This window comes from Lampris incognitus, chromosome 18 (assembly GCF_029633865.1).
Source record: "Lampris incognitus isolate fLamInc1 chromosome 18, fLamInc1.hap2, whole genome shotgun sequence".
Classification (NCBI taxonomy): domain Eukaryota; kingdom Metazoa; phylum Chordata; class Actinopteri; order Lampriformes; family Lampridae; genus Lampris; species Lampris incognitus.
In genome coordinates this window covers 18,122,487-18,266,665 of record NC_079228.1, presented here as the reverse complement: position 1 = coordinate 18,266,665, position 144,179 = coordinate 18,122,487, and the positions used below count along the sequence as shown (strand labels likewise).

At 44.6% G+C, this 144,179-nt stretch overlaps 2 protein-coding genes and 1 non-coding gene across 5 annotated transcripts; 2 read left to right on the top strand and 1 right to left on the bottom strand.

Moving 5' to 3' along the window:
• Positions 1 to 27,691: 27,691 nt before the first annotated feature.
• col16a1 (collagen, type XVI, alpha 1) lies at positions 27,692 to 116,953 on the top strand. Of its 2 annotated transcripts, XM_056298557.1 has the most exons (70): positions 27,692 to 27,881; positions 37,138 to 37,242; positions 51,116 to 51,184; positions 51,263 to 51,380; positions 65,986 to 66,109; positions 67,890 to 68,171; positions 70,489 to 70,569; positions 72,040 to 72,108; positions 77,345 to 77,377; positions 79,841 to 79,876; positions 79,966 to 80,025; positions 80,523 to 80,555; positions 80,713 to 80,757; positions 81,039 to 81,077; positions 81,297 to 81,359; positions 82,433 to 82,477; positions 82,580 to 82,675; positions 83,016 to 83,054; positions 83,228 to 83,272; positions 83,401 to 83,436; positions 83,621 to 83,743; positions 84,557 to 84,592; positions 84,828 to 84,863; positions 85,220 to 85,342; positions 86,302 to 86,346; positions 86,715 to 86,750; positions 86,834 to 86,887; positions 87,797 to 87,847; positions 87,947 to 88,099; positions 90,180 to 90,215; positions 90,887 to 90,994; positions 91,301 to 91,423; positions 91,521 to 91,574; positions 91,713 to 91,754; positions 92,389 to 92,424; positions 92,516 to 92,569; positions 92,676 to 92,744; positions 92,924 to 92,977; positions 93,782 to 93,808; positions 95,841 to 95,897; positions 96,440 to 96,487; positions 96,640 to 96,711; positions 105,972 to 106,028; positions 106,157 to 106,276; positions 106,471 to 106,515; positions 106,614 to 106,688; positions 106,894 to 106,938; positions 107,621 to 107,665; positions 108,838 to 108,891; positions 108,963 to 109,016; positions 109,161 to 109,214; positions 109,316 to 109,360; positions 109,492 to 109,545; positions 109,668 to 109,703; positions 109,790 to 109,852; positions 110,002 to 110,073; positions 110,182 to 110,235; positions 110,378 to 110,422; positions 111,542 to 111,586; positions 111,861 to 111,914; positions 112,056 to 112,109; positions 112,221 to 112,271; positions 112,411 to 112,500; positions 112,594 to 112,629; positions 112,733 to 112,777; positions 113,713 to 113,907; positions 114,128 to 114,191; positions 114,362 to 114,538; positions 114,681 to 114,758; positions 115,125 to 116,953. In XM_056298557.1, the coding sequence occupies exons 2-70, from the start codon at positions 37,167 to 37,169 to the stop codon at positions 115,316 to 115,318; spliced, it is 4,827 nt and encodes a 1,608-aa protein (XP_056154532.1). In that variant the 5' UTR covers positions 27,692 to 27,881; positions 37,138 to 37,166; the 3' UTR covers positions 115,319 to 116,953. The 2 variants fall into 2 exon arrangements, with proteins under 2 accessions (XP_056154532.1, XP_056154533.1); XM_056298558.1 differs by lacking the exon at positions 79,841 to 79,876.
• On the top strand, positions 95,939 to 96,055 carry LOC130129442 (U11 spliceosomal RNA). Its single transcript, XR_008812047.1, has one exon. It is a non-coding gene; the product is annotated as a U11 spliceosomal RNA (small nuclear RNA).
• A 202-nt stretch (positions 116,954 to 117,155) lies between the features above and the next one.
• Positions 117,156 to 136,113, bottom strand: col9a2 (procollagen, type IX, alpha 2). Of its 2 annotated transcripts, none has more exons than XM_056298401.1 (33): positions 136,110 to 136,113; positions 135,174 to 135,433; positions 133,720 to 133,794; positions 131,971 to 132,006; positions 131,813 to 131,875; positions 131,009 to 131,062; positions 130,468 to 130,503; positions 129,507 to 129,530; positions 129,271 to 129,324; positions 129,094 to 129,147; positions 127,386 to 127,436; positions 127,221 to 127,277; positions 127,048 to 127,101; positions 125,366 to 125,419; positions 125,184 to 125,237; positions 124,627 to 124,680; positions 124,443 to 124,496; positions 124,216 to 124,269; positions 124,047 to 124,100; positions 123,882 to 123,935; positions 122,894 to 122,938; positions 122,724 to 122,777; positions 122,484 to 122,537; positions 122,356 to 122,409; positions 122,161 to 122,232; positions 121,723 to 121,758; positions 121,538 to 121,582; positions 121,115 to 121,147; positions 120,176 to 120,322; positions 119,749 to 119,803; positions 119,385 to 119,573; positions 119,190 to 119,267; positions 117,156 to 118,627 (listed from the first exon to the last, which is right to left on the bottom strand). In XM_056298401.1, exons 2-33 carry the CDS (start codon positions 135,243 to 135,245, stop codon positions 118,422 to 118,424), a joined length of 2,076 nt encoding a protein of 691 aa, XP_056154376.1. In that variant the 5' UTR covers positions 135,246 to 135,433; positions 136,110 to 136,113; the 3' UTR covers positions 117,156 to 118,421. The 2 variants fall into 2 exon arrangements, with proteins under 2 accessions (XP_056154376.1, XP_056154377.1); XM_056298402.1 differs by lacking the exon at positions 136,110 to 136,113 and adding an exon at positions 135,917 to 136,020.
• Between the last annotated feature and the right edge of the window lie 8,066 nt (positions 136,114 to 144,179).

Sequence of the window (144,179 nt, the reverse complement as noted above, 5' to 3'; positions counted from 1 at the left end):
CTTTTTGTCTGCACCTTGTGATATTTGTTCCCCCCCAGTTAAATCGGTGGAGCCGGTTGAACCTTGCAGCAATGACAAAAAATAAATACAAAAAACCCCTGCTTGAACTTGCATTTCTATGTGTGTTCATGTCGGTGAACTTGTTTTCTAAAATATGATCTTGGCTCCTTTTGATCATTTTTACAAGGCTGCAGGTTTGTGAAGTTTGAAAACCTTAAATAAAGCTAAAAAAAAATACAAGGAAGGGATACAGAGACCAATGTCATGCAGAGCATCTAAAATACTATGCGCTTCATTTGTGTCATCTAATTCCTTAATTTATCCTCTCTTTTGATTTGATTTTTTTTAATTCTTTTGTCTGCTCTTCTTTTCAAAATCTCAAGTCCTCTGAAAAAATTATCATTTAAAAGAAAAATGATGAAAAGATAACTAAAATCAAATCAAACATGATGCTACTGCCAAAACATCTGTGGGAAATGATCAGCATGGTCTCACGAGCGGCACATGTGACATGTTACAGTGGAAGCGACTTGTTCAAACTATCTTGTAGCCCACTTGCTCACATCCTCTGAGATATTCTCTATGAAGTCTCATAGCTGCCACAGTATTTATCTACATCCTGCCTTTACAGTTCATTCTATATAAACAATTGTGATGTATTGCAGGGCCACGGCACATGGTGGCATTAAATAGTTTAGGCTGGGGCGTCCGGGTGGCGTGGCGGTCTATTCCGTTGCCTACCAACAAGGGCATCGCCGGTTTGAATCCCCGTGTTACCTCCGGCTTGGTTGGGCGTCCCTTCAGACACAATTGGCTGTGTTTGCGAGTGGGAAGCCAGATGTGGGTATGTGTCCTGGTCGTTGCACTAGCGCCTCCTCTGGTTGGTTGGGAGGGGAGGGGGCACTGGGGGGAATAGCGTGATCCTCCCACGTGCTACGTCACCCTGGCGAAACCTCTCACTGTCAGGTGAAAAGAAACGGCTGGCGACTCCACATGTATCGGAGGAGGCATGTGGTAGTCTGCAGCCCTCCCCGGATCGGCAGAGGGGGTGGAGCAGCGACCGGAACGGCTCGGAAGAGTGGGGTAATTGGCCACGTACAATTGGGGAGAAAGAAAGGGGGGGTAGTTTTAAGTTTAAACCCACACCAGGTGACGTTTTCTGGTTAGTGGAAAATGAATTTGTGACATGGTCATCATAGAGAAAACTACTTCCTGTTCTGTTCTCTCTCAGAGACAGGCAAGATGGTAATCAGGGGAATGAATAGTTCATCTCTGGGTAGAATTTCCACTTGCGTGTGTGTGTGTGTGTGTGTGTGTGTGTGTGTGTGTGTGTGTGTCCAGCTGCTCTGTTGGCCACAGTGGCCATTACTGAGCAGCACCAAGCAACAGAGCATGACATACACCAGCTGGATCTGCACACACCTCCACTGAGAGAGAGGGGTAGAGCCAGTGAGACAGAGCGGGTACCGAGAGAGAGGGAGAGAGGAGGGACGGGGTGTAGAGTAAAGGAGAAAGGAGGAGGGCAGAGATCCATCCTCAAGGTAAGATCTTATACATTTACCTGTGTGTGAATGACACCTGCAAAGTCAGTTGCACCAGTTATCTCCCACCCCTCTCTTAACACACACACACATACAGAGTGTGCGGAGGCCACATACGACATGTAACCGCTCATACACAAACATTTGGCTCCTGACTTGATGTCAGGTTGAGTGTGTGCTCTAGAAAGGAAGCACAGAGGAGAAATGTCTCACGTGTCTTGTGAATGGGTCATACTTCCATGGGGGGGCATCTCAACATACAGCCCAGAACTGTGACATCAGTGAATGTCCAGCTGTGTGTGTGTGTGTGTGTGTGTGTGTGTGGTATAACATATTGAGGGCTGCTAGTCCTGAAAGGCATTTTCTCTCTCATTCATCCCCACATTTCATTCTCTCTGTCCTTCTCGTGCTCACACTGAAGGACCACTAGTCACAGTTACCTCCCCCAGTGATGAATAAAAATATTATGCACGGACAGCGAATTTAAGGGGGGGCGGGGAAACGCTACTTATATGCCCCCACAATATCCTCTTTATTGCCTTTGTAGAGGAGCTCAAGCAGGAGTCGTGACAACTTTCTCTTTCGGCTACACAACGTGCACCATTTATTCCTTCCACCATTACAAAACAACAAAAAACCCGCGCAGCGGAAGTGTATCACTGTAAACCCGAACCGAGAAAACAGCAGCTGTAAACCAACGTTCCTACTAGCTCAATAAGGGGAATTATGTATCCGCATAACCACTACACACGTCCCCCCAGAATTCGCCTTAATACGAAAAGTCAGTGTGGCGAGGGGAGCGGATCTCTATGCCCCAACGGCTCCAATGAACAGGAGCTGGGGGCTGGTTAACTGCAGGCAAAGCAGCAGAGTCCCCACAGCTGGACCGGGGAAAGGGAGGGGCTGGGGAAGCAGGGGGCGGCTCGCTGGGGGAGGGGGGCAGGGCCGGGGGACACCCCCCGCCGTGGGGGCAGGGCAAGACCAATAGGGCGGTCTAAGTCCAGGTGAGCAGGCTTGAGGCGGTCCACAGAAACCCGCTCCAGCCTGCTGCCAACCTCCACCTCAAAGTGCTTATCTCCAGTGTCCCGTCCCCGAAATGGGCCGTCGTAGGGTGGCTGCAGGGGACCGCAGTGCACGTCGTGATGGATGAAAACATACTCCGCCAACCGCAGCTCCGTGGGGACATAGGACTGAGAGCCGCCATGCTGAGAAGTGGGGACCGGTGCAAAAGCCCTGGCTTCCTCCTGCAGCGCAGTCCGTTGGCAGCTGGCGGACCAGGGAGCTGTGGCGGTGGGAAGGAAATCCCCCGGGACCCGAAGTGGCTGTCCGTAGACCAGGAGGTCCTGGAGGTCCTCCTTGGGGGCCGTCCTGAGCCCAAGCATGACCCAAGGCAGTTTGTCGACCCAGCGGTCGTCCTTGAGGGTAGCCCGCAATGCGGCCTTCATCGAGCGATGGAACCTCTCGACCAATCCATTCGCTTGAGGGTGATATGCTGTGGTGCGATGGAGCCTCACCCCTAAACCCGCGGCGATCTCCTCCCAAAGCGCTGATGTGAATTGCGGCCCTCTTTCCAAGGAGAGGTCAGATGGGGTGCCAAAACGGGCGACCCAGGTTCCGATGAACGCTCGGGCAACCTCAGGTGCTGTCGTGGACGAAAGCGGGATGACCTCTGGCCATCGCGTGGTCCTGTCGACCATGGTGAGCAGGTATGTGAAACCACGGGAGGGGGGGAGGGGGCCTACCAGATCCACATTCACGTGGTCGAACCTCCTCTCAGGTACCGTGAAAGGTATTAGGGGCGCTTTGACGTGCCAGAGCACTTTGGAGCGTTGGCACTCCACACAGGAGTCAGCCCAGTCCCTCACATCCTTTTTGAGTCCATGCCAGACAAACTTTGCTGCCACCAACCTCTGTGAAGGCTTTCTGCCAGGGTGAGACAGCCCATGGACTGCGTCGAAGACCCGCCGCCTCCAAGCAGTCGGAACGACGGGTCGGGGCTGACCCGTAGAGACGTCGCACAGGAGCGTGGCGCCGGCGTCGTTGAAAGCCACATCCTCCAACTGCAGCCCTGTGACGGCGGTCCTGTATGCCTGCACTCCTGGGTCGGCGGCCTGGTCAGCCGCCATCTGGCTGTAGTCGAGTCCCAAATGGGCGGCACTAGCGATGGCCCGGGAGAGACAGTCGGCGACCGGGTTGGACTTCCCAGCGACATGCCTCACGTCGGTGGTAAACTCTGAGATGTAGACCAACTGTCGCTGCTGGCGGGCTGACCACGGCTTGGCCATCGCGAACACCAGCGGTTTGTGATCGACGAAAGCCGTGAACTGACGGCCCTCCAGTAGGAAACGAAAGTGCCTAACAGCGAGGAAAAGGCCAAGCAGCTTAGGATCAAAGGTGCTGTATTTGCGCTCTCTCAGGTTCAACTGCCAGCTGAGGAAGGCAAGCGCCTGCCACGCACTGCTGACCCACTGCTCGTAAACCGCGCTGACAGCGTCGTCCAAAGCATCCATCGTGATGGCAATGGGCGCTCCAGACACAGGGTGTGCCAGCATGGCCGCGTCAGCCAGGGCGGCCTTCACATCCTTAAAAGCCGTGTCCCTCTCTGCAGACCAGTCCACGGCGTGTTTGGGGGCTGTGCCCTTCAGAGCCTCATATAGGGGGCGGAGGAGATCGGCAGCCCGGGGGATGAACCGGTGGTAGAAGGACACCATGCCAATGAACTCCCTGAGGGACTGGGCCGTCTGTAGGCGTGGAAAGTCTGCGACGGCCTCCACCTTAGACGGAAGGGGGGCCGCCCTGTCCTTGGTGACCTGGTGGCCCAGGAAGTCGATGGCGCTCAGACCAAACTGGCATTTGGCCGGGTTATCTATCAACCCGTGCAGGCTTAGTCTCTCAAAAAGGGCTCTGAGGTGGGACAAGTGCTCGGACACGGAGGTGCTAGCGACCAGGATGTCATCCAGGTACACAAAGAGGAAAGGCAGGTCTCACAACACTGAGTCCATGAGGCGTTGGAAGGACTGCGTGGCGTTCTTGAGCCCAAATGGCATGTGCAGGAACTCGAACAGTCCGAACGGAGTTGTCACAGCCGTTTTGGGGACATCAGCGGGATGGACGGGCACCTGGTGGTATCCACGGACGAGGTCCACCTTGGAAAAGATCACTTTCCCAGCCAGGTGGGCGGAGAAATCTTGGATGTGAGGGACCGGGTAGCGGTCCGGTGTTGTTGTGTCATTGAGCCGACGGTAGTCACCACATGGACGCCACCCACCGCCAGGCTTAGGCACTATGTGGAGGGGTGAAGCCCACGGGCTGCTGGAGCGATGGATGATGCCGAGATGCTCCATGTTCTCAAACTCCGCCTTGGCGACAGAGAGCTTGATCGGGTCGAGGCGCCGAGCTCGGGCGTGCACCGGCGGGCCAGTGGTGACGATGTGGTGCTCAACCCCATGTTTGGTCGTAGATGACGAGAATGTGGGCTGAGTGAGGTCAGGGAAGTCAGAGAGAAGATGGAGAAACACGTCCTCGTTGGAGAGCATGTTGGACAGCCTGACGGAGCCTGTATTGCTGAGTGCACACGCGTGTGAAGCGAAGGTGATGGCGTCAATCAGGCGTCGATTCCTGACGTCCACCAGCAGCCCATGAGCACAAAGGAAATCTGCACCGAGGAGGGGAAATGCCACGTCGGCGGTGACAAAATCCCAGCTGAACCGCTGTCTGTTAAAACACATGTCAATGTGCCTCGTGCTGTACGTACGGATAGAGCTGCCGTTAGCAGCTTCCATGGGAGGGCCGTGAGCGCCCGACAGGGCGTCTACACCCGATGCAGGTACGACACTCCTCTGCGCCCCAGTGTCGCATAGGAAACGCCGCCCCGAGATGGAGTCTTGCAGCAAAAGTAGCCTGTTGTCCTCCATGCCGACGCCCATGGCCACTAGTGAGCGCCGGCCTTGGCGTTTCCCGACGAGCTGAAATTGCACGGGGAGTTGCACTTTTCGCCTTGGCACTGAACTTTGCATGGTAAAAGCACAGGCCAGGCTCCTGTCGCCGACGGGGGTTGCCGCGTCGACCACCATAGAGTCACCAGGTGGTGCCGTGTGGGGGTGGGCAGGGGTGAGCGCGGACGCGCAGTGCTGCTGTTGGCTGGCCAGGAAGAACTTCTCAGCTTCTTCAGCTAGCTTGCGGCAATCAGTAATGCTGGTGTTAACCAAAGCGGTCCGCACCTGAGCAGGCAGTTGTCGCAGAAACAGTTGGACAAAGAGGAAAGCAGGTGTGTGCGCCGGTCCCAGCCGATTCAGCATTTTGTCCATGAGCGCGGATGGCTTGCTGTCACCCAAGCCTTGCAGAGAAAAGAGACGGTGGGCCCTCTCGGCGTCGGAAAGTTAAAAAATCTTCGAGAGGTGATCTTTGAGCCCCTTGTATTTGTCTGCCGCCGGAGGATTTATAAGGAGACTCACCACTCTAGTTGCAGTCGAACACCCGAGTGCCGATACCATGTAGTAGTATTTAGTAGCATCATCTGTTATTTTGCGGATAGCAAACTGCGCTTCCGCCTGGGCGAACCATGTCATTACCGATGACTCCCAGAACTCTGGCAATTTGAGAGAAACCGCGTTAATTTCGTCAACCATGTTCGTTCGAAAGATTGCCTCTGATAACTACCAAGAGACAAACGTCAGGGTCACCAGTGTAGAGGAGCTCAAGCAGGAGTCGTGACAACTTTCTCTTTCGGCTACACAACGTGCACCATTTATTCCTTCCACCATTACAACAACAACAAAAAACCCGCGCAGCGGAAGTGTATCACTGTAAACCCGAACCGAGAAAACAGCAGCTGTAAACCAACGTTCCTACTAGCTCAATAAAGGGAATTATGTAGCCCCATAACCACTACACCTTCATTCTTTCCATTCAGCTCTTCCATCACACATATCGCTTCCCTATCTATAAGTAGGGGGGGCTGAGCCCTTCCTTTCTTATTCTTGACTGAAACCACATTATCTCTACCCCCCCCACATGTCTTCTTCTTTCTTGCTGCTGTCCATCTGGCAGAGACATCGTCCGCTGTTCGAACACCATGTGGGCCAATCACTTTTTGTCAGCCAACATTTTGGGTTCGTTTCGAGCCGAGCCTGACCGACGACGGTGACGTTGATTCAGTGCCTGACTCGCGTCATTTCATCGATTCTTCCAGTGAACTGCCACAATGATTCTTCGAATCGACCACTCGGCCCCGTTCGATTCCTCGGCGAACCGTATCGTATGTCATCTACCCCACTGATGGAGCCAGGTCCGTCTCTCCGTGTGTGCAGGGAGGAGGCCGGGGAGAAAATGAAGCCAATTCAGAGAGATTCTTCATCCTATATTACATGGCGGTCCTCCATATTATGACTTTATGGGGATAAATTGTGAACGACTATTAGTAGAATTTATCAGAATTATTCCACATGTAACGCACAAGTAAAGCTTTTTGTCGTGTGTGGGTGATGATAAGTTTGATTCAGTGGAATCGTTTGAACCGATTCATTGAAAAGAATCGGTTCAGTTTGCTCACGAGTTGGACAAATTTACAGCGAAAGGACAATAGCAAGCTATTGTGGCTAATGGCTACAGCTTAGTGCCTAACGTCCCCCCCCCTTTGGCTCCATCCCTTGCTTTGACTTATCAAACCACCCCTGGTGCTCCTCCCTTCTGGATCACACACCTGTCCCGTCCCATTTTCTCACCTCCTCCTCGTCTAGTTGGCTCTTTCGATAAGTAGGGGCCAGCGGCTTGTAAGGTAGCGCCGGTGTCAGTCAGGGGTGTCCTATTTAGGGTGCCTAATTCATCAAGGCCAGAAAGCCAACATACGGTATGTATAATTACCCCCCCAACGTAAACAAGACCCAGTCAGCCTTGTGATTTATGGTCGTGTCACAGGGGAGGAGACATGGAAACAAGGAGGAGATAGGTGGGGGGGCGGGGGGGGAGAAGAGCTGCATGTGAAAATGGCACTGGAAAATGAAGAGGAGGAATTTTTTTTCTTTTGTGGAAGACATGTGAGCGAGGAGTGGGTACAGAGGAGACGCATGTAACAGAAATTTGAATGAGGAACTCGTTGACACTGGCAATATAAGAAAGAAGAAGGCCACGTTGTTTTGTCATTGTACAGGTACAAATCAAATTTGTCTTCTGAATTTAACCCATCCTGTTGTACAGGAGCAGATACAGTGCCCAGGGACCAACTCCTCTACGTCTTTCCATTGCCTTGCTCAGGGGCACAGATAAGGGTATTAACCCTAACATGCATGTCTTTTTGATGGTGGGAGGAAACCGGAGCACCCAGAGGAAACCCACTCAGACACGGGGAGAACATGCAAACGCCACACAGGAAGGGCCTGGGAGTGCCGGGGGTTTGAACCCAGGACCTCCTTGCCAGCAGTGCTAACCACTGGACCACCGTGCTGCCCGGCACTTCTGCATTTCAAATCCAAAAGAAGCTTATTCTAACCAACTGCCCCCCCCCCATGACCCCTTGTGTGTCTGTGAAGCAAATCGGAAGCTCAGCTCGAACTCTTTTTGCTCATTCCAAGAGCCGTCGCTCATCTCTGGATTAACTCTCAAAAGGTACTGGGCCTGTACACCTCGACAGGCGGGTGGAGCCACTCCGTTGTTGTCTGGCTCCCCGTCAGTGACGGTTTTGCCGTGCAGCACTGCCCTGCTTCTACTCCGGTTGCACGGTGCAGTTGAAGGCCAATGAGGCAGCTACAAGGAGAAGGAGAAGGAGAGGGAGAAGAGGGGAGAAACAATGAAAGATTTATGACAGGCGTTGAGTGCAGACATCGGTTTTATCAGTCTATTATCAACCAAATCGCCCCCACTGAGACTTCACACACACGCTGCATCTGCTCTGCCTCTGCGCTTTCTCTTCAATATTCTCACTCTCCTCCTTTTCTCTTTCTTTCTGTTCCACTGCCTCCATCATAGCAGTAGTTCAACAGCCTATTTTTCTCTTCCCCCCCCCCCCTCAGCTCTGGGTTTTATCAGTCATTCACTTCTTGCTTTTCCCTGTTTCTCATCTGTTCTATCGCTTTAACTTCTTTCCTCTTTTTCATCCACCCTCGGTCCCTGCACCTTCCTAATGCTCGCACTCTTTAACATCTATCCGTGTAGCTGTCACACCTTGCACACATGCGCACACACACGCACACACACACCCATCCAGCCCCTACTAATTCACTTCCTCTGGTGCCGTCCTGCCGTGCTTCGGTCCTTTCTCTCCACTTTGCTTACGCCGCCTGTTTTCCCCCTGAACGCCTGTATATCTCCCTGCTTTCTGTAACCTGAACAGGTTTTTTTAATCAATGGCGGCTCACCATTTCCTCCCTCCCCTCGTCCCACTTCTCCCGCCTCCGCTGCTCCAGTCATCCTCAGCACCACACACACCCCCCGCCTACCCTCCCTTTTGACCCCCCACCCACCCACCCCCACCCCCATGGGAGAGCAAGACACCCAGGGGTGGGCAGGTTAATGTTCTGGCAGTTTGAGATACGCGTGTGACATTTCAATCTGGCATCTGTTTTTTATCGCGGCTGATTTAAGAAGGGGTGGCACAAATGAAGGGGTGGAGAAGGGTGTGTGTAGTATGGGGAGGGGGAGGCAGAGAAGGTGCAACCACCTAGAGCCTGAACTCTGTGTGTGTGTGTGTGTACCCCTGAAACCTGAAACCACCTACCTTGTGGGGACATTTTATGGGTTCCCATGAGGAAAATGGTCCATTATAGAGTTAGGATTTGGGTTTAGGGTTAAGGTTAGGATTAGAGTAAGGGTTAGGGTTAGGCATGTACTTATGATGGTTAAGGTTAGGGTTAAGGGCTGGGGAATGAATGTTGTCAGTGAGGGGTCCCCACAATATAGGGTGACATGGTGTGTGTGTGGGGGGGTGGGTTTGAAAGGCCCCAGTGAGTGGTGCAACGGACCACAGGACTGCGGTTGCAGTTGGCTAATGGATACATGTGTATGGTCATGTCGCCCCCAAGTGGCAGTGAGCGGGGCTTATTGGGGCAAGCTGCTGCAGTGTAACCCAAGTTGCAGCATGTGTGCCTCCGTTCGAATCATTAACACTCAACATGCAAGATTCAATCCCAAGTTTCTGTGGTGCGTATATAAAACATCAAATCACAAGGGCAAATCAGTGCCAGCTGTTTTCCTCGGCTGACTGTAAAATGGAAAACGTATGATAAGAATGATTGCCGATAAGAGACAATAGAAGACAATAGAGAGATACAAAGGGGGAACAGCCAGCTGGTGAAGGGGGGGCTGTGATAGATTGCAACTGATAGAGTGAGAGGCAAGGACATAAGTACAGTCCAGTGTGTGCAATAGCTACAGCTAAGGGGGGGGGGCAGCCAGAGAACATTATACCAGATAAAAAAATTGAAATAGAACTCAAGAGGATTGGACCAAGAGAGAAGAAACTGACCGTGGAAAATAAGAGCAGTGAAAAAAGAAAGAGCGAGAGGGGGGGGGGGGGGTGGCAAACGGAAAGACATAACGGCGCTGCGATAAAGCCGCAGACCCGGCTAGACTTCTGTCGGGCGAAAGGAAGAGGAAGAAAAATAGGGGGATGAAAAGAGCTAGAGGAAAGAGGGGGGGGGGGGTAGAGAGAGAGAGAGAGGAGCAGATATAAGGGAATAAGTAAGTGAATTTAGAAAGGAGCCGTGCTGCAGATGAGCTGCGGGGTGGGGTGTGGGTATTTGAGGAAGGAGTGGTGGGGGGGAGGGGGTTGCTGGTGACGGCGGTTTTTCGGCTTTTTATTTGATATGAATTCAATAAAAGCGCCAGCCGATCTCCGTGCCCCTGGGGTAATTACCGGCGGAACAGCGGGCGCATTGTGAGCTGCGCCACCATCTAAATGCTCCCCTGCTCGCTTCCGGGTCAGCACTGATCTTGTCTTGAGAATGTCAATTATCGTCTTAAAACACCGGCTGAGAAGAGAGCGAGGAGAGAGGAGAGAGGAGGGGGGGTCACAGAGAAATATGAAAAATTGCAAGTCGTGTATGCGTGTGTGTGAGGGGGATTAGTACAGACGGCACAGTCTAAAAAAGAAAAGAAAAGGATGGAGAGATGTGTGTAGTGTGTGTGTGTGCGTGCTGCGCTGTGGGTAGAATACTAATGTGCGCTTCCTTTATTGTTTAATGGCTGTGACATAGTAGGCAGGACAAGGTTCGCCTTGTCACTTTACTCTACAGTGGGGTTTATGTCCCGCTGTCTCGAATTTAAGAGGCACGCTTTAAGTGACACCCGCACTCCGTAGATGAGCTCAGCACCGAGGCATGCTGGGAATCCAGCAGGTTGCTGTGGGGCCATTTGAAGCGTTTATTCCATCTTCTCTTTTGTTTACACAGTCAGCTTGTTTACTGTTCAATCACCCCGGATGTACCGTGTGGCCATTCATTTACTCGATAAGGCTTTTCCATTTCTATTCGGTCAACAGCTCACCCTCTTGTCCTCCACGCTCGTTACCGCCCAGCCCAAATGTTCCATCAGCAAAAACAGCCAGTGTTGGTTTTCAGTCAGTCCCCAACTATACGTTTCCGTTGCAACTATTCATCCACCAGCCACTATGCCACCCCCCACCACCCCCCCACGCCTCCTGGCCTTACACCTCTGAATCCCCCTTCCCCCCCTGGTGCCAGAGGGAGTGGGCCGCCCTTGATCTACTCTCAGTACAAACTGCCTGGTAAACATCATGAAACATTTAGAGGAGGCAGAGCAGTACTCTCTCTAATTCACAGCGGCAACCTGGAGATGCACAAAAACAGCTGCTCCCAAAACACACCTCATCAGAGGGCTTGTGTGCGTGCGTGTGTGTGTGTGTGTGCGTGCGTGCGTGTGTGTTTAAGAGATCGAGACAGAGCTTTGTGTGCATTGCACATAAGGCACATGCCTGCTGTGTATGTGCAAAAAAAGCTCTTCTATTCTTCCTGGGGAAGTAATATATCTACTGCAATACCAGGGGCTTTTTTTTTTCTTTTTTCTTCACTGTGAAAATCTCTGGCATACTGTAGAGAAAAATGGCGTATCTGGGCAGATTAACATTTTTTGGCAAGTGCCTTGTAGCAAGGGATAGAGAACAAATGAACGGATTAGAGTCGCGACTCACTCAGCTGGCGGTCTAAATCACCGCCTCTTACAAAACTGAAAAAAAAAGCTTCTCTTCTTCTCTCTACACCTGGAACAGAAGACTCCCTTTGTCACAACATACGTCATTTCTGTCTCAGAGGGGAATGTCTCAGTGGTGGAGCACAATGAATAAAAAGTGCCTGGAAATCTCACCCAGATGAAAACGTCGTAAGTCACATTCAGAATAGGAAGTCTCCGCTCCGCTCTTTCCCCTCTTTTCTCTATGAACTGTCCACTGAAATCAATGAATAACGAATTAAGGCACACATCCCCTTACTCCCCTTAATAAAACGTAGCAAGTGGAACAGATTACTCAGTAATGTCACACGTAATTAGCTGTGCAGGCCAGAATACCTTCATACGGAAATCTTTTGAGGCCTGGTCTGCATTCTGCCTCGCTCTTCTACCACTGACACTTAGCTCACCTCTCTATGGCTGTTTGTGTTACAGATCTCTCTCTCTCTCTCTCTCTCTCTCTCTCTCTCTCTCTCTCTCTCTCTCTCTCTCTCTCTCTCTCTCTCTCTCTCTCTCTCTCTCTCTCTCTCTGTCTCCCCCCTCTCACTCCCTCTGCCCCCCCACTCTCTATCTCCCCCCTCACTCCCTGTCTTCCCCCGCTCTCTCTCTCTCTCTCGCTCTCTCTCTCTGACTCCCCCCTCTCTTGCTCCCTCTGTCTCCCCCCCTCCCACTCCCTCTGTCTCCCCCCGCTCTCGCTCTCTCTCTCGCTCTCTCTCGATTGCTTGCTTTACTTTCTCTCTTCTTCTCTGTTTAGGATGTTTGAATTCCATGCTGAGATTATAAACTAAGAAAATTACTTGAAGGCCATGCCCCAAAAAGACACACACACACACACACACACACACACACACACACACACACACACACACACACACACACTTGAGATGAAAACTAAAAACAACCGAGAGTGCTTTCAGTGCAATAATAGGCCCCCCATGTCGCGGAGTCTCCCGTGAGGTAGGCAAATTATTTAGTTTGTGATTTCGTAAAAATATGTGTATTTGTGTGCTTTTGTGTGTGTGTGTGTGTATGGGGGGGGTATCTACTGTTAAAATCTGGGCTCAAATTAGGTTAAAATAGGTTAAAATCCAGCCATTTTGTATACACTGTACTGTACATTGCAAGTATACTGGTACTCTGTCATGTCCATCTACCTCAGGCATGTGTGTAAGTAACCTGTCAACAACTATTTCAGCATCTCTGATATATTCTCTGCACTATTGCACCTTATAACCTCTTATATCACCTGTACATAGTCAATCCTTGTGTATCTATTTGGAGATTGTTGTGTTGTAGTGTTGTTATTCTATGTTAAGTACACTGAGAGAGACACGAAACCAGAGTCAAATTCCACGTAGTGTAAACCTACATGGCCAATAAACATGATTGTGATTCTGATTCTGATATAGTGAAAACATTTGATATCAAAATGAAACAAGTAAGCTTCCATTTTGTGTTGGTGGACCACCGTGGCACAGTTGAGCAGACTCTGGTTTAAGCCACAGCGAGGGCGACTACTTACACTGCGATCAATGCTACTGCGCCCTGTTGGGAGGGGATCGATCAGCTTAGGATCTGATGTGGAATAAAGTCTCTCTCTCTCTCCCTCTCTCCCGCTTTCTGTCTTTGTCATTTCATCTTTTCCTGCCTCCTCTCTCTACATTTACTCTCTCTCTCTCTCTCTCTCCCTCTCTCTCTCTCTCTCTCTCTCTCTCTCTCTCTCTCTCTCTCTCTCTCTCTCTCTCTCTCTCTCTCTCTCTCTCTCTCGCTCTCTCTCTCTGTCATCGATCAGAGGTGGTGACAGGGATCCTCGCCATGGGTATGAAGAGGTTAACGCTGAGAGCCTTAATGATCAGGACAAACACAGTGAAGGATGGTGGCAGAGAATAACAGGTCTTTAAATCAGGCAGTCTAATCTGGATGAATCTGAGAACTCTCTCTCTCTCACACACACACACACACACACACACACACACACACACACACACACACACACACACACACACACACACACACACACATAATAAGATGCGTTATCTTTGAGAAAAGCTTCTGTTTGCCATGGATGGTGAAGTGAAGGTTGAAAGCTGAAAAATATTGCTTGCACTTTGCTGCAGGGGGTTACCCGCAGTGGGACCCAGCTAATCTAAACTAATTGCAAAGAGCACTGGTGCCTATAAGACACACACACACACACACACACACACACACACACACACACACACACACACACACGATGAGCAACTACTTCTGCTCCTTGGTTGTGTTTGATGAAAGACACAGGGAGAGTTTAGCAACTATTTCCGTTGCAGACCAGATCAGCAAAACTCGATCACATGCATTTTCGTCTGAAGAAAACATCCGGGGTGTTAAATGTGGCATTGCACTGGGCTTTGACATTAACCAACATCAGCCCCAAAGTAAATAAAAAGGATATATTTCTAAACATTAGAAACCGTAGCAAACCCAGGCACACAAGTTTGGATTCTTCCGCAAACATAACGTGGTTGAATCCGACATTCTGCTTGTGTGTGCACAAGGGCAAATTCACACGCAAATAGCCTTATTGTCACCCCACATAACGGTGCCAAATTGACATTAGCCAGACATGGTTATCGGATTCACATGGGGACCACTTAATGACCCTTCCAGGTCATCGTCACCATTGATCACAGGGAGAAGATGTGTGTCTCGTGCCCACACAAGACAGAAACTCTAACCTCACCTTATGATGAAGACAGGACAATGACTTGAATTGATCAACACTCACTCATTCACACTCTCTCTCTCTCTCTCTCTCTCTCTCTCACACACACACACACACACACTGTCACGATGTCTTCCATTTCAGTTCAGTCTTTTTACTATGTAAGCTAGTTTGGTCCACGCAGTCATTTTCGGCAGTCATTGTCTCCCATAACCTTAGTCATTGTTGTTCTTACTGTTTTATTTTGAGGTTCTCACTGGTCTTGTTATATCAGTTCCCGGTTTTGTCATCTCCCCGTGATGGCCTGGCAGCCTGTCCAGGGTGTCTCCCCACCTGCCGCCCAGTGACTGCTGGGATAGGCTCCAGCATCCCTGCGACCCCGAGAGCAGGATAAGCGGTTTGGATAATGGATGGATGGATGGATGGATGGTTTTGTCATCAGTCAACCCCGTGTATACTACACCTGTTCCCCATTTCCCCAAATAGCTCCAGTACATATCCTCCACTCCGTGTTCCTTTACCATGTTCTTGTGTGTACGGCCAAGCTAGCCAGCGTTCACTAGCCTATGTCCTACCTTGTTTACCATGTTTGAAGTCTTTTGCCTGTTTCTGGACTTTGCTTCTCTTGCCTGCCCCTCGTCAGATCTGATCGCCTGTTTGGACTGTAAACACGGGTAACTTGAATTTAGGCATAGCAGGTTCAAAGCCCTGCCCAGGGTGTCCCCCCACCTGCCGCCCTATGACTGCTGGAATAGGCTCCAGCATCCCCATGACCCTGAGAGCAGGATAAGCGGCTCAGATAATGAATGGATGGATGGTTCAAAGCTTGTCTGCCTGCCCCTTGTCTGTCTGGTCGCCTGTTTGGACTGATTTCCTGTGTTCTGAACCCTGCCTGTCTTGACCATTAAACTGAGTGTTACTGTAACGTCCCTGTCCGAGTCATGCGTTTGGATCCTCATCTGCCAGTTCCCTTGGGGAACGTTGCACACGTGCATTGCATGTGTGTGTGTGTGTGTGTGTGTGTGTGTGTGTGTGTGTGTGTGTTTGTGTGTTCCGGACCTTTGCCAAAAGCTGGTAATCTTATCTAAAGTAGAAAATTCTCTAGAATTCCAGGGAAGACTTCAGTGTAACTCACCCTAGTTCTGTACATGCCTGGATTAATGTGAATTTACTGTTGAACCATCTATTAATCCAGTTAATGTTTTCATGAAGAACACTTCAACTCCCATACCTGTGCGATAAAAAATGACTGAGTTATTAAAATTCAGATTTAATGCAGTTTGTCACCTGACCACATTGCTATCTAGTGACTATTTTTGGTAGGACAAACATCTGAATTACTGACAGCCGAACGACCATTTATGTATTGATTCTCTTTAAAAATCAATCATTTAATGCATTATCTAGTAATAATTTGAATCATGTCTTGTAGAAATGAATTGTAATCAACTTTCGCTTAGTGTTTAGCCACAAATTAGAGAATTAAGGTTTTATGGTCTTTATTCTGTATTCATTTGTTTGATTAATGTTATGCAATTTCCAAGTGTTTCACCCATAGATTTACATGATGTGTCAACGTTGACAACAGAAATGAGTGAGTGTCTAGGCTAATTTAAAGTGTGTAGCCTTTAAATATACTCCTGAGGATATAAATAAGCTTATTCTTCATCATTTGAAGGTAAGACGGTATTCTTTTCCCCTCCCTTTCTGCTCAAAGAAACATGGACATTCCTTCAAAAGTCTCAAAAGTGTCATCTTTCGTTTAACATCTGCCTACAACTATAAAAGTTTTTTATACCTTTTGAGTGCTCTTTCTGTTTTTGGCTTTCCTTTTTGTTTTGATTTTTGCTTGTGTCCAGGGCTATGTACATCTGCTTTGGTTTTAAGACTTTTTTTTCTTCCACATCCTCGTTTTTTTTTTCTCTCTGCATTTGTGCTTGTATTTTACATTTCTGCTGAAGAGTTGAAAAGCTCATCAAGCAACACATTCAAGGACCGCAAGAGGAAGCCCAAAACATCGGTTTCGCAGATGCACGCCAGTTTGCCACGTATGATTTTTGTAATCGTTCATTTTAACTTTTGATGCTATTTTTGTGTATTGCAAACCTCTTTTTTCTTTTTTTTTTTTAACTTTTTTGGTTAGTGTAGGGCTTTTGTATTAGACCCTGTCGCATCTCAGTGAACTCACGGAGACTGGAACACACACGCCAATTGACCTTTCTTACAGTCCCGCCCCCTTAGTTAGGGGTGCTACACCCATCAAGCTTTTCAAAACCATCCAGGAAGTAGCCGGATAACACCGAAACACGAAGTAATCAGCGCATTCTCAGAGAATATAAGTGATGCATTTTGGAGTAATTCATCCTTAATATCATCCCGTGCAAGGCAGAAGGGGTTACAGTATGCGGTAGAAGGATACATTCAGAATCGTCATCAGCTGTCACTTGGGGTCGAGTATGACTGTCCTCCTAGGTCCTTTTGGGTATCCTTGCGGGAGAACGCCTGTGCGTGACAGCTTTTTTTTTTTTTTCCCTTTTTCTCCCAATTTAGTGGCCAATCGATCCCTATTTTAATTCAAACACCCACCCTCGCACTGTATGCGTTCGCCAACTGCATCTCTCCGGCCGGCAGTCTCGAAGGAGACCGCCTCGCCACTTTCGTGACAAGGCGACTCCAAGCCGAACCACTGTTTTTCCGACACACACAGAGACGCATTCACGTGACGAACACAAGCCGACTCCGCCCCCCTCCCGAAGACAGCGTTGCCAATGATCGCTGCTTCGTCGAGTCCGGCCATAGTCGGATCTGACGAGACCGGGGCGCGAACCCCAGTCCCCAGTGGGCAACTGGTGCGTGACAGCTTTTAACATGGAGTGGCTGATGTGCCTGCAGCCACCACACTGGCCACCCCCTTGACTCTGGCCACCCCCTGCCAAGAGGGTGGCCAGAGTCCAATGGATAACCAAGACAATCGGAGACCACGCTCTGTTGCAGCCTTCATCCGCCTTCACTGCCATTGACCTGGAGACATCTTCCGCCAGTTCCGCCGTTGAGGTCTTTGTTAGATCACACTTCATCTGGAACCTCCCCCTTGACCTATCAGCCTTGGGTGACCCTACCAGGAGCCAAGCTCCAGACAGCATAGCTCTTGGGACACGTACGTTAGTACACGCAAGCTTCTCCACCATGACAAGGTGGTGATCTAGGAGAAGACATTCAGAATATTAAAATTAACACTGACTTGTATGGATTCCAGGCCAATGTTTGCGACTGTAACTGAGGATAAAAGCTTACCGGTCACAATCAAAGACTGAGAAACCCCATCAACTAATTCTTAAACACTCCCAAAACACTGCCAAAATAAAATTGTAGACCAATCGTGTCCTTGCACTGCAAGGAAAGTTAAATATTTTGGCTATTATTGGAATCTTTTTCATAATCCCTTGTCAACATAATTGTATTATAGTGTTGACTTTGGCCAGGGTACACCACGGCGTTCTTTTATCCAGGCTATTCTTGGGGTTCTGCATGGGCTCCTGGGAGTCCGGGGGCAGCCGGGGTCATGCCGCAGGGCCTTGAGAACTGCCTGGGATTTTCTATTAAATAAGTCCAACGGGAGGCCTCCATGGGCAAGTTGACTTTGCCAAATGGCCGGTCCCCGCCTGGAGCTCACAGATGGGATAAGTTTATAATAGGCCTGATATAGGGAGGCCAGACTGGCTAGAGACCATCCCAGGGCCTCCCTGCGGGTTGTTCTGGAATAAGAGATGGAACCTGGCTAACCTGTGACTAGGATAAAGATGTTATGTTAGTGGGCTAGCTATCGCTAAATTAGGTATCTCTGGCCACAGACTAATCTAGTTACATTCATAATGTTATTGTTCATAATGTTATTTTGTTAGTTATACGTTGATTAGTTGATAATGGTATTAATCATTGTGTGGGTAAAAATAATAATCCATTGGCTAAATTAGCTATCGATAATAGCTAGTAGCAAGTTTACCTTGGAGCAGATGAAGGTAATTTTGTTGATTTTGGATGGATTAAGCTGGCTACGGGGTCTGCCACACTTGATTAATCCATTACCGACATCACTCTTGTGTTTTGGATTCAGGAAGGGAAAGAAATTTACGCCCCCCCCTCAAAAAAAACCTTTTTGGATACCTAACATGAGATTTACAGGTTCCATAGGCACACCGTTTTGCCATTTTGCTGTCTGTTGAAAGCTTGACAGACCTCCCTCACATAGAAACCATTGCTAAGGTAGCACTGGACAAGAACCGTTCTGGGGCGGTACTTTGCGAAAGGTCAGTTGTGTGTATTGCTTCCGCGTTGCCTTCTCCAAGCTGAGCCTCTCCAATGTGGACCCATTCTCCAAGTTGCATCTCCGAACCAACTCCTTCAAAGCGGTTCTCGTGCGGCTGTTAACACAGCAACCCAAGGTCAGCCGAGCCTGTTCCAACACGCTCAATGTTCATAGGAAAAACCCTGCTACAGGCCGCTCCGATGGCCGAGTGGAATAAACCGCCGGTCTTGCAATCCGCTCATCATGTGGCTGGGAGGTTCGTATCCCAGACTCGCCATAACCGGTCACGGCCAGAGCGTCCACGGGGTAAGGCATTCATTAGGCCATCCATTCTCCAGCGACCCCTCTGACCCATCCAGGCGCCTGCAGCCAAGCAACCGAAAGCATTCTCTCTACGTCTCCTTCGCGGCCTGAAGGTGATGCAATCTATGCGAGGCTTCAGCGTGTAAAATAGCTAGAGCAGCCGACACGAGTTTGAGGAAGCTGGTGTTACGACTATACCCTTCCTGTGGAAACATGAGCCAGGGGAGTTATTTGACAAGAGTTCCGGCCATATGCCATTGGGTTAATCGGGTGGGATAAGGGGAAAAACTAGAAATACATTTATAAAAAAAAAAAAGAGAAAAGCCTGCTACTCCTCAGCTATCCATCACTGCAGAAAGAATGGTTCTCCGCCAGCTGTCCCTACAGCAACCCAAAGTTCACTGAGTCTGCTTGTCCCCAGAAAAGTCTGCCACCCACCCATCTATCAGCACAAGCAGGGCAAAACCATCCTCTGTTCTACATATGAGAGTTGATGCAAAAGAGAAATTGTCCATTTTTTCAATTGCGTTCAGATTCATGTCTGATCTCGTTAACCTCCTAATTAATTAATTAATTAATTAATTAATTAATTCTGTTGGCAACAACCTGTTATTTTGATGCCCGTTCACTCATCCATCCCTTCATTCATGTTTCATTTCTCTCACTACTTGTTCTAACTGTATATAATGTGTACGTATTTACTCCTTTATCCCAATAGTTGTCAATATATATTCCCATCTAGAGCAAGTCGTTGTTGTGTGTATCTTAATCTAAGAGGTGATGTAATTATTATAATTATAATCTTTATTTGTGTTGTGTGTTTCTTTGAAGCAGAGATATAGATCCCTGAATTCACAACTTTCAGAAATGTGACTGATTAATTTGCTTTATCTTATTTTCTTTCCTCTGGAAAGTGGTGCCCCAATTTTCAGTGAGTGCAAAATGTAAACTATTATTACACTACAAACCATTTTGAGTTTTGCCTTGATAACATGCTACCAAGCTTGAAACCAAACCTGGTTGCCATGTCTGAAGTGGATTGCTAGATAATGAACACAGAAGCAATGGCACAGGATCGTCATCTAAGCCACATGTAAATAAACCAGCTCTTTCAATAAACCTGCTATAAATGGCTATCTGATGTGTCAAAGTCCCCAGCGTGATTTGTTTTGCTGGTGAACAATCTGTCAAACTCAAATGCTTCACATGGGCAGTGTGGTGGGGCAGTGGCTGGTGCTGTTGCCTTGTGAAAAAGAGGTCCTGGGTTTGAGTCCAGGTCCTTCCTGCATGGAGTTTGCATGTTCGCTTGGGTGTCCTCTAGCTAATATGTACTTCTCTCATATGCAAAGACAGTCAGGATCAGGCAATACTCCTGCCATTGACTTTGACCAGGATGGCACGGTGGTGCAGTGGTTAGCGCGGTCACCTCACAGCAAGAAGGTCCTGCGTTCGAGCCCCTGGGTAGTCCAACCTTGGGGGTCGTCCCAGGTCGTCCTCTGTGTGGAGTTTGCATGTTCTCCCCGTGTCTGCGTGGGTTTCCTCGGGGTGCTCCGGTTTCCTCCCGCAGTCCAAAGACATGTAGATCAGGTGAATCAGCCATACTAAATTGTCCGTAGGTGAGAATGTGTGTGTGTTTTGGCCCTGTGATGGCCTGGCAGGCTGTCCAGGGTGCCCCCCCGCCCGCTGCCCAATAACTGCTGGGATATGCTCCAGCATCCCTGTGACCCTGAGAGCAGGATAAGTGGTTTGGATATTGGATGGATGGATGACCTTGACCAAGGCACTAGCCTCAAAACCTGGTTGGGATTGGTTCCCATACTATGGCTGCCCACTGCTTCTAAACTGTTAAAATGGCTCAAAAACAAGGAGGATTCTCCATGAGGATTAAAAAGTGTGACTTAATGCTGGGGCTGCTTTACATGTCTACTGTTTTACACATTTCAATTGACTTGGATATGGGGATGATCACCAAACTACACGACAGAAATTGATGGCATTTGCTAAAGGCAACGGAAAACAAAATGGCACAGGCATTCAGGAAGGCTTGTGGTCCCAGCTCATTCAGAGTGGGGCAGATATAAAAGAAAGGCACGTGGCAAGCAAAGTGTTGTGATCTCAGCTGAGACACACACTACTCATTTTGCTCAAATTGATTTATAAACAGCCGTGTGTGTGTACGTGTGCGTGCAAGCACAGTATAAGGCATACTGATATTGATTCAATAAGCCACTTGCTGCAGTATGTGTTTTATGTACTTAATGACCCCCAGTAATTGGCTACAGAACCACCGGGGGTCACGCAGTTGCCTTTATTTCCTGTTTTTACTGTCTTATAAAGTTCATTTCATGGTAATCCAGTTTTGACCGTATCAGTGCGTGTGCATGCATGTGCGCCATTGCTCTTCTTGATGTTTGTCTACATTCTCTTACTGCATAAGTGTGTGTATGCGCGTGTGTGTGTACAAGTGTATGTGTTTTCGCACAAACACACAAATTCTCCGCACGCACCCATCTAGACTGATAAACAGAGCGTAAGGATTTGGGTGACGCTAAACAGGCAATATGTATTCCAGGTGCGTCTTTGTAATCTCTTAAAGTGCAGTTTTGCATTTGAAAGCAGACTGAATGCCCATGTAGCCATTGAGCAATTAGGGGGGGGAAGTGTCAACAGCTGACCTTGGCCAAGGCTTAATGCTCTCTCCGGCCGTCTGCAGCCTTTGAACTAACGACATCTCTTTTTGAGTCCTTGGAGAGAGCAAAGTTAAGAGGGCCCTTCTCCCCACCCCGCCCAATCCCCCTACCGCTTGGCTTCCACGCAACCCTGCAATAAAATCAATAAGCCGAGAGTCTGGGGGAAGTTCTTAAGCCCATATAAATGAGGCAAAAGCAGAAGTAATAGGGATGACAATGTTGATCCTGAAAGCCAGCAACATACTTCTAGCACATGTGATGCCATTTTACTGGCTGCACTGTTTTCTTTCCTGGAATATGAATGGCCGTTCCTTGGAGAGGGGCTTTATCTGAGAGATGTAACTGAGCCGGTGTACACCAAGCTGCTCTTGTAGTGTATTTACTAAGACAGCTCACAGTGTCGACGCAGTGCTGTTTGTGGTCAGGTAGAGGCTTGTCGGCTTTGGCCCGGGACTGCACAGGCGTGAACAGGCAAAATTAGAATGGGAAACAATAGCAACAACAACATTAGAAATTTAAAAAAAAATTAGCTTGGCATGTGCACAAAAATATGCATGCACACACACAGGCACCTACATGCATGCACGATACAGCAAAATTTGAGTGCAAAGGAGGTGCGTGACGCCTTTGAAAGGGAGAAAACATGAGACAGTGGGGGGATAAAAGAAGTACAAACTCCTGGAGTATGAAAGGGAAAGAGAGAATGGGGAAATAATCTGAACAAGAAGTTTTCTGTTCCTGGGTCTTGTTCGGAAAACGCATTTGGCTCTCAAATTCCGAGATTCATGTTTGAGCCTTGGTCTGTGGTGCATGTTTGGAAAGCTTGCTGGAAAACCCTTTCGGATCCACAGCAACCGAGTGCAGCGAGTCCCCATAAAGTCCTGCAGGACGTGGCCTGCTGAGCATATGATCATTCATGTTTCCTTGCTCCACAAAAGTGAGGAGCAATACTAAACCTCATTATGGACTCTGCGTGGAAAACTACTGCTGCAGCTACTGGATTTCCTCCACCACTCCCCAAAATTCTCCCGGCCTCTCCCTCCCACCCTCTTTGTCCATCTGTCTGTCTCTCTTTCCTTCCCTCTTTGTCTGTCCTCTCTCTTTAATCCCCGTTGTCTGCTTCTCCCTCACCTCCCATCTTTTTCTATCTATCTCTACCTCTTAGTCTCTCTCTTTCTATCCCTGTCTCTTTCATAAGCTCGTGTCAGCATATTCCATTGCCCCCTCCCCTTTTTTCCCCTGTCTCTCTGTCCAATCTCTTCTGGATGGAAAGAATGAGAGGAGGGGAAAAATAGGCAACGTTGCTGTTAGAATATGTGTCAGTTGGCCACATAGGCTCCACATGCTTTTACTCATGACCCTTGACACGCGCTCTCTCTCTCTCTCTCTCTCTCGCTCTCTCTCTCTCTCTGTCTGTTTTTTGATTAACAGATATCACTGCTATACTTATTTTGTTCTATATTTTGCAGTTCCTTGTGATGTCACAGGGAACAGATTAGACTTTAGTATATGCCCTGTCTTGGTTTTAAATCTGAAATCTGATGCATGCTCCATGTGCGGTCACGTTGTAACTTCGGTCCTCGTTGTTAGTTTGCTTCAGCAGTGGGGAATATATTGGCTCAGTACTTATTCCATGGCTGACTGCAGCAATAACACAGACCAGCAAACTGAGAAGCTGCACACATGCACCCGTGCATGCACACACGCACACACACACACACACACACACACACACACACACTCCTCACCATTAATTCATGCTAGTACAGTAGCCTTGGTTACCAAATCAGTCCACCAGAGCCCAGTATAGAGAACAAGTATTAAGCCAATTTATTGGGGTATACCAGTGTTATCTTGGCCCTTAGTGACCGTCAACAGGAGTCCCTCACACTAATCGTCAGTGTGTGATAGAATGTGTTTTGTGTGACCGGCCATCTATATAAGTGTTGTATCGCTATCTCCGCCCTTATTGATTGACTGATTTATATCTGCACTCATGCTTGAAATGGAATCCACTCTTGAGTCTGCATGAAAGATGCAGAGGCTCACTGGGAGCTCTGACAGTGTCCTCGACACCTCACCGTGTGTGTGTGTGTGTGTGTGTGTGTGTGTGTGTGCGTGTGCGTGTGCATGTGTGTGTGTGTGTGTGTGCTCATGCACGTGCATCTGCGTGCATGCTTAAAGGTTCGGTTACTGTGATGCTGAGGTGAACACATTAGGTGATGTCTCTCTCTCTCTTTCTCTCTCTCTCGCACCCGCACCCCCACTCTTTCTTTGTCTCAACCTCTCCCTGCCTCCCGCCCCCTCATCTGCTCTCCTTCTTCCCTCACTCCCCCATCCCTCATCCTCTTAGGAGAGCATGGGAGCATGCAGTGGAAATAACTGAGCCAATAAAGACACTGCCAGGGCCCATCCACTCCCTGCGCCTCACGCAGTTACTGAGGGAGAGTGTGGGGTGGTGGAGAGGAAAGAGAGGAGAGAGAGAAACCAAGAGCGAGAAAGAAAGAGACAGTAAGACAGCGAAAAAAGTCCACCTCTTACTCTACCACACCTCAGAAAATGGGACAGGCATGCAGGGAGTCGGGGGCAACGGGAGGTGCAAGGCGGGGGGAAGATGAATGAGGAAGGTGGGAAAAGAAGGGGCGGGGAGGCAGGAATGAAGATGGAGAGACTGCTTAGCAGTGAGAAAGCATTAGGGAGGGAACATATTTACACACACAGATGGGTGGACCCCCCCCCCCCATCCCCCAAGCACCCCAAGATGCCAGTGACATGGAGCGGCGTGTCCGAGAGTGTCCCCTAGAGGGCTTTTGAGATACAGGCGCCACACCTCCTCCGCCGTTCAATCCCAAACGCTGTGCGGCGTTGAAGTTACAACAGCAGAAAAGTCGGGGCGGCTGGCCGTGGTGACGACAGGACACTCAAGAGTCCTCAAGTCTAATCAGGTGCGATTGCTGGTTCCGTTCATTTAACCAGGCGTATTGAGGAGAGCTTCCCACCTGATTTTGGACGCCCACCCAGTTACTCTTCGCGGTAATGACAGCAGGTGCACGACAGGGGCAGGAAGGAGTTAACGTGGAATAGAGGGTGAAGCGAAACGTGTCATGGCGGTTGAATAAAATGGGTTAGAGAGAGCCTCATGCTGTTAATCATCGGATGTTTTCCGACCACCATGCGATGTTAGCTGACTAGATCATTGATCCTCCGTTTCAGAGACGTTTCCCTGCCGAGAGCTGGAACATGGCCATGTCCACCCACCGTTTACAATATAGCTGAGGCCACACACGCGCACACACACACGTACACACACACACACAAATAATGAGGTGATAAAATGCAGTCTAACAGACCGAGATCTGAATGCTCCCCTGGCTCATCGATTCGTTTAACAACAACGTGGACAGTGACATGTAGTTTGAGATGAAACCAATTTAACTGCAGCCCCCCCCCCCCCGGGCCCCAGGTTTTACAATGATATCTCAGTCTTTAATATTTTACATCAGACCTTTATTTCTTGATCCTCCGCATTTATTTTCTCCTGTGCTAAAAAGCATTTACAGTTGCGTCCCTTTCAGGCTGTCGGCGGAAACGTGTCTCCCCTGGCAAGGCTGTGAATGGCTCAAAGCCGTGTAAAGTGGGACGTTTACGGAGCTGTGTAAAACGTGTGGTTGTGCGAGGCCGCTTGGCCTGATTCTCCCGCACACTGGGAGAGACTGCGAAGAGCTGGCGGAGAGACGAGTCTGTTTCTCGAGAGACGGCATCGTCTCATCTAGCATAATACAGAGAGACCTTTAAAGTAATTGTGACTCTGTTATCAGTTAATCTCTCTCTCTCTTACTTGCACATATGCACACGTGGGACGTGCCAACTCGGACATGTCTTGCAATGATTGCATGGTAACTTTTCCACAACTTTAGACATATTTTAACGAAGCAATAGAGACAGTGGGCAAGTATGGCTCACCCACTAAAGGGCACAAATAGGATACGTTTACCTTGATCAAGGACATTCATGACCTGAAAAGGTGGGCAGGGCAAATAGGCAGCAGTGGATTATAGGGGCACAGCATTTGTAGAGCAGCAAATCTGTACAAATGCTGTGCCTGACGGCGTGTTCGACAGTCCGTGTGTATGAACATCTGTGCATACGTGTGTGCGCTTGTCTGTCTCAAAATAAACTTTTTGTGCTAGTGTGATGATGTTGTTTTAACAGACAACAGGGACAGCGTTGAGTCCTAGAGAAATGATCAAACAGGGACAAAAGATGACGATACCTCTTATGTAAGTAAGCCACATTTTTCAAGGCGCCATTTTCAAGGAGGGGAGACGGTGCATTTCTGACTCCCAAGGTGCATTTGGAAAACAAACAGAATTTCAGCTGGAGAAAGTAAATCACGTACATCCATGTGTGTGTGCATATGCGTGTGCGTGTGCATTCTCGCTCTCTCTCTCTCTCTCTCTATTCCAGATGACGTCCTGAGGTCAACAAAGTCACATCCTGGCGAAAGTGTAGTTCAAAGGTCACGACATGACCAGACGGCTGTGGACACCATGATAATGACAAGAAACAGTGAAAAAGAAAGACTCCTCGAAATAGGCGCACACTTCTTACTACCAGTCAAATGTCAGCGTGGTATTTATTTGGTTCCTGAATTATTTACTCACTCACAGGAAAGGTGGAATTTATGTAGCTATTAAGTTGAGTTGAGGGCAGCTCCATGGTGCCTTTATTGATGGGCTCTAATAAAACCTAGTGATAAAACAATATGGAAGCTGCGGACCAAGCTGTCAATCAAAGCAACGTACGTTAACAGGTATGCTAACTTTAAAAGAGAGTAAATTCTGTCTTGGATGACGGTCACCCCCGTACCATGACTGCAAATGACTGCAAAAAGTGACATCGAAAAAAAGAAAAAAGATCTCTATATCACTTTTTGTAGTTGTTTGTAGTTACCAGCCTTGATTGACATCAACTTTGATAGTGTAACCGGTTATTTTCTTGCCCGGTGCGGGATTCGATACGCGGTGTACTGCACCACAAGGCGACGTTACTAACCGCTCGGCTAAAGGTTCAGACCCATTAGCTAGGGACTAATGTGTCTTATTAGTAGTTTACAGTCGTCACCCTCCCCGGAAGCGCTTTGTTATTCCCGCGCTCCGAAGAGACTTCGGGGGATCTACACACTTCCGGATACCACCGCTGCAACCGGTTATTTTTTTGCCCGGTGCGGGATTCGATATGGGGTGTACTGCACCACAAGGCGACATCACTAACCGCTCGGCTAAAGGGACTAATGTGTCTTATCAGTAGTTTACAATACCACGTTCGGAGGCCGTTCCATTTTTCTTTGGTTACTAGCTTAAGGACCAGCTAAGTCACAAAGGCCACACGGTTTTTGCTCTCCCTGACACATTTCAGTCACTAGCAAAAAGAGACAGACTGAGTATGGCTTACAAAAAAAGAGTAGAAAAAAGTCTATCGTTTCGTACATCTTGCATAAGAGAGCAACTTGAGCTGATCTTAATGCGTCTTTTCCTCCCAGTGAACCATAAATGGGAGTTTAACATTTGAGAAATAGATGGGTGAAATAGTAGAGAGAGAGAGAGAGAGAGAGAGAGAGAGAGAGAGAGAGAGAGAGAGAGAGAGAGAGAGAGAGAGAGAGAGAGAGAGAGAGAGAGAGAGAGAGAGAGAGAGAGAGAGAGAGAGAGAGAGAGAGAGAGAGAGAGAGAGAGAGAGAAGGAAAACATGGGGGTGAAATAAAGGGGGGGTAGATGGAGAAAGAGGGTGGAAAGATTGGAGAAGTGCCTGCGGCTCATTTTCCAACTCTAGACCAGGTGATGTCACGACACGTTTAACTGGAGGAGCCCTCTGAAAGAGAGAGAGAGAGAGAGAGAGAGAGAGAGAGAGAGAGAGAGAAACTTAATTTTCTAACTTTTGGTGTAGGAACAGAGGAGGCGATGAGGGGAGGGGAAAGTTGGACACGGACAGTCTAGCAAAGTTTCTCTTCACTCCTCTGAAGGAGCCTCGAGAAAAAAGGGGGTCGGGAGAATCCGCCGTGGATTTACACTTGAAGCGCCCGAAACGATTTCAGTTCGGGTCAAGGATATACTTTCTGGATTAATGTGGTCGTAACTTTGTGGATTTATCAATAGTTGAAGGTATGGTTTATATTCCAAGTAGGGGACGGGGGGGTGGGGTGGGGTGGGGAGGCAATGCATTACTGATGTTTGCAAGGAATAAGCAGAGATAGCCTTCAAGTTTAGGCTTCAGTGAAACCATTTTTGCTGTAGGCAATAAATATTGCTGTTAGCAAGACGTGCAACTTACTGTGTGATGTGGCTGCAGCCGTCACGGGGAACTTTTATTGTAAACTCAACTGCGTAACTGGGTATAGCTGGAGGAAACGTGATAAAGCCCCCCACCCCCGGCCCCCAGCTGGAGGAAATGTGATGTTTAAGCCCCCCCCCCACATCAAAGCCAGGCCTCGGAGCGGTACATCGCGATAGCCGGTATAGCTGCGTCTTTAACGTGTGTCTATTAACCACAGTTTGCGCTAGCTTTTTTTTGCAGCGAAGACCTTTCAAATAACGCTGTTCCGGGATCAGCCACGTTAGCGCGCAACCGCGCCCCCCCCCCCCCGGTTTTGAACGACTTCGCTGAGAACAGTTGCGCGTCTCGCTGAAATCCTCCCACCTGGGGATCAACTGCGCTCGGCGAGAGGTGGAAACTTGCCCCAAGTCACATCTGCTCGGCTCGTTAGTCATATGTTTACCATCTCAGCATCCAGCCTGGCTGAGGTCAGACCCCGGGAACATCCTGACGGTTTGTTTGCGGTTTGATTTGTGGTTGCTGTTTTTTTTTCCCTTTCTTTTTTTTTTGGGGGGGGGACCTAGCTTAGACGTTTGGCTGACTGGCGCGTCCTTCAAACCATATTCAAGAGTGGAGTTGGGTTACTCCGAATAACGAAGGATTCATCAGTTGTTTTAGCTTTCGGGTTTCGGAACCATAATCAGGCGAACAATAAAGACGTTAAAACAACAGCTTATATATTAGCTAACAGATCAATCTGTGACATCAGGTGAGTGATGGCTGCAGCTTCACGTAGGGTACAATTAGCCAAGGTGGCGGATGGTGACCCCCCCCCCCCAATTTGGAAAGAAAAAACTAGTTCAGTCTCTTAAAATGTTTTTCACACAGGGTTGAATCGCTTTCCAGTTTTGTTCTACGGGATAAATGCTGTCTTATGGCAACACTGTTGTGAATTTTGAATAAGCCATTTACTCGTGCGTAATTTTGCTAATAAATGGCTGTCTGGGCCTCGTGGCAAGTTAAGGTCAGACTCAACTGTTTGCAAGCTGTTAGCAGCTGGTTCTTTCTGAGTAAATTACGTCTTCAAAATTCATACGAGTGCAGTCAAAAGATCGCATTTAACTATAAATTGGTTGCTAGCTTTCCCTTCAATCACAGACCTGATTGGAAGCGTCTTTTTATTCACATGTTGACATTGAAAGGGGTTTGGGGGTATCCAATCACTTGGCTCCACTTTTGCTACAGTTCACTTCTCTGCAGTGAAGCCAATTGAAGAAAATGAGGATTAATTATGGAGAGTATACAACACCAAAATAATAGACCAAAGCAAACACTGGGACATTTTACTTCTCAAGGAAGCATTGGCCATCAGTTGACATCAGTCCTATTTGAACAGTGGTCTAAAAGCATCCAAAGAACTCAAAATGTTTAATTGTTAATGACTTCACTAGTAGCTCTGATGTCTTTATTTAATCTTTTGGCACGCCATAAGCGGTTGTTTTAACGTGTCTATTTTTCTCCTGATGATGGTTTTGCAGTTAAAAAGTTCGAAAATGGATCATTTCTCATTATTTGGAGCAACTACTCTTAACCGAGTCCTGGCAAACCACATCATTTGTAAGTAGCCAAAGTTGGGCCGAATAATCCATTATGGTGTGTCGCAGTTGTACCTCATTCGGACCAAGTCATTTTTGCTACCTGGAGCATGACGGGCCATCATTGCCTTAAGGCCAGGTACACATTTTAACCCCGTAATTGACTGATGTCTTTTCTTCCTCAGACACGTGGATATGGCCTCTTACACAATTTAGTCTCAATTCATCTTGTCTTGTTGATTGCTGTTCTTTTAATGGGTGACTAACTTTATACACAGTGTCTTGTTGCAGGCCTTGCACCTTCTGTACTGCTCTCAAATTGCAATCTTCTGTGTGCCTGCGGCAGGATGTATGACCCATTTTCTTCCATAGTTGTCCAAGCCAGCAACATTTTTTATCAGAATTACATTATAAAGTCAAGTTGTTGAAAATCTATGGGCTCTGTGCTTGCTGCTTACTCTTTCACCAATTCACTACAAGCAGAGTATGGTATTAGGCTGGCAATTTCATATCATCAGTGTGTGTATTTAATTTCAAATTGCTGCTTAAATACAGGTGACCGTTCAATGGAAGAATGATATTCAAGCCAACCTGGTCCCTAAACAGATACAAAGCGTACTCTTTGCAGTGGCTAGTTTTTTTCTTTTGCACAGAACCTGTAACAATCTTTTCTCATTTAGAAATATTAAGTAAGGGCCTTGAACACTGGCTAAACTGGAAGATGTGAAAACTTTATCCGGTCTTTTTTTATCTAATACCTATTTGAAATGGTCTCCATTGGATTAAAAGGCGTTGTTAATGTGGGTCAGTGGATTTTGACTATCATAGCCTTGGGCGATCTTTAGTAACTATTATTCATACCAACCACCATCCGTGTTGTAACAGGTCCGGAAAGTGCTCTCGATTTTAGCCTAGAGTAGACAGGCAGTTCTAAGGACCAATGAAGTGTGTGTGTGTGTGTGTGTGCATATTTGTATGCGATTGTGCTCATGTCTTTATGTGATGTAGTCTGACATCTCTGATGTGAGCGGGGAGGTTAATGATATATTTCTGCCCTCTTCGTGTTCCCTCTCGTGTTCCTTCTATCTTGTGAGTATGCATTTATCAACTTATCTGTCTGTCTATTGGTCTTACTGCCTGTATTTCATATCAGAGTATCATGCTGTTCTGTAAGCCCCCCCCCCCACACACACACATGCAAACACACTTCCACAGCTGAGACGAGGGTTTTCTTTGAGTGCGTAGCAAAGGTCACGACCCCGCATATTCATGTGGAGATTGTTTCCTTCGTCTGTCACCACATTAACTGCCTTTTTTCTGCTGGGGGTGCAGCTGGGTTACTTAGTTTTAATCAGTGCAAAGGTCTGTGCACAGTGGGGCACTGGTTTGCTGTCATTTGGACTAATCTTATGTATCTGGGTCACTAATCGGTATTTCTCTGTGGAGAAAACATTTTCAACTTGTCAGTGTCATAGTCTGTTCCTCTAACAGGCATGCAGTGTGTTTTGGCTGCCGCTGTATCCAGGTGGCAATTATGTTGAAATGTTTGACAGCAAAGATTACAAAATGGACCCTAGAATGTAACCCACTGCTTTGAAAATGTAAGAATTCAATGAAAGATTATATTGGCCTTCAACAAACAAATACAATAGTGCATGATCTTGTAGCCACAATTTTCCCAGGACAACTCCATTTGTGGAGAATTACTTATCCCCCCCTCCTTTTCTCCCCAATTGTATCTGGCCAATTACCCCACACTTCTGAGCTGCCCCAATCTTGCTCCACCCCTTCTGCTGATCTGGGGAGGGCTGCAGACTACCACATGCCTCCTCCGATACATGTGGAGTCACCAGCCGCTTCTTTTCACCTGACAGTGAGGAGTTTCACCAGGGGGATGTAGCGCGTGGGAGGATCACGCTATTCCCCCCTGTCCCCCCCCCCAAACAAGTGCCCCAACTGGCCAGAGGAGGCGCTAATGCAGTGACCAGGACACATACCCACATCCGGCTTCCCACCCGCAGAGACGGCCAATGGTGTCTATAGGGATGCCTGACCAAGCCGCTGGTAACACGGGGATTTGAACCGCCGATCCCCGTGTTGGTAGGCAACAGAATAGACCGCCATGCCACCTGGACACCCCTGAAAATTACTTACTTAACAGATCTAACTGGTGATAAGGATGAGGACTGTGCTGTGATTGTAGGCTTTAGCCATCAATAGTCTGCCAGTAGTAATCTTCAGTCTTTTGGCGCTGGCTGACTTCGAAATCTGTCATTGTTCTCTCTCCTGTATTGGCTGCACAGCCAGTGACCGGGTCATTCACAAGGCTTGCTTACGGCGCTCAAAACCAGAACAGTGGTGTAGCCTCATGGTTCCTTTATCTGCTTTAGCCAGCTGGGTGGCTGAGTGCTTGGTGAAACACAGTGAGTCACACAGACTTAGGGATAAATGGGAGAGAGACACAGACTTGAAGAGAGAGAGGGAGGGAGACAGCGTTGGAGAGACTGTGTCAGAGAGAAATCCTCAGCCACGCAAAATAGGAACCCTATTAAATTGTTTTGGATTATAGCCAGATAATAACAACAATGAGCTGTAACTTTCCTTTTCGCCTGTGTTCTGTGGACTGTGGTGCATTGGGCAGCGTGGGCCCTACTGTTTAAACTTTCTTATTATTGTGATCATGTGGCATGAAGCCTATAATAATGGCAGCAGCTTTATGGTGCTCGAACACCGCTCTCAAGACTTTGGTTAACCTCTCACCTTTCCAATTTACGGAAGGAAGAAAACTTTGCTATTTTATATTTCTCTCATTCTTCAGCTTGAGGCTTCTACACAAATGCACAATTAACTATCTCCTCCTTAGCTGCAGGAAAAAAATGTCTCTAAATTTGCTTTTTTTCTTAGGTTTCCCAATAGTTTGGAAGGACATGAACGTGCTGTAAAGACTTTTTGTTTAAAAATATATTTTATTTTAAAAAACTATTGGATGTCAACTACAGTAGACATTAGAACAGAGTCCATATTAAATGCAAGCAAAAAATTGTGAAGCCCAACTGAACAAGTCAGAGCAGAAACCACAATATGTGTACATGCAGAGAAAACTCAACATACAAACGTGTAGATCTTGTAAAAAAAAACAAACAAACAAAGCAAAACTAGTGTATATATATCTTAAGTGTATTTTTCCAGCGTACATATGTTTGGCTTTTGGTTTATTTCTGGTTTGTGTTCACGGTGTATGATGTTTCAGGAAATAATTCTCCTTCTTTGAAACACATAGGAAGACCTTGCACTTGATACACATAACATATGTTTTGCTGTTGCAACCTGACCTTCGACACCTGGATGCATGTGTATTGCTCATCATTTCTGGGAGATGGACAGCCCCATAGTGTCTCATGGCAGCATTTGGTTGCAGTTTCCACTTTTGTTATGGGTAGTGTTTTCTTCATCATCCTCACTGCAGACTCCTGCTTGGCTATGAGTAATCATCTGCTTACCAAGCAGTTTGGAATCCAGGAATTTCAGAGCATTCTTCCTCCCCAAGAGCTCACTGTCATTCTTGTACTGAATCCACAAATTGGAGATTTCCAGGTCAAAAAAGGAGAAAACTCAGCAGACTGTCCATTTCTGAGTGCAACTGGACACCCTGTAGTGTAGGAGCTTAGCATCTTATCAGCCATGTCCACACTGCCCATATTGATATTGTGTTCAGCAACTGCTGCTGGCCTTGACACCTAGACATGTTTTTTTTCTCATTCTGAGACTGATTGCGTGTGTCCTTAGGTTTAATGCCATAGGCAGGGGATGCCATCACAACTGATTTGTTATCAAACCACTAGATGACCGCGAGCTCAGGATTTCATCTGACTAGCATATCAGAGGCCGCTCTTGCTCTCTTTTTCAAGGCTCTGTCTCCTGTCATCATGCACTCCTGTTGTTCTTTTTCTGTTCTTCATGAGGGTTCCGGTGCCTGTGAGTCCCTCCTCCATCAGGGCATCCAGATGTAAAGAACCTGTCAAAGAACAGGGGAGCACAGCTTGCTCTCTAATTCCTTGTCTATTTCTGATTGGGAAGGTGCTTCTTCCCTGGTAGAGACGGTGTCACCAGCACAAACACCTTCAATCCAGTTGGCTATGCTTTTCCTGGGACATGCTGGCAAACTGAGCAATGACCATAAAATGGGATCATTTGTTCATCAATGGATAATTTCCATGTTCTAAGCTGATCTAGTTATTCCTCCCTCACTTTCTTTAGAAGGGGCCTGATGCTCCACAAGAGGTCTCTTCTTTTGTCTTCCTCAGAAACATCAAGGTCATTGACCAACTTGATTGAACGTCTCAACTTAAAGAATCCCTTCCTGGTCACAGATTCAGCCACTATTGGAACTCTTGTCTTCTAAGCCCAGTGCATCTGTATTTTTGGATAGTAGGCAGGCCATGTAGACAGAGCTCCAGAAGACTGTCTTCAGTTCTTCCGGTGTGGTGCTTAATGATGCTCCGGGCACTTGTACTTCACATTGATTTGTGTAGGTGGCCATGTCTTCATACACAGTTACATCAATATACTGTTTAAATTAATCCATTGGGGGTCCAATTTTGTCATTGTAGGACATCATTGCACAGAGTCATGGGGAGTGGGGGGTTGAATCTTGAGAAAGAATAAAGGCATAAAGAAAATTTGTCTCTTTGACCGTAATCGAGCATGCTCTATCACACCGATATTTATCATTAATTCTTGCTATTTTAATGACCTATGTAAATAGTTATGATGTACATATGTAAATAGTATGTTAATATTTAAATTAAACAAATAGCTGAAAATCATTGTACAGAACACAAAGTCAAGGTGTAGATTTGGGTCTTGGCCCAGAGAGGATGGCAACCAGTCTGGCTTGGTCTGACTCCTCCTGCTCTGCCTCATCCAAAACCTCATCCTCAGAGCTCTGAACTCCTCTGGCTCATGACCTGCATTTGGATCTTCTTCATCAGAAAACTCAAAGTCTGAGTCACCCTTAACTATCCTCAGTAAGAGTTTATCTACATCTGATAGTGAATCATCCCCTTCTGATTTAAAGAGACAAAATTGTGGTAATAAATACACATGTCCACGGTGGAGGACATGTATCTCATATTTAGGGGAAAATTGTTAAATGAGTCTAAGAAATGTTTTAGGGTTTTTTTGGACCCTCCCTCTTTTTCCCCCAGTGGTAGTACTTGGCCAATTGCCGTATTTTCTGAGCTGTCCCGGTCGCTGCTCCACCCCCTCTTGCCGATCCGGGGAGAGCTGCAGACTACCACATGCCTCCTCCGATATGTGGAGTCACCAGCCGGTTCTTTTCACCTGACAGTGAGGAGTTTCGCCAGGGGGACATAGCACGTGGGAGGATCATGCCATTCTCCCCCCCAGTTCACCCTCCCCCCTGAACAGGCACCCCGATCGACCAGAGGAGGCGCTAGTGCAGCGAACAGGACACAGCCACATTCGGCTTCCCATCCACTGGCATGGCCAATTGTGTCTTTGGAGACGCCTGACCAAGCTGGAGGTAACATGGGGGTTCGAACTGGTGATCCCCCTGTTGGTAGGCAATGGAATAGGTCGCCACGCCACCCGGACGCCCTAAGAAATGCTTTTGTGACGATCACATACGAGATCACAACAAAGTTACATGGTAAAAATTGCACTATTAAGATAATAAGGCACTTTTCTTCATTCCATATGTCCTTGTGATAATGGCCGCCATTTTCTTCTGAGTGGAAGAGGAGATTCCCAAAGCCTCAGCCCTACACATTTGGTATCACTGGACTCCTCTAAATGTCCCCTTTAGAATACAATGAAAGTTAACTCCGTAGCGTGTATGGTTTGGACGATACACCCATGCACAAATGTCCACTGGAGCGGACAAAAATGAATTGCTGGAACTCAGGAGGATCTTGTTGACAGATGCACAAGCAAATTGCAACAAATGTGTGATAATCCTGGGTCATTTTCATTTCTAACAATGCTCGATGTCTAAGCTATGAGCAGATATAGCTTATTTATATGCTGTGAACATTATATAGCCTTAACCTTTTCACTTTATCAAAAACAGATGAATTCAGGGGAGGCATATAGACCTTGATTAAAGCTCAAAATCATTCTTAATTTATTTTTGATTCAAGGATAATGCAAGATTAATTCAACAAATGCTTGAAATGTTCAAAGGTCAGTTTGTAGTGGGTAGATGCTTAAACAGACCTAAAACTGATTATATCACTCTCAAGGTGGGCCACGTTAAACTGTTCTTGATTTTTTTAGAGGAATGTGAAATGTTCTCTGCCACCATATTGTCTGTTAGCAGGAGTTGTAGTGTCCTACTGGTAGCTAGGTCAGCCTATATCGCATTCACACCGTGTTCCTGGTCGAGTGGAGTGCCACAATGGGGAACCCCCAGGGGAATGCGGGGGTCATTTCTCTTGCCATTTGGGACAGGTGTGTGTACAGAGACTGCAGTCTGCCTTCCTGCATATGCCTGCCTTGGAGGCCTTGCTGTACTTGTAAACACTGCAGAGTTATGGGGCCGGTGCACACGCTGAGGGCAAGTTGGGGTCAGCTAAGATGGGTTAGTGAGTGAAGCCGGTGTGTGCCTGTATGTATCTATTTCTATGGTTTGTATGAGTGAACGAGAGGGGATAGGGTGGAATGGAATAGGGTGGGAGAAAATAATGATTATTTGGATGAGGTGTGTATTTGTTTGTTCATGTGTGTGGGGGTGGGGGGGTGGTTATTGTTTGGCTACGTGGAAGCATCTGGTGTACCAGAGCTCCAGTGAAATAGTCTCCAGATGTGTTTGTTAGCTTTGGATTCACTGTCTGTCTGACTTTGTACCAACCAGACCGTGCATAAATCAGTATTATGTGTGCCTTATTTCTATAGTTTGTGTCTATAGATTTTGTTTGTGTGTGTGTGTGTGTGTGTGTGTGTGTGTGTGTGTGTGTGTGTGTGTGTGTGTGTGTGTGTGCATGCGCACACAGGCTTCAAGGTTAGCATGTGATTGTGCATGCATATCAATTTGTTTCTGCACATACATTGTGTGTGTGTGTGTGTGTGTGTGTGTGTGTGTGTGTGTGTGTGTGTGTGTGTGTGTGTGTGTGTGTGTGTTTGTGAATCGGTGGGAACCTCACAGATGTCCAGTCAAAGGCCACCCAGATGGACAGGATAATGATTATGATTAGACTTTATAGAGTTACATTCTTTAATGAAGGACATTCTGGTTAATTCATATGCCACCAACAAAGCCTGCATCATACCTCATAATAAGCACATCCATGGTGACTGGGTCCTACAAATGCATCAGTGTCTAATGAGCATAATGTGCAGCTGTTGGAAGAGAGTGCCTGTCAGGCATGTTGGGTGGCGCAAGGGAAAAAAGACATGGGCTAATGTAAGAAATAACACATTTATTTATTTATTTATCTATTTTGTGTGTGTGACTTGACTTTCTGTCTGTTTGTATGTCTATATCTGCTAGTGGCCGAGGTGTATCAGGTGGAGTGAACCATGTGGCTTTTCTGCTCCGGTCTGGCTCTGCTGGCCCTAAGCCTCGGATCATGTGACACACTGACATCAGCGGAAGGTAAATCATCCAGTCAAATATTCTGGGTGACTTGATCTGTGCCCTGTGTGCATTAAACCTATGCATCTTTCACCATTAGAAACTGTTACGGTCAACTTTAACATTTTATTTAGCATTTCCTAAAACGAGTGAACGTGTCAACAGATGGGGTGAGATGATTCTGTTTCTAACACAGCTTCATTTGTTAAATGAATTCATCTCAACTCATAAAATGGCGGTTTATGCCGTTATTATCAAGATAACTACATATGATTGTCATTGATTGCTGAAGTCTTGAATCAGCCGATGTTGATTTGCATTGACACCAGGTGAAATTCCCTTTTTAAATAAGAGCAACATTGTAAGATTCAGCACTTCTGTAAATTATTTAAGATGGAACAAATGACCTTTTGTCATCTGCGACTGATGTGATTTTACAGTGGTTTAATTTGAAAATATAGTGATTAGTGAACGAGCTCTTATCCCAAAAGCTAACTTTTCTATCTGCCAGGTCTGATATCTAGAATGATGTGCCAGTCGTTGTTTTTGTTACTGTAGTAGCTATTGTGGATGTGGCCTGTTATCTGTCCTACTTCTCTTCACCTTTATTGCTGACAACTGCTTCAACTAACTCTTTTGCCGAAATTTGTAAAACCTGTAAACCACTTTATAAAAAATATAAATTTTCTCTATTAACTAGTTGTTATAGTATTCCATCCACCTTCTGTCTGAGGTTTTATATTTCAGTTTCAAACAATTCCCCTCAGGATGTGAAACAATAGTACAGCTCATTTTTAGAGTTGGGTGCAATCCAGTATTGGTACCAGGTGCCGATGCTGACGTAATTCACTCATCGGATATCTGACTGATGTTACCAATCCATGATGTACCGATCCAGATTCCATAGTTTGATGTTTTTATGAATTATAAATATGTAATAATGCAATTTTAAGTCCATAGCCAAAATGGTATATGTAAGTTCAGATAATATGAAGGGTTTTAAATGCAGGGACGTGGGACACAAGCGCTTCACTTGCCCGCATAGAGAGCGGGAATCAGAGGATGCAGAAGCCGCTGACCAGGCAGCTGAAGCGGGGGGGGGGTAGCGAGGAGGCGAGGGGGTGTAAGGAGGTCGATGGCCATGGGGAAACAAGTGAAACCCCACAAAATGTAAACCTGAAGTCTCCTAAACTCCATAGTAATTCAGAGAAAGATAAAATTGATGTAGATGATGTAGTAACTGTATCAGAGGGATCCAGTTTGCGTGGAGTTAGTGGCGCTGCTGCACCTGTAACCTCTTCGGCAGCTACTGCAGCCAAACCCGGGCAGGAGGTGCAGAGTGATGGGGAGGAGACAGCGGTGGACCTACCTGTCACCAGGAGCCAGGAGAAGGAGGATGATGATGTTATCATCCTCCTTCTCCTGGCTCTCGGTGATGACAAGTGACAGTATAGGACAAGTGAAGAACCACATTTACAATCTTCCATCACTTTATCCAGGTTATTGTCGCAATTTGATTTAATTGATGCTTGGAGAATAAAAAATCCAAACAGTAGCTAGTTCACATGGCTAAAGGTTTCAGGGAAGAGTGTCAGTGCTACCAGGCTAGACAGGATGTATATATCACCAGACACCTTAACACCAGGTTAGTTAGAAGCAACATATTTCCAGCTAGTTTTACAGGTCACCACTTATTCAATGTTGTTCTATGTCTTTCACCAATAAAAAAATAAAATAAAAAAATATATATGAATCTTTCTGGCATTTTAACATGAAATTACTACAGGATAGGTATTTTCGAAAAATAATTGAATTATTTGGGGTAATTTGGGGAGGGAAAAAACACAGTTTGACCTTTTCAATTAACACATTAAATCATTAAATCTAATTTAATCTATTTTAACCATCACATTGAAAATTAATTAAATGAAAAGTCAATCAACACATTAAAGGAGTTGCCATAGCAATCAATTTGCACTCCTACACCTGTTGGAATGTGAATTCAGGTATCGGAATTGTATCAGAACTGAAAAAAAAAGTGGATCTGTGTATCTCTACTCATAATTAGTAGTTACAAGTCCAAAACAGTGGAACATTGAATTTTTCATGCGACAACTGTATGTCTGATCACTGCGTGCTGCCATAATGAGTCTTATCTGCATTCCACAGTGGTACTTTAAGTATATTTGTCTGCAAACAGGCACTGGAAGGATTGCATTTGTCTGTGATGATCGCCACAGAGAAGCTGCATTAGAGATGGCATGTCTTTTTGCTATCAGTGTTATTGTTCTGTGATGCTCGACCTGCTACATAGAACTTACCAGTGCAATCCCCTGTAGTGTTAGTTGATGTCCTCATCCATTGCTATAATCTCATCAGCTGTGCATCATGTTGTTTTAATGCCTGTATTGCTATGTGACGTTCTATGCTCTAGTTGAAGGTTACTTATCTTTGAGCTAGTTGGTTACCTAAAACTGGTTTTCAAAGCACATTCTGCCAGCTTGTTAACTTGTTTCTTTAGCAAGGCTTGGAGTTTTTTCACCATTTTGAGTCCACGTGAGAGAAATGTCTAGAGTTAGAGCTTGTCAGTTTTGTAAAGGGCACAGGTTGTAGCCTACCAGTGGTAGACAAATGAGGGCGAGCAGGAGTTGACAAGTTAATATTAGTTTGCAGGAAAGCTGAGAGGGTTGATGTATGCATTGAAGCAGGTTGAAAACCAAGGGCACAGCATCATTCTGGATTCTTCACAATGGTTGGATTGCACAGACTGGGAGACCAAGTGCATTGTAGTACTCTAACTACGAGAAAACTAGGGCCTTGACCAGGAGCTGGGTAACATGTTGTGACAGGTATAACCTTAATTTTTTGATATTATACAAAGTAATGCGGCAGAAATGGGAGACAGACATGATATGGTCAGAGAACGATAGGCTGTTATTAATCTTTACCTCAGGGTTACTCGAGGAATTGGAGGATGTGCTTATCAATGTATTGAGACTAATCAGTATGTCACTGGAGGTAGAGGAATTAGAAGGGATGGCCAGTTGCTCTGTTTTGGATAAATTGAGCTGGAGTTGCAGTTCCCTTATCCAACCAGATATGTTAGTAAAGCAAATGGCAACCCTTGCCGACACCTCAGTTTCTTCCAGTGTAAAAGAAGGTAGAGTTGGATGTCATCGGCATAGGAATGGTAGGAAAATACATAAATTTCCAGTTCGATTGTTTTGTAAATACTGATCATGTTCAAAACCCAATAAACAAAGTTATAAAAAAAATAAAAAAGGAAAGCTGTGTGCAGAGATTATTGAGCCAAGAGAGGTAATATAGAGTGTAAAAAGGAGTGGGCTAAGCACTGAGCGTAGAGACATGCCTGCTGTAACCTGTCTGGGGGAAGACACCTGACCCTCTCCATGATACATGGTACAACCTCTCAGTCAGGTGTGGTTTGAACCTCTTTGGCACAGTGCACAGCTCAGGCCAGATAATGTTTACAATAGAATCTGTGGATTCACTGTGTCAAATGAGCTTAAAGTGGCCAAGGATGACTTGATGGCTTGCCAGCCATTTTGGCTTTGAGGAGTGCTTCAGTATCTGCAATAAGAGCATTTTAAGTAGAGTGGACACTTTTAAAGCAGTAAGCCCTGCTTTAAAAGTGGTCACTCCCCTTGTTTGACCGTTTAGCTAGAAAACGGAGCACCAGGACCGGCAGATAGTTAAAGCCAAAGTAAGATCCTGTGATGTTTTTTTTTTCCCAATAGGGCACTGACCCAAGCAAGCTTAAAGTCAGGTGACCAAAAATAAGAAAAGATGGAGAGGTTGACACACTGGAGAGAGAAAGGTGAGAGAAAGAAATAAAGAAAAAGAAGAAAGACACTGGGATCAAGGGCCTACATTGTGGGATGGTGAGAGAAGAGTAGTCTTGAAACTGCATCCCCAGAGAGGGGGAGGAAGCAGGACATTGTTGACATCAATGAAAGGTTGCAAGACCAGGTGGACAAGTGAATTGACCACAGCCATTTTCTCCTTGAAGTGGAGGGCAACATCGTTTGGGGTTAGAGTGGAGGATGGAAGAGGAGGGGGAGGACTGAAGAGGGAGAACACAGTTTAGAACGGCTTGCAGAGGTTGGGGGCGCTGGAAATCTTGTGCTGGCAGTAGGCAGTTTTGAGCCGTGTTGTATTTGCAAAAAATAGAGGATAGATCCTTGTTGCTTAGAGCCTTTCCATATCCTCTCTCAGCATCAGTGAGCCGTGGGCACAGGGGTTCTACTCAAGCTGGTTTAGAAACAAAACGGCAGAAATCGTCAAGTGAGCAAATATTAACAGTTGCATAGTTGGTAAAAAGTGCAGCAAAGTATGCATATGTTGTTCAATTGTATATGAGGAAGGTTGGAGGACACTAAAACCAAAAGATAAGTGGGAGACGGGGAGTGGCATTTGCATCAGAAGGTCATAAGGGTAGGGGATTTAGGGTTAGCAGGAGGGAGGAAAAATGGGATGTTGGAGAAAATGATTGTCAGATGTGTGTTGGGGTGTTCACTGTGAGGCAACATGGTTCTAGTTAGGATGAGGTCTAGCTGTTTACCTGTCTTGAGGGTGGGTGGCTGAGGTATATGGGAGGGATAGGTCAAAGAAAGGCAGAAGGTGGAAGAAGTTAGAGGCTTGCCTGTTGTCAAGATGGATATTAAAATCACTGAGGATAAATAATGTGTGCCATCCTGAGGCAGTTGGCAAAGCAACATGTCACACTCGATAAAGCTTTTTAGATGACCAGGTGGTCTATGGAGAGGTAAGGAAACTGGTGTATATTTCCAGGAGGGTGTAATGAGGGAGGCAGTGTGACCCACCTCATCCAGAAGTGTGAGGAAAATGAGAAGCCAGAGGACAGGGCTGCTGGACAGGGTTTAAGAGTAGTGGGAAAGCTTTATCCTCCCTCATTCACCTGTTGTATCAGGTATTTCAGCCATCTAACGGGGGGGGGGGGGGGGTAGACCGGGAACAAAAGGTGAATATAATTAACTACCTGGCAGAGTAGAAAACCAGCATTACAGGGGGTTTCTGAGGACCAGATTTAAATCCACAGGTCTAAACCACAAATTCAAAATTTAGCCTGCTAATAATCAAGACAACATTAAAATGCACTGCTACTCCAATAAACTCGTATGGTTAACAGCTAAAAAGGGCCAAGATGAAAAAATGCTCAAGATGAAGATGTGAATGTGCGTAGTATCGGCCGATGCCTGATAACTAATAATTGCTCTGATTGCACAATAAATAGCTGACTCTCACCCAGGTGAATGAGTTTCGATTTATTAACAACCTATTCAGACCAAAAACTGGGGCATGTTCACTTGAGTGCCAACCGTCTCAGTCTAAACCACAAATTCAAAGATTATTTTTCTAGACCACACAAGTAAACTCCTATAATTAACAGCAAATAATGGCAAGCTAAAAAGTTGCAGAGATTGCTCAAGATGATGTGAACATGTCAAGTCTCAACTGCTATCTCAATTTTATGTTTGCTACTGTTGTAGCCTATTGATCATTTCTCTCATTCACAAAATGAGATAAATGCAAGCATCTGCCATCTATAATAGAATCTAGGTGAATGAATTGAATTTTTCTATTGTCTTAATAATTTAAAGTTTTCCTTTGAAGGGTGTTCAGTCAATGGTTGATGGCTCCAGTGGGCCATTAGCTCGGCTGTAAAACTGCTATGGGAATGAAGTGTAATTGCAGCCCATGTTTGTTTGAGGCTGTTGGTGACTCTGTGGTTAGATTGTAGGAGATAGGTGTGTGTGTTTACTATGTGTGGTTATGTTCTTTTTCATAGGCCATTAATCAACCTGAGTTTCTTTGTGTGTGTGTTTTTTGGGAGTGATGGAGACCAAAACAGACAGCCAGAAGTCAAGAGACATGGAGGCAAAGAAAAAGTTCTTTAGTGCTTTATTTCTGAATTGTCATACTTTCTCGTCACACTCCCAGTAGGCGCTCAGAGACCAGCTTGATGATGTCCCTCCAGGGGCCAACCAACCCTCTGTAACTTGCGACGCTCTAGGGGGACAGTCCCTCCCAGGAGATCCCAGGCAGAGTGTTTCAAATGAGGCTGAATCAGCTTGCTGCTCCCCCGGGACCCCTCCCTGGTGGTTGGAAGAAAGTATTTTCTCAAGTGGAGCTAAAACATTTTGTCCCAGCAGTGCCACACACACTCATTACTCCTTGGCTCATCTAAAAATACAACTAGCTGGTTTGTTGCTGAAAGCAGGTTTAGATCAAACTGCTGTTGAGAAGAGTCAAATTGGGTGATTGCACTGTTCTGCTGTGTCTCACCGAAAGTGAGTAGTCCCCATAGTGTTAAATTAAATTGTTGGATTTTCTTGCTGTTGTTGAAATGGTTTTTGCACCACATGGCACACCCAGTGGGACTATGGGGACTAGTCACTTTGGCAAATAATTGGCAATAACTGGCACAACTGTGTTCAAGCATAGTCCGTTGAGAAAGTCTCTAGTAATTCTTTCTCTCTTTCTTTCTTGGACTTGAATGTGATTTTGGTTGCCATTATTCATCCATTAAGACTGTGAACAACGCAGAAGCCTTCATGGGTGTTTGTGCTTTTTTTGAGGGGGGATTTTTTTCTCCCCAATTGTACTTGGCCAATTACCCCACTCTTCTGAGCCGTCCCAGTCACTGCTCTACCCCCTCTGCCAATCCGGGGAGGGCTGCAGACTACCACGTCTCCTCCAATACATGTGGAGTCGCCAGCCACTTCCTTTCACCTGACAGTGGGGAGTTTCACCAGGGGGACATAGCGCGTGGGAGGATCATGCTATTCCCCCCATTTCACCCTCCCCCCTGAACGCGCGCCCCAACCGACCAGAGAAGGTGCTAGTGCAGCGACCAGGACACATACCCACATCTGGCTGCCCACCCACAGATATGGCCAATTGTGTCTGTAGGGACACCCGACCAAGCCGGAGGCAACACGGGGATTCGAACCGGTGATCCCCGTGTTGGTAGGCAATGGAATAGACCGCCACGCTACCTGGACGCCTGTTTGTGTATTTTTTTAAGCAAAGGTGGCAATGTCCGGAAGAAACGAGTTGCCATCTTTTACCCACAAATTCATTTGTTTGTTTTAGATGAATGAACATCAGCTTTGAGTGGTTTTTGTTGTGCATGATTAAGTAGAGGATCACTGGGCAACAAAAGAAAAATCGGAACTGTTCCAGAGCAAAGAGCTTGATCCTGAGTACTCAAGTGTGTCCTGGCATGTGGGTAACCTGTACTCTTAACGACTCTGACCCAGAATTGAGTGCAAAAAATGCTAATGGCTCACTCAACAAAGCATTTTTTTATGTCATAAGATATTCCTTATTTTGAACGGAGACAATGGTCTTCATTTTAATGTAAAGACATTTACAGTTGTGGTATGATTTTTGTGCTGTAAGTTGATTGGCTCGATGGTTATATTGATGATATGACACAGTTGGCCACGTCAAACCATTTTGTTAAATCAGACCTGTAGAATCATGTGTGAGATGATTAACGAGAGGGGACACATTTTTTACTCCCAATGACTTAATATTTCTGTATCTTATTGTTGATATGAATACAGAACTCTGGGGCTTGTGTAAAGCAATCTATTGCAGTGTGGTTGAGAACATAAAAATTAGGTCATAAGCCTACAATATCTTTGGGTGCAGTTGTATTTGAACACACACACACACACACACACACACACACACACACACACACACACACACACACACACACACACACACACACACACACACACACACACACACATCCAGATAACAGGCTATATCAGACAAAATATCTCGTATCTCCTTCTAAAGTTTGCTATCTGTAAGAGCTCTGGAAGTTCTTGGCTTATGTTCATTGCTGCTTGGAGATAGTGAGTCTATGTTCATGTGTCATTATTGGTGTTTCTGGAAGTGTATGGGCTTTGAAAGTGGGCCAGATGCCTTAAAGGGGAAAATGAGTGAGCTCATCTCCAAAATTCAGCTTTCTAGTCTGTTCCTTACCCTGTACTACAATTCTATCTTTGGAAATCAACCAAGTAACTTCTGCTTTACTCAGCCTGTACCCACCCTCTCTTTCTTATCATCTCTCTCTCCCTCTCATTGAATTCCTCTATTTTTACTGTCTCATTGTCAGTGTCATTTTTCACTCATCTCGTCTTCACATATGTCCTGTCTGATCCTATCCCTTGTTTTGCATGATCAGCTTACCTAGCGTGCTCCTCCTCCCACTGTGTTGTTTATGTCTATTAAAAGCCTCCAACAGAGCTCTCCTACTTTTGCTTGAGAGTCAGAAAGCGAGAACCTTTCTGCTGATCAGCAACCCGGTCCAATTATTGTGGAATGCCACATTGTAAAGCTTGTATTCAATAGCTACTACACCACATCTCGTACCATACTCTGAGCACACTGTCTTCTTTTTCCCCAATAAAAAAACTAACCATATGTTTGCAGCGCCAGTAACAGAAGTAAATAAGAGAGGAGTTGATTTTAATAAAGCTTCATAAAAAGAATGCCCTGTTAGATAGTGGTACTGATTTCTAAAGCTCCTGTAGATTAAATAACTCCCAGTAAGATGTAAGTAAGGTCAAATGTGGGAGTTGTTCTAGTTGAAATTTTAGTGTGGATAAGCTTAATGTTTATAGGCAAGGTCCCATGCCAATGTGAATACAGCTTGTAAGCTGTAAGGATACATGGATCTTGCTGCCTGTAGGTTTACACACTGGGTAAAAAGTGTCTGCTTGAGGGTAAATGTGATGAATTCAGTGACAACAGGCATCATAGAGCACTAAACAGTCACCATTACCAAGAGTGTGTGTCATGTCATATGCAATTAGTGTTAGTGCTGAACAGGTAGATAACCAATAAAGACATGAGTAATGAGGAACTCAAATTAAAAATTAGAGACCATCTATGGATTAAGATCGGCCTGGAAAAGGTAGGACTAAATTTGTAGGCTTTTCTTGAATTAAGTAAGCAAACTACGACCTTGATGGGAGACGAGAGTCCATTCAAATATTCTGGGGCTAGGTGGGAGGAAAGTCTGACCATGGAGCTCAGCCTTTTTAGAATGGGCATAGACAGTAGCCTTTCAGAGGAGCCATGAGCATGAGAATACATATTAAAATGGGGTTGCAGGTAAGTTGTTGCAGTTCTTTGAACTGCCTAGAAGGCCAGCAGCAATGTTCTGAACTTGATGTGGAAAGCAACCAGGATCCAGTCTAAGTACACAAAGAAGTGAAACATGTACGCATCTTGGTAGGTTGAAAAACAACTGCTCAACATCATCCTGGAATTTTTGCAGTGATTGGGTTGTGCAGGCTGGGAGACCAGCAAGAAGTGCATTTTGATAGTCTACCCAAGAGATGGTGAGAATCAGTCCCCCCTACCCATGAACAGGTGCCCTGACCGACCAGAGGAGGAGCTAGTGCAGCAACCAACACGCTTACCCACATCCAACTTCCCAGCCGCAGACACAGCCAAATGTGTCTGTAGGGACGCCCGACCAAGCCGGAGGTAACACTGGGATTCAAGCTGCCGATCCCCGTGTTGGTAGACAACAGAATAGACCGCTACACTATCCGGATGCCCCAATGTTTTTTTTTCTTCCTAAGATTAGCTCAAGACCCTAATGTGTCGGTACTTTAATAATATAATGAATAATACAATGATAATAAAGCCATCTAGGCTCTTCTCCATGTGCTTGCTTGTTTCTTGTCTTGAAACCCAGAAAACACTTGGAAGATTCTTAAACTTGAACTTGTCTGTATTTGGATTTTTGTAATTTTTGTCACACTGGTTAAAATGTGCAAACTTATCAATCAAACAAAAATATCGTTCTCTGTTCGTAAAAACCTTAAATAGCCAAAATTTCCATCTTAAGTAAGGTGGAGACATGAAGGAATGCTCTCAGCAGTCTTCCTCAAGGTTGCCAATGCAGTATCATTACCTGACTTGGCAAAGCATAAACACAACCCATCACAGAAAGTGAACCTAGCCAAGCCTATATCCGATCTCTTTAAGGCTACATGCAGCTACTAGCAGGATCCTGGAGCAGCACTCATACTTAGTGCTAATTAGCTTGTCAACAAGCAAATGCCTTCCTTTGATCACAGCTTGACAAAAAATGAGTTTTAAGTTCCACAGTATGTCTACTGCCAAACGAAGTGCTTGAATAGACTACAGACCGCCAAGGTATCCCTCCTCATCTCAGATGGTCTTTTCGTGTCCCCCCTTGAATTAAACAACGCCTTGATAAAACACTTTTTCACCGGCAAACACAGCCTACGACTCCATGAACTCTTTCAAAAGAGTTGATGAGTGGGATATGCGGGTAGTGTAGTGGTCTTATTACGTTGCCTACCAACATGGGGATCCCGTTTTGCCTCCGGCTTGGTTGGGCTACCCTACAGAGACAATTGGCTGTGTCTGCAGGTGGGAAGCTGGATGCACTAATGCCTCCTCTGGTTGGTTGGGGTGCCTGTTGGGGGGGGGGGGGAACTGGGGGGAATAGTGTGATCCTCCCACGCGCTATGTCCCCCTGGTGAAACTCCTCACTGTCAGGTGAGAAGAAGTGGCTGGTGACCCCACAAGTATTGGAGGAGGCATGTGGTAGTCTGCAGCCCTCCCCGGATTGGCGGAGGGGGTGGAGCAGTGACCAGAACCAGTCAGAAGAGTGGGGTAATTGGCCGGATACAATGGGGGAAAAAAGAGTTGATGAGCATTTGCCTCATATAGGCAAATGTAGATCATGTACTGTAGTGTCCTCATCAGTGGTTTATAGACATATCAGAGAAGATGTTGAGGTAACGTGGCTGGCCAAAGCTTGTTAACTCATTTGCAAGCTTCGTAGTGTAGTTTCAAGGTGGGGGCAGATCTTTCAGAGTGTAGAGACTCCTGATCTCTTTCTGTCCTCATCTCAGGCTGCCAGGCCATAAAGCGTCAGGCAGCCTTGACAGCCTTGAGTTGGAAAACATCTGCTGAAGGTTGTGCGTTCAAAGACAACTATGTTTCCTCAAGCAACGCCTCCCCCTACTCCAATCTCCTCTGCCTTCTCTCTTCCTTTTCTCCTCCCTCTCTCCTATAGTCTTTCCCTCCCTCTCTTTACCGGTCCCCTCTGCTGTTTAACTATTCACCATTCTGCTTGCTGCCTCCAGCCAGGGCCGTTCGTCTCCTGACAAGTCTTCAGCTTAATTCTGTCTGATGAAAAGGGATGTTGGTGAAAAGGGATAGAAAGTGAGAGACGAGAGGTGGAATTGGTTGCTAAATGATGGGGCTGTACTCAGGAGGAAGTGGGCTTCAGAGGAAGAGTAGCTACCAGCTCCTGACTTCAAAAAGGCTGTGCTGAGACAGAAAATCAGCTGTGTGTGTGTGTGTGTGTGTGTGTGTGTGTGTGTGTGTGTGTGTGTGTGTTTTGTATGAGCCGGCAGAAAGTACTTCATGCTGAGTTGGTAGGATAGATTTTTGGCTACAGCAGTCTGATAAGAACATTTGTGCATGTGTGTGTGTGTGTGTGTGTGAAAGAGAGAGAGAGAGAGAGAGAGAGAGAGAGAGAGAGAGAGAGAGAGAGAGAGAGAGAGAGAGAGAAGAGAGTATAGAGAAGTGAGAGAGTAAGAGAGAGTTTCTTCCTCTCTACTGTATCTTGTTCAGTATGATTTGCACCAAAATGAAGCTGAATTAGACTAATTCAATTTGATCAGCTTCTCAGTTGAAGATATCCATGGCTTCCCAAAATCTCCCTCTTGACACATCTTGTTTTTTTCATACCTTAAAACTGTACTCGCATGATTAACAACCAGACACAGTCAGGCCTTGACAGTTGTTGTGCTCTGTATCATTACGATACTACTTTGAGCTATATATATATATACACACACACACACACACACACATACATACATACATACACACACACATATATATATGTATATATACATAAATACAACCTTGCTGTATGTAGGGTGTTAAAGATGAACTGATAGTCTAATTGGTGTTGACACACTGAAAATTATGTTAGTTCCTCTTTAGCAGGCCTCTGTGAAATTAGACCTTTAACTCTTAATTAAAATCATTTAGAGGCTGCTGTTACAGTAATGTGTTCTTTTGGGAAAGTGAAGGGAATTTCAACCTGGATGGAGATGTAACATGGCTTGTAACACTCGTGGTAGTGATGTGGTGGCTGAGTGCGTCGGCATGTACTCGATAGAGGACTTAATCCAGCTCAGCCTTTACTGTGGCATCTCTCTCTCATCTCCTTCCTGCCAAGCTTCACTGTTTTATACAACCAGGAACAAATTACATCACAATATACCATGTGTACAGTAAAAGTTGAGTTTCTCTAGGCTTTATGTTATCACCATCTCTAAAAATAATCATAGGTTAGGAAAAGGGCTTCAAATGCACTTTATAGCTGAGGAACCAGCTCATCTATTATCTAAATCGGCAAGTTCCTGTATGCACATGTTCTTGATCTCGATGTTTTGATCATTGGCATTGTCAAAGGCTTAAACAATGCCATGGTTTTGATTCAGTATTGGCAGTGGAGGATCTCTTGATCTGACTCCTTGCAACCCATCAAATGGCTTTTACATAAATTCAGAACAGTTCATTCTGTCCTATGGAGAAAAACAAAAAGGAAAGTACAAGTGCAAGGATAAAGACGTCCTAATTAAGTATTGGATCAGTCAGTTTTTTTTTTATGGTTAAATGAGTCAGACCCCACTCGGCTCAACACCCATACACATGGATGTAATTCAGTGTACAGTCATTCCGTGTTGGACTCGTGGTCTAATTGGATACATTTAATAGCCGCAGAGTCACTCTCCCTCTTGCTCGTAATTAGCTTCAATCTAACAAGCTGGTCAGCCCAAAGCAGTTCGTACATAGATGTTTGTGGAGTCATAGCATTGACTTTAGCCAAACAATACCTCAGTCTGCATCAATGTCCCCCATGGTGCATCATGCCCATTGACTGCATGATGGCATACTGTCATAAAACTCCTCATATTTCAAGACAAAACAAGAAAAATCCCCAGAGGTAGTGATGCCCAGGTCTAATCTCAATGTTTTAGCAACAAGCCATTAAACACCATGTTGTTTGAAACTTGAATATTGCATAAGGTGAAATGAAAGTTCCTCTCAGCCCTGTTGGGCACATAATAGTGGCATAGAGCATTCCTGACAGCAAAACAACTCCCCAAAAAGTTATTGGGCTCCAAGCTAGTCAGCATGGAGCAGCTCCCGCTTTCAAAATGTCCATGGTCCCATAACAACCACTTTTTGAAAGGCAAGCAGCGCCCTGTAGAATGTCTTGTTGGGGCTATGACCCCTGGCCCCAAAGAGATCAATTAAAGGTGGATCACTGTGATTTACAGGGGCCGTGTCTACCTGTGCCGTCCAGCTGTCCACACATTTCACATCTCTTCCGTAGCTTGGCAGGGCCCTCTGACAGTCAACACTTTTCTCTATAATCTCTCCTGACAGGGTGAGAACATATCCATCAAACATACTCTGCTGCGACAGACAATCCCAGTACTGGACTAGCTGTCAAACCGGGGCTGTGTTCCTTTCTGGCATAGTTTCGCCCATGTTCTGTTTCACAGTCTCTCTTTCACACATACCCCTCTTCCCTCTTTTTGCTAAATCAATACCTCTCTGCAACTCGAATGTGCATATTTGAAGGTACTGGTTCTCTTGATTCTTTCTCTCTTTTGCTCTCTCTCTCTCTCTCTCTCTCTCTCTCTCTCTCTCTCTCTCTCTCTCTCTCTCTCTCTCTCTTTCACATGCACCCACACACTTTCGTCAGCCCTGTTTCACTTTGTCCTTCAAACCCTCTCTTTCATCTCTCTCTCTCCAGGTACACAATGCCCTTCTTTGCAAGTGGATGACTGGAAGTTCCCTCAGACGGCCAGGCACAACATCACAGGTAAACAAACACAGAGATGCACAAAAAGACATATACACACACATTCCTGCAAGCGCTTATAAATGTCATTGATATCAGGCTTCAATCTGGTGCGCCGATTCTCCTTGCTGAAGAGTTCAGATGTCAAGAAGATCCGAAATCCTCGTGGACCCGTCATCCTCCGTCTGGGCAAGACTGCACTCCTACGCCCTACTGAGTAAGTCTGCTACATCCACTGTCCATTTTTCTGTCTGTTTGTCTCCCTTCCACTCCCTCTCTTCTTTTGCTCTCTCTCTCTCTCTCTCTCTCTCACTCGCTCCATCTCTCATCACATAGTGATGGCTATCTGTGATTGTGAGTATGCTTACCTGGGATTTTTTTGTGGCTTTGAATGGCTAGTTACAATATCACAAGTATCTATACTTACAGACACAACACATATGCAAACACAGGCAGTTTTTTTGCAAGCATGTCCAGGAGGAAGGAACATAATAACTCTACACACACTTTAAATCACAATAGGCCTGGAGGGCTTTACAATCATAGATACATTCCATGCTATGTACGACACCCCCGAGCCTTAGGCCCTTGCATCGGGTGAGGTAAAACTCCACTGAATAAACGTCTGGAAAATAAAATGGGAGAAACCTCATGAGGAGCAACAGAGGAGGGATCCCACTTCCAGGACGGATAGGCATGCAATGGGAGTGGACGATATAGACAAGCAGTAACAGATTTACAGTAACCACTCAATGAGGTGCTGAAGAATTACACACAATATAGCAAAACAGTGAAGAATATCTACAATTAATAAAAAAGTTACAGTGAAATTCACTCAATGCATTGATTACATAAATTGTAGGGAAACAGTGCAAAATATATTGAAGAATCAAACATCATAGCATGTCAGACATCCTCTACCGACGCCGCCACTGCATCACCACCAGTTTAGTGTCACAGAGAACACACAGGAGGTAAACTTAGACACAACACTAATGACAAATGCAGCGTTAGAGAGATACACAAGTCAGAGCCAACACAAATACTGCAGAAACAGTCATGAACAAAAGCAAAAACATATGACAACCAGAAGTCTCCAGGAGGCTGAAGGTCCAGGTCAGTAGGAAGCACAAGATGCAATGCAGGCAGAAGTCTTGCCCCCACAGTCTCCAGCTGAAGGACCTCTAATCCTGAGAGAGAGACTTAATTTTCTAAAAATCTAAATTATTATTATTATTCAAATTATAATGCAACATTTTATTACTCTATCAAACAAATGGTGCTCCAGTTTGCCCAGCTTTGCAGTCTGTCTATGCTGACTACCCGGTCTGCCATGCATCCACGTCACAGTATACATTACTGTCACGACTCAAGCTGTCTTGTCAGTCAGTCAGTCAGTCAGTCAGTCAGTCAGACCCGCTACAAAGATGGCGGTAAGCAATGCCAATGAGATAACTCTGGAAAAAAGTAAGCAATGTCACCTCAGTGACATGGAAGTGATTCAGGTTTTTGAAGCTGATGTTGAGCAAATCTCTCTGCTGTATAAAGTTTGTGGAAGGTCCATTGCAACTAAAAGTTGGAGCACGACATACCCGCACCAAAGACAGAAACACGCTGCAGAATGGGAGCAATGTGGGGCACTGTGTGATGTAGATGCTAGCTCCTGCTAAGACAGCTAACAATAGTGCTTCATTTCCCCGAATGCCACCTGACAGGAAGTGGCATTTGGGGAAGGAATTAAAAAAAAAAACAGATAAAATGTGTTTGAATTATGTCTTGGTCTTTTAGTTTGTGTAGGGAAAAACAAACCAAAGGAAAAGAGATTGAAATCATTCATTGTAAGTTTTAAAAACAAATCATGATTTTATTTGTAGACCATATCATACAGCCTAGTAGTGCAACACTTACAGAAAGGTATGAGACATTCTCACCGGCATGACCTGGAATTTCGTGCCAAAGTAGAAAGACTAATGTAACCTTATGTTGTGACTAAGACCCTCCCAGAAGGGGATAGTAAAGATAAGGTTCAAAGTAAGGCCAAATTAAAATTGCATGGGCAGTTGAATGGGAACTGGGGGGAATAGCGTGATCCTCCCATTCACTATGTCCCCCTGGCGAAACTCCTCACTGTCAGGTGAAAAGAACTGGCTGGTGACTCCACACGTATTGGAGGAGACATGTGGTAGTCTGCAGCCCTCCCCGGATTGGCAGAGGGGGTGGAGCAGAGATCAGGACGGCTTGAAAGAGTGGGGTAATTGGCAAAGTACAATTGGGGAGAAAAAGGAGGGGGAAAAATTGCATGGGGTGTCCGGGTAGTGTAGCGCAGCGTTTCTCAAACCTCTCCTGGCGGACCACTTGTCCTGCATGTTTTAGATCTCTCCCTGCTCCAACACAGCTGATTTAAATGATCAGTTTTGTTATTAGGCAGCTTCGGGAGCTCATAACGAGTTGATCATTTGAATCAGCTGTGTTGGAGCAGGGAGAGATCTAAAACATGCAGGACAAGTGGTCCGCCAGGAGAGGTTTGAGAAACGCTGGTGTAGCGGCCTATTCAATTGCCTACCAACACGGGGATTGCTGGTTTGAATCCCCGTGTTCCCTCTGGCCTGGTTGGGCATCCCTACTTAAACAACTGGCCGTATCTGCGGGTGGGAAGCCAGATGTGGGTATGTGTCCTGGTCACTGCACTGGCGCCTCCTCTGGTCGGTCGGGACGCCTGTTCGGGGGGGAAGGGGAACTGGGGGGAATAGCGTGATACTCCCACGTACTACATCCCCCTGGTGAAACACCTCACTGTCAGGTGAAAAGAAAAAGCTGATGACTCCACATGTATCGGAGGAGGCACGTGGTAGTCTGCAGCCCTCCCTGGCTCGGCAGAGGGGGTGGAGCAGCGACTCGGACGGCTCCGAAGAGCGGTATAATTGGACGGGTAGAATTGACAATTGGGGAGAAAAAGGGTGAAAATAAAATAAAATTGCATTAGCAATTAGCAGCTAGTCTAAAGATAGTCAGAAAAGGTGGGTTTTCAGTTGAGATTGAAGGAGACCGCAGAATCAGACTTTTTGACATCAACATAAAGACTATTTCAAAGAAAAGGGGCTCATTAAGAATGAATATCTGCAGCCTGTTAACTGTATTCTAAGCTGTCATAAGACCTTTATTTACAAATTGGGTTTTCTAAATGTCATGTAGAAAATAAAATAAATAAACATAATCTGCAGACTACAGTACCTCTGACACTGGATGTAGCAGCTGTGCTCAGTGGCCAGACCACACACCACTGGTCAGATTCTGATTGCTTTCACAGAAATACCATTCCATTTCCTCTTCACGCTGACACCGGTTTGTAAAAGCCTGCCACAAAGGGTTCGGGTTTTGCAGCTCTTACCTCAATGTTCTCAGTGCCGCCATTGCTCACATGAGAAGCTCAAAATTTATGACGTTGTGTTTACACGTAAACAACAAATGTGTTTTCACTTGTGCTTGAATATAGCGATACTTCTTTCTGACATCCAGTAAACCTCACATAACATGGCTTCTTTTGACAACATAATTCAGCAGCTTGACACGCCGTTGTTGATTTTCACAGTTGTCACATCATGGATAACAGCTGTTTCAGTGTAGAGTTGGTCGATAAGTGCTTATTAGGGTTGTGGGCTTGCTTGTGTGCTATGTATTTTTTTCTTTCTAGTGTACCACTGTTGGTTTTCAGTCTGTCAGGTTTATTTCTTTCTACTCAACGCTGATAAAACAGTTTCTCAAATCTTGCCAATTGGGTCAGCCTGCAGTATTTTATCACTGTCCAACACTGTGGGCCCCACTTGCTTGAAGCCACAATAAATCTGTCTGCAAAACCTTTTTCCTTTTTTTTTCTTTTCCAGCAGAGACTTTTTGTGCTAAAAGTGTCACATATATAGTTTGTCACAGACTTAGAGGGTAGTCGCTCTTGAAAATCTGGAGGATGGCGTAAAACAACGTTGTCACTTCTCGGGAGATCAGCGTGTTGCGGAGCGAGGAGAACAATCCTCGAGACGCTTTCACTGACATGCTTCCAGCCTTCGAACAAGGAGGCAGGGACATTATTTTCTATCTGTCCCTTTCAAATGGTTTGGGGTTTAGTTATGCTGTAGCGTTCTTTGAAATTTTGGTGCTATTCTGAAATTTGCAGTCATTTTTGTATGAAAACACTGCGACCAAACAAGGACTTATTTCAACCCACAACTCGTTGTTTATTCATTGTTAAAGCTAACTAGCATACTGTTAATAGTACTTTTAGTCTTAATTCTCACTAAATGATGAAACAAAACTGGAGTGTGTGCTTATGTTTCGTTGTTTTTCCTCCCTCTCCCTTGCCTCCTAACCTTACCCAAAGCAAGATGGAAGCAGAATTTGTCTGTTAGTGAAAATCAGAGTCGGCGTATATACTTTTTTTCCCCTTTACCATATAAGTCATTGTGAGGAGAGTGGGGGCCGGGACCAGATAGGGTCAAAGGGACAAGAAGGTTATGAGTTCAAATCCAGTCAATAGATTACTCCACCAAAACCAGACCCCAGGCATGTGCTGCTTTTTCTCCCCATAACAATATTCTGTGTGTGTGTGTGTGTGTGTGTGTGTGTGTGTGTGTGTGTGTGTGTGTGTGTAAGCCTATGCATTTTTCCATTTCTGGAAAAATGCATACCCCCCCTTTTTCTCCCCACTTGTACTTGGTCATTACCCCACTCTTCCGAGCCGTCCCGGTCGCTACTCCACCCCCTCCGCCAGTCGGGGGAGGGCTGCAGACTACCACATGCCACCTCCAATACATGCGGAGTCAACAGCCGCTTCTTTTCACTTGACAGTGAGGAGATTCGCCAGGGGGATGTAGCACGTGGGAGGATCACGGTATTCCTCCCAGTTCCCCCTCCCCCCTGGACAGGCACCCTGACTGACCAGAGGAGGCGCTAGTGCAGCGACCATGACACATACCCACCCACATCCAGCTTTCCACCCGCAGACATGGCCAATTGTCTGTAAGAACACCCAGCGAAACTTGAGGTATCACGGGGATTCAAACCGACAATCCCCCATGTTGGTAGGCAACGGAATAGACCGCCATGCCACCCGGACGCCTATTTGTGCACACTTACTGTCTCTTATGCGTGTGTGTTTGTGAATGCCTGCGTGTGTGCATTATTGCAAGAATGTGTGTATGCATGTGCATTTATTAGTCTGTTTTTTTTTTGAGTGTAGTTGCACAATTGTAGCGGTGTTAGCTGTACATTTTCCTCTTTTAATTCTCTTTCTCATGGTCTTTCCTTTCTCTCACTCAGATAACATATTCTTGAAGTTTCCTAAGACACCGGACACAAGTTTCTCGTCTGTCAAATGTCTTTTAGTTCATCACTGGCGAGACGTTGTGTGAAGATTGAGATGCGTGTGCAGTAATTGGGAAACAGTGTTGTCTTTTGTATCGGAGTCTAATCCATTTAGCTAATCCAAGCTAACACACGTGAGTGACAGCCATATGAGGCTGCTTGTCTAGCAGCTCGTGTCAGCGGCAGCAAAAAAAAAAAATTACATTCCAATAAGGCAGAAGCTGGCAGTCTCTATTGGTGTAATGGTGATGAAATGGACCTGCATTGTGGCTCAGATGAATTTTAATTGCAAAAAAAAAAAGTTTGATTGCTCTTATGTTATTTCCTTTTAGAGAATAAATTCTAGCTGGAGGGTAAGCGCCTTTTCATGAGATTTGATCTGAGGCCAGAATTCCATTGTATGCCGTGTGGCTGTGTTTAAACTATCCATGATAGATTTAGCCTAATCCTGTAGTTTTATGGTCATTTGACGGCACACATTTTATGTTACAGCCCAATTAAAATGGTAAAATTAATTTTGATCTATTGCCTGGCTATGTGTTTCGTGTATCTCAAAAACTTTGGATTTAGGGCTGCAGGCTCCAGAATTTTCCACTTTTCTCTGTTAGTCACACAAGTACATACGTAATTTACTTCCACCCTTATTTTGTTAAGTACAGCATGGTATTATTAATCAATGACTTTGCATAGTGATGAATTTACATACCCTACCCATACCCTTTTGAATTGATGTAAAGGTTGACAGTAACTTGATATTTGCAAAATATTTTAATTTGAATATTGAGTTTGAATTTGACACTATTAAGATTTGAATTTTGTTAATGGGAGTTCCTCTTTCGCTATGTTATAGGCAGTGTCAAACTTGAGGACCATTTCATTCTCTTCAGTTGTGTGTTTGTTTACTCTCATCCAACCCCCGGAAAGTACTCTGGAGGGGTTCAGTGTGTCATGTGCACACATGGGGATATTTGCACATGAAACTGGTCGTTGGTTTTGGTCGTTATGCATCTGATGCCATCTTGCAATGCTGTGATTGCAACATTCCCTAATCCTCTCTGAATAGTACACATGGCCACTCCAGTTAATGGTCACACCCATATTTGCATATGAAACTGGTTGTTGGTTTCAGTTGTTATGCAGCTGTATTGTATTGTATTGTATTGTGTATAAGGGGTGGGGTTACCTGCAGTCAGTTTAGACTGAAGATGTCACTTAGTTGAGTGATGAAACGGATCTGTCAAGAAATGTATCCTGATGAACTGATTCAACCGTCTTTGATTTTCTTACCTGGATTGTTGAGCATTCACAAGACATGTTCCACTTCTTCTTTGCCAACCTCTTTCTTGGTATACTTTGCTGTATTTCCTCATTTCACCAACAAGTCTCCTTATCTTCCTTCTCTGTCCAGATGACACACCAAATACCTTCCTAGCTGTCTCCCTCACTATTTCTGCAGTGGTTGTCCAGCCATCTGGCAACTCTTCACTACCACCCAGTGCCTGTTGTAACTCCTCGCTGAACTCCACATAACAGTCTTCCTTCTTCAACTTCCACCATTTGATCCTTGGCTCTGCCTTCATTCTCTTCCTCTTCTTGGTCTCCAAAGTCATCCTGATTTTAATATTCATGTATGTTGTTCTTCCCATTCCCTGACTTCACATTTTACCGGAAGTCCGGATCTTATAGAGTCTTTTAAATTCATTCAATTTGTTGAAGGGGCCACACATTCCAAAGGCCACATCTTAGACCTTGTACTCATCTAATTTCTCCCTCGAATTTCTTAATCTGGTGGATATACCTTTATCTGACCATAAAGCTGTAATTTTCAAAGTCCCACTACAGCTCGCTATTCCTAGTCACTATCCTAAAGCACGCTCTTGCATTCTCAATGCTGGCTCTGCAGTTAAATTCTGTGATGCTTTTAATTAATTATCATTTAATCCCTCTTTATCCCCTCTCAATCCAGATGTACTGTTAAATTCATTCAATGATCAGCGCCTAGCCATCCTCAACCAAACTGCACCGTTTAAAACAGGGAAACAAAAATCAAATAACCTCCCCGGGCTGAATGATCACACTTGTGCCCTTAGAACACTGGAAAATCAGAATGACAATGGAAGGTCAGTCAACAAGTTCGAATTAGTACATAACACCCTTAACAACCAAATGTTAATTTACCAGAAGTTAGTTAAGGATGTGAGATTTGGGTATTTCTCTTAATTGATATCAAGAAATAACCACAATCTTAAAGTTCTCTTTAGGATAATTGATTCTGTTATTAATTGTCTATCCACTTCATTTTTTGAACCCGATGTCGAGTTGGCTGAAAAATGTCTCACTCATTTTGTAAATAAAGTGGAGAATAACAGGTCCCGAATCCAGCCTGGCCCTTGCATTCGCCCCATTCCCAATGTTAATTCTGCCGCTTTTACCCAGTTTCAACCAATTACAATATCAGTGTTAGAGAGTACAGTGTCCAATATGAACTCCTCCACCTGCATCTTAGACATCATTCCCACTAAGCTGCTCAAGGAGATATTCTCAACTGTTAGCCCTGTTTTTCTGCAAATTCTTAATAATTCTCTGGCCTCTGGTTCATTTCCAGATAGTTTTAATCATGCCATTATTACCCATTGCTTAAGAAACTTAATTCAGATCCCCTGTCCTTAAGTAACTACAGACCAATCTCCAAATTGTCTTTTTTTTTATCCAAGGTTCTGGGGAGAGTAATTTCATCTCAGTTGATTTCTTTTATGAACACTATTAGTGTTTTTAACAGTTTCCAGTCTGGTTTTAGAGCACTTCATAGTACCAAGACAGCTCTAGTTAAGGTTACTAATGACCTACTGCTGACTGCAGACAGAGGTGACTGCTCAATTTTAGTTCTTTTAAACTTAAGTGCTGCCTTTGACACAGTCAATCACAGTACATCGCTTAGAGACTTGGGTTGGCATCAAGGGCTTAACTCTTAGTTTATTATGCTGTTACCTCTCCCAACAGAACTTTTTCTGTTGTTCTGGGTAAATCTACTTCCTCGATGGCTCAGTTTAGTTGTGATGTCCCTCAAGGCTCAGTTCTTGGCCTCCTATTTTCTATATACATGCTGCCCCTTTGCCAGGGCATTCAAAATCATAATGTGTTTCCCCATTTTCATGCTGACGACACTCAGTTATAACTGCCACTAAAACCCACAGATCCTAGCACCCTAGCAAATCTCACAACTTGCCTCGCTGACATTAGATCCTGGATGTCCAAAAATGTTCTTAAATGTAATGATGATAAGTCTGAGGGCATTCTTGTGGTGACTTTAATCAGGCTAACCTCAGGGCTGTATTGCCCAAATTCCATCAGCATGTCTGCTGCTCCACTAGGGGACAAAACACCCTGGACCATCTCGATACAAACATCAAGGACTCATACAAAGCTACTCCCTGCCCTCATCTGGGGCATTCTGACCACCTCTGCCAGTTTCTGGTCCCAGCCTACAAACCCCTAATAAAACGGGTCAAGCCAACAGTAAAGACAATCACTGTCTGGCCAGAAGGAGCAGTCTCTGAACTCCAGGACTGTTTTGAAAACACAGACTGGAGTATTTTAGCACATTCAGCTACCCATGGCTCCCATATAGACATTAATGAACAGACATCTGCCACACTAGCCTACATTAACTTTTGCACTGAGAGTGTCACAACAAAAAAATCAGTCCGCACCTTTCCAAACCAAAAATCCTGGATGACCAGGGAGGTCCGGCAGCTGCTGAAAGTCCGGGATGCAGCGTTCAAGTCAGGTAACTGTGAGGCCTACAGCGCAGCCAGATCCAACCTCAAAAAGGGCATCAGAACAGCCAAACATAAATATTCCCTACGAATAGAGGACCACTTTCACAATAACTCTGATCCCCGGCGAATGTGGCAAGGCATTCAGTCTATCACAGACTACAAAAGCTCTAATCGCGGGCCCACTGTCCATGATGCCTCCCTGCCAGACACGCTAAATCATTTCTATGCCCGCTTCGACAAGGACAATACTGACCCAGCCACAAAAATCCCCAGCCACCCAGAAAACCAGGTGCTCATTCTATCAGTTGCAGAGGTCAGAGAATCACTGCGCAGAGTGAACACACGGAAGGGTGCCGGACCAGACGGCATACTGGGTTGGGTCTACCGGGAATGTGTCGACCAGCTGGCTGAGGTCTTCACACCTGTATTTAACCTCTCACTGTCCCAAGCTAAAGTCACGGCAAGCTTTAAGACCACCTCCATTGTTCCTGTCTCCAAGAAACCAACATCCACATGTCTGAATGACTACCGACCCATAGCACTCACCCCCATTGCCATGAAGTGCTTTGACAGACTGGTTCTGGCTCACATCAAAAACATTATCCCCCCCCCCCCACATTCGACCCACATCAGTTCGCTTACCGTCCCAAAAGGTCTACTGAGGATGCCATTGCCACTGCCCTACACGTTGCTCTGACCCACCTTGAACTTAACAACACATACATCCGGATGCTATTTATAGCATATACAGCTCTGCCTTCAACACTATCATCCCCGCCAAACTAACCACCAAACTCTTCTCCCTTGGCCTCAACCCCTCCCTCTGTAACTGGATCCTGGACTTCCTGACCAACAGACCTCAGTCTGTTAGGTTAGGTGAACACACCTCCTCCACCCTGACCCTCAGCACAGGTGCCCCTCAAGGCTGTGTTCTGAGCCCCCTCCTTTTCTCCCTCTTTACCCATGACTGCCTGCCAACTCACCCTTCAAATGTTATAGTTAAGTTTGCAGATGACACCACAGTCATTGGCCGTATCACCAACAATGACGAGATGGCCTACAGGGACGAGATTCAGCACCTCACATCATAGTGTACTACCAACAATCTTGTCCTTAATGTGCAGAAGACAAAGGAGCTGATTGTGGACTTCAGGAGGTCTAGAAGCTGCAGCCACTCCCCCATAAACATCAATGGGGTGGAAGTGGAGCGTCTTTCCAGCTTTAAATTCCTTGGAGTCCACATCAGCGAGGACCTTTTGTGGACATTAAACACCAAGGCCCTTGTGAAAAAGGCCCAACAACGCCTGCATTTCCTGAGGAGGCTGAGGAGCGCCCGTCTACCCCCCACAATTCTCACCAACTTCTACCACTGCACCATAGAGAGCATCCTGACCATCTGCATCTCAGTGTGGTACAGCAACTGCACCTCAGTAGATCAGAAAGCTCTGCAGCGGATCGTCAAGGCGGCCCAGCATATCACCGGTACCCAGCTCCCAGCCATAAAAGACATTTATCACAAACGCTGCCTTCGAAAGGGTCTGAGCATCAGCAGAGATCCCACCCACCCCAACCATGGACTGTTCTCCCCCCTGCGCTCTGGGAGGCGCTACAGGAGCCTCAGAGCCCGCACTACCAGGCTCAAAAACAGCTTCTTTCCACAAGCTGTTGCTCACCTGAACCTGGCTACCCACTGAATGTCTGTAGATATTTTTAAATATTTTGTACTCCAGCTCTTTTTTTTAACTTATTTTTAGCTTTTGGTCTTCATGTGTGTATATCTTATATTGTGTTTGCTGTGTTTGTCTGTGTCTGTCTTCATTTTTAACATGTGCCTGCACATTGTTTTTAATGACAATAAATTGAATTGGATTGAATTGAATTGAATTCTGTTCGTTTCTCCAAATTTCATCAGCCCGTTTGGTACTAATCTTGGTGTTCTGTCAGGTAGTCTTAAGCAGGCTGCTAGGAATCTTGGGGTAATATGCCATGCTAACCTCAGTTTTGATAATCAAATCAAACATATCGTTCAGTCATGCTTTCTCCAGCTCAGGGTAATCTCCATATTTATATCATTGTTATCAATTGCCAATCTGCAAAAAGTTCTACATGCTTTTATCTATTCTCGGCTTGACTATTGCGATGCATTTTACTCGAGTATCTGCAAGGGCTCCTCCACCGTCAGCAGTTGGTACAACATGCCGCTGCTTGGCTCTTTACCGAGACAAAGAGGCATGACCATATCACTCCTGTGCTTGCCTCACTACACTGGCTACCTGTTATATTTCAAATTGATTCTAAAATTTTATTGCTCACTTTTAAGGCCTTAAATGGTCTTGCTCCTACATGATTTAGTGACCTAATATATGCCTTCTCGACCATTAAGATCCGCAGATGGAGCCCTGCTGGTTATTCCCAGGTCTTGGTTTGTCACGAAGGATGATCGGGCTTTTGCTGTTAAGAGCCCTCACACGACGGAACTCTCATCCTATTGAACCAAGACAAATCAAGTGTCTGCTTCTTTTATATCTTGTCTTAAAACTTTTCCTTTTGTGAAAACTTTTACAAATGTTTGATGCTCATTTTTATTAATTCACACCATTTTTATTTTTATTCTTACTTATTCTTATTATTTTTGCCTCGTCTGATTTTATTTATTTGTTAAGCACTTTGTAAGATTGTTTTAGAAAAGTGCTATATAAATAAAAGTTATTATAGTTATCCTACAGACCACCATCCAATGCTGCCTAGCTATGTTCTCCCATCACCACCTTGCAGTCTCCAATTCCTTTCAGATCGTGCCTCTTGCATAAGATATAGTCCACCTGTGTGCACTTTCCTCCACATAATATACATCACTCTGTGTTCATCCCTCTTTATGATATGAGTGCAATACACTTCCAACGGAAGTGTATTGCACTCTTGAGGAAAGCGGGAATGTTCCAGAGTGAATCAGAGTTTGGTGAAGGAAACCTCTTCTCCTTTTCTCTTGGCTCCTTGGCTGCCCAGGAAGCTTCTTTTCCATTTCCCAAAATCCACCACCATCTGTCCTTCCACATTCCTCTCCTTGACACCATACCTGCCCACCACCTCTGTTCCCTTCACCAACATGCCGATTGAAGTCGGCTCCAATCACCACTCTCTCCTCCTTGGGTACACTCTCCACCACTTCATCAAACTCACTTCAGAATTCTTCTTTCTTGTCCATCTCACATCCAACTTGCAGAGGATATGCGCTGATAACATTTATCAATACACCTTCATTTCCAGCATCATACTCATCGCTCTGTCTGACACTCTTCACCTCCAACACAATCTTGACATACTCTTCCTTCAGAATTACCCGTACCCCATTTCTCCTCCCATTTGCATCATGGTAGAAGAGTTTGAACCCTCCTTCGATGCTGCTGGCCTTACTCCCCTTCTACCTGGTCTCTTGCACACATAGTATTAGTACACAGTACACACACACACCTTCCTTCTCTCATCATATCAGCCAGCTATCTCCTTTTACCAGTCATAGTGCCAACATTCAAAGTTCCGACTCGCACCTCCACACTCTTACCCTTCCTCCTCTCCCACTGCCTCAGGACATGCCTTCCCCTTCTCCTTCTCCTTTGCCCAACAGTTGAATAGTTTCTACCGGCACCTTGCTGGCTAACAGTATCGGTGGCGGTTGTTGGTAACCCAGGCCTCAACTGATCTGGTATGCAAATCTGAATTATGATCCACATATTTGATTTGGCAAAGTTTTTACGCCGGATGCCCTTCCTGACGCAGCCCTCCCCATTTATCCCGGCTTGGAACCAGCACTAAGAATACACTGGCTTGTGCATCCTCAGTGGCTGGGTTCACATCTGAGACCAACAATTCTGCTTTTTCAACATCAGATTACCTCTCCTATTTTCCCCTGTGCTTCCCTAGCTCACTTTTTCTCTTCTAACCAGAAGCAGTAAGTGAACTTTCCCAAAGAGCAATAGGAGGAGTTAGGTCTGAATCTGTCTGCCCCATACTGAGTGATTTATTTTCAAACTGTGTGTGTGTTTGTGTGTTTGTGTGTGTGTTTTAAAAGACTGAAGGCAGTATGACGAGTTCAAGTATTTCCAGCTGTTAGAAGTTTGTGAGTGGTTCTTTGTCCTGCCGCCTATGTCTCTATTCTCATCCCAAACAACTCCACTCTCAATATTAGTTGCTATTCTCTCTCTCTCTCTCCCTCTCTCCCTCTCTCTCTCTCTCTTTCTTTCTCTCCTCTCTGTCTCTGTCTCTGTCTGTCTGTGTCTGTCTGTCTCTCTCTCACTTCTGTTCTCTGTCTCTCTGTCTGTCTGTCTGTCTCTCTCTCTCTCTCACTTCTGTTCTCTCTCTCTCTGTCTCTCTCTGTGTCTCTGTCTCTTTCTCTCACTTCTGTTCTCTCTCTCTCTGTCTCTCTTAAGTTCTGCTCTCTCCGTCTCACTGTTTCTCTTGCACTCTCTTTCTGTCGGTCTGTCTGTCTCTCTCTCTCTCTCTCTCTCTCTCTCTCTCTCTCTCTCTACACACCTTTTCAGCCTCTGCCTGTATACTCGCCTTCAGCTGCGTCAAGTATTCTCTCTTCTGCACCCCAGTATGATAGTGCAGCTATATTTTTTTCACTGCTGGAATATATACGTATTTATCTGTCTCTCTTTTTCCTCTCTTGGTCTGTATGTCTTGTGTCTCTCACTGTCTCTGTCTCTTCCTCTAGGTCTCCAGGTTCAGCATCTCCATAATTTTTCTCTTCCACCCTTTCTCTACAGTATTCTCTTTGTTTTGACGTCGTGTAGTTGGCTGGTTTGGCGCTTGGATCCTACCTCCATCATAAATCACTGTCATCCCGCTTCTAGGAGTAGGAAACTAGCTGCCAGCATCAACAATACTGTGTGGGTGTGGGTGCAAGAGAGAGAGAGGGGTAGAGAAGAAGAAAGAGACAACATATTTCACAGTTTCCCCCATATCAATGAGCATATATTTCAGCAGGGTTGGTTTGTGACCTCTTGTCTCTCAATATCTGTGTGTGTGTGTGTGTGTGGGGGGGGGGGTCTATAAAGATGCTCTTGCCCGAAAAGAGAAGCGAGCAAAATATTTATCTCTGGAAACAGACAAATTAAGCTTACTGGACTGTATCTAGTATGAAAATGAATGCCAAAGGGTTACTCACCGCAAACATGTCATTGTGTTGCTGGCTGCAAACACACAATGTAAATGCGAAAATAGAAAAGTGGAAAATGGAAATAAGATATATTGAATAAAGTAAACACTGATCCGCATGCGCACACACACAGACGTTGAGAGAAGGGAAAGTCACAAACAGACCCACTGGGATGGCCTGCAACTAACAAATTTCGCTGTGTCCTTGTGGAGACATTTTATTAAACCTATCTGATGTCTGAGAAATACTGCACAGTTACTGTTTGGAGGTGTCGATGCTAATGCAATGACTTTATGACACCGAGACTCACAGCCATTGAAAAGAACTCATAAATCACACAACACTCGGATAAGTAAACTAGCACTGGCGTGCACTCTCTCACACACACACACACACACACACACACACACACACACACACACACACACACACACATAATCAGTATCTGGTGTCTCTGTCTAGTGTATCTGTATGTGTGCATGCCGTTTTTCCATCAACGCCCACATTTTCCCATTGTTTATGTCTTCCAGTCAGGTGTTCCCTCACAGCTTACCTGAGGAGTTCACTCTGGTCTTCACCTTGGTCTTGAAGAAGGCAGCCTTGAGAGACACCCTCTACCTTCTTCAGATCTCTGACCAGCAGGGATATCCACAGGTACACCTCACTCTCACTTCTCACTATCTGGAAGGTATTACATTCTCTCTATTTTATCCCCAGTGGCTGTCTGTCTGTCTGTCTCTTTATCTGTCTCGTTGTCACTTTCACAACATCCCATCTGTTTTTTGTTTTTTTTTAGTTAATGTAATCCACAGATAGACATTCCTCCTATCTTAGGTCCTTTGTTCTTCCGTTCCTTTTTGTTTGTTCCCTCCTTTCTTTCATTTTTTTCATCTTCCTCTCTTACACTGCCTTTGTGTACCCATTCTGTAATTCTTTTAGCCCCTCATCTCTTTTTTTTTTTGCATAGTCATCCACTTTGCCTTTCAATTTCCTTTCTCTCCTGACACATTTTCAATTCTCCCTCCTTTTCATTCCCCACTCCTTTTGTCCCATATTATTCTTTCCCAGATTCCCTTTTCCTTCTCTGTCTCTTCTCCCTTCATCATTAGCGGCACCCTTCTTTCTCTCCCCTTTATTGTTATTCATGTGTGTCCTGTGATGGAGCGCTCAGGTCCTACAGATTCCCCCATAATCACCAGGAGTCTGAGGCCACATTTAAATGCTCGATGTGTATGATGGATGGAGGCGGAGGCGGCTCATTAGGAGTGATTGATTGGCTGCACTTCTTGCGTGTGTAATTAATACGTCTTCTTTCTCATGTTATCTCTACTCTAGATGCCGACTTTGTGGTAGAGCTTTGTTCAGCGTCAGTCGTACTACTGAACTACTAGCAGTATCACTTGGCCAGCTCACAAAGACATTGTCTTGATTCAAAATGTTGACGTAATGTTGACATACTTCAGAACAAGCTTAAGCAGGAGTCACAAAAATCACAATATGTAGGATTAAATGAGCCTGTGCCCACAACAGTTTTGCTTAAATTGCTGTTGTCTTTGGGTGAGTGTACATTTTGCAAGATTTGTTGGACTTAATTGACAAAAGTTAATTGCAAAAGTTTCTCCAAGTCTAATTTCTCTAAATTAATGTTGCTGTATCTGACACACACGAGATGTAGATGAGATATTATTTGCCCACTATTTGCCCCTACAAATTATCACAAGAGCCAATCGATGGCTAATCTAGCATTGTTTATGTATTTGTTGCATTAAAGCTGCCCTCTGTTGTCCAATCTGTGTCTGAGCTCAATTTAGAAGAAGAAGAAGAGGCGGTTGCCAGGCATTAAGTGTTGGATCACCTTGTCAGTCTTCATTTTGCAAACAATCAGTTTGTGAAATGTGACATCACTCTAGCAGTGACCAGGGGCAAGTTTTAAAATTGAACTAGGCCTGGGCAATAGTTGGCAATATCTAATATGACTGTATTTTTGACTGAATACTTCAATATCGATAATGTGATAATATTTGTGGGATGGCTGTGGGGTTTTCATGAGATACTTCCTCGCAAGAACATTTTTAGTAATGATGATTAGTAATGTGGATATGATGACCAAGCAGGTAGAGTGATTCATTATTGATTTCACTAAAACACTCTTAGTATGTTCAGAAAATTATATAGCCTCACTGTTATGCAGCCTTTAAGACCAGTGAATAGCAATATTTAAGTTTTACCACAATATCAGGATAATCAGAATCTCAGATGATATCTTGTCTCATATCATGATATCGATGTTATATCTGTATGTTGCCTAGCTTTACTTTGAAGGATGATGTGAAAGGGGTTTCCATGGAAACTTTGCCATGAAGAATTTTCTGTTTCTTTGTATTTATCTCCCCTCTCTCTCTCTTTCTCTTCTACTCACCTCCTCTGACTCCAGTTCTCCCTAGACCTCAATGGCCCAGAGGGTACCCTGTCCCTGCGAGCCAGAGGGGAAGATGCCACAGCTGACCCGGTGGGTTGCGTTTTCAGTGGGGAGGGTGTAGAGTCCCTTCTGGACCTGCGCTGGCATAAGCTGGCCCTCAGTATCCAACGCAAGGCCGCCTCGCTCCATGTGGACTGCAGCTCCATAGAAACTAAGCCCCTAGACCCCCGTGGAGAGCTACCCACTGACGGACACACCCTGCTGGCCATCCGGGCTGCTGATGCTGGGCCTGTGCAGGTATGGATGGATGGATGAGGAAATGGGGGGGGGGGGTAGAATAGAAAGGAGAATTATAAGAGGGCCATGTGTGAACATTTGGTGTGGGTCAAGTCAAATTTTATTTGTATCGCCCTAAATCACAATAGGCCCGCGGGGCTTAACAGACCAATAACTTTATGGTAGTAAAGAAAAAAATTTCTCACAGTTGCATTTTGAATTTCATTTGAATTCGTTGTCTCCAGAAGAGTGCTCTATATCTTTAACGTATCTGTCTTAACCAAAATATCAACAATATATTTTTGTTCTATATCTGTATAACAAAATACTTAGCCTCAGTTCTGTGTCATAATTAGGTAACTGGTTTTAATCATGTTCTATTCAGGACTTATTTCAGGCTGTACTTGAGAGAAAGACACCACGGTGCTTGGTGAAATAGTGTCATTCAGCTAATGGACAATAGAATTTTGAATAGGTACATATTTCATGGGGAACATTTCGTCATCACCTTGAAAATGACATTTCCAGTTGTGGGAATCAAATTAATATGTTCATCGCAAATCAGTCTCTCCTAAAGCACTGCCCATTGTCCTTTTCACACCCTTGGTGGGGAAAAAAAGTTTTTTTTTGTGGAAGTTATTCATCCTGTGTGTGTGTGTGTGTGTGTGTGTGTGTGTGTGTGTGTGTGTGTGTGTGTGTTTGTGTGTGTGTGTGTGTGTGTGTGTGTGTGTGTTTGGTAACTTTTGTATGTGTAATTACCTAGTGTACTTTCTGGCATTCACAGGTTATGCCCTGAAAGTGCCATTCCTTTTGAGGAAATCTCATTCATTCTTGCCTGTAGTGAGTTTGGTCCTAGTAGTGGATAGGCCAAGTAATCTAGGTACTTAGTTTAATGATCAATTTCCTGGCCTTGCAACTAGAAAGCAGCCATGCTCCTTTTGTTGGAGGTGCAGGAAGGGACTGTTTATAAACACACACAGACAAACACACACTCAGCTCCAGATGAAATGCTTTTCTAATAGTTTGTAGAAATGAGAAAATCAAATGGTCCTCAACCATGGTTATTGCATACTTTGTGTTCCATCTATCCATCCATTCATTATCCAAACCGCTTATCCTGCTCAGGGTCACGGGGATGCTGGAGCCTATCCTAGCAGTCATTGGGCGGTAGCAGGGGGACACCCTGGATAGGCCACCAGTCCATCACAGGGTGGACACACACAAACATTCACTCCTAGGGACAATTTAGTATGGCTGATTCACCTGACCTACATGTCTTTGGACTATGGGAGGCAACTGGAACACCCAGAGGAAACCCACGCAGACACAGGGAGAACATGCAAACTCCACACAGAGGACGGCCCGGGATGATCCCCAAGGTTGGACTACCTCGGGGCTCGAACCTTGCTGTGAGGTGACCGCGCTAACCACTGCGCCACCGTGCCGCCCCCAAGTGTTATGTTTTACAAGCAAAGTCTATCCAAAGGACAGAACTGTTAAGTGCTCATGACTTATGAGCATATTTTTCAATACTGCAGGGAAATAAGTAGGCTACTTTATCTAAACTGGTGATGAGCTAACAACATTCCATTGCTGTACAGTTTATGAGGGGCTGGTCATGCAGGTGGGCAATCTTATCCAGAAAGGGCCAGTGTGGGTGCAGGTTTTTGTTCCAACCAAGTAGTTACACACCTGATCCCACTAATTAACCAGTAAGAGTTTTTGCTGAGGAACTTGAGTAGGAGACCCAGGTGTGTAACTGCTTGGTTGGAACAAAGACCTGCACCCACACTGGCCCTTTCTGGATAAGATTGCCCACCCCTGTAAGTGTCCCCAATGCCGTTTTTCTAGACATAGCAAAAAAAACAACAAAAAAAAAAAACATGCATAACAGACAGGCAGCCATCAGCGGGTGGAGGCACAGGTGAAAAAAACACATCCATGCTGGATTTAAGCTCCCAAGACTTTGGTTCGGTGTTTAGAGCAGTGGTCATGTCATTAAGGACCATGACTCTGCAGACTTGCATTCAAACCAAACTGTACACCAGCTGCACACTTTGTGTTGCCAAATGAAAAAAGAACTTTGTTTCTGCATATGAAACATATCGCTTTTATCCATCTTTCTATATTTTACTGTCTGTATGTCTTATCTATTTGTCTGTCTACTTATCTCTCTCTCTCTCTCTCTCTCTCTCAATTGATATGTGAATTGGTTCTGTGATGGAAAATTAAGTCTTGGACAGGTTATTGTGAATATTGTTAGAAAAATCTCATCTGTTTTTTGTTAAATAAAGACTTGTTTTCAAATGATGAAAAAATCTCTCTCTCTCTCTCACAGATGGATATCCAGCAGGCGATGCTGTACTGTGACCCATCGTTGGCCATTCAGGAGGCGTGCTGTGAGATACCAGGAGCTCGGGTAAAGACTGCAACCCACTCTAACTAACAAATCACATTCAAATCTTTGGCTTGTAACTGGGACTAACCTTACCGCGATTAACATGTTTAAAGTGGGATTGCCGGGATTCTGTGAGGAACCCTTTCACAGTAATACAATCCCAGGAAATTGTTCTGCCCAATGCCCAGGATCAATTTCACAGGAATTTCACACATGGACCGCTTCACACCAAAGATGATCCCAATAGAAGAAAACAGGAATTTAGTTCATTATGGAAGGGATATAGCTAACAAATGAATTAACACAGACTTTTTGTGTCTGTAACAGACCATTTTTATCTCCTTTACACAGAATATTCCACTGAGACACCTTTGGTTTCACTCATCCTCTCCCTGTTTAGAATTCTTCAAGTTTCTGGTGTTAACAGATGAGAGAGAAAAAAAAAACATTGATAGTCTTAAGAGGTTATGTTCAGCCTGCAATGTTGATGTGTAGTGAGCATTCTGGCACAAAATGGCTGCCATGCATCACCCAGGTGCATCACCCAGGTGGGGGCTACACATTGGTGGTGGTTGAGGTGAGTTTCTCCCCCTTCGCTGTGAAGCACTTTGGTTGTCTAGATAAAACGCTATATAAATGTAATCCATTATTATTATCATTAATGTCAACCAACAGGCTGGGCCTTAATTCCATCATGAGCAATCATGTCACAGCAGTTGTGGTTTACCAATATTGTTTATTCCCCCCAAAGCAACACAATACAAAGCCACTTAATGAAAGGATGATGATATATGGAGCTGTGAAAATACCAATTTTCTCCCTTTTTTCTATCTACTTCTATTTCTTGCTCTCTACCCTTTTACTTTCTGTTTTGCGGTTATTTTTGTCACCCCCCCGTCAGAACACACAGATCAAATAAAAGCAAATTCATTGAAGTAGAATACTATATTATACAGTGTGTTTCTGCCAGCAAGACAAGAGCAGGCAATTGCTCAGGCTTGGGAAGAATAGTGGTACCTTATGTTCATTTTCAAGATGAAAGTATTTTTGAGCTCGGCTGAATTCTCAGAGGTGTCTGCGTTTTTTTGTGCGTGTGTGCATGCACACTTGTAAATTAGAAGTAAAATTCATATAGGTACGTTCATGTTTGTTCTTTGTGCTAAATGAGTTTATGAGGGGAGATACGAAAAGGATAAGAATTTCCCTCCATGGAAGAAGGGGTAAATTTCCCTTTGGAAGTGCATTGCACTCTTGAGGAAAGCGGGAATGTTCCAGAGTTAATCAGAGTTTGGTGAAGGAAACCTCTTCTCCTTTTCTCCTGGTATATGTGCTCTGGGCATGCCTAGAAGCTTCTTTTTAAATATGAAACAGCAACTGCGTGCAGTTGAACACACGCACACACACACACACACACACACACACACACACACACAATTGAAAATTGTCACATCTCCTTAATAACTGTGGATCCTGTCTCTTGCACGGTTGCAGTGTCCACCAGATGCTCCCAAGAGTCGTCGCGCTGCCGAGAATGACCTGGCAGACAACACATTTAATCAGGTAACACAAGCATACACGTGCACAAAGATCTAAACGTTGAACTGTTCACAGACAAAACTTGCACATATTCTTGCATGCACACATCACCTAAGTGTGACAAATTGTGCAAACGGACTCTTTGCAATCACACACACTCAAGTATAGATGTATTGTATGAGAGAACACCTAATCCACACTTTGCACACTTTATCCTCTGTTCAGTTGGGAAATCACTTGGCAAATGAACAGGATTAATAATAAATAGTGGAAAAATTCCCCATGTTCTTTCCATACCATGTCACTGCCATGAATGTTTTTTTCCCTACATGGTTGTTATCTCATACACACATACGCTCATGCACTTGACTAGAAACAGTTTTGTTCTCTGGTGTCTCGGAAAATTTGATTAGTAGCAAACAGTTGCTAATAGGAGAGGGATAGACGTGTACCGATACGCACGCCAAATGGTGCACTCGTCTCCCTTGATACTCTGCCTTGGAAAATATCTTTTCTTGTTTACTGCAGCCTTTTGTACTTTGAAGTTGTTTTTTTTATAACTTCACTTCAGTCGATGCTCTGGCAGCAGTTGTTTGAAATATCTGCAGGCAGTGTCGAATGCGTGACAAATAGACCCTTGCAACACACGGGTGCCATTCTGTGCAAATATCCGTGGTGTCTTTATAATTGTCTCAACAGTGCCTGATGCATAGTTATTTCATTTAAACTTTAAAGAGCCCATATTATGCTTTTTGGGGTTTTCTTCCTTTCCCTTAGTGTGTTATATAGCTGTATGTAAAATGTCTGCAAGAGTTACAAAGCTCAGAGTCCACACCAAAGGGAGTCATTCTCTGACAGAAAACACTGCTCCTGAGCTGCCTGAAACATTTCATTTGTAGTCCAGCTTTTTCTTCCGTTACTTATCTATGTCAATATGTAGCACAATTTTATAATGCCAGCCTACCGGCTAGTTTGACCCACCTTCAATCAAAGCTAAGTAGACCAGAGTCAGGAAGCCTCAAACAAAGCTTGGTTGAGGGAAAGCCGGTGTTGTGCCAAGGTACGCATCCCCTGATAGGAAGGGTACCCCTGACCGCTTTGGGGGGGTCGTAGCATCAAAAGTAGAGGTCAGATTGCTTCGACCCTGGTACCATTCGATTCAGCAGAAAATGCTGAACATTTTCACTGTATAACGTGTATGTTCGTTTGTTTAAAAACATGGGAACGAAGACACCCAAAAGTGCTTGTAGCGCTAGACATTTCTGTGGGGATCTGCTAGCAAACGGTCCTGTATTTCTGTGTTCGATCCACAATTTGAAACAGACACGTGCGATCCATCAAAAATGTTTAGCGTTTTCTGATGATTTGAATGGTACCAGGGTCGAAGCAGTCTGACCTCTACTTTTGACGCCACAACTCGCAGAGTGGCCAGGGGTATGCCTCCTATCAGAGGGTAACTTCCGATGGTGCTAGTGTCCAAAGTCGGCATCACTTTGTTTAACACTTGGTATTTCTAGATTTAGCAGGAGACACTGAACGTTATACTATGTGTATGTTCGGTTTGGTAAATAGCGAAGAACAAGCTTAGGTTTCGGCCAGGGGCACACCTCTGTCAGGAGATATGTACCTTGGCAGGACACGTGGACGAGTTTGGTTAGTGCGTATCGCCGTGTCAAGAAGACACTTTTCTTCGGTGCGAAAATGTTTAGTTATTCAATCTATTTTGTTTTAATTTTTGTTATATAATTGCTATTTCTATATTTGATTTTACATATTCCCATATTTTCTTATGTATTAGAGGCTACCAATTGTCTTGGCAAGATACGTAGATGCAGTTTTAATAGTAATAATAATAATACTAACAATACACCTAAACACCCCACTGGAGAACAAGGCAGATAATCACAGGTTTTGTTAATTTTATAATGGACATTTGTGTTATGAAATTTTTTTCACAGCTTTGAATAAGTTCTGATGGAGCGAACATTTAACTCGCATGTCTGATCAGCTGTTTCTGCTGTTGACGTTTTCCCGGATAGTCCCATAATGCTGCATTTCTTTGTCTTTGTCTCAGGACAGCATGAAACATGGCCAATAATAGCTGACATGAAAGAGCAATTACAACTTTCCCAGTTGAAACATATTCCTGAAGACCTCTCTCCATGTTCTCTCGTAGATGGCCAAGGCGGCTGGTTTTGGTTCTGGTTTGCAACCTCTACTTCTTCTGTTCTGTTTATTACAGCCATGCGTAACATAGCCTATACTCTCCAAACCAGTTGATGGAGACGCGCCTAATATTAGAAATCTACGCAACTGATTTCTCACCCCAAAAATTCTCAGAAGGGAGAATTTAAGGGGGCTTAAAGAGACAGAAGAGACTGGAAGCCAAAACAGGCCGTTTCAGGCTGAGTGAGCATGAGGTGCTGCACACACAGCCGGTAACTGGGTGCTTTCTTTTTTTTTTTCTCCGTCGGCTGTTCCCCCCTTTTTCTCTCCAATTGTATCCAGTCAATTACCCCACTCTTCCAAGCTGTCCTGGTTGCTGCTCCACCCCCTCTGCCGATCCGGGGAGGGCTGCAAACTACCACATGCCTCCACCAATACACGTGGAGTCGCCAGCCGCTACTTTTCACCTGACAGTGAGGAGTTTTGCCAGGGGGACATAGTGCATGGGAGGATCACGCTATTTCCCCCAGTCCCCCCCGAACAGGCACCCCGACCGACCAGAGGAGGCGCTAGTGCAGCGACCAGGACACATACCCACATCCGGCTTCCCACCCACAGACACGGCCAATTGTGTCTGTAGAGACACCTGACCAAGCCGGAGGTAACACGGGGATTCGAACCGGTGATCCCCATGTTAGTAGGCAACTGAATAGACCGCTATGCCACTAACTGGGTGCTTTCTGACCATACAAACATTCAAATGTTTGTAAATAGGCCACGAGAATGAATATATTAAACTGGCGAATAGCATAATTTGGGCTCCTAAAGGTAATTCGTTTTTTTTTGTTTTTTTTTTCATCCCCCTGCTCATTTCATCTTTCATATTAATGGAATCTATATCCAATTATCTATTCATTAGGCCTGGTGTTTATCTTCTGGAGTAGTGGTGTTAACTTAGAGTTCTGGCAGGCTTTGGGACAGAATAATCAATCCCAGAGATGGCCCTAGCTAGACATGTCTACAATAACTCATGCATGCAAACTCTTTCCTTCTCCCTTTTACTCTTTATTTCCCCCTCTTTTTCACCCCCCTCACTCTCTCTCTCTCTCTCGCTCTCTCTCTCATGTCTCCGCTTTCTAGCAGGCTGTTTTTTTGTGGATTATGTGATAGCCTTACTTGGTCCTATTTGGTGGGTCTTTTATTATTGCCTGCTGCAACCTCAGTATGCCACAGACGTGGAGCTGCTATGTCTGCAGTCATGTTTACAGAGACACATTTAGATCCGAGAATGCATATGCATAACTCTGTTTTGTCTACCTCTTTCTTTTCTCTTATGCTGTCTTGCACACAGACACATGCACACAGCCATACACACACGCACACAAACACACAATAACTTTGGTTGTGTGTTTTACGATCTGCTTGTTGTCTGTGTACGGTAAATGCTCTATGAAGTCTGTGATGTTAATGTGCTGGCCAGATGTTAAAGGCCACAGCAAAGCTTTCATTAAACTAAAGCTACGCTGACTGACAGCACGGTGAGCTCAGCAGAACCAGAACGCTGGTATATGGTGGACTGCATCACACTATTTGAAAGTACGTGTATGCAGCACTGTTGCTGTAAATTTAGCTTGTGTCAGACATACTTTCAAATGGTTCGATGCCAAAATGTTTGTTTTAGCTTACTTGTGTAGCAAACAGGTGAGCTTTGCTACAAAGGGCAAACTATGACTGCAAGATGTCCAAACAATCACATCAAGGTATATGTAAGGTACATTTCTGTAATGGATAACTTAATCCTGAACACTGCAGAATACAAATGTAATGATATATTTGCCATTACTACTAGATATGTTTGCTGCTGATCTGTGTGAATGTGATTGTTTTGCAGGCATTATTTTCCCTAGTCTTTCCCTAGCATGAAAACGGCAAATTGTTGCAGTCACACGTTTACTTATCTCCTTGCACCCTCTTTTTACTGTCTCATACAACTTTGCTCTCAGCTGAAAGGTCAGTCAGTCCTGCAACACCCGAGAGTGTCTTGTTTTGTGTCTCGTTTTCTTTCCCCGGTCGCACCGTGCTTCTACTCGACTTCATATGCCGAGGTCCCAAACCACCAGAAAAGCCTCACCAGTATTTCTACTCCACTCACCCCCCCCCACCTCACTCTTTCCCTTCGTCTCACACACTCCCCCTACACAAGTTTCCACTTAGATGTGCAGTCCTCTTCTATCCTTCCTCATTGACTTTTGTTGTCTGATTTGTAACTGTGCTCAGCGGGATTTTTTTTCCGTGGCGTCATCACCCCCCCCCCCCCCCCTCATTTGCCCCAGGGCAGGGCATATGAGGTGCAACACTTCCCCTCCCCTCTGTCTTCACCATCATCTTTCATCCTGCCGCCTTTCTTAACTCGTAATAGCAAAACAGCTGTTAATGACCTGTGTGTGAAAGCACGATGGCCCTTATTTCTCCTCTCTTTGTTGCAGAGCTGATGCAATTAATTGTAATGGCAGCAAGGTTCAATGGAACACTTTGCATATGAAAAACAAAAGCTTTGCTGTGCTTAAAATGTCCTATGATGCTGATATTTTGATGTTGAGACTTTCCAATCCAAATAAGTGGATCAAATGCTGAAAGCTTTTAGCTCAGTGCCTAATAGGATTTGAACAAGAAGTAGGACTGACTTATTGTCATCTCGTTTGTTCGTTTGTTCTTTCTTTCTTTCTTTCTTTCTTTCTTTCTTTCTTTCTTTCTTTCTTTCTTTCTTTCTTTCTTTCTTTCTTGCTATATGGCATGGAAATTATCAGGCAAACTCATATGACTGTGAAAGGACTTCAAGAGGTTTCAGTGTCCTCGTATAGAAATCTGGGCAGTCTTCCAGTTAGCAATGGCTGCTTCAGTACGTGCATAGAGAGAAACCTTGATTGAACAAGTATGAAGAAATATCGATGTTGTTTCACATAAGCCATTGTGTGAAAGGGAAGCAGGACTGGCATGCTCTAACTGTTTTTTTCCTGTTTGTCTGTCTCTGTCTGTCTGTCTGTCTACCTTTTCTCCCACTTCCTCCTCCTTTTGACTCTTGTTCTGCCAACAGGAGATTTTTGCATCCAAGGATCTGGCAGAGAAAGTAAGTCACACAGACACACACACCACTTTACTGATCATACTTTATACTTGGTTAACAGGCTAAGGAGGGAGTTTTGACTCATGTTTCTGCTTTTGGGATCTAATCAGGAAGACCATATGTGGGCTAGGGTAACCCAGTCTCAGCTGTATTTGTTTATACATTTTCTAGATTGATGGGACTCCAAAATATCATGCCTTGTTAATTTCACCACAATCGAGAGTGGAATTTTAGGGTAGAGATGAAAAAAAAACCTCACGCACCCACAGTCTTATCTTTTTCTCACACAATTAGCTTGCTGACTGACTGAGTGAGGACTGATTTACAACTCATTATGCAGCAAGTCTCTGTAGGGAGTCACCGCTGCCTATTAATTTTGTCATTCACCTACAATAAGCACATTCTGTTCACAAATAGCATACAAAACTCCAGGCACTTCATTATGTTGCTCCTGTGTGTGCTTACTAATGTAGCTTGCTGCGACTTACTCAATGTAGGTTAGTACCTGGGTTGAGACACATGGCTCACCCTGCCACTGGGAAAAGATGCACCACCACAGCCACTGAATTAGAATGTGACTGGTGACATCCCATCTCCCCGATGAAGCACATGATTGCCCATAGGGATACACACAAGATGTTATAATATCTGTGTGTGTGTGCATGTGCATGTGATGCATGTATGTGTCTTGCCACTACCTCAAAGTGTCAAGACATGCTCTGAATTACCCCCTTTCTTATCCCATAGTTGACCTGTTATCAATTATAGAAAGTAAGCTTCAGACATATGGTATGGATGTTGACAAAAATGGAGCCCGTGTGTCAGGATACTAGTGCTCCCATCAAAAGCCATGTCAAAGCCAAACTTTCATAACAAATGGAGTACTCTGTTACAGTGTGACACTAAATGCGTTCCCATCTAAATATTTTTACGCAAATTTTATCGTTTTGAATAAAAAAGCTTGATGAACGCAGCCAACATCGAATAAAATCTCCAGAATTTAAATAAGTTTTTATGCTTCCTTGAGGTGGATAAAGTTTTTTTATTCGATAAGAAGAAATTCCATAAATTGCAACGGAAACACATTTGCTGAATAATTAAATTAAATGCGACAAGAACTTAATCACACCATCAGATATTTCTTATTCTTGACTGACCCATCTTTGTTGGCGGCATGGCTGTATGGAAATGACACTGGTGACACAGGCCTACTACATTCAGGGTTTTAATTGCTTAAACAGCTCTGATGCATATGCACCTTAATTTTCACGATTGTTGTTTTGCAACATTTAAATGTGTACTTGAAATTTATTCAAGAGCTGGATGAAAACACAACTACTGATGCCAACAGACTTGAACCTACTCTTTGAGATACAAATTCAAATAACTAAGCCTGCATGGTGTGATATTTGTTAAAAGGGGTTGGTCATTATAGCAGGTTTAATACAATGGCTGTAGTGGTCCCGTATAACAGTCTGCCAGTCTGAAATGTAAAAGGCAGCGTCATAAAGCTTCAAAGGGAAAGAGGAGGGTCTGGGCCTCTGGGGCATACAAGTGAGGCTAAAGAGGCTTACAGTGTGGTTACATGACAAGTTCACTATAGGTGCCCACAGCCACAGGCAGGAGCTTAGAAAAAGTGACTCACCGATGCAGCTGTGTGAGCCAGCCCATTACAGATTTGCAGTTTACAGGAGATAAACAAAATAGGTGATCCTCACATCTTTTATTTTCTTCTTGTTCTTCCCCATCATGCTCTCAAGTTAGCTCGTAGCGTCAACACTAATGTATGCTAACTTCCTGGTGTGTGAAAAGAAAGGCTTGCGCAAACACCGGGTGGTAGATTCAGCTTTAATTATTCTCCTCCGCTAAAAGTGCCTATTCTTGTTATATTTTATGTGTGTGCGTGCGCGTGTGTATACTTGCATGTGTGTAGGGCTTATGTGTGTCTTTCTTTGTGAGTCCATTCCGAGAGCCCTTGCCCATTCTTCGTCCTCTAACTAACTGCATATTTAGAGGTTCAGTTCAGTTAGTGTAACAGTGCCACCCCCAGGTGACTTTAGGAACTATAACCCTTAGCTGCCGTTCGGTTTCTTCATTAACTGCCCTCTGCTTTTTGCAGCATACGTAAACTTAAATTGGGATGGCAGTATGGCCCAGGGACCCTAGTTTGGTCCCCCATACTGCAACCTTTGCTTAAGTATCTTTGAGCTTACTTGATTCCTTTACACCTACTTGCTTCAGGGCAACTACACTAGCTTGCTGACACTGTGGCCCAACAGAGGGCACAAAGAGAGAAAATTAATGCGATAAATAATTATAAATGTAGCCTTAAAATTGTATTTCTCTCTTTCTGTAGCTTTATCTGTCTCTGTTCTGCTCCCACTCTTTGTATCTCTATTTCTCTCTCTCGCTCTGTTTCCCTCTTTCTGTTTCTCTCTCTCTCTGTTTCTCTCTCTCTCTCTGTAGTGTGCTGGTTGTGTTCTTCTCAGTGGGGAACAAAATGTAAGCATCACTGATGTTTCTCCCGCTTCTTTCTATTCATTCATGCTAAAATCCGAGCACTGCTGAATTTACAAACGTGTTTGTTGCAGTTAGTGAATCCTGGTGGATACCTCGGACAGCTCGGACTGAAAGGGGAGAAGGGCGACCGAGTGAGTAGAGAACATACAGAAGTGTGTGTGTGTGTGTGTGTGTGTGAGATGTGTGTGTTATATCAATGGAATGCATGACCACATCATATGTGTCCAGACATGCTTAAGGCTCAAGCTGAAAGTGTATCTGAAAATTAGTTACTTAGCTACACAAAGCCACATGCGAACACACACACACACACACACACACACACACACACACACACACACACACACACACACACACACACACACACACAATTCAGTTGAAAGAGGCTTTGTTGGCATGACCATATTGTAAACACACACACACACACACACACACACACACACACACACACACACACACACACACACACACACACACACACACACACACAAACCAGCATGATTCTAGTCTAATATGATGCTGGCTGTGGACCAATTCCCCAGCTAGCTAATATGCAGTCTTTAGAGCTCATTGATTCTATATTTCCCTACAAGCAATTCCTCTTCTTCTCTGCCTCTATCCATCTTAGGGCGCTGACTGTTCTGGCTCTCATTCAGGTCCAGTAAGTAGCTTTTCGTTTGCATCTCAGTCTCAGAATGTGCCATGTTTTAAAGAAATACAGTGTTTTGTTGTTTGGCGTGCAGCGTAATATGAGCTTGAAAAATTGCCTATAAGTGGTTTGTCACAATCCGTGCCAACCAAGTGTCTCTGAACCTCAGTGCTCAGAGGGATCCAAGGGCCAGAAGGGAGAGAAAGGCGAGTCGGTGAGTGCCAGTCTTCTCTACAGGTTCTAGCCCTCAGTCCCCTGTTTTAGCCATTTTGCATCATCTGTAATCATATTTTAAGATGGAGGTGCACAATCCAGATGGAATGTATGTGTCAAGAGGGACCATTTCAGTTTGAGAATATGTCAGTGTATGTGTGTGTTCATGTAGGCAATCAGTAGTCAGATAGGCTCTTATTGCAGTCCGTTCAGGTGTTTTGTATGCTCCAGTGGTGGGCAGGTCATTGATCCTGGTCCTGTTTCCATTCTCTCTCTCCACAGGCCCTACCTGCCAACTGGGGAGAAGCAGTGGGGCACAAGGTAAAAGGATTCACAAAGCTTGTGTGTGTGTGTGTGTGTGTGTGTGTGTGTGTGTGTGTGTGTGTGTGTGTGTGTGTGTGTGTGCACGCGCGTGCACAAGTGTGTATGACCAGAGTGTTAGTAATATGAGCTTATATCAATTTCTCCCTTTATTTATTGCTTCTCTCTCCCTCTTTAACAACTATCTGTTTGTCTCTGCCTGGCTCATTCTCTTCCCAGGGAGAAAAAGGACAGAAGGGCGAGCTTGGTACACAAGGTCTTACTGGAACTCCGGGGAAGGATGTGAGTGACTTTTTTTGTGTCGTTTTTTTTTTCTTTCTCTTTCTTTTAATAACAGTATTACTATAATTAAATGGCAAAAGAGTCCAAAGTGAATCCAATTATTGTCTGAAGTGAATGTTCTTTGAGGCATGACTAACAAAATTTGTCTTGAGGTTCAGTTGAACGTTCAGCAAGGATTTTTTTTTTACTATTAAAGCATGCACTCACTCAAACACAGACACACACACCCCCACATTTACTTCACTTACATACTCACTTTTATTAGGCTAAGAGAGGGTATTCAGTAGACTTATATGGCATTACTTTTTAAGCCAATACTACCAATTGATATCTATTCTTCTCAGCCTCCCCCCTCTTTCCCTGGGTGTTAAGCCGGCCTAATGCTTGTTAGATTAGGCAAAAGCAACAAAGCTTGCACAATCAATGCTGCCTCATTGACTGTGCGGTTCGTCTCTCACACAGGCAGGGGCTTATTCAAGATGACTTAAACCTTTTAATCTTCCCGTTCAGCCTAGTGATCCTGTAAATGCATGAAAAGTTTTGAGGGACAAATTACGACGTGTGTGTGCGCGTTTCGATATCCCCCAGGTTTCAGCAGCACCACACTGTCAGATTTGTCTGTTCAGTAGGCCAAGTGATAGCTGGGGACAGGGGTATTTGGCGGAAGATAGATTTTACGAAGCTTCCAACTGTCAAAACATTTTGTATATGAATGTACTTGTGAGTGTGATTTGAATCAGGCGAGCAGAAATTATTGTATATGCGTCACTGAAAATGATGTCTTATCTCTCTCGAATTTGAATTTGAATTTTATTTTTATTTTATAGGGACGATGCAATTTAACATAGTTCCAATACAGAGCATGAGACTGATGTGCTGCACAAGAGAGTTTATAGCTTTTGCAGCAATTGCTAGTTTTCAACTCTTGTCTGTAGCTGGGCTTTTCATGTACAGTGTACATGTCTGCAGAACACTGACAACAGTTTTGATTATGGTGGGCTGATTCTGATGATGTCATTGACCCATACTGATGCTGTCACTTCCATTTTTGCCTGTCTTTCACCATTCCCCAGGGCAGAGCAGGGTCCATCTGTGTGGTCGGCCCCAAGGGGCAAAAGGTCTGTAAGCATTAAGTCTGGGAACTCTACCAACAACCTGTCTGTCACATATATTCAGGTCAATCTAGATTTAACACAGCCTTACTGAACTCGTTTTCCCAGGGTTCCTCCGGTGGGGTGGGTCCAGAAGGGTTGGCAGGAGAACCAGGGAAGCCAGGACCACCAGGATTGCCAGGAGTCGGCCAACCAGGCCCACCAGTGAGTATATTTTTAACTGACCAATTTTGGAGGAAACAGATCTGTCCATTGTCAATAGAAACTCAATGCACTGTTTTAGTTTCTTTACATCGACTGTCTCCATGGCCTCTCATTGAACAGCTCTGAGAGATGGTCTCAGTTTGAGCACAAATACTCCAAGTGGATGATGCTTTTGGAAGGGAAGGCAGGTTTTGGCAAGCGTAGGCTCCTTTTTTCGATGCAACTTTCAGATAACTTTAGTTGAAGCCAAAAAGCGTTTTAATGTAGGTACCGTCCTTGTGTTAACATTGGATTGAGAGGAGACATACCAAATGGGATTTCTGTCCTTTCTCACTTTCAGGGCCCTCCTGGTGGACCATCTGGTGCAAAGGGAGACAAAGTAAGGCTACTCTTGTGATACTATTTGATGATTTAAAAAAAAAAGAAAGGTTGATGACTCCCATTTACACCAGTACAGGATAGCGACGCTAACATATAGGAAGGAACATTAAATAATTTTCACAAGTTTCAGTATTTGCTGCTGTTGTGTTACACTGTGATCTTTATTCACAGGGGGACTCTGGGTTTCCAGGGGAAGATGGATTGCAAGGAGATCCAGTGAGTGACTGGATGTTAAACATTGATTGGTGTTCATTGATATATGCTACCGTCAGACATTTCACTGGAGAACGAAAACTGTGTAATATTGCAGCAGCATTTGAATGGGATTCTGCTATTTTCTCCAGGGACCGAGAGGACCAGGAGGGCCTAAAGGAGAGAAGGTAGCTTAACCTATTAACCTATTAGCATCACTTGAGGTGTCTGGGTTTTTTTTTCTTAATCTATTAAAACCTCTACCAGTTCATGGGATTATACATTATAATGTCCTTATAGTCTACTTATCACTTGTTCTCTGAAAAGAGTAAAGTTCATGGAGTGTGTCTCTGATTTGGACCAATACTCCAGGGGGATCCGTGTGAAGTGTGTCCTGTGCTGCCTGCAGATTTAGGGAACACGGTGGCTTTGCAAGGGAAGCCTGGTCCCAAAGGAGATCCCGGCCTACCTGGTATAGGAGAGAGAGGACTGCCTGTGAGTGCAACAGGACTTGTCTGAACTTGATTCACCATCATCTCAAACTGTATTGCATACTGAAGATCTGAATTGAGCGTCGCAATTGATTATCTCTCTAAATTTTGAACTGCCAGATAGTGGGAGCTGAGATGTAGTCGATGCCAGAACCTTGAACACTTGTTTCAAAATGCATTTCTTCTATTTTCCACCACATTCGGAGGTGAGAAATGGTGTTTATTTCTATCTTGGGGTCATATCTCACCTTGGAACTCTCAGAGCGTTGAAACAGCTCAAGGAGAGACGAGCATGAAGACAGCCTCTATGAGTGTTGAACCTCCAAGGAACAAATGATATTGACAGAGTAAATCAACCTTCACCTTAATCATAATAATAATGATAAAATGGATTATTATCAGTCTGCCTCAGAGCTTACCAAACCTGAGAGTGTGCCTTTTATTTTTTTTTCTTTCTATTTTGTTTGTAGCCACTCTTTCATTGGCAGGTGAAATGGAAAAGGATTTCTGCTAGAAAAAAAGAATATATTTAGGAGCCTTATTTGATTCCCTGTGCGAAATCCAATAGCACCAGCATCTATCTGTCACGTCTAGTTAGGGAGAAATGGGGAAGAAGAGAGTGAGTGACAGAGGAGCAAAGAAAGCAAGTGAGAGAACGAGACGAAGAGAAAGATACCCTCATCCATACTTGAACTAGTTTGAATTAGTCGCACTTGCAGTTTAACGCTTACTGCTCGTTCATACCCCATTTTACGAGTTTCTTCTCTTTTCTGTCCATTTTCTCCTGCTCTCTCAATGTCGTCTTTCCTGTAACTAGGGGGTTCAAGGTGCAGATGGCACGGCGGGACAGAGGGTATGGAGCTCCAATTGTTAATTCATCACATTCAGTTATTGTTTATTTGTAATTACAAGAAGCACTATCCTAACCTCCTCATACACGTACTTATATATATGCATCAGTGCCTACACGTGGCCTCATCACCACAATCCCGCTCGCATACATCTGCTTAATTATGGTGAAAGATATGTTTGTGATGTTACACTTGAGACTAATTTGGCGTGTGTGTGTGTGTGTGTTTTTCGTCCAGGGAGAACCAGGATCAGAGGGCACCAAAGGAGAGAAGGTCAGTCCTCATTAAACAAGATAAGCGGTTTCATGTAGCGTGTTCACTCTCTTGTCATAAACACCATTCGATGTGTCGATAATGTGTAGTCGCTTCTGTGTATTTGAGTCATATCTGCGTCGGTGTGTAGTTGCAAATTATTCTTAGCTGTTTCTTTAGCTTTCATATGCCATAGAGGTTTGACTGTTTCAAAGTCTATGCAGTAAATTTCTTTTTGATTAATATGCTATGTAAAAATATGTGATTTGAGTTGTGGTGGTGTGGTGAAACATCTAGTGCTGAAAAAGGTTAAGAAATAATGGTAGAATGTATTTGCGGATATCGTTTGACCCAGGTCTTATTGGAACATGTTTTAGGGAGAGCCCTGTGCTGTGTGCCCCAGCCTTGGAGAGCTCCCACCTAACCTGGTCCCCATGGCCCAGACCCTGCAGCAGAAGGGGGAGAAAGGAGAACCTGGCATGGGACAGAAAGGGGAGCAGGTATGTCTGTTTATTTCTTTGCTGTTCTGACAAGAAGCTTAGGCGAGAGGGCGTCCAGGTAGTGTAGCGGTCTATTCCGTTGCCTACCAACACGGGGATCGCCGGTTCGAATCCCCGTGTTACCTCTGGCTTGGTTGGGCGTCTCTACAGACACAATTAGCCATGTCTGCGGGTGGGAAGTCGAATGTGGGTATGTGTGTTCTGGTCACTGCACTAGCGCTTCCTCTGGTCGGTCGGGGCGCCTGTTTGGGGAGAGAGGGGGAACTGGGGAGAATAGCATGATCCTCCCACGCACGTCCCCCTGGCAAAACTCCACACTGTCAGGTGAAAAGAAATGGCTGGCGACTCCACATGTATTGGAGGAGGCATGTGGTAGTCTGCAGCCCTCCCCGGATCGGCAGATGGGGTGGAGCAGCGACTGGGACAGCTCAGAAGAGCGGGGTAATTTGGCCAAGTACAACTGGGGAGGAAAATGGGGGGGGGGGGGGAGCTTAGGCGTGAGACACCAGTCATCACCTCAATGTGACATCATTTGACCGGAGTTGGCTGTCAGAAGCGCGTCAAACAGATTCCTTTTTATTTTTAGTTTCGGGAATAAATTATCTCATCTGAAAGCTTTTGAATTGGTTGTCAACACATTTTGACACCAGGCAGCATCGATGTGATTCATTTTCTACCTATGATACGACAAATTTCAATGTTTAGTCATAGACGTGACCATCTAACTCCTGTTAGTTTTAGAGAGCAGGAGTTTGGCCCGTTGCAAAAGAGAGAACAAGATGTGATAGTGGTGTCAGTTTAGATATTGACTAAGGGGTCTGTTGTTTATTTTTCCCATCTTTTCGTTTGAGGATATGTCCATGCTACTTTTTGTATTGTCATGTTTGCTTGCCTAACTACTAGGCAGATATTGTATGTTCATTAAAAGAAAACAATGATTCATTTTTACTGTACCACAGGGGGAGCCAGGACACGTAGGACTAGCCGGCTTCAAAGGAGAGAAGGTAAGAAGCGAAAAGGTAAACAGTTTGGAGAACAGGGACCTGAGTAAGAGGCTAAGAGCTCAAACAAGAAGATTTCACTCAAGAGGATATTGAGGGATATGGGGGCTCTTAGCAAGAGACTTCACGAGGGAGATAATCACGGCGGTAAACTAATTTTAGGCTCCCCAAGCGTCTTCTGTGGGGATTTTACTTAGCGGGAAACGTATTAGTATAAAGCTTAGGTAGTGAAAAAGCAAAGTCATTAGGGGCTGACTGCCTGTGGGTTACACCTCATTCTGGAAAATTCATTACCAATTACAATTACCCAGCCGTTTCATTTTCATGAATTTGTGAAATTCAGATAGTGTTTTCATCCCCTTCATTCCTAGGGTAACGCAGGGAGCAAAGGGCCTAATGGAAAAACCGTAAGTGCCACTCCATCTCTTTAAATCAGATAGCCAAATCTCGTTTAAGGCCTTTAAATCGATTACATGTGTGAACATGACAGGGCAAAGCCGGGCCAAGAGGACCCAGTGGCAAGGATGGACAGAAGGGAGCAAAGGTGAGAGTCAAGCATGTAATGATGTATTTTTGTGATATAGCAACAAGGCAGATATTTAGTGAATGGCTTTGCCATTTCTAACCATACTCAACACTCATGTAAAAATGCCCTTTATGGCATCCGGGTGGCATGGTGGTCTATTCCGTTGCCTACCAACACGGGGATTGCTGGTTCGAATCCTCGTGTTACCTCCGGCTTGGTCAGGCATCCCTACAGACACAATTGGCCATGTCTGCAGTTGGGAAGCCGGATGTGGGTATGTGACCTGGTCACTGCACTAGCATCTCCTCTGGTCAGTTGGGGTGCCTGTTCGGGGGGAAGGGGGAACTGGGCGGAATAGCGTGATCCTCCCACACGCTAAGTCCTCCTGGCGAAACTCCTCACTGTCAGGTGAAAAGAAGCAGCTGACGACTCCACATGTATCAGAGGAGGCACTTGGTAGTTTGCAGCCCTCCCCGTATCAGCAGAGGGGGTGGAGCAAGGACCGGGACGGCTTGGAAGAGTGGTGTAATTGGCCGGATACAATTCGGGAGAAAAATGAGGGGGGGAGATCCTGCTTGTGGTTCGATCCCTGGACCGGCAAGAATATTTGTATTAGGGTGAATAAGCAGCGCTCTCCGCTCCCTCAATACCCATGGCTGATGTGCCCTTGAGCAGGGCACTTAGTCCCCCAGAGCAGAAATCGGGACGGCTCGGATGAGTGGGGTAATTGGCCTGATACAATTGAGGAGAAAAAGGGGGATCAAAAAAAAAACACCTTTATTTTTCACTTTTATAGCCGGTACCATTTTTGTTGAATGAATACTGCTGCAGGGATACATGCACAAAATGTTTGGTTTTTTTCATAACCCTCGACTTGGTTGAACATTTTTTTTTATATCCTTTTACAATGTTTTTTTCTTTTGACAGGGAGAACTAGGCCTGCCTGGTCTTGGCCTTCCTGGCCTCAAGGGTGAGAGGGTAAGTGTGGCTGTATTTCTCAGTATTTGTCAGTGTCTGTTTGTCTTTGTTTTGTTGTTTTGTGTGGTACAACCCCATTGACCCTTTGCCCTTCCCCAGGGCGAGTGCGGTGTTTGCCAGCCGTCTGAGGTTGGCAGTGTACCCGCTAGTATCAAAATGCCTGAGGGAACAGCTGGCAACCCAGGCACACCGGGTCCTCCAGGACCTGCAGGACCTCCTGGGCCTCCGGGTCTTGGTGCTGACGGCAAACAGGTGAGCTCTCCTCTTCAGATTTCATGGTGGGAAAGATAGCCATGCTAGATATATCTACAAACGGTTGTAAAAAGCATACTTTGCTCTGAGACAAATCCTCTATAAACACAAATTGTAAGAGGGTCCACTGGCTCTTGTTTTTCTATCTGAAAATAAAATCTTATACAGGTGGTACTACAATGACCTGTCTGCCTTTTATTGAGACTGTTTTAAACTTGTTTTATTACAGCCTAGTTTGGCAACTTGAGCCTGAGCAATAAACAATGACGGAGGTGAAAATGGCTTGTAAGTTTACTGGCGACGGCGATTAGGCAAATCAAACGAATCTAACGGACATGCAGTGGGAATAGCTGGTCCTGGGACACTTCTTGTTGGGTCCACGTGTATTTGAGAGGGCTGTTGAGCTGATTACTGCTGGGTTGGATTTGTTAGAGTGTGTTAAATCAGTAAAAGATCCAAAGACCAATTTGTACTCATTGTGACTACGCTGCTTAATTTGCCCATGAAATTATGTAGCCTCTCGGGTCTGTTTAAGAGCTTGTTTTTTGTAGCGATGAAACACGTGCTGTCAGTGCACTATACTGAGCTCTTGACTTTCTGATTGGTCTCATCAACCCATGTTTTCTGTATTGTGATAATTTATTATCCTCTTGTTTGTTTACCTGTCTATTTTTCAGCGTATTTATCGATTAAACTGTCTGTTTGCATATCTGTGTGTGTATGCCAGAATTAATTTTTCGAAGCATCTTTTAAGATCCATTGAAATAAAAGAATCAGAACCACGGCCTCTCTACCGGAAAATGGTGGATTGCGCCCTCCGGGTTGGAGACAAGTTATTGCCTCAAGTGAAGGAGCTCAAGTATCTCAGGGTCTTGTTCATGAGTGAGGGTAGGATGGAGCAGGAGACTGACAGGCGGACTGGTGCAGCATCAGCCGTAATACGGACATTGTACCGGACCGTTGTGGTGAAGAGGGAGCTGAGCCTGAAGGCAAAGCTCTCAATTTACCACTCAATCTTCGTTCCAACCCTCACCTATGGTCATGAGCTTTGGGTAGTGACCGAAAGGGTGAGATCGCAGACACAAGCGGCTGAAATTAGTTTCTTCTTAGGGTGTTGGGCTCAGCCTTAGAGATAGGGTGAGGAGCTCGGACATCCGGAAGGGAGCTCGGAGTAGAGCTGCTGCTCCTTCACGTCGAAAGGAGCCAGTTGAGGTGGTTCGGGCATCTGATTAGGATGCCTCCTGGGTGCCTTCCTTTGGAGGTTTTCCGGGCACATCCAACTGGGAGGAGACCCCGGGGTAGACCCAGAACTTGCGGGAGGGCCTAGTTGTCCAATCTGGCCTGGGAACACCTTGGGATCACTCAGGAGGAGCTGGAGGGTGTTGGCTGGGAAGAGGGACGTCTGGAGTGCCCTACTTAGCTTGCTGCCTCCGCGACCCGAACCCGGAGAAGTGGCTGATGATGAGATGAGATGAGATGATGAAATAAAAGATGAAGTATCTCATCGTAACTTCATAGACCTATGACCTCAAATGAATATACTTGTTACTGTGTACAATTCAATATTAAGAAATAATAATATCAAGACTTAATAATGATAAAAAAATAAAAGAAGAACGTCAAAGTAAAAAAAAAAATGTAGAAATCCAGCAGCCCAGGATATCCTATTAAGTCACTACAGTGCAACTAGTGATCCGGGATCTGATCTGAAACTCATAAAAATGGTTTTACTGTAACGGAAGAATATGTGGAGATTTCCCTCCTCCCACAGAATTGTGTGACTAATAAGTCTAATAAATCTCCCTCTGATGCCCTTCCCGTTTTTACAGTGTGTATTTCAAAACCTACATGTGTGCCAAGTGGTTTTACTTGTGTGGATAGACGCTTGCACGCTATACGGTATTTGCAAATGACTACGTGTGTTTGTAATTTTATGTGTTTACAACCGCATCTGTGTGTGTGTGTGTGTCTTTTGTGTGTGCACGTGCACACTGTTTGTGGTCTTTGTACTTTTGTATGTGTTTGTGTTCTGCTTTGTCATCTGTGTTTCTCTCATCATCATCCCTCTCTGCTTTTGCAGGGTCTACCAGGTCTTCCTGGTGCAAAAGGGGGAAAAGTAAGTTCTTTACCAGTGTTCTGCATGACAGTTCTCTAAATCTTCCTTTGTGTCTACTCTTGTACTGAGAACATTAAAAAGCCTGTGACAAATATGACACATGTCGAACAGCCTCAAAGTCTGCTACCCTCAATGTATCTGGGGCATTCGGTGTGCCCTAAATGACCGGCTGTCCCAAGGATACCAATCCACCTTAAATAACCTTCTGAATAACTAGACCACTTGGACTCACCAGTGGCTTTAGCAGAAATTCATACTGCCTTAAAAAAAAAATCTGAGCCCTACTGGGACTCAGATTTGCAAGAAAATCGTTCCACATCATATTAAACATCCGGCACTCTCCCTTAATTAAGGTCATCAGCACATCATTTAAAAATAAAAAAGACAAAAAAGAAAACCATCCATCTCACTTAACCCAAAGTCTAGTCCAGGGAAATGAATCCCTAGCTCCTTTATATATAGCATGTCATCAAAGAAGATAGGCTACCTTAAATAACCTTGAATCTCTCACACGGTTTTTTTTATCATGGATTTAAAAATGATCCTTTAGTTGGGAACTCGGAACATATGACTAAAGATGAGAGTGAAGGGGGGCAGTAATTATAACCACTGTGAGACCAACTTCGTGGTGAATATCATGGTGCATTATAACAATGTGCCACTGTTGCTAGGGAGACCAGGGAGAGCCAGGAGAAAAAGGATTGGACGGAACCTCTGGAGCCCCAGGATTGCCTGGAGAGGCGGGACAGGATGGACTAATGGGTTTGAAGGGAGAAAAGGTACAGGATGTCTGAATTGTCAATCAGTAGGTTAGATCAATTGGCTTCTAGTTACGCCTTTTTTTGTTGCTATCTCTTAATATCAACTGAAAGATGCACAGCTACTACCCTGGTTTCTACTCTAGCTAGCAGAGCAAACATCTACTCTGTGAAATTGTTGTGACAGATCTGTAGTAGAATTTTGCTTGAATTTGCTCAAGTCTGATCTAATTCTTGTTGATATGCCCCAGTAATTAAAGTGGACAGCAGCACCTGGACATGTGGCGCTTCCGTTTACCATCGTTTCACTGCGTTGTGTGTTGCCAGGGTGATGCTTGTACCAGCTGTCCATCTGTGAGCACAGCAGTGGGTGATGGTGTAGTTGTGCCAGGGCCCAAAGGAGAGAGGGGTGACCCTGGTCCTCCAGGAGAGGGGAAGGCTGGCAAGCATGTGAGACTGCAATGAAAGAATTATGTATTTGCTTAATTGTGGCCACCAGTCTTGTCCACGTGGTTTGCTGACTGTCATCTTGTCCATCTCTTTTCAGGGGAAACCAGGCTTACCCGGTGTGCAGGGACCTCCAGGTCCCAAAGGGAGTCGGGTATGATTGTCCGTTAATGTTTTGTGTTATGGCTGTGCTTGTAAATATAATGCCATTTGTTCGGAAACGTGTATGTGGATGTCTGAATGTGATGCTAGTCCATTAGTGACACATTTTTATCTGTCGTGCTCCTTGTAGGGAGAACCTGGAGAAGCAGGAGTTGGCCTACTAGGACCACAGGTAGGTCAAATGGGTGATAAAAAAAGGAACGTAGGAAGAAAAAAGGGCCATGTGGAGTCCAAGGGATTCTGATTGACAGTTTTGGAGAGCAGATAAAGTTGAAACCACAAGCAGCAGACAGTGCATTTTTGCACTGCACTGCATATAAAAAAGAGAAAAAACTGGAAGTTTGAGCTGGAAATTGCTTCAGTCGTTGTTGTATAAATGGGTATATTCCAAATGGTATATAAAAATCCGTTTTTGTTGGTAAGGTGATTTCATAAAAAGCAAAGTGCCAGTTATATAGTCAATATACTCTACATAAATATGCTTCCTCAGGGGTTTTAATATAAATCATACTCACCTATAAGAGAGCTTTTTTATTGTACTTGTGACGGATCCAAGGATCATGATTCAGTTGATCCTGGATTATTCCCTATCAAATCCTGTGATTTATGTTGGAAGCTGCCCCTCGCTGTTGATGTTCTTGTAGTGCACATGAGGTCGAAATGTCTTGCAGATCCAGGAAGATGATAACCAGGCTGTTCCCTTTTCTAAGCCGATGAATCACTTGCTCATTGTAAAACATAGCTCACTAAATGTCACTTTGCTGCACTCTTTAGCCCACGCTTCTTATTTTTCTCCCATTAAACAGGGTGAAGAGGGACCAAGAGGGCTCCCAGGAGTAGTAGTAAGTTTCCCTCATGCCTCAAAGTTCCATGTCTAAAAGCTGCCTTTTTTTTTTGGATGACTGTAATCTGTTTTGTTTTTTTTTCCTCCAGGGACCTCCAGGTGACGGGGGGTTACCGGGACCTACTGGACCTGCAGGGGTGAAGGTATTATAAATTTATGTTGCGGTAGCCCAAACTCGAACAATTGAGTGAAATCTTTCCTGCGTGAAAATAATGAGTGGTACTTAGTGAGTGTGTCACCTGTTCATAGGGCCCCAGAGGAGATGTTGGGCCTCCAGGGCCACAGGGGCTGATGGGCATTGGTGTGGCAGGGCCCCAGGTAAGACAGTAATGTGTTCTTTATTATCATTCTGTAACAGTATAAACTTAGAGTTATCACTGTGACAGCTGGTTGTGTGTGTGTGTGTGTGTGTGTGTGTGTGTGTGTTCCAACTGTTTGTGGTTTCACACTGTTGCAAACTATTGCAAAATGATCCCTCTATCCTTTCTACTCTCTAGGGTGCAGACGGTGCCCCAGGCTCCATAGGCTTGCCAGGAGCTGACGGTAGACCTGTGAGTGTGCCTTTTCCCTGTCAAAAGTATGTGTTCCTCTCTGCAGTGTTATGCGCAGTGTTCTTTGCAGCAGTAATCACTCAAGGCAGGTCACCTTAACAAAAGGACATCGCCATATTGATTGGAAAGTACTAGGAAAAAAAAAAGTAAGATGCACTTGTTCCTATTTTTCATTGAAACCAAAATGTTAATGCACACTGCATCCCATTGCAGCATCTGCTTACTGACAGCTACATTGAGAATAATGAGCAGTATTTATTAGGTGCATTGCTTAGTATGTGTAAAGCAGCGTAGGCTACATTCAGACTAGACATTAAATCGGAGTCTTCTTTTTTTCCTCTCAAATGTGACATGAGTCACATTTGAATGTGGTCACGTTGGTCAGCAGTTTATTGTGAACACGAGTTACATATTAAAGACTTCAGCTAGCATTAGCATGGATCTATTACTACCGAGTCTGACTCTTCAACACATTTATTTTGTGTATGTATGTGTGGATAAGTGTATAAATTCAAGAGACAAACACGTGTTGTTTTGTCTTTGTTAACATCTGTGGAGAATTTTAATTTTCTTTGCACTTCTTTGGGAAAATGTCCTTGATTTAGACATCATTTATAACAAAGAATGTCCCCCTTAGTCCATAACAGAGGCAGTGTCTGCTCACATCTCATTCGCTGTCCCCTGATCTGCACTCGACTCGCTTCACTCTGAGCTTCCTTCTGGAATTACAAACACAAACTAACTCTGTGTATTTGTGTGTCTGTGTCTGTGTCTGTGTGTGTATGCTGTCTCCCTATCTTATAGGGACATGATGGAGCCAAGGGAGACAAGGTAAGTCTACCGTTTTGTTTAGCTGAGGGGATCTGGAGGGTTTTTGGAGATAAGGGGGTGGAACAGATGGTAATCACAAGAGATAGTTCAACAGATCATGTACACACACACACACACACACACACACACACATGTATGCACACACATATGTGCACTCAAATGCACACACATACATGCTACCATGCACACTCACAAACTCACGGGTACACACGTAGGCTACAGGGCATAGAGTGTAGGAGGTGACAAGTGTGTTGTTGCAGGCAGATGAGGAGATCTGTGGCCTTAAGAGAGAGTGAAAATATTAACTACCGCATTCATCAGACCAGACTGTCACTGAGAGGGGAGGGAGAAAGGAAGCGGCGGTGGCGCAGAGGTGGCAGAACAAGTGCCTCAGATGGAGGAAGGACACATTTGTCTAGGCTGAGGGGGAGAGAGAAAAAGCTTCGAAAAGAAACCCAAAAAGTTAGGAAATGTGAGAGCACAAGAATACACATCAGTTGACAATGGCCTCATTCCAGTGTTTCAATACCTGTGTTTACCAATGGAAAATGTATTCGAAGCACACCAGGATTTTCACAAATGTTGATTTATAGGGGCGTCCAGGTGGCATGGCAGTCTGTTCCGTTGCCTACCAACACGGGGATTGCTGGTTCGAATCCCTGTGTTACCTCCAGCTTGGTCGGGCGTCCCTACAGACACGATTGGCTGTGTCTGCGGGGGGGAAGCCGGATGTGGGTATATGTCCAGGTCACTGCACTAGCACCTCCTCTGGTCGGTCAGGGTGCCTGTTCAGGGGGAGAGAGAACTGGGGGGAATAGTGTGATCCTTCCACACGCTACGTCCCCCTGGCGAAACTCCTCACTGTCGGGTGAAAAGAAGTGGCTGGCGACTCCATGTATCGAAGGAGGCATGGAGTAGTCTGCAGCCCTCCCTGGATCAGCAGAGGGGGTAGAGCAGCGATCAGGACGGCTCGGAAGGGTGGGGTAATTGGCCGGATACAATTGGGAAGAAAAAAAAAGGGAGGGGGGGGGATTAAAAAAAAACATCTTGATTTTTTTAATAGGTATTGATTCTGAATTTTTTATATAGTATCACTCTGCAATGTACCAACATGGCCAGCCAGTCACATCTTGTAGTCAAAATGAAGCTTGCATGTGATTAGACTGGCTGGCCAGGCAGTACCAGCCTCGCTCTTACACAGTTTGCATGCAAGAGAACCAAAGTTGGTTTGTCAAAATGGCCCAGAAAGGAAGCCGACAGCACACACACACACACACACACACACACACACACACACACACACACACACACACACACGTGCCTGGGAGTCGGGAGTGGAGATTTAGGGAATGTTAGGTCTCTTTTGTACATAAAACAAAAGAAAATCAAACAAGATGTCCAAGAAGAAACATGCAAAAAAAGTGGGTGTCTGCAGCATTCACAAGAGAAAGTTTAACTGGTAAGAAATATCTTAACTGGAACACACACACATCCAAAGACTGTTGCCCTGAGTAGTGTGTATTACAAGCCGTATAGCATTATTGCTAAAACTTGGAACATGTGAATTATGCTTAAAATGAATTGAACCAATGAACTATAAACTCGGTGTATAATAAGATGACATATACACTAGCTAAAGTTTGGGACATTCATTGCGTTATTTCAGCCTAGTGAGAACATTATCTAAGAGCAGACTTTTCATGCAGTACTTGTTAATGAAGTCAAGTGTAACGGCTGAAAAAGGGAAGGTGTTAACGCTGAGTGCTGACAGCTTTTTTTCTTCTGGCTGTCATTTGCGTCTGATGAATAAAATTATTTCAGGGCTTTAAAACTCACCAACAAAAGTGTCCTGACAGCTCAAAGAGCAATTACAATGTCGGCATTTTTTTTTTTTTTTTTGCTAAGTGATTTGAGTAGTCTCAATGGTGAATGAGGCTTAGGTTTTGAAAGCTCCACCCAAAATGGAGCAAAACATTTTCATTTTTATCTCTCTCATGATGCATTATTGCTGCATTTTTTTTTTAATTTTTAGGGCGAACCTGGAGAATGCAACTGTATTACGCCATCGTACATAGGCACGGGGGGACCGGTGAGTATGCATTTAACCACACATACACCAATCATATTCACAGAAATGGCTCAGAGTGTGGGATCACCACGAGCTCTTCGGAATCGACATCAAGAGATTTCGGAAGCACAATTTTTGCAAGCCAGGGCTGCTGGTGCCCATTGTTTCCTGGAGCCCCATGAAAAAAGAAAAAGAAAAAAAGAAACATACACATAGGGAGGTAACCCCTCTAGGCTCATGAGATCATCTTCAGAATCGTTGTCTTACAACAAGGGGCAGGGATAGGCACTGATTTGAAGTCGGCAATATCATGAACATGCACACACATAGACAGACTAATATTCACTGACGCACACAACCTGTTTTGTTTTTTTTCTTCTTTTTTTTCCCCTTGCATTTTATCCTTGGGTTTGTTATATCTCTACCAGGGCTACAGGGAAAGAAATGAATATATGCTCAGTGATCCCCCATTGTTTGTTCCTACTTCACACTTCTTCATCACGCTGTATACTCTTTCTGCAAGTACCAGTGCTATTCTGATTTTGACTCCTTTTGCCTTGCAGGGAGCTCCAGGAACTGTTGGAGGAAACACGTGGCAGGCCGGGCCTCAGGTCTGATCTGTCAGCCTCTAGTTATGTCTCATAACTTTGGGCTTTGTTTGAGACCTTTGTTTCTTGGTAGCGTTACCTCAAAAGGTTTATTTTTGGCATCACTCCGTTTGTGTTTGTGCACGCACATGCAAACATGTCTTTGTATGTTGTAGGGACCCCCAGGACCCCCCGGCCCCCCTGGTCCCCCAGGGCCTCAGGGCGGTACTGGAGTCCAAGGACCGCAGGTAAGACAAAGGGGCAGCAGGTTGGTGGAGGGGGGTCCCTGTCCTGTACAATTGAGTTGCTCCTTCGACTTCTTAAATTGAACTTCATGCCGCTTATAAGGAGATTTGGCACGGGCAGCTGGGGTGTTATAACACTGTAAACATGCTTCGCTACTTAAGGTGAATATAGTGGATAATAGGTGTATAGGCTATGCTATCTTTACATGACACCGTAACAAGTGTAATGGAAACTAGTTTGGATTTTTGGTATCAAATGCACTAACCAATGCAGTGCATCATGTACTCACTAACACATGTGGGGAGTGAGCTTTGGGAAATGTCGTTCAAAAAAATGAAGCGTTGTTTGAAGGTCAATTTGCCAAACAGCAACAAACCTAATGAGGCACCCAATTAAAGAATGGATAAAAACTGGTTCTTCTTCCTAGTTTGAGGGGGCCTTCAAAAAAAGTAATGCTTTGCTGTATTTTCCTAAAGAAATGACAATGGTGAATAGGGAAAAACACTTGTACAAGGTGTTCTTGCAAAACCATTTATAAAAACAAGTCAAAATAGCACTTAATCCAAATCTTGGAGCTATTAATTCAAGTTACTAGATTCAACCAAAATTTCAAATTAAATGAAACTACATTTAACACAGCGTAGAGAAGTTCAATCTAATTTTACCACAAATCATTTCTTTTCAAGGGATAGTTTGATTTCCAGGGTTTTTACCATGTGTGCCACTTGCGTAGAATGAGACAAACTCGGGAATATCTTTTTCCATGTCTGTGCATGCTGCTTGAAGGTACATTGAACAGTGAATTTAGCCTAGCATAGCGCCATTCTACTGGGATCATTAGCAGCTCCTGTCAAAAGAAAGGAAATCACCTTCTCTGAAGCCGATTACTTGTTAGCCTAGTGTTTATAATTGTTTTCTTACAAATGTTCTCACAAGTACATGCAAAATACTAAAAATTAGATGTAACAACCACGTATGACTAAACTCGCTAGCTCTTGGCTAACGGATCGGACTTTAGCTGACTGGTTAGCGCAGTGGCCTGTGGTGTGGGAACCCGGGTTTGATTCCCGGCTGCTCCCTGAATTCTCGCTACATTGGTGGCAGCGGTGAGATGCATATGCACTCAGAGGTGTGAGCAATGTAGTGAATTCAGGGGGCAGCTGGTCATCCGCCGCAGCTGGGAACCGAACCCGGGTAGCCCAGACCACGGGCAACTGTGTTAACTAGTCAACTAAAGGGTGCGACCCATTAGTGAGTCTATACATCCATCGTCATTACACAACCTCTACCCCCCCCTTCAGGAAACATGTCCCCCATGCTTCAGCATACCAGCTCCCTCATGCCTCTGGGTGCACGTGCTTCTGATGGCCTCCCGGTCTTACCATCCCAGTTCTGACACCAATGTAACAAATTCAGGGCCAGCTGGGAATCCGTCACAGCCAGTAATCGAACCCGGATAGCCTGGACCACGGTTGACTGCACTAACCAGTCAACTAAAGGGTCCTACCCATTAGCCAAGGGCTAGCGAGTCTAGCCATCCGTGGTTGTTACACTACCCCCCTCCTTTGGGAAGTGCGTCCCTGTACTTCAGCTCCCTCACGCCTCATTACGCCTCATGTTACACAGATTTTAGTTTTAAACTATTTTTTCTGTAATACGCATATCTTTCATCTTCTGCCATAGAGGAAAAAGGATATGTTTAGTACGGAACAATGGAGCAGCTGCTAATGACCCCAGTAGACATCCAGTGGTTGTGCTAAGCAAGGCTAAACTCACTGTTCAACACACTTGCAAACTACATGCACATACATAAAAAAAAGTATTCTCAAGTTTGTCTGACCCTGTGAAAGTAGGACACATAGTCAAAACCTCTGAAACAAAACCAGCCCTTTAAACTGGCACATCAGTGATGACTGATGATGAAGATCCTCCATTTAACAATGAATTGCTATTTGACCTCTCAAACAGAGATTTCTGAACATTCTCTTGCCTGGTCATGTGTTGCTCGCTCCTATTAGAAAGCTAATGGTCCAACTGAGAGCAATTTATGATGGGAACGCTTCCAAAACCCAACTAACATAATCACAAGTTACATAACCCATGACAGGGAAGGGTGCCTTGCCATTGGTGGAAATGGGAGTGACAAGCCTATGAATGGCAACAAAACCTGTTCAACCTCAGTTCCTTTTTTCAGGGTATCCCTGGCAACGACGGGGTACCAGGGACACCGGGTTCTCCCGGATTTATCGTAAGTAAAATCAAAGCAAAGGGGGAGGTTGCAACCACTCTTTCAAGCTCATGTCTGCTTGTACCCCGAAAGGGTCTTTGGTGTGCTGAGGGGCAGAGCCGTCTAAGCTAGTTAAGACAACGCTGCACTTTCATTGTGGCCGAAAACACCCATACCAGTCAGCATCACCAGATGGCAGTCAACCACAATAGCGCAAAACAAAACACAACTGCAGATGCTGCCAATGGCATTTTGACAAACAACAGATTTTGATAATTTTGTGTGCAATAAGGGAATGGGGGTGTATACATATCCTACTTATGTAATCTGTCACACAGTATTGTGTATTATGTGGCAGTTCATTGTAAATATTTAATTTCATGTTCGAAATGCTTAAGCGCTTAGATTTGACAGAATATTGAATTTGAATACCACTGTAAAGTAATTGAAAGACAAACCAGGGGTGATCTTGATAGCCAAGTTAAACCAAACCACAAGACATCCATTTTTTTAGACATCAATGTGCTCATCTGGGAAGCCAGAAAAAAAGCACTTGGTAATTTTTGACTATTGAAAATGAGAACATGGTAAAGGTTAAAAGCTCTGTCTGCTGTCATGTTAGGCAGCACTTTCCAGCAGTACTGAATGAACTCATTCTGCTCTCAAGAAAATAACCCTCTCATTTACCATCTACCACATCCAACCACAATGTGAATGCAGCATAAGTGCAAGGGCCTCTTTGACATGGACATTAAGAAGACAGAAGATAGATAGAATTAAATTCTCATGAGTTCTGTTAGGGGGTCAGTTTTCTTTCTCCCCCAGGTAAGAGAGAAAGGGGAATATCAAAACTGGACTCCTAGCCAGTGCTCAATGGGAGAAGAGGGCAAGCCAGAGGATAATGTTGTACCCTTTCGATTAGCCAACACAGGAACTGACTCCATACCTACCCATCACCTCCTCATCACCTCTGTTCCCTTCACCAACATGCCCATTGACATACGCTCCAATCACCACTCTCTCCTCCTTGGGTGCACTCTCCACCACTTCATCCTACTGACTCCAGAATTCTTCTTTCTCTTCCATCTCACACCCCACTTGCGGGGCATAGTATGTGCTGATGACATTCATCAATACACCTTCGATTTCTAGCTTCATACTCATCACTCTGTCCGACACTCTCTTCACCTCCAACACACTCTTGACATACTCTTCCTTCAGAATTACCCCTACCCCATTTCTCCTCCCATTCGCACCATGATAGAAGAAATTGAGCCCTCCTCCGAAGTTCCTGGCCTTACTCCCCTTCCACCTCGTCTCTTGCACACACAGTATATCTACCTTCCTTCTGTCCATCATATCAGCCAGCTCTCTCCCTTTACCAGTCATAGTGCCAACATTCAAAGTTCCCATTCTCACCCCCACACTCTTACCCTTCCTCCTCTCTAGCTGCCTCTGGATATGCCTTCCCCCTCACCTTTCTCCTTCGCCCAACAGTAGCATATTTTCCACCGGCACCCTGCTGGCCAACAGTACTGGTGGCAGTCGTTGGTAACCTGGGCCTCAACCGATCCGGTATGGAAATCTTATTTATGAGCCGCGTATTTGATTTGGCAAAGATTTTACGCTGGATGCCCTTCCTGACGCAACCCTCCCCATTTATCCAGGCTTGGTACCAGCACTAAGAATAGACTGGCTTGTGAATCCTCAGTGGCTGGGTTTAGCCAACACAGAAACTGAAGGAGGAGTTTAGTGAGGAAATGGTGACTCATTGTGTGCAGTGTTGATCTAGATATTTGAACTTCAGAGGTCTTATTTAATTTTTCCCTGCAGAATGAGATGTTAATGGAATCACTGCATCACTGGAAAAATAGTACAGTATGCTGTACTCACGAACATAACTGTATTTCACACGGTGAGATGCAGACACTCACATATACACACAGATTCGGAAAGCCGGAGAGATGAATGAATCAAGGGATTTTCCCTACTGTTCTAGACATGTTTACAATAGAGCCTTGCCCCTTTCTCTCTTTCTGTCTCTCTCTCTTTCTCATATAAGCTGAGTCTTATTTTCCACACTCTTGGCTATTGCTTTAGACCTCCTTCCCTCATAATGGGGCATCCCCTTAGCTACTATAAGCACTTTGACCACAGTGGAAAATCCTCCATCTTACACCCACACACACACAATGCAGTCATGGTCCAAACTTTATACAGGGAAACAAACTCACCAATGGCTCCTTTGTTCCGTGAATGTGCATGTTATATGTCAGTGGGTTCAAGGTATTGAACAGTTGTATGCTGAGAAATCACTGTAGATGGCAAATTGCAGATCATTATAACTAGAAGAAGTGAATAGTTCACATTGACATATAATTGCAGAGAACCTTCTCAATGAGAGTGTCTGCTAATGCATGAAGCCTTGTTCAAGCCAGTCTAACAGCCAATAGTGTGCAGTGCAAAATAGCCTTTCTGGCTAATGGACCCAGTTTGAACAATGTCAAATGGGCTTGTAATGGCTTTGAAACCAGGCCAGGTGCTATTGACAGACTCTCTCGGTGCATTGGGTCCCATGCTTTGATGGGGAGCAGAGTAGCTTTGGTGTAAATGTGAGTGGGCTCATGAGGGACACAGTTATGTGGCATGATTTGGCTTCAGATGGGCAAACTGTTGCCACTGGCCAATGTGTGTGTGTTTCTTTGTTTGGTTCTCTGTGGTCCTCTTTTATTATATGTATGTATGTGTGTGGGGATTTGGTGAAGTGTGTGTGTGTGTGTGTCTTTTCTGCTTTCGCATTGTCACATTCCACTCTCTGAATTTAAAAGATTGCCGCTGTCACAGACACAAGCGCTCTGCAGAACTTCAATTACAAGAGAATGAGGATCAGAACAAAAGGGAATTGTAGTTTTTGTTCTCCCTGATATTTAACCTCCATTCTTATATAAAACTAATGTAAGTCAGACGCTCTGTAGCTAATTGAAATCAAGTGAATGACCCGATAGCAGCCCAACATGTATGGCTCTTTTTAACTTCACAATGCTAACTGCTTTGGTTGCAGGCCTCTCTAATTCCCTCTCCATTGTCTGCAAAACCTTTTAATTAACCTTTTACTTAATGTAGTGATTATATCTCCAACAATATCAGATAGCACTTACTCTGCTAGAGTGTGCTAGTGCACCAGTTAACTAAAGAAAATTAACTAAATTTGCATTTTGATTAAACCCCATTCAGTCAGTATGGTCAGGGATGGCCAATGCAGCTTGTTTGGTGAACAAAAATCTTGAGAAAAATGAATAGAATCCTTTCCCTTCTGCTAGGGAGTCTTCATACCGGTCTAATTAGAAAGTTTTGTTTGCGAAAGCTAAATTTTGGAGAGGTGCTAGACAAGAGGTGGAAACCAGGCCATGACTTGAGCTGAGCACATAAATCCTATTGGTAAGTTTCTATTTTGGAAACGACAAACAGAGAGTTGTGTGTGGTGCCATGAGGAGATAATGAGTCTCGGCGATGTTTCATTTGTGTTTGATTGTGTGTGTGTAATAAGTTATCGTGTGTTTGTGGGGACATTCATAAATACGGTTGTGGAAAAAAAACACATTTCCAGACGCCGTTCCTTTTTTCTTTCTTTTTGTGATGTCAGGTGTTTTATCGGTGCTATAGATGTTGGTGTGTATCTAGTGGTGTATTCAGCCATTTGCAAGGGGAGAAAAAGATGTTTTTCTCAGCAACCATCCAGCCATTCAGTGTGTTTCCGCTTCCTGCTGTGTATACATTAATTCATGTGCATACATTGTCTTACCTTTTTCTGAATACCTCATGTTATCCTTCCATACAGCCCTTGTTGTCTCACCTACAAGTCTGGATAGGTTAATGCAAGATCCCCTAAAAAATACATCTTGCATTTGCCTAACATTGACCATGTTTACATGCACAACAATTTAATTATGGATCCCGTTGATTATGACAATAATTTGAAAAAAATAATAGTCGAGTAAAGAACATTTACTTCCATTGGGGGATATTTATATTCACTGGAGAGTTAATATCACTGAACTTTGGATCACAACAACCCTCCGGGTTGGGGATGAGTTGTTGCCTCAAGTGAAAGGTGTTCAAGTGTCTCGGGGTCTTGTTCATGAGTGAGAGTAGGATGGAGCAGGAGATTGACAGGCGGATTGGTGCAGCATCAGCAGTAATGCAGACGTTGTACCGAACCGTTGTGGGGAAGAGGGAGTTGAGCCTGAAGGCAAAGCTCTCAATATACCAGAAAGTCTTCGTTCCAGCCCTCACCTATGGTCATGAGCTTTGGGTAGTGACCGAAAGGGCGAGGTTGCAGATACAAGCGGCTGAAATTAGTTTCTTCCGTAGGGTGTCTGGTGTCTGGGCTCAGCCTTAGAGATAGGGTGAGGAGCTTGGACATCCGGAGGGAGCTTGGAGTAGAGCTGCTACGACTTCGTGTCGAAAGCAGCCAGTTGAGGTGGTTCGGCATCTGATTAGGATGCCTCCTGAGCGCCTTCCTTTGGAGGTTTTCTGAGTATGTCCAACTGGGAGGAGACCCCGGGGTAGACCCAGAACTCGCTGGAGGGCCTACATGTCCAATCTGGCCTGGGAATGCCTTGGGATCCCCCAGGAGGAAGTGGAGGGCGCTGCTGGGGAGAGGGACGTCTGGAGTGCCCTACTTAGTTTGCTGCCACCACGACCCGAACCCGGAGAAGCGGCTGATGAGATGAGATGAGATAAGATGAGATGAAATGAGATAAGATGAGAGTTAATATTCCTGTTTTCATGTGGTTCACATGGTTAAATACATTCTTATTCCCCAACAGTTTTCCTCTGACATTATGTATTTCACTGGCATTTCACTGTCATAAAAATAGACATCAGTGGAGCTTTATTACTGATGTTCCCTCCTAACTTTACAAGAGTTTATCCAGAGCAGAGAATGAGACACGAGGGACTCAAATGGAAACACTTGTAAAAATGAACCAAAGCTATGTTAGATGTTTTTGACCATGTAAAGATATAGATGGACCGGGTTGCCTAGGTTAATTCTGTTTACATGCAAAAACCAGCCCATGGTAGCTCGGAGGGAGAGGGAGAGACAGGGAGAGAGTATCTCTTTCATGGATATCTCAATGCATCTAGAAGAGTGCCCTCAGTCAAGTGCAGATCCCCTCAGATTATATTACTTAAGCCACAAGATAGCAGGAGTGTCCAAAGTGTGCCGCAACGCTGTCGTGTATCAAGAGAAGTTTTCCACGTCAGTATATGGATTCCACACTTTGCATTTATGCGTTAATGCATTTGTATCTTACCCTGTCTCGTTGTAATCAAAAACGTGGAAATCCATTGAAAGATGTAAATGGAGTTTATTATAAGCTGTAAAATGCAGATCTGTGCTAAATGGCAACATTTATCAATGATAGGGTTACAGCAAACATTTCTCTCTGGAACGAATACATTTTCCAGCCAATCTATGAATTCATTAAATTTCAAAAAGGCATCTTTACATCACCAGGGGGTAGCAGAGATAATTTCATCGGCGGTGTTGACTTTACACACGAGGAGATGTTCCAGCCCGTTTTAGCTACAGCACACACAGGTTAGCCATCTGTATATAGCCGTCTTAGCATCCCTATGGCATGCAGGCTATTTTGCAAAACCACAAACACGGGTGTCACGTGAGCCTATTGAAGACAGGGTTCAAGAGTGTGCACATGTGCATGGGGAAAGGCCGGGATCACCAGTAGGAAAACCAATATCTTGACTGAGCTGCAGGAGTGGCAGAGTAAATTATAGGACTGTATATATTGCCCACCTGGCGTGATAGACTTGCAATAGGAGTCTTTGGCAATACATAGCGTATGGATTAACATCTGCGTGTGCATGAATTTGGCACTGCAATGCTATCTGTTTGGTGACTCAACCTTGTTGAGGATTTGAAGATCTTTGTGCCAAATGAGTGAATTAAAAGCAACGGTGCACTCCTGACCTCTTTTGGTTGATGCTATCCATCTGACTTTAGTCCCCCCGTTAAGTCAATATATCGAGAGAGCAGAGGAGAAAATGAATGGCAGACCTGAGAGTAGGTGTCCCTGGCAAAAACATCCTGTAACGTTTAGATAAAAATGCTTGCAAGCCTTGTGTTATGCTGCGGTGTTGTCGTGCAGCCTCTAAGGTCAAAGTTTTGCTGTGCATGTAAACACAGATAGTGATTTCAGAGAATGAAAAGCTAAGGGAAGGAAAACATCTTCAGTATTCAGCTAAGGTTTGATAATGAGTTGAAATGGCACCTTCATACCATATCTACCTGTTCTGCTATTTTGACTGCACCCGAATTACCATTATGGAAATTTACTTGCATCCTCTCTTATGTCAAATATTTGATCTACTAAATTAATAAAGAACAGCAGTCAGAAGGTCTGGGTACTCTCCACCTCATTACTTACACTCATTTATGTTTGCAAGGTGCAGGTCAGCAGCAAGACCATGTATGGCGTCACCTCCAATGTCTCTTTTAAGCAAAACTGTGATAATGAACTGATAGCAGTGTTGATGCTGTTGGGTGTAAGATAACCCAACATTTTAGGCTACTACTTAACTAACTAAATCAAAGCCCTTTCAATCAGCAGAGAACTAGCATGTTTTAAAGTGTTTGAGCATAAAGGTACTGGCATGTTAAGAGTCTACTAGCCAGAGTGGCTAGTAGACTATAACTTTCTATGTCTGTCTATGGCTCTGGTTTATGTCAGATCACTTGCGTGTACTAAATTTGAAACTTGTCTTAGTGTAATTGAGGGACATTAACACAACCTGAAACTAGTTCAGATAGAAGGCCCAGCAGTAGTAATTTCCTGATTTAGGTATGACACCATGCTTAACTTCTACTTGGACAAGCACTGTATACAATATATTTATTGGTTGTGCAATGTGCAAGTCAGGAATTGACTTTGTTAATGTCGTTCAATTGCTTTCCCTAATGTCTGTCTATTTCCAATTGAATTTCCATTCCCCTCACCCCTCCCCTTGCAGAATCCTGTTGAGCAGCACCAGCTTCTGCCCCAAGACTCTGCCAGAGGAGACGAAGATGTAAGTTGATTAGAGGTGCATTGTGGGGAATGAGGTTTCATGGTCCTCAGTCACTGTGCTGGCTTTGCTTCACTAAGTCTTTGCTATGACAGTGGTTGATGAATGAATGTGTGTGCTCTGTGCCACAGGAGGAGTGTGAAGGGGGCTGCTCCCAGGGTTTGCCTGGGGTTCCAGGCATGGCTGGTGCCAAGGGAGAAAAGGGAGACCAGGGTAAACCTGGCGTAGACCCCTCAGACAACTGCAACGGGGTGAGACTGGGAGATAGGAGGGTGGCGCATCAGAAAATTTTCAGCTTTGAATTTACCGTGATACTCCACATCTTGAATCACGAGACTTCAATTTTTCCTTTTGTTCGAGGTGGCTTGGCTCCATCTGATAATGTTACAGTCAGAGACAACATTGTGATATTATTGTTATAACTTTTTCTTTTGTCTGCATGCAGTGCTTGGAGAAACTGCAGAGGGAACAACAAGCAACAGAAGTGCCGGTCAGTTGGAATCACAAAGTCACATCCTGTATACTGTTGAAGCACACAAATACACACAGAAATATATATATATAGATTCTTTTTTCCCCCTCAAATAGAATAATGACCGACAGTGCACTGGGGTACCAGGACACCCAGGTTTGCCAGGATCCCCAGGGATAAAGGGAGAGTCGGTAAGTCTGTGTCTGTCTCTGTGTTTGATGCCTGCAGTTTTCTTTGAATGTAAATGTTTGTGTGTGTGTAATTGTATGCTTGTGCACCTCTTTCTATATGTGTACATGCATATTCTATACATGTATATGTCTTTCTGCATGCAGTTCTGCATATCTGAAATGTTATATGAACTCAAAAATCACCTTTTTTTCCTTTTCCTTGCAGGGTTCTCCTGGCCAGAGAGGTCAAGCAGGACAGCCAGGACTCATGGTGAGGCTTAACAAAAGAAAATGCTCAAAATAAAGTGAAAAATCAGGTTATGTCCAGTGGCTATTTTCATAAATTTTAATTCAGAATCGTTAGTTTTGGATTTGACTCACTATGTCTGTGCTGGATTCAGACTGTAAGCATCCAAAGAGGCTCTCTGATACTTTGATTACAGTACATCTGTGAACATCTGCTCTAAAGAAATCAATCATCTATCAAACACTTTTTAAAACTATGAAGTATGTCATAGTCTGTACCTTACAATAGTTAGTCTTCACTTCTGTGAGTGAAAGGATTTTATTTTTTTCCTAAATTTCAGTACGGCACCGTTGGTTCTTTTGTCTTTACAAGCTTTGGAGATCAAGTGACATGAAAGATGCTTGCTTGCTTTTTCCCCCTGTGTTCACAGAGCCCCCTAGTGGTCTTGAGAAGGACGTCTTACAGTGTGGGCACAATACACCCACGCTAACCTTTGAAATGCTAATTGACATTTATGCATACTACTTTTGCTGCTATGTTATATGACGTCAGTGCAATTTTCACTTTAGTATTCAGGAACAGGATGACCATGAGTTCTGCTTCAGAGGAAGGCTTAAATGGACTCTTAGTTGTATTTGTCCATGTTTACCTACTGTCCAATGCCAGATGCTGTAGGGTATTCCTCTAACTGCCTGTTTCTCCACAGGGTCCTCCCGGTTTCCCTGGTCCTCAGGGACCATCTGGTTTACCTGTGAGTTACACAAAAATCTATCTAAAAATTATCTCTCTCATATTACTATCTCTAGGTCTCTTTTATATTACCTTTCCCTCACTCTCTTACAATAATTCCGTCCCTCTTTCTTCCTCATTCCAATATCTTTGAGTCTGTCACTTCATCTCAAATCTGGGTAACGCCTGTTTTTAAATCAGGGCTCTCCCTGCAGAGTTGATTATTCCATCTCAGCCATCTCCATCTTGCTGTCTTTCTCTGTGACTCTTTAATGAAACTTATTTCAGACGAGGAAACGATTCCATTGTCTCTCTCCAGTTGTTCAATTATTCCCCCTGTCTAAGTGATGGAGGGTGGGACTGCTGTACCAACAGAACCAACCCCCCCCCCCACACACACACACACGCGCACGCACACACACGCGCACGCGCACACACCCTCATACAAATTCATTGTTTTAGCGGAATAGACGGTAAATGGATGAGCTGTGTGAGCTCTGCGTGGAATCCATTTGCAGCCGAGCAGTGCTTAATACCAGGTGTTTAGTTCTGCTGGGTGCACAAGTGTTTGCGTGTGCCTGCATGTGAGGGAAATAAAGAGAGACCATGTGTCTCCACTACTCAATCTATTACTTGTATTTCACTTTTTAACCCCCCCCCCCCACACACACACCAATTAAAGAGCAGGGGCTGATTTAGATGGATTTCTTAATGAAACTCTGCAGCTTTTATAAGCCATCACCCATCACAGCTGAATCCACAACAGTATTTTTTTTTTAGTGACTTCACGTGCGGATAATGGAAGCGGTAGGGGTGGGGGGATAGTGGGGTCACAGAGAGATGTAACATTTGATGATCAATATCTTTATTAAAAAAAAACTGAACTCGCCAAGAATTTGACTGAGCAGGTTGGAATTACATTGCTTCTGGATGTCATGCTCACAGATCTAAATCACCAGTCTGAAGCCCAGTAGAGAAGTAAGGTAGAAGACACGGAGAAATTAAGATAACCCCAACAGGAGACTGTAAATGCCAGTTGGCATTTTCATTTGTTTGGTATCGACTTCGCCTTGTCTTGTGTATAATAAGAACAGAGCACTGGTTCAGGAAGGGTAGCCTTTATTTGAGACGTTCATATTACCTCTTTTCTTCTCCTCTCATTTTCTAATGAGCCATCTTTCTCTTCACCATCAGGGTCAGCAGGGTGAGCGAGGTTTGCCTGGACTCGCAGGGCTGAAGGGTGAACAGGTAAGAATCACTCAATTTTTTTTTAACCAGTTAGTTTCTCTATTATATTTAATGCATGTTCTTTTCTTTAGGGGCCTCCTGGCATCTCCGGGTACCCAGGATCCATGGGACCGCCTGGACTGCCCGTACGTTACCTTCTCTGCTACAAGTTCCATAGGGAAGATCAATGGAAATGACAGCAATGTGACTGGATGGGTGGATGGATGGATGGATGGATGATTACACTGACATGTTGAATGACTGATAAATTGTCCATTTGTACTTACAAGGGACTGAAGGGTGAGCGTGGGAGCCCAGGAAACATTGGTCAGAAGGGAGAATCGGTAAGCCACTGTACCAAGATTGTTATTACGTATTTGTTGTGCATTAACCATTTTCATCCAGCGGTATTTTCCAACGCTAACCCTTTTCTTTCCAACTGCAGGGTCCCCCTGGGAACCCAGGATACCAAGGGCAGGCAGGCATGCCGGTCAGTGTTTTATCATTGTTCTTAGACAGCATTAGTACATGTTGCTATAACCTTTAAAACCTTTAAAATTACCCATTTCATTGTTGTCGGTAGACTTTGCTGTTGTACGACTAAATATTCTTCGCCTGCAGGGAATTAAAGGAGACACAGGCCCAGCAGGACCTCATGGCCTCAAAGGTGATAAGGTAAGAACATTGCATTCAAAAAACATAGAAAATTGAAATCATCTGCTATTTTACCATCATACAAAGACAGCGACCCATAGCCACCATAGCTTTCTCAAAAACTTATTTTTTTTGCTGTCCAGGGTTTCCAAGGACAACCAGGTTTTCCAGGATCACCAGTATGTAATGCTTTAACTTTTCTTTTGCTGATCGTTGTTCTCAGAGGATGTGCTGTAACTTTTCATTGTGTGTTATTTGTTTTCAGGGTCAACCAGGTCCCCCTGGTAAAACCGGAAGAGAAGGGCCCCCTGGGCCCAAAGCTGAAAAGGCAAGATTAAATAAGTACACCTTGAACTGTTTATCATGGACTATCTTTCAGATCTGCATCTGTTCTGAAACTATTTATTTTACATCTAGCCACAGAGTTGAGTTGGCCTGAGGCAGATTTTGTAAGAAGTATGTCTCTCTCTCTCGCAGGGCAACGACGGGGTCCAAGGTCCTTCAGGGCCATCCGGACCACCAGGGTCCCCTGGGTCTCCAGGACTGATGGTTTGTACTATACTTAATCCATCTCATTGGCTTCCATTCAGAATTTGTGTGAATTAAATGTAATCATGAGGGTTTTTCTCTAATTGCTCAGTGTTTCTGCCATGACAGGGGCCTCCTGGCATTGAAGGAATTGACGGAAAGGATGGGAAACCCGGCATGAGGGTAGGAGTTGTTATAAGAAATGCTTACACAAACAAACAGCTTCACAGAGAAGGCCCAAATAGGCTTTTTAATGACATGGTCAATAGCTGGCTGTTCGTTGTCTTGTGCCTCACTGTATCTATCTGTCTTCCCTCTCTGTCAGGGAGAGGCTGGCCCTCCAGGGCCTGCAGGACCGAGAGGAATCCCAGTGAGTATCACCTTTGACCTCCACATAACCCGGTTTTGAGCTATGTTTTAAATAGTGTTGTAAAATGACATTTTCAAAAACAACATGTCCATTGATACCATGTGGTCAGTACTACCTCTGTCTTAAAATGAATATGAGATTGAATGTAAGTTCTCTGGTGAAATCAGTATTTAAAACCAACTCCTGTGTATTCTCTATCTTATCTATGATCTATCTCAATTCTTGAATTCTGCCATTTCAGTCTGTCACATACATGCATTTGAAATCATGAATTGTAAGTTGTGGCTGTAACCCAATATGAAAATCTACTTGTCGGGCATCTGGGTAGTGTAGCAGTCTATTCATTGCCTACCAACACGGAGATCGCCAGTTCAAATCCCCGTGTTACCTCCAGCTTGGTCGGGCGTCCCTGCAGACACAGTTGGCCTTGTCTGCGGTTTGGAAGCCAGATGTGGGTATGTGTCCTGGTCGCTGCACTAGCGCCCCCTCTGGTCGGTCAGGGCGCCTGTTCAGGGGGGAGGGGGAACTGGGGGGGAATAGCGTGATCCTCCCACGTGCTACGTCCCCCTGGGGAAACTCCTCACTGTCTGGTGAAAAGAAGCGGCTGGTGACTCCACATGAATCGGAGGAGGCATGTGAGTCTGCAGCCCTCCCCGGATCAGCAGAGGAGGTGGAGCAGCGACCGGGACTGCTCGGAAGAGTGGGGTAATTGGCTGGATACAATTGGGGAGAAAAAGGGAAAATTAAAAAAAATAAAATCTACTTGTCGTGCTAAATTAGTTCCTATCCTCTGGCTGTTTATTTTAGAGCTGACCCACCCCTAACTCTGACCCTCGCACAGACGTACTGATATTTACACAATGTAGTCTGCTGCAAGGATAAAGCAATAGACATCTATCTGTCCCAATCGCTCTCTGTCCACCTCTCTGCCTCCCTCTCTCTTTTTCTCTCTCCGTCTCTTTCTTGTTTTGTGCCTCTCTCCCTTTATCTGTGTATCTCAGTGGTCCCCCCAAGAGCAGGTGTTTGAGCATTCCAAGATTTGTGCCCGTAGTTTGCAGTCCTTTTCTTTGTGAAATTTAATTCAGTTTGAACAAGATTGTCTTTGGTGTGTCTCCTCAGGGTTTCAAAGGGAAGACTGGCCATGCTGGCTTCCCGGGACAGAAGGTTTGCCAACATTACACTTTTTTTAGTATGACCACTATGTCTGTTTGTGTGCTTATCTGTCTGTTCGCTTGTGTTCCTGTCTGTCTGTTTGTAAGACTGTCACATCAAATGAACACTTTTGAAAGCTGGTTTGCATTGGTGTATAAAAAAAAATGCAGTACTCCCGGTTTTGCTGGCATTTTGCTGTACTTTTGTCTTGTCCTTGAGTTTTCAAAAGTCAGAATCATTCTTGCCTCACTCCTCTTACTTTACCTACATTTTCTCATTCCTCCAGGGTGATATTGGGCCTGTGGGTCCACCTGGACCAGCGGGCAGACCGGGATCAGAGGTATATTTGCTTTCAGACGTTGCTCAACTTGTATAGACGGTAGAGTTCATATCCATAATTATATGAACAACCCAACACTTAATATCTCAGTCCCATTACTCTGGGGATCTGTGAGGCTGATTTATTCCATGATCCTTCCAGGGCGACCCTGGCACCCCAGGAACCCAGGGAAGACCTGGACCCCCTGGACACATTGTGAGTTCATGGTCTTTAAACCTAGGTCTTCACATTTATGTTCTGTCTCTCGATACTGTGACATGCTCATATGGAAGGCACTAATTGGTTTTCTTCTCAATTTCTCAACAGGGTCCCACAGGACCAGCCGGACCCCCAGGACCTGCTGGCCCCTCAGGAGTGGTGAGAGAGATGTTGTAAAATCTGTCAGGATCATTATTTTAATGATGGATTTTTGTGTGTAAAACAAGACTTCCCATGTTTCAGAACAGTGTAATGACTTCGAATGACTGAGTCATGCTTCCTCTCTTTCTCTCTCCAGGGTATAAAAGGAGATACAGGTCAAGCTGGAGAAAGGGGTCTTCCGGGGATGGTGGGCCCGCCGGGACCACCTGGACACCCAGGGCCAATGGTCAGTACTCATCCTCACTCTGTGCAGTGCCCTTGTGTCTCCTTGAAAATCAAATACACAAAGTAACTTCTTTGTGTTCCTTGTGTCTTAAAGGGAGATCCGGGTAGCGACGGAGCCGCTGGTAAAGATGTGAGTAATTTTCGGGCCGGCTGTTTGTTCACAAGTGTAATGCTGCAGACGTGTCCGTGTATTTGATATATTCATTTGTTGAATTTCCACTTTGTTCTGACAGGGAGCAGCAGGTATACCAGGAGAAAATGGGCAGGCAGGTCAAAAGGTAAATCTCAGCATGGTGTGTGCATGAGTTTGTGTGAGTCACAGGGCAGAGCATCACATCTCAGCCATTTATACCCCCAACAGACAGTCTTAGCTCAGTGCAATGCACCCTTTTAATTTCTATTTTCGCTCAGGGAGTCCTAACTTGACACACTACGGTGCTGAACATGCTGGCATGCTCCATTTCTGTCCTCTCAGCATACTCACTTAACACAGTCATCAGTTCACTAACCCGCCATCCCTCTTACCTCGCTTCAGCCTCTCCAAACTGGCAGCCACATGCCTGCTAGGCTAGCATCTCTCACCAGACACAAGCTTACAGTAGGTGGATATAGTGATAGACTTATTCTGCGGGTGTGGAATAATGCTATTAAGCATGAGGAGAGATGCTAGATGAGGCTATTTGTCACGCTGACAGGACAGCATTGTCAGGGCTTTTAGCTACACAGAAGACTAGAACAGAGGAAGGAGACAGGAATGGACTCTTCTATTCATCTCCCTCCTCTCTATTCCTAGAGTTGGTTGTACAGTGGTGACGTGTAAACATTAGACGTCCATTATGCGCTGCTTTGTCCTCAATAAATCACTGTCGCTGGTAGAACAGGGGCCATTTTCTAAGTGTATTTACCCAGTGAATAGAAGGTGCTCCTCTGTGGGAAGCGACACAGATGTAACCAGTCTTAAAGGGCCTCTTTCAATTTTAAAGTTATGGTGTCATCCCTTTTTACACTTCTTGGCCTTGTTGAACGGCTGAGGGAAGAAAAAAAAAAGGATAAAATCGATGTGAGATCTATCACTTATCATGCATTTATTCAGTACAGATACAAGGTGCTACTAACATTATGTGCTTTGCTTTTTGTTTCCATGTATAGCATTTACTATCATCTCTTTGTGTCTCTCTTTCTCACTCCCTCACTCTCTTACACACACTCTCAGGGTGAGCCAGGAGCACCAGGCCAGCGGGGGTCTCAAGGGGAGAGAGGCAGACCAGGACTCCCAGGAGGTGGAGGCTACCATGGCAAGGATGCTCAGCCCATGATTGGCCCAGCTGGACCCAGAGGGGAGAGGGGAAACTCTGGCTCACCTGGCCCTGCTGGGACCCCTGGACCTCCAGGGTTACCTGGACATGATGTATGATACCGTTATTCCGGCAGCACAGTAGTCTGGTTATTTTTAAGTAAGGGACCATGTGTCCATCTTCGAATATTTGACCTTGATGATAAGGAGACCTGAAGAGATAAGGATGCATGATCCCCAGAAGAAATCACTAGCTCTCTCTGAACTAGTTAATAATTAATTCTTTCTCATATCCACCTCAATTTACATTTTTTTCTCTTCTCTGCCACCTCAGGCTGTGGTCAATTATGATGAAGTGAAGAACTTCATCCGACAGCAGGTCATCAAGATCTTTGATGGTGAGGGCATCTCTGTATTGAGTGTAAATGTTTATGTGATTCCCCGATTTTTGCAGTAGAGCAACATATCTTTATATCTCTTTATCCATCTTGTGCTACCTGCACCATGGGAGGCCAATGTTTGGGTGTCTTTAATTTTTGTGCACTAATTGTATGGATCCCCTCTCCAGAGAGAATGGCCTACTATATGTCCCGCATGCAGATGCCAGTAGAGATGGTGGCATCCCCCGGTCGGCCCGGGCCCCCGGGGAAGGATGGAGTCCCAGGTAGACAGGGTGCGACAGGTGCACCTGGTGTCCCGGGACAGATAGGCCGTGAGGGTCGACCAGGAGCCCAAGGACCCCCAGGTGAGGCATATCTTCCTGTCTCAGGAATAGGCGCCAGTTTTTCACACCTCTTTTTTAAGAGCACTATGACAATGTCACTGGTCAGCGGACTAACCAGCCTTTTAGTTGACAAGTGGTTGAAAGAGTGATTCTCTGCATTTAGGAGTACGAGGACCCTCTGGAGAGAAAGGAGAAAAAGGTGTTGGAGAAATGGGAGATGTGGGACCTCCGGGAGCTCCAGGTAACACCTACTTCACTAGTCTACAGATGCAGGAAAGCGATCATTATTTGACACAAGTTACAAGTCCCCGCACTTGTATTTTGTGCCAAATTGGTACTGTCGTGACCACCCTCTGTCTTTGAGGTCATAGAGTAGAAAAAAGACATCTTTTTTGTAATGCAAAAGTAATATCTCAAAACCAGCTGGTTGTTAAACTGTCCCTTGTACTATTGAAGGATGCCTGAAAAGAGAGTACATTTTATATTTTCTAAGCAGCTCCACTTACTATAGACGTGGAACATCAGTTCTACTGTAATGGAGCAATAAGTGGTGTGATTTCTACCATGGCTATGTTTGGAATGTTCTGCTCTACCTTTTCTCCATCAGGCATCCCAGGCCCTCCAGGCTATGGTAAAATGGGACCCCCAGGATCTGTCGGCCAGCAGGGTGTGCCTGGGATCCCAGGCCCTCCTGGACCACCTGGCTCAAAGGGACATGATGGCCGGTGTAATCCTGGTGACTGTATGAGTCATCAAGTGGAGTATAGCCCCAAGGGCCCACCTATCAAGGGCCCCTGGTAGTAGGATAGAGGGATGGAGGGGAAGAGGGGAATGAATCAGAGACTCAAGGAGAAGATAAAAAGTTAAAGCCAAAGGCCAAAACCAGTTCCTTAAGTCAGTCCACAAGATCAGATACTGGAGCACCACTCAAAACTGGATAGGTCAGATCTATTCTCACAGCTACCTACTGCCGTTCCTCAGCAGAATCTCTGCATCCATAGCCAAGACCTTACTGAGACTGATGTCGACACAGTGACACCTGTAACATGCTGGTACCACATCGGCTCATTTCCTAAAAACCCACCAAATCACTGCCATATCCGGTGCCCTAATTTTGGTTCTGACACCGATATTCCTAAGCCTGAATTTGTAATTGTTTTTAACGACCCTGGCTGAATTGCAAGAAACACAAACTATTTCTTCTTTGTGACAAATTTTGTCCTCTTTTGCGTTTTTATTTTCTCTTTCTAAAGCCAAGAAAGACAATGCACGCATTTATTGCAGCACTTTGCTTCCACCACTCTTAATATTTCATTCTTTCTACACAGTCTCATTCTGGGTCCAACTGTTGCAATTGCAATGTTCTGTTTCTCAGCTTGAGGTGTAATACATATTTAGTTTGATTTGTTTTTGGTTTTTTTTATATCCCTTGGAATATTTTTTTTTCTTTTTTGAAAGTGCGACATCAAAAACCTGTATTCATACCCTCTTTCTTAGAACTCCTGTTTTGTACATATTCATATTTATATATAGTGGCTTTTTTATACATTTTTAATGATTTTAAAAAGGCTAAAAAATTGAATTGCCTCTTGCGTTGCAGTCGGTGGTTATATACCAACAAAGTTGTCAAAGGGAGATTTATCTAAGGTCTATAAGCTTTCAAAGTGGAATAATTTGTTCAGAAAAAGACAAATTATTTATGAGAGAAAATTGCTTTTGTGTGTGAAAGCATATTGGGTTTTGTAATTATGTTGCTGAAACTCATTATCGTGTGTCATTTCTACTCCAGTCTTCATTGTAAATGCAGCCATTTTAAAACATCTCATCTCCAACTGTATTGTAAAGTAGCTGTCTTCGCCATCTGCCTGCATCACCAGTACTTGTTTAGCAAAATTTAGACTTGAATTGAGCCCATTCTGCACTTGTACTGTATTGCAATATGCTGTCATCATTAAACTTTTCCGATCCCATCAAGTAATACCATCAAAGCCCTTTAAAGCCATAAAAAACATTGTTTACACACATTTTCCTTTTATTTAATCTTTTTTTTTCCTGTCTGGAGCCATATGGAGTTTTAAAGCTTAATCTGTTACCATCTCTGGGCTTAACTAATGCTAGCTGTAAAGGACCACTTGTTTACACCCATGAGCTGTGCTCAGATCCAGTTTCTCATATGTGAAAAGTTATCCTGTGCAGATACTTGCCCAGTCATGCAACCCTCTGACCGAACTTGTACTCACCAAAGAGGCCGTGGTCCTGTAGCTGTTCTCCTCATTCTTAGTTGCTGTTAAACATTGAAATAGCAACACTGCTGCCCATCCACGATGTGACCTGTGTATGTATTGCTGTGCAGCTGACAGTCAGTTACCATCATGCAACCATGTATGTTGTTCTATGAAACATTTCAGGAAGAAAAAAAAAGAAAGAATTATGCAAGACCGTGTGGCTCCTTTTCTTAACTTGAAGTGTGTGTGTGTGTGTGTGTGTGTGTGTGTGTGTGTGTGTGTACACAAGCAAACTTTACATGCCTAACTATTTATCCTCACATATGGTGGAGACCCTTGGTTATGGTGGTGAAAGAAACGTTTGACAAAAGCTGAGCATCTGCAGCATCAGGAGCAAGAGATTTTATTACACGCAGCAAAAGATAACGGAGTTGATACTGCCAAAGATTCAGGGTAGGAGGATTGAAGGGAGCCAAAGGAAGTAGGCTTATCCTGGGGAGATTTTGTTTTTTCTATTCCCAACATGATTCAGAAGAACATTAGATTTTACAAAAGGTTCCTCTTTATTGAATCGGGTTGACCTGAACAACCGAGAAAAAAAAAAACTTTCTTTACAGATGATACATATAAAGAACAATAAATAGCTTCTGGTAATGAATAATAAGTCATTATTTTAGAAATGCGTTGACACCTTGTGGAAAGTTGACAGTGGCATAGAGAGCACATTCTTGATACTACTGATTGGTTTTGGAGAGAAGTATGTAACTGTAGGAACTTTTCCCGCTGATTGGATTCATTAACACAGGATTTTTGATGGTGCATTTCATAACCCATTCCTTTTCCTCTACATAATCAAAACACATTTACAAAGATTTACAGCACTGCATTATGGGAGATGGGAGTGCCCATTGAGATATGCGGTTGCCAGGCAACAAGAGGAAGCGATAAAGCTAATTTTTTTTCTTTTTGAAAATGAGACTTGGGTAGAAAAGTGGAGGGGGGGGGAATGTACACATGAGGTAAAAACAGGGATTTCACTCCAGCTCAGATGAAGAGTCTCAATACTACATCTTACAAAGGTACAGTACTTTACTGAGTGTAAATCTAGATTGCAATCATTTATTGGTCATTTATTTTACACTTCCAGGTCATCAGGGTGTGGTGCCACAGAACAGGCAGGGCATTTTGATTTTAAAACATTGCATTGCATTTATAAAGGCACACCATTTGAAGTGAACATGTTACACAAGAAGCACCTTTCACCTGACGTAATGATGGGTTTCACGTGTCACAGCTCTCAGCTATCGCTGGCGTGGATGACGGGAAAATTTAAATGTTTCTGTCCCACGCCACCCTCGCTAAAAGAGGGGTGGGGTATTTTGATGTGACTGACATTTACATCACCCAGTCGACTAGCGGAGCTTGTGAATTCAGGTGGATGTGGGTGGCTGTTGTCATGGTGATGTGGGGGTTTTGAGATTGGAGTATGTCCAACCAATCGCAACTAAAGGTTGTCAGTTTCAGCAGGGGGCAATGTCAGTCACCATATTGCTGCCCCCACCCCTCGCTCTTGATGTTCACCAGCTGAGAGGAGTGGTCTCTCTCCTCCTCTTCTGCAATCTCTCTTTTTTTTCCTCTTTCTCCCAGATGTTGTGAGCTGCTGATGGGGAGAGGGGTCTCTAGACGTTGGGTCCTTTGATGCTACCAGCCTCCTGTAGTCTTGGCGAGGTGTATGCTGATGCGGCCAAACACATCGCCGCCTCACAGAACCCTGGGAGACCTGGCGGACCCGCCTTACCGGGGCGGCCAGCCTCTCCGGCTGAGCCCTGAGATCCTCGCTCACCAGGCCTGCCATCCCGAGCCACACCATCAATACCAGGAGGACCTATGAAAGGAGAGATATTCATGATTGGTTTTATTGATTTCGGTTGAGGTTTGTCCAAGTGTGTGGGGTGTGTGACAGATAATATTGCCAATAGAGCCAAAATAGCAAATAACGTCAAAAAAATGTACGCCATTATATTCAGTGCTGAGTTATACTTTCAGGATTTATAATCCTTGTCACAGTCTTTCTCAAATGGTGTTTACAGTATCTCAGTATTCATACAGCCACACATATTTGTGTTTGTTAGCGTGTTGTGTGGTTGGGTGCGAATATGTGTTTGCCACTCATAATTTGTGCGCATTGTTGCATTCCTATTACATTTACTAAGAGCATCTGTTAAATGGCTGCAGTTAATGAAGCTTTTAAAATGCTTTTGAGTAGGCTCCCCTGTGGCATTACTATGACGGTTTATCACAGCTATATTGCCAAGTTCCTCTCCTGCCGTTTTGTCCTTTTTTAAACTTATGGTCAGGTGTGGTAACGTGTGTAACGCTAGATTATTCAAAACAACCTCAAACAGAATCCACCAAGTATGACAGATGGAAAAGTCTCTCGGTTTTACCTTGTATTCCTGGAGGTCCTGGTAGACCTGGGTGGGGTTTGCCAGGATCTCCTCTCTCTCCTTTTGGCCCTCTTTTACCTGGGGAAGATAGTAGATAATGGCTTCACATCTGTGGTTAAAAATACTTTCATATGTACTTTCATTATGTGTGTACATATACACTAACACACTTTAGTCTGTGTCCTGCGTCTCTACCTTTGAGTCCTGTATTTCCAATCTGCCCAGGTCCCCCAATCATGCCAGGGATACCACGAGGCCCGGTGAGACCATGTGGCCCTTGAGGGCCAGGGGCTCCGGGGGGTCCAGGAGGGCCAGGCGGTCCCATTACACCCGCTCCGCCAAGCACGGCCCTCTTAGCACTCACTGCTACTGCTGCTAGCCTCTCTGCCATAGAAGAGATGAGCAGAAATATTATTTTATTGGGGGAATCGTCGTAGATTCAATTACATTGTAATGACGGGCAGCTGATTGCTGATGGAATGAAAGCGGGTTTGGGAAATGAGCTCATCTAATCTCCTGAATGGACATCAGGGGTGGATATTCAGGCTTAGTCGCTTACCTTGTAACATCTTCAGCACCACCTCAATAATATGCTGGTCAGATGCATCTCGTCCCTGCAGGGAGGAAAAGGGACAGGTTCAGCATTTAAAAAGGGATGTGTCAAGCATTGCCGTAGCTAAACAGGCATTTGGGTCATAACTTCTTGTTTATTTAACAACCAGGTAGATTGGTCGATCAATCAATAATCAATCAAATCAAGCAATCAAATCAGTCATGTTATGGCATATATCATATCGCAATCAGGAGTCATCTTAACACAGGAGTCATCTTAAAAGACTCCTGTGTCGAGATTTAAAACAAATGTTTGATGATGATATTGCTTGCTTGTTTTGATTTTTTTGTCTTTTGTTTTCTTTTATTATACATTTAACATTTTTTTGTTTTAACGTGCGAAATAAACAAATAAACAAAACAAAAAAACACACCGACGCTCCCTGAATGCCTGGCATGCCTGGTACACCTCTCTCTCCGTTGAGACCTCGTGGGCCCGGTAGTCCCGGTGGTCCCAGGTCTCCTGGTTTACCAGGGTCTCCTGTGGGGCCATTGTGTCCGAGGTCACCCCTCACTCCTTGCTGTAACGAGATTGTGAATAGATTGTGAAACTGTGTCAAGAAAAGAGCACAGAGAATAAGTTGAAATACAATACAAAGGTGAAATACTACAAAACAAAAACAAAAAAAAAACTAGGGAGGAAAAAAAAGCAAAAGCTGGGAGAATTGATTTTTAAATGGTAACCAGACCCACATTTGAGGGTGAGAAATTAACTGACAGGACGTGGAAGCAGGGCAGTCTAAGCTAACTGCTAGCCCATGCAGACCAACAGTTCCGATAACACCGGGCGGTCTGGTGGCGGCCTCGCCTGGCGTCGACTGTGGTGTTTTTGGTGTCGTCATGTGGAGTGTGGAGAGGTATGTCGAGGGTATCTGGCTAGGAGAGCCGGCGTTGGATCGGCTGAGGGGCACTGGTCTGCTGAATCCGGTGGGCTCAAGGACCACAGCTCCTTCCTGGAGCTGTGCCCGAAGAGGAAACATCGAGGGCGGTTTGACAGGACTGGGAAGCGGGGCAGGCTAAGCTAACGGCTAGTCCATGCAGACCGGCAGTTCTGCATGGACAGTCATCCTGGCTAGCGTTTGTCCCTTGGACAGTGATTTTTTTTTCTTTTTTTCTTTTTAGTTTGGATATGTGTGTTAGTTTGGATATGTGTGTTAGTTTGGATATGTGTGTTCTTGTAGTTTTTGGATATGTGTTTTTTGTCTTTGTGTTGCACTGTTGTGGGCCAAAGTCCTCCCGATTCCTGAATAGACAAGGCGTTATGGTCATTACAGCTGAGGAAGTTGTTCTTTTTTACATTGCATGGTGCTCACCTGTCCTTTTGGCCCGGGCTCACCAGACAAACCCTGTCGGTGGGAAAACAGCAGTCGTCTTATTCACATTCATTTCAACCATCTACACTTTCTGCTACAAAATGACTCTGAGCAACAATCCGGGAGTGACTATTGTTAATGAATGTTTGTCGCGGCACCACACACCCAACTTGTATCATCGCTTCACTGTCGTGTAAATAGCTCATTTGCCATCTGGACTATAATGAGGATTTGGATGGAAAGTCAAAAACATAAACTTTTAACTTTTGTTTTTCCCTGATGCTGATGAGTACAGCTTCATCTGTTATACATTTCCTTTTAAACTTCTTCCTCTAAAGGCTGTTTTTCTGTAAAATCCCTGGATATCCACAGATCCTCACATCAGCATCTAAATGGTTTCGACTGTGTAATGACGCCGGTTACCTTTTCACCTTTCTCTCCGGCCAATCCTTCAACACCGGGGTCACCCTGCAAAAGATGGGGAGGATGATATAGGATAGAAAGAAAACCACTGGTGCGGGTGTGTGTCAGTAAGGGCTGAGGGACAACAAGGTGTGCAAAGATAAGCCGGAGAACATCCATTTCCGAGATGCAGATTTGCTACTCACAAAGTCTCCCTTCGCCCCAACTTTTCCTTGGAATCCCTGAAAAAGAGAGGAGCTGAGTCATAAATATGGCGGGATGAGAAACGCAACACCCTAAAAAGAGATGAAGGGCAATATATTGATTCAAGGCATGGACGTCAGAGCACAAAGTAAGAAATATGTCAGTTTCTCACTAGAATAAGGGAAATGATAGCTCCAAGATTATCATTTATATTGCTTGGTACATTCATTGATTTACTGTGGATTTGTTTGGCATGGATTTATGGGGAAACACTGCCCCCAATGGATGAATCTGTGTAACTGAGTCAATGTATGTCTTCCAGCGCTGGCGATCTACTTACAGACGCACATACAATCAGATTGACACACACATACACACGTCCAAACATACATACAAATACACAAAATCAAAGACACACACACACACACACACACACACACCTTGTCCCCTTTGGTTCCAGTTAACCCCTGAGGACCTGGAACGCCGATGGGTCCTCTCTCTCCCTTGTTTCCCTGTTGAAAGGTAGGATGAATGGATGCTGAATACAGAGAAGCAGGAAGTGCCAGTATCAGATACCAAAGTCTTTGTTTCTTTTCTTTTTCTTTTTGCTGAGGTTATGCAGAGGAAAAACTCACAGACTTGCCAACTGCTCCCTGTGGCCCGACCGGTCCCCTCTGGCCTCTGTCCCCCTGTATAAGACAGGTGTAGTGAGTGGCTTGGTATTAAGCGGGGCTTTTCTTTGGAAAAAATTGTAGGTCTTTACCTTAGGTCCAGGAACTCCCTCCATACCAGCCTCACCAGGAAGACCAGGCTCACCCTGGGAGGGGGAGAGAGAGAGAGAGAGAAGGAGAGAGAGAGAGGATTTCGGGTACCTCCATTAGTCATGAATATCATCCACATGATAGACTCAACAAAACGACAGCATGGTGTCGTCCAGGGACACACTTCTATTGCTGGTGGTGAAGCAGGTGGGCTACGTTTTGTTTATATGTATATGCGTTACCAGAGGTCCAGGGACGCCAGCCAAGCCAACATGGCCTCTCGGTCCAGGCTCCCCCTGCAGAAGGAGGGAGAGGAAGACGGGCAAAGAGAGAGAGAGAGAGAGATAACATTGTGAACAATGTGGAAAAAGCAACCAGGTTACAGTGTCGACACGGTTTGAACGTGACTTACTTTGTCTCCGGGTCCACCTTTCGTTCCAGGACTACCGGTCAATCCCTAATGACAAAAAGAGCGTTTATAAAATAAAATAATAATAATAATTAAAAAAAACTATTAAGGTGTTTTATTCTGTCAGTATTATCATGATTGAACACAAGCTGCACAAATATTTGTGCATCTGACATACTGAAAAATAAAAAGTAAATATCGTGCTGGTAAAATATCGTGCTGGTATGGCCATTTGAATTGTCTGCAGGGAGTGTGCGTGGATATTACCTTCTATAAATCAGATTCTGGTTTTTAAAACAAGAGGTGGAAACAGGTTGAGTATGACAGCCTTTGCCATATGGTTCATGGCACATTGCCTTGCGGAGATTGTACTGCATAGAGTCCGCGCATGTATGTATGTGCGTGCGTGTGTGTGTTGTGTTACAGCACAGTAGGAACTGAAACTGGCTAACTTATAGTGTTTAACTTTGCAGCGGTGTTTGTGTCACTGCAATGACTACACAGTAAAGCTTGCATCTCATGCGCCATTACCCCTTAGTCAAGATAACACACACGCACACACACACACACACACACACACACACACACACACACACACACACACAGGTTTGATTGTGATAAATCACTCGTGGTGGGAGGCAGAGCGCTATTTCAAGGTGGTTTAAATTCTAAAACAGCTCGGGTCAGGGGGGGTCATTGTTAAACTGGATGAGTGCCCAGAAAGCAAACATACCAAAATTTTACGGGCTGCCTCTCCTCATTCTTAATGCCTCTGTTCTGGTTTGGTTGAATCAGGGAGCAGGGTGGATCAACCCCCCACCGTGGTCTGGGTAACAATGAGCCTTTACAGAAAGGGCTTATTTACATGGGGTTTATGGTGGCATTTTCTTTTCTTTTCTTTTTTTTCTTCTTCTTTTTTTAATTCAAACAGCCCATAAATTTACAGAAACACACACAAACGCACACACTTTTACACACACTGGTTACTCACTGCTGCTCCCTGATGACCTGGAGGACCAGGCATCCCAGGCTGCCCCGGGGCACCCTGCAAACAGAGAGGGAAGAAGAATAGCATACATAGCCCATTTAACTAAGACCGAACCGATTAATTCATATCAGCGTGACTGTCACCACCATTACGGTTGGAGACCCTCACCTTGATTCCAGGAATGCCAGGTGTGCCGTCTTTTCCATCAATGCCAGGGAGACCCTGAAAGGCAAGACAGATGAGTCGGCGGCGTTCAATCGGCAAACTCTCCGAACTTCATAATTGTGCATTGCTGTTAATGTGTCGTTAATGTGTTGCCGGCGGTGTGTTCACCCACATTCTCTCCCTTTTTGCCGACTGCACCTTGCGGGCCCTGGATTCCTCGGCCGCCCTGTGGGAGACAACCAAATTAGTGTTATTAAAATCAATTAATTGTAATCTTCTTCATTAACGTTGACATTTCAAATACCGGTTCAAGGTGCTGTGTTATCTCTGTGTTTAAACCACAGCTTTCAGACAATAATGGAAAAAAATTAGGCCGAGAGATTTTGGTTAATTGCTTACCAAATCTCCTTTTTCTCCCGGTTCTCCAGGTGGTCCTTGAGGTCCCTCTTCACCCTGTAAACAACAAAGATTCTTATAGCGCCTAGTGTGTGTGTGTGTGTGTGTGTGTGTGTGTGTGTGTGTGTGTGTGTGTGTGTGTGTGTGTGTGTGTGTGTGTGTGTGTGTGTGTGTTAGAGAAACTTACAGGAGGCCCGGGAATGCCTATGGGTCCTGTGATGCCCTTGTAGCCACGAGGCCCCTGAGGAAAACAAAAAGTGTTATCAATCACCTCAGATCAGGGAAGATGCTAAGTCACGCTAGGCTACTTTTCACTGTGATAAAGGGATAATTAGTGCTTTACTCTCTTTGCTAATGGCCGCTACACAAAGAGCCAGCTACTCTTGCTTTGGCACTAAGCCTGGGCCCTAACTTGGCTAACACGGCTAATGTTAACAGAAAGACGGATGGCTACAGTGGATCATTAACTACAGATGGAGGCACCATGGACCCAGGAAACCCCAACTCATTAGGGTAGGGGGGAGATTTGTGTTAGCATCATTTCCATATGTCCCCATTGCTGGTAATAGATGGTGTTTGTGTAGCAGGGGCAAGCCTAGCCATGCCTCCTTGGCACTCATCTAAGAAAGAGAATAGCCGTGTTCCCAAAAAAATAAAAAAATAAAAAAGAGGGGAGTAGAAAATGAAGGAACGTTTGATATGTGAAGTTGATAAAATATGTAGACGTGAAAAGATAGTACTCACCGCCTCCCCCTTGGGACCCATCATTCCTGGGTAGCCCCTTAGACCCATCGGACCCTTTAGAAGGACGAAAGGAAGAACAAGGATGAGACAGAATCCTGAGTCAGTCCAGTTTGTCAGTCTTGTTTTTATCACTTCAAAGATGGCACTGCGCTAAGAAGTAGCGGGAAAGACTCTCAGCGTACCGGAGGTCCTGGAATGCCCTGCTCCCCCGAGATGCCGACGTCTCCTTTGGAGCCCTAACGAAGGAAGAGACAAAACGACTTTTATCAATAATGAACATGTGCGTGCTAGCGGTATCAACCAGTGCAGCTGAACCATACAGAAGAGGAGGCAGTGCTTCAGTGCAAAGGCCTCTGAGAAACTTTGAGATAATCCTGTCGAGGTGTAAAACAAATTCCCAGCAGACTGAACACTGTCCTATTGCACAGCTTGGTTTCTGATGAGGATACAGTTTGCATCCATTTTGGATTCATTATAATGAAAGTTACGCTGTAAAAGAGCAACACTTAACACCATTTTACTGGGAAAACTCTACATGCAGCAATAATAACTTTTATTTGCTTCACCGCCCAAGTATTTGGAATATTTTCTCATTCAATTTTATATTCAATCTATCTATATATTTTTTTATTTAATTTATATATATATATATATATATATATATATATATATGTGTGTGTGTGTGTGTGTGTGTGTGTGTGTGTGTGTGTGTGTGTGTGTGTATATATATATGTGTGTGTGTGTATATATATATATATATATATATGTGTGTGTGTGCGTGTGTGTGTGTGTGTACATATATATATATTATTCAATTCATATACCTTTATTTATATTTTTGCCTCTCAGAAGTAAAAAAAAACCACAATAAAACCATTCATTGTCTGCACACAATATACTTTCTGGTCAATTAAGGTTACCATAAATCCTGTGTAATCTGTCATTTTAAAAAGACTCATAAAAGGTGATGCAGATTTTTTTTGGTATATAGTGATATATTGATATCGTCTAAAAAGAAGAAAATGTTATATGAATTTTAGTTTGTATCACTGACTCCTAACACAGTCCACATCAAACCTTGACACTGATGATTTCTATTGCCCATCTTCTGTATCCCGGGCATTGCACAGTAATTAATGATACACAAGAATAATTTAAAAGAACACAAAAGAATAATTGGCCTATTGTGTACACGCGTATGCCTTTCTTTCTTCCTTGAGGAAGCTAACGGGAAAGTAAACAGGCCGAACCCTCTATGAAAAAGAGAAGAGGAGAGTGAACGCTTCTCGAAGCACATCCCTGATTCAAGCGGGTCTTCTAACAACTAGCCCACGTAGAGGAATAGTGAATTTAACTTGGTGTAAAGAGCGTTTTCTGAGTGCAGAAACACTGCAAGAACGTTCTCAGTGTGCCGAGATCAGAGGCTAATTCCTGGGGCTCCGCTAGGTGCTCTCCTGGAGCCCGCTGTGTGCTCATTAGCTCTGCTTAATACAGCGAGGTGAGAGGGCCGCGCTAACCCCGACTCTCTTATCCTCCCCCTTTATGTACCTGGCTCCTCACCACCCCTTTCATCTGGAGAGCCGCTTGCTGACTGCAGGCCAGGGCCAGACCTGACTAATCGCAGCCAGATTAGTGCCAGTCATGTGCCTCAGGGGTCTTCATTAGAGCTAATCCCTGCCTCTGCTGATCCTGAATGATGGTCGAGTGGGTTAAGACTGTGTGTGTGTATGTGTGTGTATGTGTGGGTGTGTGTGTGTGTGTGTGTGAGATGTATGCCCCCCTGCACATGTGAGCCTATCTCTACGTGGTCCCAGCAAGCAATGCACACAAAAAGTGATCACAAAACTGAGTAGGCACCACTCACAGTTTTGCCGATGGTACCAGGATCTCCGAGAATACCAGCGCGTCCTTTGTGTCCCTGGAAGAAAATTGCATTGTAATTCAACGTGTCTAACCACAGTAAAATAACCACCACCAAGATTGTGTACATTTTTTGTTTGTTTGCAGAGACTGACTTGAAGATTGGAGACGACTCACCTTGACTCCCTGCAGTCCTTGAGGGCCCTTAGGTCCTGCTGGACAGCTTGTTGGACACTGTTTGGATGGAGGAGATGGGGCGGGGGTGGGGTATAAGGATCATCAAAAGTGAAGGACAGTCAAAAGATGTTGGGCAGGGAAAGGGGAGATGTCAACTCATCTTACCTGGAAATCAGCACTGCCCTCCTCTCCACCAAGAAATTTACCTGGAGGACCCTGGAGAGACAGGCAGGCAGACAGACAGACAGATAGATAGATAGATAGATAGATAGATAGATAGATAGATAGATAGATAGATAGGTAGATAGGTAGATAGGTAGATAGATAGATAGATAGATAGATAGATAGATAGATAGATAGATAGATAGATAGATAGATAGATAGATAGATAGATAGATAGATAAAGTCACAGTCAGTAAGGAGACAGGACGGCTATATAGTCCCAATATGAGCCAACTTTCTTTCTTTCTCTCTCTCTCCCTCTCCTTCTAACTTCTATCTCACTCTCTCTATTTATAGATTGAGATAGAAAGTAAAGTATCTCTTCAGGGGCTGATGCATTCCTGCTACAGTCAGATGAGACAGCTCACTGATCTAATGGGAGTTTATTTACCCTAGGACAGCACTAAAGCTAAACAAATACACTCCCCTGGGCTGGGAACATCACTCTCAATGAAGCCAGCCCCCCTTCCTGGAACCACTCAGAGATGCACACTGCAAAGTACAGGCACCACTGAAAAATAGACTAGAGAGTGTACCACTCAGAACTGTTTGTCATATTTCACCACTATCTGCCCATAGGGACCGATGTGAGACAGAGGGAGAGAGAGAACGAGATAAATCTTTGGCTGGATTTTGTGCTTTGCTGTGATGTGGTGTATTTTGGAAATGTAGGGGAGGTTCCTTATCTATTCTGTGCACTTGCACATGGCACATGTAGGTGATGCATTTGCAGCTGAGGTGGTAAGAATGATGTTTTAGTAAGTGGGTGGACCGTGATCCTTAAGTCAACGGCACATCCGTCCATCCATCCATCCATCAGCTACATCCACGTAATCCAGTTTAGGGTCACGTGGTCTGGAGTCAAGCTCAGTCCATTGAAGGGATCTTGAACATTTATTAGTTAGTCAAGTATATAGGTGGGCATATTGTGCATAAATGTATGGGGGATCGTCTGTTGATGGTGCTATTGATCACCTGGTAGGGTTAAAGGTTTCAGCAGCAGCTGCAATATCTTACGTTTTCATGACTGATCGCACTATTCCCACCTCAAGACCGTTATCGGTCATCCGACATTGATTTTATTTACTACCGAACAGCATGGATTCACATGCATTTCACTTACGGGAGACATTTTACGTCAGAAAATAAATATTCCATGAAAATGATTTTTTTTTTTTATCAAATTATCATTGATTAAAATTAGGGATGCACCAACATCACCTTTTCCAAGCTGATACTGATATTGGTACTCTGCCGATCCGATCCATACTTTTACTGAACAGAGCTTGAGATTGACTTTGACTATTAGTTTGGGGTCAGTGGACAACATAACAGACATAAAATCAGTTGTTTTTTTACACTATTAAAATATACAGGCTTTTATGTGCTAAAATGCAGTATATCATGCCATTTTGTTTTTATTTATGATATGATATATTCACGGCTTTTGGTATTAGATTATAGTCTTGGGTAAAATCTCTGGTAATGATATTGCAACTTAGCCTGGTGTTGGCCTGGTATCAGATACCAGTAATTAATATTGGTGCATCCCTTAATAAAACAAAATGATTTATCGATAAATAAATAAACAAACAGCCTTGCCCAAATCATCAGCAGAAAAAAAAAGGACCTAAGATGTTCCCTTACTTACCGGCTTGCCAGGAGGCCCAGGAAGTCCTGGAGGTCCAGGTGGACCCATTAAACCCTGAGAAAAGCACAGGAAGATCACCAGGAAGATGGGCGGTTATGAAGGGGAATTAGAAGATAGTGTCAGTGTAACGGTACACAAGATACTGTCAGTGTAACATAACAACCAATGGCATCGAACCTTGGTTGCTGTATCACCAATCTCCCCCGGAAGACCAATTGGTCCAGGAGCACCCTAGACGAACAGAGAGATGTAGAAAGACAGTGAGAGGAACAGATAACAGAGAGAATAAACACGGGAGACTGTAGCACACGGCATCAGAGAAAGATAATCTGTGAGTCATACATTGTTAAAAGACACAAAATTAGGGATAAACAATGGAATGATAAGTGTTTTAGATCATCCAAGCTACTCACAGGTAGCCCGGGAAGGCCGGCTCCCTGTGTGGAGAGCAGAGGAGAAGGGGTTAAATCACTGCTACAAACACGTCGAACCAATCCGTCAAAGTGTCCATTAACATGCGGTATATTCAGTCAATAATTGCAACATCAGTTCAATAATGTATGTGTACAGCAGTGTCGGTGTGCAAGACAAACAGCAGTATGGAAGGAAACACAGAGAGAGAGAGCAATCATTTCTTTATTTGCCGTGTCCTTTGCTTGAAATGAATTCTAAACAAAGTAATTACGGAAGCAAGCCTTCTCGGTGCCAGCAGAGCCCACAGGGCACGGGTCTATCTTCTGTTTCTGTAGCATTAGGCAGCTTGATGTACAAGTACAACCCCCCCTTAATTCCAAACAAAGGATTTCACTAATAGTGTTGCTTTCAGCCGTGTCATTTGGCAGCTTGGTTTTGTCGTTGGAACGTATTTTGAGACGTCTAATAAATGGACAAATATCTCCATCTAGTGGTCACCTTTATCAACTACAACTACTTATAACACCCTTGGTGACTTATTGTGATTTGTTGGTATTAATGAAGGCAATGACCCTATTCAGTGCCAAATAAAATCATGTGGCAAACAGTAATGTATGGAGGAAAACAGTTTTCATCTTTTTCAAGAATTATTAGTGGAACAGGCCAATGTCAGGAACTGAAAACCATTCAAAAACCAGGCTTGCTCAAACCAGTAGAGGGCACTGCTGTTTTGAAATAAAGACGTAGAAAAGAGATCAGCTGCTGCATCAGTGTGCTGCATGTTTATGAGAGTGACCTAGTATACAAAAATATAACTTGAAATTCACCTGGTGAGTTCAACTGTTTCATTTTTAAAGTATCATGAAAATATTCTTATACTGAATTGTCTAACCCACCATCGTTGTAGTTTAAAACGTAGGAAATAGCTTAGGATTCATATTTAAGCCACGTTTTACTTACAGGAGGGCCAGGCTCACCGCTTGGTCCGGGCTGACCCTATAAACAATACGATCACACATGAAATTACGATGTTAGTAGAGATCAATTACATTCATAGACAACACATATCATTTAGAGGAACAACAATTAGGGGTGTGATTGGCTGATGAGTTTCAATATTCTAACACTGTTGGTGATTTTGTTGCTGGTGGCTAAAAATGGAAATTGTTGATTTTTTTAAGGAGTATTTTACCTTTTAATGCCATGAAGCTGATGCCATGAAGAACAAAATACAATGGGTAAGCACAACATTGCTAAGTATCTTGATGTTACAGAAATTGACCCTGTGAATTTTATTTTACAGGACAGTTAATTTGATGACTAGGCCACCCCACCATGTGTCTGGTGGACCTTTGGATCACCACATGATTGATATTCATGTCTGACTCAAGCCACGGCAATAACAAAAAAGATACACAATAACATTGGAGTTAAAAGATTTTCCACATGACAGCAAAATGTTGGTCAGTTTACTGTGTCTGACAGTGTGCTTGACACTTGCCTTGGGCCCTGGGCTCCCGAGAGGACCCTGATCACCTTTTGCTCCAATCAATCCCTGGAGACAAAGGGAAGTAGATGGAGGAAAACAGACAGGTACAGGAAGAGAGAGAGAGAGAGGGGTGGAGAGAGAGAGAGAGGATATGGAAAATACAGGAAGATTAAAAAGAAAGTTATCAGCTACAGTGGTACTTCCTATGCACTACATGTGACCCCTGCAGTCACATTAGAATAGGGCTAATAAGCACTTGATCAAAGTTGACATCCCTGTTGTAAATAATTAGGAAGCAAATAGGGGACTGAGATTCCAGGACGGATTATAAACTAAGTCCCTCTGGAATGCATGTGCGTGTGTGTGTGTGTGTGTGTGTGTGTGTGTGTGTGTGTGTGTGTGCGCGCGTGTGTGTGTGTGTGTGTGTGTGTGTGTGTGTGTGCGTGTGTGTGCGTGTGCGTGCATGCGTTCCTATCAGCATGTGACCATTGGTCTCTGAGACTTAATCCCCGGTCTGATCAACACTAAGGCAGGAATTTATAATAATACAGTTGGCCTACAAACAGCCTCAACAGTGTTAATGGAATATATAAATCTTGTAGACAGAGCAAAGCACCGCTGATACATTTACAATGAGGGAATTTAGCTGATGTGCTTATCGGGACTGATTTAGCATGAATGTGAAAGTAGAACATGCTTGAATTCTCAAATCAACATTAACTCTCTCTCTCTCTCTCTCACACACACACACACACACACACACACACACACACACACACACACACACACACACACACACACTGTCAGGGGACTTACGTCGATGCCATTCTCCCCCGGTACTCCATCAGGACCTGGCTCGCCTGGCTCTCCCTTAAGTCCCTACCATCAAACACAACCTATTGTCATAAACAACAATAAAGGGCACGTAAATCTTCATGTCACGGCTTTATGAACTGCAGAGACAGAGAACTTACCAGAGCACCAGGAGAGCCTGGGGGTCCTTTGTCTCCCTGTGGACAAAGACAGAGATTGGATGTTAATACTTCATGCCAAACACAGGTGCTTTAGACCCCTTAATCCCCCTTGACCTTGTGCTTATGATACCTGTGTGAGTATACTTGTAGGGTTTTATGTGTAATGCCATAAAATGTGAATATCTTTTTACAGCAAACTGAAGCCCCCCAGCAGTGTCCTTCACTTTTCCTCTGGCTTTGATAGTTACAGCCAATCATATCACAGTTATCATGAACTTCTCTTTTCCTTTTTAGCATTTTCATTTCTATTTCTATTTCTACTTTTATTTATGTATGTTTATGTTTTGATATTTTTACATTTTATATTATTATTTATATTTAATTTTCTATTTTCTATTTTTAATTTTTTCTATTTATTTATATTTTTTCTATTTATATTTTCATTGCATTTACATTTTCAATTTTAGCATTATCCAATTTCCCCTCAGGGATGAATAAAGTTCTGATTCTGATTGTCAGATCCGGTAAAATGAGTGCCTGGGGGAAAGGGGACGAACCTGCATCGCTATTGTGATGATGTGTGTGACACAAACATTTTGTTATTCTTATCACAACGCAGTCATCCAGACCACACAGCTGCCAGTTCAGGAGTGAACTGGCCCGGAGGAGGAGTTTCTGAACTTTCATTACCATGGCTGCATTAAATTTTCAATTTGCATTTGCCTCTACCGCCCCCCTCACCCACACCTGTGCAAATAGAGCAGGGCGAGCTAAATGAACAAGCATGAATGAGCCTCCTCAGTATTGGGTAAGGGTATTTGTAAGAGAGGAGGGTTAAGAATATCTGCGTTCAGCGGGTCAGAAGGAACATTCATTATTCCAGCTGTATTTAATCATCACCCTGCTCAACCTGGAGTCCAGCCGTGACTGAAATCTCTGATGAGCGGCGGATCGATGGTAGCTCGACACATGCAAATCAATGTCAAAACTGAGATGCATGTTCCTGCTACATGCAGACCTATGTATGGCACACAGTAGGCCTGGAATCTAGGCAGATCCAAAGACCAGATCTTAAACTGAATCAGGAGAACTCGAGTAAACACTGCAGTCCTTAGAGAAAGGAAGTTTACCTTAGTGGACTTCCAGTATTTCTCTAAACTAATAATAAGCAAGTGTAACTTTTATTTGACTTTGGTTGAACTGGCAAAAAGTAAACTTGTGGGCAGTACACTTATAAGGGAGTAACAATGATATAACACTCTATATAACTTGTATGTTACAATAAAACTTTAACTACATATTTCATGTACTTCATGTACTTATAAGTACATTTTTACTTCCCCACAGTCAGTACACTTTTTATTCTTGAGAACTTTAGAGAAAAAATATTTTGCAAGTTTTTTTTGTGCAATTTTTTGCACGTTTGCTTCTGGCTCTTCTAGCGTAGCGATGGATATTCTCTGCATAGCTTTTGAGCTTGTCTCCACCTAACCCTAAGAATATCTCAACTGTATCACATTACTGTGACATTAGCCCCCAAACTAACTCTCAGGAAGAGACCCCCTTCTCAAAGACCCCTCTCTCTGCTGTGAACAGTGCTCTTTTGTACCCGGGTGTTTTCATTTGCAGCGCCCTCAGGCGGTAAGACCGCGCTGGTGCAGAAAAGCACAGGCTGGTATTTCCCCCCCGTACAATGATGGTCTTTGTGACAACCTGCTGGCACCGGCCAGGTCCGGTGTGTATACTCACATCAATGCCGTCGGACCCCGGCGTGCCAGAGGGGCCTGGCAGGCCGGGCTGGCCCTGCGGTCCAGGTGGGCCTCTCTGAAAGAAGGGAAGAGATAGGACGGCTGAAACCAACTTGTCTCGGGGAGACAGAACTCGCTGATTGCTTATTTAGTCAGTCATACACTGGATTGCTACAGATGAATCAATTACTCACGGATAAATAATGATGACAATAACAACAATGAAGAGGAAAATATGAGAAATAAGTTGTAATAATCCATCTGATACAGTATAAAATGCACTTAAAATGAAGCGTTAACATCATCAAAAACACAAACAGAGGATTGTGTGTACAATTATTGCGTTGCATTTCCTCTTTTTGGTGTGTCTTTTCAAACAATTTGACAAAAAAAAAAGATAATATGCAACAACAAGAACCTGCAAATCACCACAGCAACCAAGAACAGGTTGATAACGGCGAGGAGCAAAATGCAGAAAATCAAATCAAATGCTGGCAGAGGGGTAAAAGGAGGTGAACCGTGGTGGAATGTGTGTGTTTAAGGTGTGTGCTTGCAAGTATGTGTGTGTTTGCAAGTGTGTGTGTGTTTGTGTGGGGGGAGGGGGGTCATGAGACTGTCAATGTTTATCAGGCCTGCTTCCCACCCTCCCTCCCCTCATTTTTTCATCCCACCACCCCTTTAGCGCTTCAGGATTGCAATTAATTTCTGATCAATCAGTCCGTTCGGCAGTAGCGGAGTCCTCCAACCATCCTCCAAAAATCCCCAAAATCTTCAGGGGAAAAATTATTCCTCGACATAAAAACCGTAGGTCAGGCGGATAACGTGTAGGTGTGATTCCAATGGAGTCTTCTGGACAGACAATCTCTGTGTCTGTGTTTGAGTAGGGGCATTCACACTCAGGAGGAAATGTGTGTATAGGTAGGTGTTTGTGTGTGTGTGTGTGTGTGTGTGTGTGTGCGCGCATGCCCAATACATTTCCATATGTCAGGGTAAAAACCTCCCTTTGTTGGTATGTTGGTAAAAAGAAAATCCTTAAAACTTGGCTCAGTCTTCAAGGTGAACAAATTCCAGGTAAAGGAAGTATCCAAAGTTTCGATATTTCCACGTTTCCTCTGTGAAAACTGCTTCTTGGCCGAACCTTCAACCGAGACCAGATTGTAGTCCGAGCTCGATGCAGGTGATAATCCACAGACGACGGCCACTTTTCCTTATACATCCAAGGTAGCAAACCTGTTACAAGCTCATCATTCCTGCACACTTACATGAAATACGACAAGGAGCCACCGCAGACAGATTTCCCACGTTGCTGATTTTCCAATACAACTTCCCCCATTTCTATCACTTCAATGAAAACCAGGAAAGACCTTTACCATTATAACCCTAATCATTACCCCCGATCACAAGACAAGCCCTGCCTGGTTAAGTGCAGCATCCCAACATCCCATGTCCACTCACCACTTGGGCCAAAGCCAGGCACAGGGTCTGCAGGATCACCCAGCTCTTCAACAAGGCAGAGAGAGCAGCCATCGTCCCTCTCTCCTGTCCCTCTGTCCTCGCTACACGGACTCCTCTCCTCTCCTCTCTCTCCTCTTGGCCTTCCCTTACGTCTCGCACAGCCGGTAGGATAAGAAACGGTGGGGTGAAACGGTCCCGCGAGGAGGGGGGATGGGAGATGTGCGCACAGCCCCGAAAAAGTCCACTCGGCGAGAGGTGAGCTTGAGTAGAGAGGGATGGAAAGGGGGGGGGGGAGGTGGAATCAGAGGAGAGGTGTGACTGCCCTACAGCCTGCCCATGAGAACACAGGAGCCCCCATGCACACACACACGCACCCACACGCGCACACACACGCACACAAAAATGGACACAAAGCTCTAAAAAGTTTGCTGTCTCTCTACAGGTGGACCACAAGCAAACGGCCACCCCTCACATAAATATGCAGCCAGCAAACAGATTCTTCCAACCTCAGTGGCTGGTCTTCCTTACTGCCTCATGAATAATGTGTCTTTTCTTAAAAGGTTCCCACAAGTCAGCTCTCTGTCTGTCCATCTATGTATGTCTGTATGTCTGTATGCCTGTATGTCTCTATCTATCTATCTATCTATCTATCTATCTATCTATCTATCTATCTATCTATCTATCTATCTATCTATCTATCTATCTATCTATCCATCTTTCGTCTGTGTTGCGTTAGCGCTCACCCTCAGCTTTTCAAACGTGTCCTGTGAGTTGTGTACAGAATCGTGGAGAGGAACCGGGCTGTTCGGGTCATACTTAAGTAGCAGTGGAGATTAAATGTAAGAAGGGACGGCTGCCCTCTTTTTAAATGAAATGGTAAAACTGTGGCTTACTTGTTGACGAAGTAATACCAGGAAGGAAAAGCAAATTACTCACGGACCCCACTTCTTCAGCAACAACCGTGCTCAGTTACATGTGTGATTACTGCCACCTGGTGGTCAAATTGGATATGACCGTTTTGCTCGGCAGTGGTCGACAATGGCCTTCTTTTTAGGATGAATAAATGAAAATGATTGGGGACAAGTGACCCTATAGTGACCCCTACATCTGAGAAGTTATACTACATCCAAGCGAAACTTAAGCATGCATTGCATAAAGACAAACGAACAATTATTTGGTCCACTAGATGGCAGCAAATATAATCCAAAAAATACAGCAAGTTGCTTTGGGAGGCTTCACAATTCTCAAAATTGATGAAGATGATGACATATCTAAAACTGCTGTGAGGAAAGTGCCTTTCGCAGTGACAGAAGATTTATTGCTCTCAATAATTAATTCCTTTGCAAAACTGCAATGTTTTGTTAACAGTGTAATATATCTCTTACTGGTTTATATGAACCTTCTCACATTTCACTCAGAGTAAGAGTTATGTTTTGGATTGCTGTCACTTAAAGTGACGAATGAATGCTTATTTTGCATTAAGCCTGCGATTAATAAAGTAAATAATGAAGTTTTCAGTAAAACAGATAACTTATTTGATATAATGGAAGATAATCTGAACTGCATTAAGTGGTTCTTACGTAGAACAATTAACTAGCTGTTAATGTTTGCAGTGAATGCATGCTTTAATGATATCAAAAAATAATGCTATTGGGTCACCTACTTAGTTATTTTGAATAAATGCCCTTTAGATTGAAAATGGCAATGATGTTTGATTCCCTGGTGCATGTGACTATTTAAATCTACTGCAGACATTATATACGATGTATGTTTGGTAAAGAGTATATGTGTTTTACTTTTAAAATAAAGTGTTTTGCATCATTATAGGAATATATTTTATCATTGCAGGACCTGGGGACTGATATCAAAACTTCATCAGCAAAATTCCTCAAACGATAAACTACATAGCTTTGCATCCAACCTTATAAAAAAATGACATGACTTCTGCTATCAAGAAAAAGCCAGTGGAGGAATCCAAGCTACAATATAAAGCTGTCAGTCTAACCTGGGCTGCTTGTCTGTGTTGTTGTCTACCAGCATCCACAACACTTTTTCAGTGGGATGGCATTGGAAAATCAAAATAAGTGACTTGTGCTTTTTTTGGTTTTGGTTCATGGAGTACACAAAGCTCAATTATTTTTTCCTAAAAAAATTATACGAATAAGAAGAAGACGACGACGACGAAGAAGAAGAAAAGAAGAAGAAGAGGAGGAGGAGGAAGAGGAGTTGGGCTGTCTACCCGGGGATGAAACAGTCAGCATCTTTTTGACTTTCTCATCAAAAGCAAGTTGCAAGGGGAACGCCTGAGAACGAAGCCCAGGATAAAGTCGAAGGGGCATCATGTTCTTCATAAATGTTATGTCCATTATAATTCTGTTACCCTCTTTCAATGTTGTATTATGTAAATTGCGTGAACACAACATCCATTGCACGCTGTCCGTCTTGGATGAGAGAGATCCTTCCTCTGCTGCTCTCCCTGAGGTTTCTTCCTATTTTTTTCTCCCTGTAAAAGGTTTTTTTTAGGGAGTTGTTCCTTATCCGAGGAGAGGGTCTAAGGACAGGATGTTGTGTTGCTGTTAAGCCCACTGAGGCAAATTTGTAATTTGTGATATTGGGCTATCCAAATAAAATTGATTTGATTTGATTTGATTTGATTTGATTCTCGTGACATCACTGGGCACACCTCCTCCCCAAGGCAAAAGAGGAGCACAGTGAGGAAAAAAGCCAAAATGTGACGAAAACCTTAAACAAAACATGCTGCACGAATAAAGTTTGATTTCATAAGTGACAATGTCCGCGAGCGAGTGCAAGTAAAACAAAGCACATAGCCGTTGCAGTAAAATCCCCGCGAGCCAGAGCCTCCTCTCCGACGAGGAGCTGCAACACAGGGAGAGAGAGAGCATGTCAGGTTGCACTAATGTAAGCTTTTCTCCCCGTGTTGCAACTTCTGCATGTTGCATGAGGCGAGTGAATGAGGATGTGAGGATGTATAAAAACGTAATTAAAAGGAAGGAATAAACCGATTGAGTGAAATAATTCAACATGACGTGGACCACAATTACCCCTTCACATGTTACATAGGGCCCATTCGTTCAAAATGTACAGTTACCTGAACGGAAAAAACACAACTTTCGTTTATTAAGTAAGTAATAATTATGATGGAAATAAGTTGGTGGTGTCTTATTGGGGGAATATTTCCCCTTTACATCGTTTGGACCAACGAAATGTGTTTTCACGTTGTGGTTGTAGATCTGAGATGAAAGACACGTCGCAACATTTCTTTTTTTAAGCAGTCACATTACGGCGGCATGGTGGCGCAGTGGTTAGCGAGGTCGCCTCACAGCAAGAAGGTCCCGGGTTCGAGCCCCGGGGTAGTCCAACATTGGTGGGTCGTCCCGGGTCGTCCTCTGTGTGGAGTTTGCATGTTCTCCCCGTGGATTTCCTCCGGGGGCTCCGGTTTCCTCCTACAGTCCAGAGGTCAGGTGAACTGGTCGTACTAAATTGTACCTAGGTGTGTGTGTGTGTGTGTGTGTGTGTGTGTGTGTGTGTGTGTGTGTGTGTGTGTGTGTGTGTGTGTGTGTGTGTGCGCGCGCGCGCGCGCGCGCGCGCGTGCGTCGGCCCTGTGATGGCCTGGCAGCCTGTCCAGGGTGTCTCTCCGCCTGCCGCCCAGTGACTGCTGAGATAGGCTCCAGCATCCTCGCGCCCCTGAGGGCAGGATAAGCGGTTCAGATAATGGATGGATGGATGGATGGGTGGATAGTTACATTATCTGAGTTTCATTCGACTCAGAACTACACCTATTTAATCCAAATCAGGGTTACAGAGGGGCAAATTATCCCAGCCTGCACTGTGGCTGCTGGGATATGAAACGCTGGAGTGGTCACCAGTCCATCACAGGACTCACACACACCCTTCCTATTCACACCTACTGGCAATTCTAGTCTGCTAATGAGTCTACAAATGAGTCTAACATGCATGTCTTTTGACTTTGGGATGAAACTTGAGCACCCAGAGGAGACCGCCGCTAACATGGAGGGCCCGTGCAAACTGCACACCAAAGGGTTGCGGTCACATCAGGATCCTCTTGCAGCGAGGCAACGGTGCTGACAAACCGCTCCAGCACGGGGTCCTATAGGATAGAGTGTTATACACAAAGCACAGGGAACTCCTGGGAGGCTGAGGAGATCTATTTATTCTAATGTCCTGATCCAAAGACCTGCTGTGGAGACTTTCTCATGAGGGTAAAATCACAATCACAGTCCAGTTGTCTTTCCCATTACAAACCGCCGTTTCCTCCATAATCTAAGAAGACAGACAGGGGAAACATTAACCCGACTCTATTCTCTTGTCTTTTAACATCTCTCTTTCTTCTTCCTTTGCTCCCCGCGTCGCCTTCTCTTCCTGCTCACGTTTGAAAGCTCAGTGTAATATTTCACTGCGGCCTGACACCACAGGGGCCCATGGGTGGACACCTGTAGCTTATTGAAATATACACGAATAAATGTACACGCACCACCCAACCACACGCACACGCACGCACACGCACAAATCGAAAAAAGGGATCACGCACTCATGCACATGAGTGCACACATGAACACAGCCATGCATGCAAAAACATAAAGGCACCAGAAAAGACATTTCAGCAGTGTCGAACTGAAACCTTATGCATTGCCGGGGAGGGACTGGTTGTGTGTTTATTCTGCTGTCTGCTCCGCTTTTTCCTGAGAAAGATATTTATTCACACGTGCACGCATACACGTACACTCACACGGACACACACGCACACACGTATGTGCACGCCACACATGCACGCACACACAACACAATGCGTGACAATGACGGACAGGATACATATTACTCTCGAGAGCAGGTGTGTGGAGTAACATGCAATTAGCATCATTGTGTCCAGTTCTCCATTGAGATCCATACATTACAGCTATGAGATCCATACATTAGATACGAGATCCATACATTACAGCTATGAGATCCATACATTACAGATATGAGATCCATACATTACAGATGTGGGATCCATACATTACAGATATGGCAGCATGCACCAGTGGATATCCGTCAGTGGAGAATGATAGCTCTTCATTAGCATATTTCAGATGGTCAAAAATGTGACGTTGATGTTTGTAGAGAATTTTGCCAATTAAAATATTTTGTGGAATGATTTAGCCGCTGTCTATCTGCAATATGATGGCGAAGTGCATGTGTGTGTGTGTGTGTGTGTGTGTGTGTGTTCAAATAAGATCAATGGCAATGACAAAATCCCCCAGAGGAAAACCATGAATAACATGTAGAAGTCTTCTGCCAATGCCAAAGACACAATTACACATCGTAAGAGAGACAGTTCATGTTTATTTACGCATGACGGTACAACCTGCTTACTGGCGGTCATGTCGGTGCCTGGTAGGCCTGTAAGTGAACCCCGTCTTCGGAGATCTGGCAGTGAGCCGGCAGCTTGCCAGTGAAAAATGAACAGAAGCAAAAAAGGTGAGAATAGATAAATGAATAGATAAATGAATAGATCAATACACCGTTTTAGTGACAACAAAACACAAAAAGTTTCGACCATCCACAGCAGAATCCGCCTTTCACCTATTTTGGATGCATAATTGTTAAAAACAGCCGCTTTCCTACAGAGGCGTCCGGGCAGTGTAGCGGTCTATCTTGTTGCTTTCCAACACGGGAATCGCCAGTTCGAATCCCCGTGTTGTCTTCGGGTTGGTCGGGCGTCCCTACAGACACAGTTGGGTGGGAAGCCGGATGTGGGTATGGGTCCTGGTCGCTGCACTAGCGCCTCCTCTGGTCGGTCGGGGCGGCGCCTGTTCGAGGGTGAGGGGGAACTGGGGGGAATAGCGTGATCCTCCCACACGTGCTACGTCCCCCTGGTGAAACTCCTCACTGTCAGGTGAAAAGAAGCGGCTGGCGACTCCACATGTATGGGAGGAGGCATGTGGTGGTCTGCAGCCCTCCCCGGGTCGGCAGAGGGGGTGGAGCAGAGATTGGGACGGTTCGGAAGAGTGGGGTAATTGGCCGGATACAATTGGGGAGGGAGAGAGAGAGGAGCAGCTCGATAAGTTGGAACTAATTTGTTTGTTGAATAACACCAGTGTGCTAATGGATCATTACGCACTGACACGTTGTGTTGTGATATGCAAACATGTTCCAGTTTATCCATCTACCCATTATCTGAACCGCTTATCCTGCTCTCAGGGTCGCCGGGATGCTGCAGCCTCTCCCAGCAGTCATTGAGCGGCAGGCAGGGGGGCACCCTGGACAGGCCGCCAGGCCATCACGCCCACCCCCACACCACACCACACCACACCCATATTCATACCTAGGGACAATTTCGTTCACCTGACCTACATGTCTTTGGAATGTGGGAGGAAACCCACGCAGACACGGGGAGAACATGAAAACTCCACACAGAGAACAACCTGGGATGACCCACCAAGGCTTGACTACCCCGGGGCTCGAACCCAGGACCTTCTTGCTGTGAGGCGACCGTGTTAACCACTGCGCCACTGCGCCACCTGTTCCAGTTTATACTAAATAATAAAAAAGTTCCATAAGTGTAAGGAGAAAGAGCATCTGTTATATATGAAAATTGTATTCTGTTGTGGTTGGTTCGAATATTTTTTGCATGTTTTGGCTTAAAATGATTTTGATACCTGGCCGCTTTCACTGCTGTTCGTTTTACTTTGACGAGCTGCCCACTCTCTGCGAAAAGCAGCCCAGATCTCTAAACTTGGGACTCACAGACCAGGCCGATATCTGTGGATCCACATCCAGTACATGGCGACAACTGTGTGGACACCCGAGCATCACATCCATATGTGCTTGTTGAACATCTCACTCCAAAACCATGGGCATTAAAATGGAGTCAGTCTCCCCCTTTGCTGCTATAACATCCTCCGCCTTTCTGGGAAGGCTTTCACTAGATGTTGGAACATGGCTGCGGGGACTCGCTCCCATTCAGCCACAAGAGCATCAGTGAGGTCGGGCAGTGATGTTGGGGAGAAGACCTGTGGCTCTCAGTCAGCGAGCGTTCCAACTCATCCCAAAGGTGTTGGTGCAGTGGCGCCCCCAGAAGTTTTCCATAGGGGTGGCCAAATGGGGCCACTGAGAATCTTGGAGTGGCACACCAAAACCAAAAGCCATGACTGACTTTCAGGAATTCTATTATGCTGTTGCAGTATACTGTATAGGCTAGCTATGAGAGTTAAGGAATCGCATACTGAAATACTTTGGTTTCTTATTTCTTTTTACAGTTAATGTTACTAAATATGTGATGTGCATAGGCTAATACTGGCACAGTTAACATTTTGAGTTCCACAACAAGTCTGTTTTAATGTGTTATGTATCTGTATATATTGTAACGTGTAAGACGATTCATTGTTATATTGTATTTGTATGACGCAGTGACTGACGATCAAAAGAGGCTGGCTGCCTGGCTATGCATTTGTTATTTTCTTTGACATGAATTATTATGAAAAATATACAACATTTATTTAAATGAACAGCACCTAATGTAAAATATTAGATAGAAGCATATTATGCATAATCAGAAGCATATTCTGCATATGCAACTCGTGGCTGGGGGGGCCAGCGGGGGGGGGGGCAGGGATAGTGGCCGTGGCCACCCCTAGCCACCCCTTGGGGGCGCCACTGGTTGGATGGGGTTGAGGTCAAGGCTCTGTACAGTTCAGTCAAGTTCTTCCACGACAAACTCGGTAAATCATGTCTTTATAGACCTCAAGGCGTTTTTGTTTGTTAGGTGTCTCTAAACACCAGTCATCGTGGGTTGTAAGTTTGTCATCAGTCAATGAAAGTGGAGGGAAATGATGAACACAGGAAGAACTCTTGCCAGTATTGTCATGTTGAAACAGGAAAGTGCCTCCTCCAAACTGCTGCCACAAAGTTGGAAGCACATAATTCTCCAGAAAGTTATTGTATGCTGTAGTATTAATAATTGCCTTAACTGGAGCTAAGGGGCACAGCCCAAATCATCAAAAACAGCCCCAGACCATTATTCTTCCTCAGCCAAACTTTACAGTTGGCACTATGCATTGGGAGAGCCAAACCCAGACTGATCCGTCAGACTGCCAGATAGTGAAGCGTGATCCATCACTCTGGAGAACGAGTTGATCCTGCTCCAGAGTCCAACGGCGGTGTGCTTTACACCACTACGGCCGACGCTTGGCATTGTGCATGGTGATTTTAGGCTTGTGTTTGGCCTCTCGGCCATGGAAACCCATTTCACGAAGCTCGTGATGAGCAGTTCTTGCATTGACGTCACCTCCACAGGCAGTCTGGAACTCGATACTGAGTGTTGCAACCGAAGACAAATGATTGTTAGTAATCGGGCGGTCCCGTTCTGTGAGCTTGTGTGGCCTACCACCTAACGGCTGAGCTGTTCTTCGTCCCAGACATTTCCACTTCACAAAGCTGTAAATTCTAAAAGTTACGTTTACTTAAAGAAAAATTAGGGAACCAATTACACTTGGGTTATGTGAAATGAACTTGACACAGTTCAGTTCATTTACTTACTTTTCCCAGGTGTAATAGGTTTCCTAATTATTATTTTTTTCAAGTAAACTTAACTTTTAGACTTTACAGTGAATAACAGCATTTACAGTTAACCGGGGCAGATGTAGCAGGGCAGAAATACAATACAATACAATACAATACGATACAATACGATACGATACGATACGATACGATACAATACAATACAATACAATACAATACAATACAGTACAATGCAATGCAACTTTATTAATCCCGCTAGGGGCAATTTGTTTGGGGAAGCTTGTGAACATAAAACACAGTAACATGCAAACAAACAAACAACAAAAACAACAAATAATAACACCTCAGGGAGCTAAATATGGAGTAAAATCTATAAAAGTACACAATAAGAAACACAATAAGATGAACTTGATAAAGACAATAAAACAACCTGATTTAAAAAAAACCCACTATGGAGCATTTAAT

What these genes read in the sequence shown, in the direction of transcription:
- col16a1 (XM_056298557.1), top strand. Translation starts at nt 37,167, where the DNA reads ATGTGGCTTTTCTGCTCCGGTCTGGCTCTGCTGGCCCTAAGCCTCGGA. An exon ending in CGTGGCAGGCCGGGCCTCAG is followed by an intron (nt 96,488 to 96,639) that starts GTCTGATCTGTC and finishes TGTATGTTGTAG; the next exon opens with GGACCCCCAGGACCCCCCGG. An exon ending in CAGGACAGCCAGGACTCATG is followed by an intron (nt 106,939 to 107,620) that starts GTGAGGCTTAAC and finishes GTTTCTCCACAG; the next exon opens with GGTCCTCCCGGTTTCCCTGG.
- col9a2 (XM_056298401.1), bottom strand. Translation starts at nt 135,245, where the DNA reads ATGGCTGCTCTCTCTGCCTTGTTGAAGAGCTGGGTGATCCTGCAGACC. An exon ending in TCGGGAGCCCAGGGCCCAAG is followed by an intron (nt 130,504 to 131,008) that starts GCAAGTGTCAAG and finishes TATTGTTTATAG; the next exon opens with GGTCAGCCCGGACCAAGCGG. An exon ending in AGGACCTCCAGGAATACAAG is followed by an intron (nt 118,628 to 119,189) that starts GTAAAACCGAGA and finishes CTCCTTTCATAG; the next exon opens with GTCCTCCTGGTATTGATGGT.